This window comes from Cupressus sempervirens, chromosome 8, assembly GCF_028749045.1.
Source record: "Cupressus sempervirens isolate cs-2001-9-10 chromosome 8, ASM2874904v1, whole genome shotgun sequence".
In the NCBI taxonomy this organism is placed as follows: Eukaryota; Viridiplantae; Streptophyta; class Pinopsida; order Cupressales; family Cupressaceae; genus Cupressus; species Cupressus sempervirens.
In genome coordinates this window covers 252,521,611-252,665,789 of record NC_143125.1, presented here as the reverse complement: position 1 = coordinate 252,665,789, position 144,179 = coordinate 252,521,611, and the positions used below count along the sequence as shown (strand labels likewise).

The following is a 144,179-nucleotide window of genomic DNA, read 5'->3' as shown; positions in this document are numbered from 1 at the left end:
ATTTTCTTTGTGGGTGGGGTCTACCAAAATTTGGTGAACTAGATTATTGCCTCTTTATTGGAGATTTTGGTTTCCCTCACAAATTCTTCTTTCTGTTGCTGCAGGGTCTCCATTTTTTCTTCTGAATACTTAAGCTTTCCATGTTCAGGAACTTCATCAGCAAATAGATGATTATTTTCTATTTCTTTAATACTACTGATCAAGTTACCCAGGGGTTTTTTGTCCTGGGACCTCGACTCTTTTTTGATGATTTTTCCTCCCCATTTATTATTTGTGTGTTCTTGTCCTTTTTTGCTTTCTTTGATCTTTTCTTGAACTTTTTGCTACTAATAACTGTTCCTTGTCACCTTATGTAAGTCATATCTTAAATAGTTTTTTCTTTATCTCTATTGATTTCTTTGGGGTTTTGATCTTCACAAGTAGTCTGTATTTTTTGTAATTCAATGGTTTCTTTACTATTTTCTAATAGTGACAGTTTATCCTCTTTTTTGCTTTGAGATTCTTTCTTTTTAGCCTCTTATGTTAGCTCTACTACTTTCTTCTATACTTTCTTGGAGATAGGAGGTGGGCTACTTTTGATCTTTGTGGATGGACTTGATAGTGTTGTCTTATCTTTTCTAACTGCACCAATCTCCAATATTGGCTTTGCTTTCCTTGATGTACGTTGAAATGTCTTCAAGAGGCATTTCTCATATATGTGTTCCCTCTGATACTTTCTTTGGTTCCTTATGTTCATCATAGGGAAGGTATTATTAAGGTCTGCGGTTAATTGTAGATTTTTTTAAATGACTTTTCTCTCATTATTTAGTCTAATTATCTATGAGATTTTACCTTCACACCTATGGTAGTTTAAGTTGTAGATAGCTCTATTTTTTATTACTTTAATAGTTTTGAATTCCATATTATTTGCCTTACAATTGATCAAAAGTTTGATATTATTGAAATATTTAAAAGATGCATCCATTCCAATCAAATCACCAATTGAGAACCCTACTTTCCTAATAATTTCTACATGCATTAGTTTTGGTGGGAGGGATTGAAGGGAGATCCAAGTTGGAATCAAGAAGTTTAACATTTCTTCCTTACAATGCGGTATCCACTCAAAGCATTTTGCAACATATCCTTTAAAGAAATAATCAAAGGCAAAGCGGAAGTCCTTTTTGACATATTCATCATTGCAATGAATGTATACTAATCTATCAGAATGGTGGGAGATACTTACCTAGTTTTTTTAAAAAATCCTTTAGCCAATTGATGAGATTGAGAATTTTTGATTTTGGCCCATTCCAAAATGCAAATATACCAACATTTTGGCACTCCTGCCAGCAATCTTCGCTATCTAGATTACTAATAATAAGGAATTTTTCCTCAGATTTGATTGAATTGGGTCTAGGAGCCAAGAGAGGCTAAATATTCAGTTGAATGAGAGATTTAGAAACAAAGCTCCTGCGATGAGGGGGAATTTATGTATTAGGGGTGGCAAAGGGAGAATTGAGACTTGAGATCTTAGTATTCCAAGGGTGACTCTTATAAAGATTCAGGGGATCCGTGTACAAATCAAATTGAAAACCTATTTGTTGAGAGAACAAAGAGTTTTTATTTTGGTCTACATATTTAGTGAGATTAAAAAGTAGATTTTATTTTCAAGGCTTAAAGTAGAGCAAATGATAGGACGCAAATTATGCGAGCCCTAGGAGTTGAATAGTTTGGGAAATTCATAATTGAAAATTTGAGATTTTATCAAAGGTTTACTAATCTTATCCAGGGAAAAATGGAGCATAGAGATCTGATTCAAGTCCAAATTAGCTCTAGCACTAACATTCCCATCCGCTTTTGTCAAAGTCTGAAGCCCTATCTTCCCTACACATTTTTCTAGAATCTCTACTAAAGTGACCCTTGATTTTTTAAATTTGTTCACTGCACATCAGGTTGCTCCAAATCGTTTTGCTCATCTAGGGCCGAAAATGGGTTTGTTGTTTTTACAACATAATTAAACTTTGTCAGGAGATTGTTATTGAGGGCATGTGCACTAGTGCAGATTCTCCCCAACTTTTTCCTTTCCTTGCTAGGGTTTCAGAATGTCAACAATGGATGTGGCACCAACTAAGCATTAGGTTTTGAAATTGTTGACAAAAACCCTATCTTCTTAGCTTGCCAGCCTTGATCGCTTTGTCGTTTGTCTTTAATTGAATAGTTCACATTTTTTGCATTATCGACATCTGCTTTGATTGCCATTTCTTTTGTATTGAGTGGATTTAAATTAACTTGTTTTCAAAGTAAGAATAAAGGTTAGTAAACAATAGATTTATATTTTCTAGTTAACATAAATTATTTGAAAATTCTCACTGATTCAAAATGATAATATTAAATGATTATTTAAAATCTGATATTAGATCATTTATATATAGGTGATAAATTTAAAATCAAATTCATAATATGTGAAACATTAGACATCTTACCTATTTTTTGAAATGAAACTTTTGAGGATACAAATAAATATTTATTGTTATTCCAATAATTTTTTTAAAAAACTTATGAATTTTTTTTGTTGTTGAAATTAATAAACTTTATTATTTGTAATATATTTTCACAGAATGACTTATCTAATAAAAGCAATCATATGAGAAAACTATTTGATTGCTTATGTCTTTGAATTGTATATATTTTCTATTATGAATTAATAATTACACTTTGATATTTGTAAGTGAGATTTTTAATGTAAATATTACATATACTTACAAATAGAATTTGGGATATTCATTTATAAAATGTGTTTTTGATCATATTACCATTATGAAAATGTGCTTGCCTAACATTATAGAAAAGTGTAATGTTTTAATGTTTAAGGCAAACTTTAAAGCATTAACCTCTTTTGGCGAAATCAAGAAGCCCAAGTGAGAAGGTCTCTGAAAATATGAAATTTGACATATCGCAATGGTAAATACGCTCACCTCCCAAAAATGTAGAAAGGTAAGATGAGGGGTAAGTATTATTTTTCATCAATTTTGAGTAATATATTTGGGAAATGGTAAAATTACATTAATTTATTTGTTTTCCCAAAATATTTGAATTGCTCTTGGATTAAATTATCATTTGATAATGAATTGAAATTCAAATATTTTGAAAATATATACTTATAGTGAAATTTGAAATAATTATTCCTTTATCACTTTGATTCCAAAGAAATGTTTATTTTCTCTTCATGGAAAAATATTTCAAGAGATAATATATTGTTATATCCTTATATGATATTGTTATTAGGGAAATAATGTGGCTTTATATAATTTCCTTTAGTTACCTTTGAAGTGAATTTTATTTTATTAATAGGTTTTGAAAAAGTCTTTTATTTAAATATTTAAAAATATGATTTTAATAATCTATTTGAATGGAATATATATAGATGATGTGATTCAATCAACCTTTGGTGATCTTGATCATATTAATTCAGAGAGAGTAAACCACTTTGTGATAGATTCGCCAATGATATAAATTTGGAATACACATATTGCAAGATGTGCATAATATAGGTTTAATCAAAATATCAAACAAATACATTTGCATGAACAAAGTAAATTTGAGATTTTGCTGTGAGAGGTTAATGAAACATTAAAAAAATTATTTGAACCATTTATGAGTCTCTCCTTGATGAATGAAACTCGACATATGAGTTGTAAATTCATTCACGTGGCACAATTATATCCAATCAAGATATTGGCATATCATGGATGAGTTTAAGAAAATGGAATGACATGTTTTCTTGTACTATTAAGCTTAATGAATGTCTAGAGCTTTAATGGATGAAAAAAGCAAGTTGGAACTTAGAAAGAAATCATCAAATTTGTTGTGATGCAAAAGTGTTCAAAGATATAAGAGTGGGAATTTTATATTGTGGGGGGAATAATAACCAATGTTTCATTTTCACTTGAACCATCTTTAGTAAGGATATATTCCATGACCCTCATGGGAAGATAAGTACTCCTCCAAGGATATTCTTACAGGAAAAGATGGTTGGTACTTTACATATGTTACCAAAGATTGTGCAAACTAAATCTAATGATAGTAGCTCCAAAGACCCTGATGATCAAGATGGATAAAGTGGGGCTCTTGAAGCAAACATCCTTGACGATTAAGACTATGAGATTCTTCTACATTAAGAGGGAGTATGGCACTTCTTCAAAGGCAACACATAAGCTTAGAAGATTGATGCTCGGAAGGAGTCCAGAAATAAATGTGTGTGACTACATGATTGTGATGGGCCTAATCCTATGTATATCATGAGGAAGTGATAATTTATCACCCAAAAATTACACAATTGATTCAAAGTGAGTTCAACAAGCATCCTTGGGTGAAGAGGATTTATAAGGAAGTAACTAGAGGAGGTGACTACCCAAGATCGATGTTCATAGGGAGAAATTTTGAGATGCAATCCTTTGTGAATGATATCTTCTCTATGAGAGAGAGTTGAGGTGAAAGCCTTTGTACCACCCTCTGACTTGGTTCATGGTGGTTATTATTTCACATATGATATGTAATGAAAGGTGATGATCTTTCATTGACATATATAAATAGAAGGTAACAATTATAAGATGATGATCTTATAAATGGTAGACATGTTATCATGACAAACTTCATTAAACTGTTGTCCCAGAGTGCTAGAAGTCATGATAACAAATAAACAGAAGATAACCCTTGTAAGGTGGCAATCTTATAAATGGTAGATTTGTTATCATGGTTCTTTGGGCTGGATTTTTCCAAACATTATGATAAGCAACTCATCATGGTTCTTTAGGCCAAATTTTCTTGGACACCATGATAACCAACTTGTTATGGTTCTTTAGGCCGAAATTTGTCGAACACTATAACATAGTTTCTATTATAGACCACACTTAAGGTGGTGTTTAAGCTTATATTAAAGTTATGGAAATTGATTAAATTGTGTGTTATGAAAGGTGAGAAATTTAGCCTCATAGTGAATTGAATATCATACTAAGATGATATCTCTTCATATTCCTGAGAGCGTGATATGTTCTATAAATCCTCCCTAGCAAAGAGGGAGTGTTAAGGTTGTAGCTTTTGTTGGATTGATTTTATGATGAGATACCTTGTTGATGGTAAATCATCTTTAAGATATATATATATATATATATATATATATAACGTATTATTATATAATAATATATTACATATGGTTATTTATATTACTATTAAATATGTTAACTAGTGATGATTAATCATAGAGACACGTCCCTTCATCAAACATGTCTCCTCTCGTATTTATATGAGATCCAAATCTACATTTGGAAATCACCAATAACATTGGCAATGTTAGTACATTTGCAAAAAATGATTCATGTTACTTAGCATTCCTTTATGTAATGAGTTATTTTCATGTGATGAATCTATTTATATTCTCATTGCAAAGAGCTATATATTTGCATATGATAAGTCTTCTTATATTCTCACTAGCAAAAGGGTCATTCGCATTTTGATAAAGTTGTGGTGCCTAGTAACACTATAACAAAAACACATATCCTTGGTACTATATTCTAGAGTAATTAGATATTTTCTAATTAACTCTAGTATACTTAAGCTAAACTTTAGGCATATAATAATAAATTATTTTATTAATTATTATTATGCAACCCAGGTTAGACATTTTTAAGGTTTCAATCTCCTTTATAAGGACGATCCCTCTTTGTAATTGAGATTCATTCATTGTTGATATTATCAATTTATTTTTTGCTCATCAAGAATGTCTTGTCTATGGATCTAGCTATTCCTGCCTCCATAGCTTCTTGCTTCTCTCTTCAGTGATAGGTGTTTGCATGCAAGTGATTCTTTGGAGCTGTGGGGTTAATCTTTCATCAACTTCAACATGGTATCAAAGCTCCAGATCTCCATGCCCCTGTTCAATTCGTGAGATATTTAGCATCGATTTTCAGATCTGTGGCTTTCAAAGTTTTTTTTTTAATTGGATCTAGGGAGTTACTATTTTTCAAGCACTTTGAGAAAAAATGGACATCTCTATTGAGCTTAGAGTGCTCCAAAACCCCCATTTCCATATAAAACACATGCACTTTGGACGTTGTTGAAATCTGAGGTAATTTTTCTTTGCACCTAGGCTCTATTGACCTAGGCACGTAAATCAAAGCACTGATTTTTTGTTTTATCAAAAAATATATTAAAAAAAATAAGAATTTATTAAAGGATTGCTTCATTTTAAAGGGCATTGGCTTTTTTAATTAAAATAAAATCACATGAAGTGGAGCGCATATGGGAGGAAGGGCTTTTTGTTTTCTAAAAAAAATGATTTTTTTATGGGTTCACACCCCTATGAACCCTCTGTCTGATCAGAACTTGCATATTGTAGGTGCATTTTTTGGCTTCATGTTGCCCATGCCACATTAGCCCAATCCTGTCCTATACCTCGTTGCCGAGAATGAAGTTGAGCTCGTAGTTGGCTTATGATGGACGATTTTTGCAATGATTGGTGGCATTGATTCCTTTGCAACCTATGAATTTTTTTATTTTATTTTTTAAAAAAGAGGGGTTAAACGCTTTGACTTGGAGCTATGAACCAGTGAGGCCACAAACGGGGGACCTCATCCCCATGAGATTTGAACCTTGATGGCAAGGATAACAACACAACAAATTAACCATCACAACATGCCAATATTGGCCTTTGCGACCTACGAATTAGAATTCTTGCAAAAAGTTTTTTTTTTTTTGCATGAGTGTTGAACGACTTTCTCTTGTATTGGCTATTTTTATTGCTTGGTCCCAGCTATTTTCTTGATGGTATTACCCAGCAATCCTTGGTTTCTTTGTTTATTTTCTGAGTCACAAGAATATGGAGATGGTAATGCTTGCGATTAGGGATGCAATAATAAGATTTTGTGGGTGTTTTCTATATCATGTTTTGGGGTAGGGACTTTTGTGATAGCCTCATATTTGGATGTGGATGGAGCATGGAAGTTGGTTATAACCATTATGTTATTGGTTTTTTGGTGGCCATGTGAGGCGAAGTCTATCTAGCAGAATATTTGCACCAAATATGACATTTTCTTTGATTTATTAATTAATTTAAAAGTCAAAGAACCATGGTTCTGTCACTTTTAAATTAAAGAAAACAGTCACATTCGGTGCATTTCTTCAACTATTTAGCCATGAGCGCCATGCAATTGTTATAAAGGATTGCTGCACCATTTTTGGGGGACTCCACTCTTAGCCTTAATTCCTAGTTCCACCTACCCCATGCATCATGCATAGTCAATGGATGCTCCTTGGGCTACACCTCCATGTCAATGCACCACCAGTTTCACTAGGTCTTCTCTAAGTCCCATACTTGGTTTCTTGGTGCCTCAATGGCTTTGATTGGAAACTTGACATTTATTAATAGTACCAGCTTATCCCAACCCATGCTCTTTGTGCTCACATGTCATATCACTCATTTTGGAAGTGATATTTATTTTGACTTTAGTCAACAATCTATCCATCATGCCTTGTTTGGCATGATTATAGGCAATTTGAATTGATTGGAGTTGAGTTTTATTAGCTATGTCCCCTCTTTCATGCATTGGATCCCATGCAGACTAAGTAACCCTTGATTTTGGTGCATGCTTTAAGACATTTTCTCGAACGCTACCAAAATTTTTATGGCATTATTGAAGTTTGCACCTTGTTTTTTGAGACACACCATTCAACGCTTTGTTCCTACCTGAAATTTCTCAACCTTCATGCAAGCCTTGTTTCTCGCAATCATGCATAATGTTTGATGGAGTGCATTTTTTGGTGGTTTGGTGATTTGACTTTTGGAGCAAATATTTTTGCCCAGCAGTTTTTTTCTTCTAGCACTAGCTCTTTTACAGGCAATACATTTTTCATTTCTATCTTGTTTCCAGTGATCGGTATTTTTGTTTTTTAATAGGGGTCATTTTTCTAGATTTTTTTTGCCTCGACGATCATTTTCCTATTAAATTTGGGCTCATCACTTGCTGACATCAATGCCACATCAACATTGCATCAACATTTATGTCACCTCTTCCGGCTCTATTTGGACCTACCTTCATTTTTTTGTTCATATCTTGGTCATACAGACTCAATTTTCTGCAAACAAGATATCCCCAAAAAGTTGGTTCCAAGCCCATTACAGTCGTACAATTGATTTTCAATTTTGATGGCTTTTTATATTGTCAAAATTAGGGGTACAATTTTGCAATCTGGGGGACATAGCTTAAGCATTTGATCTTTGATTTGGGAATTCCTTTTATCATTGGAAAGGTCTTTTCGAGCTCTTTCAACTAATGCTAGTTATTTTTCTAAATTATGCACCAAGCACATCCCGTTCACTCTTTTTCATTTTTGCATTTTGGTGGATATTCTAGTTGTTTCAAGTATGAGGATCAATTTCATTGCTTTGGATGATTCATCTTGACTTGTACTATCTATTGTATTAGTCTTATGTCTCTTCTTGTCTATTTAGACATTATTTGTATGAATGATTGCAAACGAACTAAGATAAATTGCCATACTACATCTCTATTTTTGTTTTAGTTGTTTTACCTTGTTTCTCCTTCTGATTCAAGTAGTGTCATCTAAGGACACTCATACAAATTAGTGTATTCTTGGGATTCACCATATCTTGTGTCTTATTGTACATGCACTACTCATGATTAAAGTGCCATGCGGGTTGATGTTTTGCCTTTGTTTGCCATCTTCCTTTGTCTAGTGAGTGTCCCTTCTGTGACATTAGCCTCATGTCATGTCTGAGATTGATCACCTTAGTACACACATATGTACTCTTTTGTGCATCTTGATTGTGGTTCATTGACATGTAGCTCTTTTGGCCCACTTTTCTAGTTGTTTGTCACCTCACCGTTGTTTGTATTAGAGGGGTTCTTCTATTGTTTCTCATGCTTCCATGGTTCGATTGATAAGCTCTTTATACTTTTGTGTTTCATGTCATCTGTATCTTTGAGTTTAGTTGTTTGCCTTTGTGTGCCTCCTGATTTGATATAGATTAAAATCTTTTCTACCTGATCAAGTTTTATTTTAGTGGATTTTCTTCATATTAGTAGTTACTTTTGATAGAGATTTGTAGCTTCTACATGATGTGGTGGTGTTCTTCATGATCATCTTTTGTTCCTATCTTCTAGGACATTCCCTAGTTTGGAGACATCTTTAGTCCTTCACTGGTTTCTTTCAAGATGTTTTTCCATCTCTTTTTGGAGTAGGGTTTTTCCCATGTGGTTTTCTCTATTTCTCCTCTTTTCAGAGATTTGGTTGTGCTTGGGTACCTCATCAAGCCTTGTTTGTCAGGACCCAAATCTACTTTTTGTAGTAGTTTCTAGGTTTTTAGCTACTCCTTAAATTTATCTTGGGTTGTGGGGGGGGGGGGGGGGGGGGTGTTAGAGTAATTAGATATTTTGTAATTAAGTAATTAGATATTTTCTAATTAACTCTAGTCTACTTAAGCTAAATTTAGGCATATAATAATTAATTTTTTTATTAATTATTACTATGCAACCTAGGTTAGACCTTTTTAGGGTTTCAATCTCCTTTGTAAGGACAATCTCTCTTTTTAATTAAGATTTATTCATTGTTAATAATATCAATTTATCTTTTTGCTCATCAAGAATGTCTCATCTATGGATCTGGCAATTCCTGACTCCGTAGCTTTTTGCTTCTCTTTTCTCTGACAAGTGTTTCCATGCAGGTGATTCTTGGGAGCTGTGGGGTTGATCTTTAATAAACTTCAACACTATACTATCAATTGTTATTTTTGACTCATAGAATATTGGTTAGGAATGAGCAGTCATGGTGGGCCCCCACAACATAGATGCAAAACCCAAGGTGATACCAAGCTCACCTTCAAATCTATATTGTGCAAAATATAATCCAACATGTTTCCCTTTGTGATTCACATAATAATCAACATTTGGATCCATATTGTTCAAAATACCACTTTGGTGAGAACCAAAAACCTCCCCACGTTAAACTGGAAGTTGTTCAAGTAAATTGTTACCATAAATACATTGACAATATGAAGATAATAAATAGAGAACACAAGTTCAACATCTTTACTTTTATGTGGTGTAGAGAAATACCATTCTTGTAAGAATCAACTTCCTCCTCACACTGAATTGCTTAGTAATTTGTTTTGACAGATATTTTGACAATATGAGGAGAATATATTGAACATGTTTGTTGGTTGTGGTGTGCCCTGAAATGTCTTGAAATTTTTTGATTAGCTAAAGTGAGAAAGGGTCCAAAATAAAAAAATAAAAAATAACACCAATTCCAATGGACAAAAAGTAAGGGTTCAAATAAAGTGAAACAATATAGAAACAAGCACCAAAACTAGAAGAAAAAAATGAAATTACCTCTAACACCAAATAGTACCAAAAAAAAAAAAAACTAAATTTCTAAGCCAGTAGAGACAAATTGGAACCTAACATGAACCAAAAAACCCGTAGACACACACCAACACCAACCTCTAACACCATAACCACACCCCAACATAGGACAACTACTTTCTCATCTCCTTGAACTTCTTTGAGAAGAAAGGCTTCTTAGAAGGACAAGAGGAAGTTTCATTCCCTAAGCCATCCACCTCCTTATTACAATATGAAGACTCTCCTTTTTACCATGGGTTTCCTCCCTTCTTTTTCTTTTTTGTTTCCTTTCCTTTAGCTTGCCTTGAATCATACCAATGGACTTTAACAATCTGTCCTATGTAACTCTTTGTTGTGTAACCAAATCCTTGATTTGATCCCCTAGCTGAACCTAAGACTCCTTCATAGATCCTAGGGAAATGAGAATCTCATGATACATTCCATATCAAAACAGATTTTGCTATTTCTTTTCATAACTTAAAATAGTTGTACAAAGTTGGGATGCTTGACTAGTCTAATTGCAATTGTGCAATGTTGGGATGCTTGGCCAGTCTAATCTTAATGTATAACTTTTCATGATTGCTAGCATAACCACCTTTAGTGTAGTGGTTGCATTTCTTCTTTAGTCCATCAGATGGAGCACTAAGTTTAAATGACTGCATAAAGTTGTTCACTTTTGGGAAGTTGGGGCCAATGGTAACAATCTCATGGATAAGATCTTACCCGTTCACAAGAAACAAGGTAGAAATAATAAGCACTGGGAAATCATACTGACTAACACAAAAAAGGCATCATGAACACAAGTACATTTTCAATGATAGAGTTGTCAGTCAAAGGAATCCATTGCTTATCAACCTTTTCATAACCTCTCTTGTAAATTAGCTCTCTTTTTTAATTTGGGTATCTAGAAAGAATTAAGCAAGAGAATTAAATAACAATAGACACAAGAATCTATGAAATAAGAAAAAAAATGATCCACATAATGCTCATAACTGACCAAAAATATACCCAAAGGTCACATATGGCTCAACCCGATGCAACATGTTCATGGTCACTTTGTTCACTTTTAAAATCATGCCATTGAAGATCTGAAATGAAGTGCCATAGCAAGTCAATATCTCTAGAATATTTTATGTACATCCAAAAGTGATCACTAACCACTATTTTAGAAATAAAAAGTGCAAAAGAGATAGGTCAAGTTGAAAAAGGACCAACTTGACTCAAATGCAAAAGTCACAAAATTGTTCTTGTCTTTGGATGCATATCATTGATACTAAATAAGAAAAATAAGAAACTCAACAAATGCAAAAAAAAAAAAAAAAAAAAAAAAAAAAAAACTACTTAAAAAATTATATTAGAATTTAGGGAAGACTAATAAATTTGTGTTCCTCTTTATTTAAAATAGAAGAGATGTAAATATATTATAATAAAATCTGGAAAAAAAAAACATTTTCTCTTTTTTATGAAAAATTGACTAAAGAGCTAATAGTCTACCAAATCTATCATTTTATAAAGACCAAGAAAGTATAAGGTATATAAATATTATAAACTGGCTACTTACCCATAGATACGAATAATGACCAATAGCTTAGCTTCTGGCTCAACATAAAAGCCTCCTTTCATTTTTACCTCTCTCTTCAATATGATAACCTCTCGTTCCTGATTTTTGTCATAAAGTACACAAGAAACTTACTAAGGTACATTCCTCAACCCTAGATGGCATGATGACACATCATTGAAAACCTTAACAATTTATTCAAGAATCCACATACTCCTTGGTGACTCATAAATTGATATAAAACTTGCGAAAAAGAAACTAAGGTACACACTTAACACTAGATGAAATGGTGATACATGATGACTCACAAATCAAGCAATTTATTACTTGCTTGTGTACTCCTTTGAATATCCCTCAAGCTTCTTAAACATGAATTTGCAGTTTGTAGCATTGTTTACTTTTGCAACTTCTAACTGTCGCTTACGGTCGTTCTCTCATTCTTCATTTATTTTCCTCTTCTTAAGAACTGACTCAAGCACAAGATTTGCCTCCAAACTCATATTTGAAATGACAAAAAAATTTGAATTATTTGGTAAAATTAAACATTAATCAAGAAAATGAAAAATTAGGCATTACAAGCAACATTTTTTAAAAATAATTTGGCTAGCAGTCACAATTGCGACAACACATTCCGACGGCTAGTCGTCATTTGCACAACATAGTTGTGCAAAACCATCACAATCACAATTATGACAGCTAGTTTTGAGGATCAATGTCACTTCCACAACATAGTTGTTGCATGGACATCGCAATTACTACAGAGGACTGGAAGCTTAAGACGTCATAGTTACAACGGCCTACCATCATAATGGAAATGACATCAACATGAACTCTTGCCCCTTCCTTCTTCCAAGTTATGACAATTTTATCCATCGCAATTGTGATAGATGCTCTTGCCGTTGCAATTTGTGACACAAAAGTCAGATGCCCATTCGATAGGAGCCAATTCATGGTTTTGTAGCTTGGGCAACGGGTGGCCATCGCAATTATAATGGCCTGCCATCACAATTTGGGCCCAAATGTAGTAACGAAACCATGATTTTCTTCTTCTTTTTCTTGTAATCAAGATCAATGGATTAATTGTCTATGGTAGTGATAGGATAGAACAATAAGGATGGAGTGTGTTATGGAGGTTATGAGAGAATGACTTAGAATAAGAAAGATCGTGATAGGGTAGTTGATGGATTAGATAATCAATGCTCATGAATATCTCAATATTGTCAAGATCAAATGTGAAAGAGGGAATAGTTAGATGATAGAGTATTATGCATGATGCCTATTTGCCAGGTTTTCATCATGGTACTTTCCCAAGATGTCACAAGAGATGGTTTTCATAATAGGATGGATTTATTTCTCTTTCCTTTTTCTACTAAAGTGTCTTTTTACCAGGTTTTCACCAAGGCACCTTTTCTCTTTTTTTCTTTTTTTTGTTAATTAATTTTTCTATTTAGACTTTTGGAAAAAGTCTAACCCTTTCTTTTTTTTTTGAATTTTTAGAAAGTAATTCAAGTCTTTTTCTCTTTAGATAATTCTCCTCTTGAAGGATATGTCATGATAGGCCATGGTCACTTGAAGGTATGCTGAAAGATGCTAATAGGGTGATGGAAGAGAGTGATAGAGAAAATAAACGTATATGGAGGATACGGTTTTATGCTTTGAATGAGATAAATGGGATGGAAGGATAGAAGGTAGAAAGATAATATGTGTGAGGATAGCATTTAGAGGGACAGTGGATAGGGTGTTGAAAGGATTGTGCAAGGGTATATGGAAAAGTGAGCAAGATCGACATAGACACACACCTTGAAGGGTGGTGGAATTATTGAGGAAATATGGATGGAATAGCTTGAGGTTGTGATATATGATATGGTAGGAGACTGTTGGAAGAAGGTGGAGTGACACCCTTCGGAATATTTTGAGCAGGATGTTTGTGAGAAGATGGAGTGGAAGCCTTTGGAAGCTTGAATGTCAGATTTGATTTATTTTCAAGTTTCATGTTTTTAAAAAGGGACTTGGGGGTCCATATAGCTTTTGATTCTTCTTTTCCTTTGGAAGCTTTAAGACACATTTCTTCAATAATGGATTTAGGAACCCATATTTTCTTTGATTTTTCTCTTTAGTTAGTGAACCTCTATGATCTCTTGAAGGTGTCATCTTTATTTGTATTCACATGTTGATTAGATATGGCATAGTGATCTTTATTTATAAATGGATTCTTGTGTTTATTCTTATGTTCTACATCCAAATTGATTCCAAAAGACTTGGTATTTGTGAATGAATAAGGCTGATATGGTGGGTTTAGATGGATGGTTGGATGGAAATTTGTCAAGGATGAATGCCTTCGTTGATCTTGAGGTATGATGAGAAAATTGGATGATAAGATATGAGTGAAAGATATAGGATATGGATGAACGTAAGGTCCAAATATAGATGGAACGTTGGAAGGTATTAGCTTTGATGGGTAAGGCCAAGGATAGATTTAGAGATACAAATGGATAATGGATAGAGATATCAACATTTTTAGAGTGAGTAACATGGCCAAGACAACCAATAAGTTGATTAATATCTTTAATATTAATATCTTGGATGGGAGCACTCTAATCTTGAGGATATTTATTCTTATGCAAAGACTTAGGAAGAATGAGGGATTTATGGAGTGGATTCAAAGAAGTGCTATAAAGAAATGAGGGGATATTTTGATCTTGACAATGATATTTAAATAGCATAGGAAGAGGACTTTTCTCTTTATTTTCAATAGTCTTAGTAGAAGTGGTGGAAGTGGTATATTGATCTTTATTGGGAGATGGAAAAGACATAGGACATGGAGGGATATGTTGTTCTTGAGATGGAGGGATGACATCTTGAAAGGTTATGGATGGATCCTAGTCTTGATCTTTTTTATATTTATTTCTTCATATTTTTGGTAGTCCTTTTGACATGGAGCCACTTCTAAGGACCCAGGAGAATGTTGGATTTTCATGATGGATTTTTGAAGAGGTAATGGACAATTTCTTAGAGTAGGTCTGATAGGAGTGGTAGAGCGTGAAGTTTTAGGATCTTTAGTCTTAGTAGCATTGAAAAGGTTTGCAACCAAATACAAATTAGCTTGAGTTTCTTTTAGACGTAGCCCTTGAGGGTACACATAGTCAATATGAAAAGAATTAGGTTCTTTGTTTGATAGAGTCATGTTGGAAAGATTTGATGATTTAAAAGATGCATGAGTATTAGAGGAACTAGAGGCCAAAAGGGGCCCATTACTAGACATTGGTTCATCGATTTGATCTTGCTCAAGAGTAGTATCCTCATCACATTAGTCTTTAGGGGCTCCAACATTAACAATCCCATAATCAATAAGATCTTGGATTTTATGTTGTAATGCCATGTAATTTGAAGTTCTATGCTCATTATGTCAATGATAAGCATAATAGATTTCCAAGAATGGCTTTCCATGTGAGTTTTATTTAGGCAATGTGATGAGCTTATTATCAAGAAGTGTTGGCAAAATGACATCATAAGAATCCACCAAAGGATTGAAAGTTATCTTAAGGGTATTCCTAGTATCTTTTTTTTGTTTTGTTTATCAAGTGAATATGATGTATCTGTTTCTTTAGCATTAGGTTCATTATAAAATTGTGGGATAGGATCTTGATCAAAGGTTGGACCACTTTTCTCTCTACAAAGGTATTTGGATATAGTGGAAGAAGATGAATGATGTATTGGAGAGAGAAAGTGTGCAGACCTAGAAGAAGAAGATGAATAATTCTTTGGTGAGAGAAAGTTTGTGGACCTAGAAGGAGAAAATAAATGTGACATTGAAGAAGATGAATCATGTGCATGTAGAGGACTTGAGGAATTTTTTTTTGATGATGTCATTCTTTCCTCTATCAATTTTTCAAATTTAGAGTGTGCTTTTATTATTCCCTTAGTTAGACAAAGGTAAGTGGGATCATCTATCTCTTCTAACTTTTTGTATCGAGTGTATAGGCTCTGTAATTCCCTAGCGAGATCAATAAACTCAAGATCATCTAGACTTGGTTGAGTTTTGGAAGAAAAAGACTCAAAATCCCATAGTTCTAGATGAAAAGTCAAGTTTGAAGGAGACTAGAAGAAGTCGATAGGAAAGATAGAGTATCCTTGATTTACAAACAAGATAAGTGTTGGTGTAAATAAGTATTTACTATTTATACGTACTTAATTTTACTTAGGTTAATGCATTATTTTATTATTTATTTAGGTGAGACACTTAGGAGTTTGTGTACTCTCATAGAAGTACACAACTCTAATTATGCACATGGTGTCTACAACACTGGAGTTTGCATCATTTACTGACTCGTCATGTTGACAACATAGTTATTCGCACTCTTAAATTAAATTTGAATAACAATTATAAAGTGTTCCTTATATTTGATCAATCTATAGTTCCTTTGGATTTGTCTATGAAACTATGAACTCCAATACAATGTATTTTTTTCAAAGATTGGCGATGGATGCCTTCATATCCTTTCCTGGTTAAAATTGTCAGCTCAAATTTAGAAGTGAAAAATGAATGTATAACCTTCATTGTTTGCTGGAAGACTTTATTGTAGATAGGCTAAAATATCTGATGGTCTAGTTGAATAATTATCCGCTTTTTTATAAGCCAGGAAGCATCAGGCATATTCTTTGGGGATGTCAGTTTGTGAAAAAATAGTGCAATTCTATTTTCAATGATTCACTTGTTATTTTTATCACAAATTAAGTTGAAAAGAAGCTCTTCTCGAGGTTGGTTTACATACAAATATTATTGTTGATGGTTTAAGACATATTATAGTGTTGCATATATGGAGGACAAGATACACGACTATCTTTGGTAATCACAACAATCATCATCAAGAATCTGTATTCTAAGGCTTTACTCTAACATTTTATATTGTCTTACATCACTTTTCTCTCAACTACAGGTTGTTGTTGGAAAAGACTTGAGGTTAGACTTCCATATTTAATGAGTTAAAGCTCAAATTACATAATTGCTTGGTAAAAAGAAGGTCAGCATGCAACATAACTTAGGAGAGCTTCTACATGTTACTGATCTTGCTCTTGTGTTGTTATTGTGTCATACCATTGTTGTTGTACTACTTTTGTTATCGTTCATTTCTCGTACTTGCTTCCTACATCAACTCTTTTGTAATATGCGTTGTTGTCGTTTAATGTCTATTATTTTTCTATTATTGTTACATGTCATATTGTTCATTTTGTGTTTGCAGTTGCTTCTTTTTGTAGTCTTTCACCATTATTCTTTTGTAATATGCATTTATTCAATAAAAAACATAGCTTCATATCACCATCATAAACAACAAGTGCACATTACAAGTAGTAATTATCCCATATGTAATGTAATAATAATTAGTAAATTATCCAAGATCAATAATCTAGAAAAACTCATGTTTCACTAATATTAACTTCTTAATCTATTAATTTGTATAATAATCCCACAATCAAAGTCAATAATTTTTCTCCCAAATATCATGAAAATAAATGAAAGTGTAAAATTAAATTGTACTCCAATTATCTTTAACAAAATAATATCTCCTTATCCTTAATTCTAAACCTAAAGATGTAAATCAATGATATGAACATTAAAAAATTAATTACCCAAAAAAGAAATGTTACTATGTTCTGAACCATCAATCTATACAACTTTTACGCTTAAAAATTGAAGCATCAATCTATTGTTCTTTCTATTCATTCCCTTCGTAATAGAATCCAATTCCTTGTTATGACTCCCCGTAAACTATAGGTATTTCAAAATTTTCCAAGAATATGATTCCAAGACAAATTGTGAAAGACCATCTACTTGAATTTTGTCGCAGTATTTGCAACAAATTTGATGGATTCTTTAGAAACCATTAGCCTTCGTTCTTTTTAAGATACTCCCATGCGTGACGTCCTAAAGCAAATTCTCCTCCTTTCTATTTGGCGCGCTCACCATTCTCCCTAGGCTCAAAGTCAAAACTAGTATTCCCCCTTTTCATGAAGAACAACATAAAAGAAGGATAAATATTTAAACGTGGAGAATAATTAAATATTAGCTTTTCGTTAAAAAAACGTTGAATCTTACAAGTTGATTAAAGGTAATTAATTTGACTAAAACTAAATATATGTTAAATTTGAAATATATGGAGATTAACATAATTGTGTATTTTAAACTGAATTTTATTTGATAATATGCAATAAAACGATTGATAATAGAGATCCAAGACTCGATGGTTGATTAGAGGTTTGGAATAATTGAAAATGAGAATTTAAATATTTAGAATAAAATTAAAATGTAATATTTTCTTTAATTATAATTGATTTGAACATTTCTTATCGTATTTAAGATTATATATATATATATATATATATACTTGTTCTAATATTACTAAATTAATGATAATGAGAGTGGTGCTAATTAACAAGAAAGATACTATTATTTAAGGATCAAAGAATTAGATTTTATTATGCTTTAGTCAAGTTCTATAATTGAGTTAACAACAATGGTAAAAGTAGCAAGGAGGGTGGAAATTAATTTTTGATGTGTAAACCATACTAAATGTCACTAAGAGGAATAGTTGATTGTTGATTTCATTTATAAATATTGGTGTGCAATGATGTCAAAAATTGTGCTCTAACAATGTGCTTTTCAAAATGAATATCATTTGATATAGAGATAATTATTTTTCTAATGAACAATAGTGGATGATTGATGCGTATATTTACTTTGAAAAGAGAAGAGAACCTTAGATACTTTTATTTCAAGAAATGTTTTTTCTTTTCATTCTCTCGCATTTTTTCATATTATGCAATGCCTTTAGAATGTTGCCTTGAAATATAGAGAAACTATTATGACATAGCTAGGGACAAGATACTGTAAGATTGGGAAATTAATATTAGAGAAACATTAAATCACAAGCCCACAATGAAAATCCATATTCATGCAAATAATCCTAAATTAACAAAATAGAGATATCAAAGTGAAATGCAAAACAAGATAAAAGTGCATTCCAACAAAAAGTACTCCTTGGATATGGCTCCATTGCTTCTTTATTCCTCCTATGATGCTTATCTTCAAAAACTAGTACATAAACACAATTGAAAGCATTTGAAGGTGATATGATAGTGATAACATTACGAAGAATTTTGAAGATTCGTGCTTGAACGAAGTAAAGACAAATGATCACAATTTATAAATCTAATTCAAGTTGCTTTGATAGATAAGATCCATGTAGGACTTGAGATAATTGACAACTACAATCACACGAGTCGATGAGTTAAGTGAGGACAAATGAGAAAAGTTAGTGGGGGAGGAAATAGAAGTTCGGGAGTTAGAAGTGGAGAGATTTAAAAAATATAATACTTTAATTTCTCCACGTATCAATAATTAGACATATAAATAAAATTAATTTATTTTATTGTAATAGAACGTTGAAAAATAATTAAGAAACAATCGATTTCTATTTATCTGAGAAGAAATATTGGGATAAGGGGCCAAAATAGTTAAATAGTTATTTGATCCTAGGAACAAATTATGACAAATTCATGTAATGGGGGAGAATAATTAAATAATTGACAAAATTATTAAATCAAAGAGATGAGAAGAGAGACTTAAGACAAAGAAATGTTAGTAAAAAGCATACCTACATGCATTCACAATTTCTAGTGTCTACAAACATTAGAGGAATGTAGTATTGATTCACAAATAATACAAACATTAAAGAAAATAAATGTTATCATTATAGAAGAAGTATCACTAACATGAGTTGGCTAAAAAATATGATCAACATGAGAAAATAGCAACATCATTAGAACGTGGAATAAAGAAGACATATAATAAAAGCAAAATCATCTCTGTGTACCTTTTTATCAAGTAAATCATGACAAGAAAGAAAGGTACTTAAGGTGAAATTACTATAAGTGATTATAGAAGGACTAAAATTAAAATATTACTCATGAATAAGTGAAATAAAATTTTCTAGCATAGAGATACATATGTTTGAAAGGTCTATGATAGATAAAAAGATAGATACATTATACAAAAACATACTAGTGAAACTCAAAGTATTGTCCATATGATAAATGGAGATGATGTCCTTAAGGATCAACATGCAAGATGCAACATGAATTGTTTAATTGCAATCTTTAAGTGAGTATTTTTAACAATGATACATGTAAACAATAATCTAAAATATGATAATTTTCTAGTACTAAACCTTAGGTGAAGCGTTAAGGGAACAATAACTAATAAAATATGTAAAATAATTTGAATGTTATAGCACATAGTTTAAAACTTGAAAAACTAAAAATATAACCCAAAACACTAGGCATTTCTTTTATATGTTAACAAACTCTTTTTCGTTGGCTCTGGGTTCCACCCTAGGATTCTTGTATCATCTATCAATTCATTCTTTCTTTTTAAAGAGATGTGTGTATAACTATGTATCATTTTCATCTTCCTAATGCTAGATCATACATTTTCATCTAAATCACCAATTCATAAAAGCTATACATATATTTTTTTGTAAAAAAAATGTGATGGATGGTCTACATTGTTTTCATCGAGTATTAGATTACACTTAGTTTTCATTTATATGGGTTGCGTTATCGTTTCAATTGTACCCCACTAGGTAGCAAAACAAAAAATAGGAAAATAAAGTTTAACTATCCAATTTGAGGTTTGATAATTAGAAGAAAAACATGATATATTCGATTTGAAAATAAAATTCTAATGTGATGGACAAGGATGGGTGGAAAACACATTTCAATAAAGAAACCTTATTAAAAATGATAGATAAACCAAGCATAGCAATTGAAAGAAAGGGATGGTCTATAGATGATGCACACACGAAAATACTAATATAAAATCTTAGAAAGAAGGTTGGGATGTGGAGGGGTTGATGAGTTCTTCAAATTGGAAATAAATTTTTTAAAGATTCTTTCTCATGAATCTATGCTAAAATTTGATAAGATATTAAAAATGAATACACATAAGCAACAATCAACATACAAATTAATTGAAGGCTAGATAAAGAAATTAAATGCAATGAAGGTTTTACATCACTTGGCTCAAAAAATTATGATACAAACATATTAAATTATGGATTTTACAATTTGTTGAAAACCTTTAGAATGATGCTTCTTTTTTAGGGCAATTATTTGGAATTTTGTTTTGGATATTTGATGGGTCAGGGGACATTTTAATATTTCCAACACAAATTTAGGACTACAAGTTTGTCCTTATAAGACACTTAAGATTCATCCTAGTGGTTGAAAACTTTAGATTTGCACCTATGTATAATTTTCTACTCTATAAATATTTTGAAATTAAGAGATTAATGGTGTTGAGAAATGTTTTGCTAAGTTGTTATATGACCAAGTTACGAGGGGAGCATGCATTGATCCATTATTTTAATGGACCAATAATTAAAAACAATCATCAAACATCTCAAACACAATTTATTTTTATTTTTCCTTTTTATTGTTCCAACTCATAATATGTTGTTGTTGACTACCCTCTAGAATAATTGAACTCTAGATTATAATTGATGATGGTAGATAATTGGAATGGAGACCTTTAATATCTTTAAATACAAGCACACCTTAAATATATTTAAATACAAGTACATACATCAACTTGTACCAAAAGGATATTTAATCAGTTCGAAAAACAAAAAGGAACCTAGTCAACCAAATGCCAAATTTGAATTTTTAATAGATAAATTTACAACCACGACTTATCACCCTATATCAACAAACTTGTCTTAAAATAAAACAATAATCAAATTTAGATGATAAAAATACATACATAAATTGTATAATAAGTAACCAATTGAAACAAATGTATAAATATAAAAGATTGAACTAAACTATAAAAATGTCTTCATGTATAATAAAAAAAAAAAATCAAAGAAAGCACATCTAAATTTATAAAATATCATATTATTTGCCATTATATAATATGTTAAAACATCATCTCAAAATAAACAATTAGTTAGACAATTAGTTTTTTGTGTTAATTGAAATAGTATATAATTTTTTAAAATTTAAAGTAAATCATTTTTAAAATTTATTTAATATATTTTAATAATTAATTGTAAAATTTAATTAAGATAAGATTATATGTAAATTAGACTTATGTTTAAGCTTAGTGTTAGGTTAGAATAGGTGGGATATATAGTTTACAATTATATTAAAGTTCAAATCATAGCTCTACTCTACAAATATCGTGAACTTTTCAAAAAAAATTGAAAAAGGTAGGTTTTACGATTAATCAAAGAAGCAGACCTCTCGCGAAAGATTTTAGACCCCAGCCACAGAAGGATTAAAACCCTAAGGAAGAATAGGATTATCTGGATTTAGCACAACATTCTCCTCACCAAAATGTTCATGTTGGCCTTAATTATGCTATCAATACCTCGAATATGTTCTCCATTTTAGAAGGGATAAAAGATCTAGAACCCCAATGTCAGCAATCTCACTACCTTTGATCCAATGCTTTGCGGCAGGAGAAAAGAGAGGATAAGGCAAGAGGACGGTTACAATCTTCATCAAAGCATATAATCAGTAATCGAATTAGATAGGAGCCTAAGAATTTCTTGAGGTCTCCGCTCCAAACCAAAATAAAGATCAGTCAAGGATATCCCCACAAGGATGAAAAAGGTTTGATTTAGAATAAATAATCCAAGTTTGATTACTCCCTTTGTTCTTTAGTGCCGGCAGGGCTACTTAGATCTCACCCCACTATTTTTTCTATGAAAAACCTAGATAACCAGATTAGGGTTTTCAACCTCACTAAATATGCCCAAATTAATAAGAATGAGTTGTTCTATAAGCATAAAGGGTTTTTATCAGATGTATCTCTTAATACACCCCTTCATTTTCAGATCCATCATAGTAGGTTAGAGATTCCTAACACCCTGTCTCTAAGGCATCCCACATAGGTCTTATGTTCCCCCTCATCGGAGGGTCTTAGATGTCAATTCTCTCAGTGCGTTTCAGCCCTCCAGATCTTCCCCAATCTCAACTCCTTTCTCTGCGGATAATACCATCATCATAAGTAATCAGGAAAGTGAAGCCAGATGGTTAGATTGCCAAAAGGTTGGCATATTCACTTTTTGGAATGGTCCCAAGTGTGAGTTGCTTAACCTTACCAACTGGTTACAGGAATTTTATGAGGATCAAGTAAGTATTTCTCACTACTCAGATAGATTAGTTTATTTGCACTACAATGATGAATATGTTAAAAAAGACTTTCTCTTTGTCTTTGACTATTTTTTCAAAGGATATGTTGTTAAATTTCTAGAATGGTCTCTAGATTGTAAGGAAGGGTTGCTAGATTTTATGATTCCATCATGGTTTATCATACAATCCCTCCCTCCTGAACTTTTGCAAATAAATATTATTAAGAAATTAGGCTCATCTATGGGTGAGTTGATAGGTATGGATTCTTCCTTTCATCTATGTAATAATGTAAAACTACTTATCAAAAGAAAGATTAACAATTCAAATTCTATGCAAAAGAAAGTGATTACTAATAGAGCCATCTATAGTCTAGACTTTCATAGTTATGAAGGCAAAATTTCATAAATAATAAGATTAGATAATAATAGGAAAACCTTATTCAAAACTTTCCAACTTACTACGGACCTCAATGGTACATTTCCTATGATGAAACTTAGGAATCTTAAGGAACTTCAAATGATCTCTTCCAAAACGTCTCCCATACACTCTCATGAGGACCCTTTGACTCAACTAGAACTAATCCAAGTAGAGGGGGCAACTAGAAAAGATAAGATCAGAAAGGCATATCTATCATCAGGGGCTAGATATACTCCCATTTCAGATACAAAGATGGCTCAAAGGAAAGCTTTAGAAACCAATCAAGTAGATAAATCAATAGATAATCAGAGGAAGGCAGAGGAGAAATACATAGCACCAGATAGCAACAAAGGAAATACTAAGATATCAGATATAGGAGTTGGCAAAAATATCACGTGGATCCAAACTTGCGGCTCTCAGGTGGAAAGAAAAATTCCAAAGATGTGGAAATGGATTTAAAACTAACAATATTCATGAAAAAATCAATACACAGTTACAAGATATAATACCTAGTAACAGTGAAAACATTGAGTCCAAAAAATCAAGTATCCTAATTGCAGAAGTAAAGTCATCAGATAACACAAGAAAGTAGCATACCAAGAAGCCATTAGGAAGTGGGGATATCAACATAGAAGAACTAGAAAACTCCCTTTTATTCGAAAAGGAGATGGCAGGAAAAGAGGAGGACAATATTATAGAAGAGGATTTCAGATCACCACAACATCAGTCAAAAGATAATGGGGAAACAATTGGCACTCCCAACAAAGAGGCAGTCATCGGGTTATCTAAATTTTGGCAGACAACAGCATCAAAAACTGGCCCTCCTTCTCCACTAGTCAACAATCAAAAGGATAAGAGTAGTGAACTAAATAGAGTAGATAGACAGTTGACATAAGAGTTCCATGAATTTTTACATAGGGATTTGATTTGGGATGAAGAACTAGAGAGTAGGAGTCTTACCAAGTATGAAGAAGACAATCTAGATTCTTTAACCGAGGAATTAATACAAGTTTTTAGTTTTGAAAATATAGACAGGAGTATTGTTGTTCAGAAATAGAACCTAATTTAGAGGGTCCTAAAATTAGGAGGAGACAATTACACATGTGAAGATTTAAAAAGAGATTTGATAAATATAGAAAGTGATGATAAAGATAGGAAAGTTACACAGATAATGAAAAATACACTATGCACAGAGCAAAGTGAGGTTTCTGAGGGGAATGATAACATGAAATTACCATGCTCAGAGGATAACATTTCAAATAATAAGTTAGATATCATGAAGAAAATTGTACAAGAATTGTAAAGTGAAGACATTGAAGGGAAAGTTGAATTAAAATCGGATGTTGCCCTAAATGCGCAAAAAAACATTGATCAGCTAGGTATCCAGATGAATCGAGAAGGATTAAACTCCCCTAAGTGTGGAAAAGAAAAAACTAAAAGAGGAAGAAAATTGCTCAAAGAACTTAGAGAAGCGGATGGTTAGGACAAAGAACAACAAAAGATTGATCAACTATTTGACAATGGGAAGGGGAAGTGCCTTCCTAAGGAAACATGACGATCACTATGTGGAATGCTAGGGGTTTAAATGCCCCTAGCAGAAAAAGATTATTAAAACAAAACCTAAAATTATTTGAATATGAAATTATTTTATTACAGGAAACAAAACTAAATAAGATACAAGGAATTAAATTAGGTAAGAAGTTAGGTAACTGGAGTATCATTCTACAAGAATCTTTAGGTGCATTCGGGGGTTTAGGCTTCATATGGAACCCTAGGAAAGTAAGCTTAGACATCCTAAATGTAAACAACAATTGGATCAGTGGCATAGTCAAAAGCCTAAAATCCAATCTCAAGTTTATTTTAGTGAACATTTACGGTCCAACAAATAATCTAGATAAAAAATAAATTTGGGAAGAAATTAGCATATTTGTGAATGATCATAAGAATAGTCTGATCTTATTAGGTGGAGACCTCAATACTATTCTAAACTTAAATGAAAAAGCAAGGGGAGCTCAACAGATCACTCAAGCTTCTAAAGTATTTTAAAAATGGTGCAATTTTGATAACCTAATTGATATCTTGCTTAATAATGGGAATTTCACATGGAACAACAAAAGGAAGGACTTTGCTTATATAGCTAAAAAATTAGATAGGTTTTTCATTAAAGGAAATCTGGATGTAAATAACTTGAATATCCAATCATCTATTTTGTTGATTGCTGGTTCTGATCACTTCGCAGTCAAAATTGAATTTTCTAAGCCATATAAACATGTAAGGAACCCATTTAAATGTGAAAATATGTGGTTTTTAGATATAAGCTTTCTAGAAAATATTGAAGAATGGTGGTCTCGAGGTAATTTTGAAGGTTTTAGGATTTTTATCTTTGTTTCAAAAATGACAATGCTTAAGGAAAATATTCTCAGATAGAACAAGGAACACTTCAATAACATTTTCAAAGAAAAATTGGATATTGAAGAAAGATTAAAGGAATTAAAATTCTAGAAGTAATTAAGAAAGGTATGAATAATGATAGCCATCTTTTAGAAAAAAGAATTACTCGCTAAACAAGAGGATATATTATACAAAGAAGAAATTTTTTGGAGGCAAAAATCAAGAGAGAGATGGTTAGACGAAGGAGATTGGAACACAAAATTCTTCCACAACTCTACCCTCCACAATAGAGCAAAAAGTAAAATATCTAGAATTAAAAACCATCTAGGTATTCCAATAGAAAAATTGAAAGAAATTTCAAAGACTTTTGTGGATCATTTCTATAAAATATTAAATAATTATGAGGGGTCAAACAGAGTAGCTCAAACCAATATGCTTGAAGTGATCCCCAAAATAGTCTCAGCTAAAGATAATAAAGCTCTAAATAAACCTATTACTTTGGAAGAAGTCAGATTGGTGGTATTTAATATGAACCTTGATAAATCACCAGGTCCAGATGGATTTCAGGCCTTTTTTTACTAGAAATGTTGGGACATCATAGGCCCAGACCTGTGGAAAGCAATCAAAGCATCTAGAAATGGTGGATCATTGTTATCCAAAATCAATTATTCCTTTCTCACTCTAATCCCAAAAAAGGTGGATCCTGAGAGTCCAGGAGATTTTAGACCCATTGCATTGTGTAATACTTTTTATAAAATCTTATCCAAGATTTTAGCAAATAGATTGAGACTTATCCTTCCCAAAATTATATCTGAAGAACAAATAGGTTTCATACCTGGTAGATCTATTCTTGATGGCATCCTAATTATCCAAGAAACTATTCACTCAACCTATAAGAACAAAGAGGCAAGCATGTTTATGAAGCTAGACATCCAAAAAGCCTATGACATGGTTGATTGGTGGTTCCTTTGCAAAACTCTAGAGCATTTGGTTTTTCTCACCAATGGATCAACCTTGTTTTTAATTGCATCTCCTCAACAAAAATTTCAATTCTAATTAATGGGACCTCGAGGGCTTTTTTGAAACCTCTAGAGGCATTAGACAAGGAGATCCCTTATCCCCATCTCTTTATATCATTATGGCTGAAGCTTTTGGGAGATCTCTCGCTAAGGCTTACAACAACAAGGATATTAAAGGTATTACTGTCACAAGGAATATTCCTAACATTACTCACCAACAATATGCAGATGACACTATTATGTCGAGAAAAAGTACAGTTAAAGAGGTGCTAAATTTAAAGACCATCATAAAGCAATATATGAATGCATCGAGTCAGAAAGTGAATCATTTGAAATCTGAGATTTATTTTATTAATATAGAACCAAAGTTGGAAAAATAGATCTTCCATATTATGGGATATAAAAAAGGTTTATTTCCATGCAAGTACCTTGGCATCGAGCTAGAGAAAGGTATGAAGTCCAGTAAGGTATGTCATAGTATTCTAGAGAGATTGGAGGCTAGGATTGGTAGTTGGAAAGATAAATGGCTCTCAAAAGCTGGTAAGATCATCAAGATAAGTTCAGTTTAATTGGCTATCTTGACTTATCCGCTATCTTGTCTTCCATTACATAAGCATCTCCATCAAAAGTTTGAGGCAAAACTCAAAAATTTCCTTTGGAATGATTGCGAGGAATCCAAAAAATTGGCTCTCATAAAATGGGAGAATATATGCAAACCTAAGGATTTTGGAGGATTAGGAATTAAGAATTTATATTGGCAAAATGAAGCATTAGGGGCCAAATTAATATGGCGCCTTTTCGTGGAAAGAGAGCATAACTAGACCAAGATTATGTATAGTAAGTACCTTAATGCAGAAGACCCTTTATTGATTTTCAAAATGAAGACCCTACCTAGAGGGTCAAAGAGTTGGAACTTTATGGTTAAGTGTCACCAGCTCATCAACAAATATCTAACTTGGGATGTTGGCAAGGGTGATGAAGCCCTATTTTGGGAAGATTCATGGGATGGGCACCCCCCGATAGATAGCAATAAAATTTCGGGGGACCTCAAAGAGAAATTAGTCAATCTATGGGGTAGTAAGGTTAGTAACTATAAAACAAAGATCTCTACGGAAGGAAACACTAGATGGATATGGAAGCCTCTGAAGGACATAGAAATGGAACCAGTTGCAATAAAGGCATATGAAATGATCATACAAGACAAGAAAGTTAAGCAGCTCGAGAGGAATGACAAGCTCATTTGGGCGACATCGAATGATGGCAAGTATAGTCTGAGAAATGGATATAAAGCTCTTATTCATTCACAAAGATGGGATGAAGTGAAAATTTCACTTAAACTATGCTGGGATCCCTCTTGTTTGCCAAAGGCAGGATTTTTCTTATGGCTGGCATTTCAAAATAGGATTTTGACGGCAGATAGATTCTGTAAATTAGGTTTTGAAGGTTCCTCAAGATGTGTGCTATGCAAACAAAAGAACAGGGATACTGATGACATCTTATACAGATCTTCCTACTCTCAAGTTTGTTGGGATTGGCTCAGACATATGTCAAGTTGGTCTTCCTCATTGCCTGAATCATTAACTGATCTTCTTAAAGGCTGGCCCACCAATCTATGTAAAGGCATCTACAACAAATTGTGGAACATTTGCCCATCCATCCTTGTGTGGGAAGCTTGGAAAGAAAGGAATAGAAGAATTTTTTGCAATAAAGAGATGCAGTCATAAGAGATAGTTAAAAAAATAGAAGCTAGCATAGTCGAAACAGTAAATTCCCATCTTAGGAATTCCAAGAAAGAAGAAGGATCATTTTCTAACTGGGATGGACATATTAAAAAGAAATGGCCAAACTTGATTAATCCTCCACTTATCTATTTCAAGAGGAGCAATGAGGCAAGGGAAAGTTGTAAATGGACTCCTCCTCCGAAGGGTGGGGCAAAGCTTAACTTCAATGGAGAGGCTAGAGGCAACCCAGGGACAACAGGTATTGGCTACATTATTAATGATGATACAAGTAAGTGGATTGCTAAAAAAGCAAAGTCTATAAATCCTACTTCCAATAATTTGGCAGAGCTTGAAGCACTAGAAGAAGGTCTTCATCCTTGTCAAAATTTAGGATTATCGAATATCATCATTGAAGGTGACTCTCAAATTGTTTTAAACGCTATTAGGAAAAGAGCCACACCCAATTGGGTCCTTAATTCTAAGCTAGAAGAAGTCCTTAGGTTACTGAATTGGTTTGCAAAAATTCAAATTTGTCACATCTTTCGAGAAGGTAATCGGAAGGCAAATCATTTGAAAAATAAGGGAGTTGATGGTGAAAACTCCTTGGTATACAAAGATGTGTTAGAATATTCCTAGTCTTAGTTTTTATTTAATTTTAAGCTTTTAGTATCCACTCTATAAGGTGTGGTTTCTTTTAAGTATGTTGTAGTTATAATACAGGATAGTGAGATTGTGTAGTTCAGGCTATCTAAGGTATGTTGTAATAAGGGGGAATGAGTAGCTTATAATATATCTTTTATTATAAGCTCTCGTTGGTTGTATAGCAGTTAGACCAGCAGGTAGATTTATAGGTCACGATTCTTCCATGATACATCTTCATTTAACATAAATTTTTAAAACCCTTTAATTCAATGCTAGTATCGAAAGTACAAGATATAATGGTAATATTTTTAGATAAGTCCATCCCATCACCCGAAGTGTAGTTAGTGTTTTTTCATCATTCCTTTTAGTAGGATGTAAGCTTGTTCCTAGTCTGGGGTTTGTCCGCATCATGATAGCTTCAAGGTGACATCAAGTTCCAGATGTAAGATAATGTAGGTAGAGTCTAGGTGTTTCTAGAGCCTTTGTAGAGTATATTTTTACCTATTTGTTCGTGCCTTGACCCGTCTTTGTCATTATGCACATAATTTTCTAGCTATGGACACGTTCATTTGTGTTTTTCATACCTCGAAGGTTTGCACAATGGCCTTTCGTGGCAACATAAAGCCAAAAAGGTGGAATCAAGTGCTTAAGCCAGTCGATGGGATGACTCAAATCACAGTTAGCAGGGCTATAGGCAAGGGCTTCTTCAAATATGATTTCACTTGGAGGATGAACAACGACATCATAGGTACCTTTATTGGGTGCATGGCTAGAGCTAGGATAAACAAATGGGACATGGTGAGACTCTGTTTGAACATTTTTTATCCCATTTGGTGTCAAGGTCTGGTAGAAGCTATCATGAGCTTGGATGAGAAGTTTAGAGTCCCCCTACCTGAAATGTACATGGATCATCCACTGGGGAGCTTCGACTTGGCAATTGTACCTAGGTGGCCTACATTGGTAATAAGGGATTTGGTAGCCTTCAATCAAGTATGGCAAAAAATGGAATCAAGTATTCAATTCTTCCTTAGGTGGAGAGGGATTATGATGGATAATGGAAAGGAATGGCTCAGAACCTACCTTGGCTTGTTCAATGCTTACATCCATCCAGGGGTAGGATTTGGTAATTTGGATGTTCTGGACTTTTGCACACCCAATATCAAGAAGTCCAGTAGGGAAAAGTTCTCCTTTGAATTCCCTCCCCATTTTTAGATGGAGAACCCTAATGATATTGCAGAAGTCATTATGGTTTTTTGGAAGAAGTAGGGTGTGCTAGGTTTAATGTTTGACATCATTGGTTTTTGGTTGGTATCCATGTCTGCCCAATCCCAATATGTTGGCTGGGTATGTGTTTGTACTGTCTTGGCCAGGAGTTTTGGCTAGTTTAAGTCATGTTCATAAGTACCAATAGTTTTAGTTAGCTATCGTACTAGCCCTTAATAGGGATTTTGTATTAGATGTAAATGTTATGTATCCCTTATATGGTAATGTATCTAGAGGTTGGTTAGATTAGTTATTTTCTGCTCTAAAGTTTCCTTTGCATATATGTAATCAATTGCTCTCAATGTATATAAAGTCAATATTAATAAAAAGTTTGTTATGCTTTTAGCTTGTCTGCTATGACCTATGGTTTTGTCAAATCTTTTAAGAAATGTTTTTTATGGTCATCGAAAGGATTCTATTTCTTTATGAGCACAATATTGAAGGATACTTACCTTTTGATTGATTGGAGTTGCAATGATAAATGGAGTAGCATTCAAATTCTTAGATGAGCAGATTTAAACAATCACTATTAATTACAACAAGGTTAAGTTTATGGACTTAGAAGAGTATTCTGACTTTAAAGATCCTTAACCTGATTGTTTGTTATGATGTATTCCTTCATCATTTCAATTCACCTGCATGCTGACTTTCCACCTCAAGCTTAGAGTAATTAAGTCTATAAACTTTCATGAGAAAGTAGTCTGGGTAATTAATTTAAGGAATCTGACGAGTAAGTATACAACTTATGTTTTCTCATTCGGATTAGTACTTATCACAACATGCTCTGTCAATTAATGTTATTAGACTTTAGTTTGAGGCTTAATTTGTGTTTGTCTGGTAGCTTTGTAGGTAGAGATTAGTATATTGTGCTCATCATAGTAAAGTTGGAATTTCTCTTTCTTCTTTGGACAAGAGTGGATTCTAAGTGGGTTAGTAGGATAATTTAGGAACATCTCAAAGAACTATGAAAAGATTATTTAAGTAAGAATTGAATTCAATGAAAGTTTTAAAAGTGTAGGATTAGTCAAACAAGAGTAATAATTTATCTATATTGGAAGGCATTACCTACTAATAATTTGATGAAGATCTCTACTGACTCGTTAAATGGAGAATGGTAAGTTATTTAATACTTAATGAGGAGTATGGCTTTGATTGAAATAAGGCAGGATGAAGTAATTAATAAGCCTAAGTAGAATAGGTACAATATTCTTAGGTCCTTCCCAGGTTATCTTATTTTTTTAATATCCGATCAGGAAATTAATTTATATGCTATTACTAACTATTCTGATTGTCAAGTTAGTAAGGCATGTGTGATTCTAGCTTTTAGCAATGGATAGGCGCATACTAAAAATCCAAAGTATTGGCTAGTATGTTCCTTCCGGCAACAGGATTTTGTTTGGTATAAGAGTACACGCGCATCCGTTGGACTCCAGTCCACTACATTGTAACAATAACAAATTTGTAGTAATTCAACTGGGGTATGCCCCTTTTATGATGTAATAATAAAGGACCATGGTCTCGGACAAGACTGGAGGTTTTCTTCTCCGTTCTTTCCTACCAATGCTCGTTTGAATAGAGGTACTCTGTTGTATTTAATTTATTATTAATCAATATAAACAAGGCTTCGACTATTTACCGATAAAAAAGAAGAAGAAAAAGTTCAAATAGAAATATAATTTCTAATTTTAATTTATATGTAAAGTTACTTGTCCATCTTTTTTACTTTAATTATATAGATTTGACATAATTTCATATATTATATATTAAAATATAAAAATTAAAAACCAATTATGTAAAGTTTGACATTAACAATTATTTATAATAATAATAATTAAGATAAGAAAATTAATATAATTATAATATAAATGTTATAATTAGTTTTTTTTAAAAATACAATAGAATATGACATGTCTTTTCTTCTTTTGTTTCATTACTATAATCAATTTTTGAAAATAATAATTACCTTTTGCAATTCCTTAAAAATAGAGAAATATTTTTTAAAATTTAAAAACTTAAATAACTTGTATGTAAAATTTAGAATAATAAAAGAAATTTGAAAAATGAAAAATAACTTACTCTTAATTGACTAAAATATTTATTTTTAATCACTAATAATTTGCTATTAGAATCCAATTAACATAATCAGATTTCCACAATCCATTAGTAGAATCCAAACTTTGTCACATAAAAAAAATCTAATGACACTTGACAAAGCCTAATTTTAATCAATATTTTTCGAATTATTATTATTATTATTTTATTTCATTCTAAATTAAATTCTTATTTGTTCATCCTTGGGCGTCAGTATGTCAACGTCTATACAGCCACGAAAATGCACTTCCATACGAAGGAGAGGACTTAGTCAATTTTTTAAAAAGTTAGAAAAAACAATGTAAATGAAGTGCATTTTCGTGGCTGTATAGCCACGGGCAGTATGTGAAACGAGGTAACGTGACCCTTCAAAATCCTCTCGACTGACGGTAAAACATATTAAAATTCAATAAATAAACTATAACATGGCCGTTTGCATGGAAAGGTGTCAGTAGGAGAAGCTGCATCCTCCACCTGTCCACGCTCTTCCTTGACGCGAGGTAAACCGTGAATTGACATTATAAACTGTTCTACTCTACTTTCTTTGAAGAGATGCCCTGTTTACCTTGAATCAAATCTAACTTGTCGAGGGCACCAACAATATGTCCTCAGCATATGTTGAAATCTATGCCCTGCGCTTCATTCAAAGTAGAATATCATTCAGCTGCTCCACCATACAGCCTTAGTGGATATGGGATCCTCAAAGGCCTTGCCGAAGACTGCTTTTCTCCGGTATTTTCTTATTTTTTGACTCTAATTTTTTTCTCAAAACGTTGTTTTTTGGGCTGATTGTATCAAGCGGCAGTAGCATAGGCAAGGTTAATAGTTATAGCTGCCCGTTGCTTATTGGCAGCTGCAATGGCTTTCTGTGTTACAGCTTGTATGCCATAACTACACAAATTAGCTTTACATTTCATCCACTCTCTTGTGATTACAAGTTTGAGTTTCGGCTTGTTTAGGTGGTTTATTTGAAATCATAATAATAAAATATGAGCCTTAGCGGTCCGGATGGCTTAAACATCACACACTAAGCTAGCAGTCTTTTTAAGGACGATTCCTCTGAAATTATAATGCATTATAATGGAATAAAATTTGAGCTTTCAACTTCAAGTTTTGGCTTCTTCGAGTAGCTTATCTAGAACCATAATTATAATATGTGGGTAGGAGTGAAGTTCAAACTTTGGGCTTGGTTTGTTTAGGTAGTTCATTTGAAATCATAATAATATGTGGGTCATACTGGAACCAAAACTTTGAGCTTAGACTTGTTTAGGTGGGCTTAGACTTGTTTAGGTGGTTCATTTGGAATAATAATGATATGTAGGTCATAGTGAAATCAAAATTTTGAGCTTGACTTGTTTAGGTATTTCATTTGAAATTATAATAATACTTGGATTGTAGTGAAACCAAAATTTTGAGGTTGGCTTGTTGATGTGGCTCATTTGAAATCGGAATAATAAAGGTGGGTCATAGTGAAACCAAAACTTTGAGCTTTGACTTGTGCCTCATTTGAACTTGTATTATATGTAGATTGTAGTATTAAAACCCAAAACTTTAAAGTTTGTTATATAAGCTTTCCCTTTATATATACCACCTTAACTCTTAAATCTACTTGTTTACTAATTTTTTCTTTGTAAATTACTTTTGAACATTTTTAATGCATTTAGTATCACTTAGTTAATTGAATATTGTACTAATGCTCTTCCCATAACTTTTTCTTAATTATGCCTTATAATAATATGTTTTATTGAGTACTATAACATGGGACTTACAGTGTACAATTTATATGATTTGGTTTGATTTCATATTAGTATCAACAATGTAACAAAGTAACTTAGAACCCACTACATATTCATATTCTAGCTACTTACAAGTTCTTGTATGCTACCAAGCAAGGAAACATAGTAATTGCTTGTTCAATGGGTCAAATTTTATAAGAATTAATAAACATTTAGCTATGCTAATATGCATGGTATGATACTAGCAATATATATTGGAGTTATCTAATGAGAAATAAACTAGCTACTTTTAAGAAACACTTGTATCTTACACAATGAGGAAACAAAGTAATTGCTGGTCTAATGGATCAATAAGAATTAAAATTGATTACTAAAAATATTTATGAATGTATTTAATTATTGTAATTTCTCATGTTGAATGCTTACTAGCAATATATGTGGATTCGTCTAATGAGAAATAAAGACTATAAGTGACCAAACAAGAGTTGAACTTGGTAAAGTTGTGACACCTCGACTTCTAAACTTAGGATCATTTAACTATCTATTTGCAAACTTTACATTTTATATGAACAGGATAGATAAAATCATTTCATGTCCATATTGCATCTATTGAATATTTAAGACATAGTCTTAACCTAGATAAATTGATAGAAGTCATCAATTATAAATCATTTTCTCTTTGTAGCTATTGGTTCAAAGGTAAGACCTTAGGTAGTCTTCCAACACCCTATTTATGCTTTCAGTATGGTTGTTTGTTTGTGGATGACAACTAGTTGACATCAACAACTCATTGCTTACTACTTTGAACAAATAGATCAAATTATGGGTCATAATTTGATACAATGCTCAATAGATGGTAACTAGTCAAAATCAACAACTTAGTACCAACTAATTGAATATTTCAAATGAAAAATTTGATGTGAATCATGGATCATGATCTAATACAACATGTACAATAAGAATCCTTAGTACTTAACATGTTCAAAGAAATATTTTGCAACCAACTTTTTGGGACAAATTTGTTTGTAGGGTACAAAGAGTGCATTCTTATAAAACCTATCCACAACAATACCATTGTACCATCTACTTGGGGTAGTTGAGTAATAAAATTCATACTTAAATAGGCCCACAAATGAACTAGAACAAGAAGGGTTGCAAGATCGACCAAGCAACCATGTTACTAACTTGTCTTGTTGAAAAATAAGGTTACACAAATAACTCAACATCCTAGTACATATTGGGCCAGTAAAAACCACTCTCTAGAAGTGCAAGTGTTCTCTTCTACCCAAGCCAAGGTGAGTTATATCATTGTGTGATGATCTCCTCTCAAAAGTCTTATCAAGGTGTAGACAAATTTGATCTCAATATAGAACATCTAGGCTCAACCAAATTTGACTTGTAGAACAATTTCATGTGTTTATGGGTTGTACTCAAAACCTTCTTTGATCTTTCCTAGTTCACATGTTCTACTGTGATCGAACTTGCTCCTAAGTCATTTTGTTCTTATAATGTAGTGATTTGGCTCTTCCTACTCAATGTGTCAACTACAACATTATTTCACTCGATGAGATCAAAATCAAACTTTGCCAAGTATTCCTACCACCTTGATTGCTAAGCTGTGAGATTTTATCGAATCTTGAAAGAAGTGGACCTCATGTTATCTATCTTGAAAATGAAAGGGACCCCAGCCAACTAGTGCCTTTGTAATGTCCCCTTTTAGGGTGATTCATGACTGGCACTTCTTTAACAAATTGTGATGTTCATAATAGTCATTTTAGTTACCAAATGATATTCTTATCTAGATTTATGACTAGAGGATACAGATTTTATCCAAGTTTCCTAGATCCAAACTATGGACTCTCTCAAAGTTTACAAGTTCAAGTCCATTTCACAATGATTTATGGTACATTGACCCCTACCCTTTATTTGGATACGATCTATTAAATTGGATTTATACAAGCTCCTCTCTAGTAACATTTTAGTGGGATTGAAATGTAGATATACATTTTTTTTTTTTTTTTCTATTAGAGTTGGTATTACAATCTCATTATCGTAAATGATATTAATATACAATAGGTATCGATATATGATCAATATATATGTGTGTGTGTACACACACACATATAATTTGATGTAATATATCTTAGAATTAAATATAAAATTATTTATTTCCTTCTCCTCCTTTTGAAAAAATCTCACTATATTTATATTCACCTTTATAATTACAATCCACATGAAAAGTCGCAACCATTTATACTTACAATCCTTTCAAATTCATAATCACAGTCCTTTAAAAAAATCACAATTTTTTTATAATTACAACATTTTAAAAAGTCATAACCATTCGTAATTATGACCCTTTCAAATAGCCACATCCTTTCAATATCATTGCCACCTTTTGAGAAAGTCACTTGATTATTTCTTCACATTACTCTCCTCTTCCATTATTCCTATTTTAATATTCTCATATTTTCTTCATCTTCTTTCCTTCCCTTTTGAAATGAAATCTCCTCTCTTTTATGTATAATAAATGGAAGGAGTTGCATCTCTTTATTGCATATCTTTTGACTTGTCATTAGATTTAGTTAATTTATATTATTTACTTTTTTATTTACTTTCTACAATATTATCTCTTGTAGTTATTTTTATTTATTTATTCATCCATTGTAATTTTGTAATTTTATTTGTTTTTAGATGTTATTTTGTTGATAATAGAATATATGTTTTATTTATTGTTATAATATTTTATTACTATTTTTAAATATATAGTAACAATAATTATAATATGTGATTATATTATCATTATATATTTAATAATATTATCTTATTTAATTATCATTAAAATCCTATTTTGAAATGGGGACGTCGTGCCTTAAGGTAGTGAACTATTGTCATCAACTAATTTTCACGTGCCAAGTAGTTATGATCCTATTCATCAAACTTTTGGTACTCAAGGCAACATGGTGACCTCCTTGCATTAGAAATCCCCCAATGGAAAAATTTAATGCATTAGTCTAAACTTTGAATGGCTCTTTATAATTGGGTAACAAACACTAGCTTTCTATTGATCTTTTTCTTCAGTGACTCAAATGCTTACCCTAGCCCATAGAATTTTTGGGGCATTGACCCCTACCATTTCTATAGGAAGTTCCTTCTTTCACATGTTTTGTCACTTAATGTCATTTTCTTAGGCGGCTAAGCAGGAAGGGATGTCAGGACCTTGTAGAAATCGCCGCTTATCTAAGGCTTTCCTTCATTGCGAAGATATCAAAGGGACCTATGTAATGCCTCGTCAAGGGATCCAAAGAATTTACCTAGTAATTCACTAAGTTTGGTAGCATTTTTTATTTTTTAAAAGTAACTACCACATACAACTTATGCATAATAACGGAAGCAATAGCAATGTCCATCTAAAGAGTAAACATAACATATACAACAGATTACATTCTTTAAGATCCCCTTAACGTGAATTACTTACATGAATCCATCTAGTACAACATCCACATGAAATAATATGATAAGTCCAATGTTCAATTATTACATATCCAACTGCTCATTCATCCACTGTACATGTCACAGGGTATGAAGGCTTAAAAGAATATACATATGTAGAATAAGGTACATCATCCTATTCTAATCCATGATACATCAAAGTAAAGATAATAACATGATACTCATGATACATCATCATAAAAGCCATTTACATCTATCAGAAAGATCAAATAAATAAACTAAGTGCACGGTTCCTCCCAACCGTTAATAGCATCATTAGACCATCGTGGATCCTAGCCATCCCTCTGTGCGTAACATTCCAAGCACCGAAGAGATCATCGGTATTATCATAGTAGGAATGTCACTCCTAAACATCCTACTAACATAAAAAGTAAAGCATAAGATATCATCATCTAACATATGCTAATCAACAATGAAAGGATACATATCCACCATCACGAAGGACGCATTAACCACAAAGTCTCAATGAATCTCAAATGATAAGAGTGGAAAATACACTACCACCTGACCGCGTGGTACCTAAGTGGTCCACTCCCACCGTGCTGAGGAGATAATCTCAAGTCCCAAAACAGGTTATCAAAACCACATAGCACACGACTCTAAAGTCCAGGAAACCTAAAAGTATACTAACTCAAAGGTTCCAATCACAAAACAGACATCTACTTCCCAGAGGTACACAATGACATGTAGGAACCTACTATGCAAGCGGGAAAGTGTCATCGCATTTATCTCGTACAAGTTACCCTAGCAGTTAGCTAAACTCCACGGGTCCATACAGATCTCATGCGGCCACTAGTATCCTTTCATACTGACAAGGCATACTATGGAATGCAAGGTCGCAACCATGCGTTCTCTCTACTCCCATCCTAGCCTATACAAGCACTCAAGGCATGGGCGAGAACCAAAACTCTTATCTTTTTAGGTTCATTCAGTTAGTATTAAGTGTGTGAATGTTATCACTTATTAACCAACTTACAATGAGTTACCCTGGCAGCCTCTTAGGGCCCCGACCCCCATTGCAAGCCACTTTCCGACACTACATGCAGATATCCTACCCTAATGCTCATGGTATCATAAACATAAAGAAAGTCCACAAAATCACCATAGTAAGGATCAACAAATATCCATGATTAAAAATCATTAAATATGCATAAAAGCATCAAATCACCATGAGCAACATCCATAGAAAATCATGAACACAACAGCTCTCTATTGGCAACTGAAGTATCACTGATAATCAAAATATCCATTGGTTCTCAATAACCAAAATATATCTCAAAATCATACTGATCGAAGACTCCAAAATGGTTGAGTCAAAACATGTCACATCATGACATCATCAATAATAAATCCACACATTAGTCCCATCATGGCAACTAGAATACATCCAAGGATAACTGATCGATGACCAAAATAATGGTTAAGTCAAGGGTTCCCGACATAAGAAGCTTAACTATAACAATCAGTATTCACAACCAATTCATGGAGCATTCCATCACATAATCATGGTTGGGTTTATAAAGATCGAGATTAAAATATCATCGAGACATCACATTCACATAACCCCCAAGCCTTTGGTAGACGTCCTATACCGGTCAACACTAGTCAACCCAAAACCCAAAACATTAGCATAATGAATACACAAAGTAAACACATGTTTCGGTTTTGCTAAGTTTTCAAATTTGAATTCATATGCAAAATCTCAGTTTTTGTATCCCAAGTTTAGAGAAAGAACATTTTCCTACGTTTTTCCATGTATAATTTTTTTTTTTTGGATGGATTAAAAATTCCCTCTAAACTTCAGTTTCCAATTATCATATTTAAAAGACGTTTCCACTAACTTAATTTTCATATGCTTCATATATCTTATAATCTTAAACTATTAATTCATAATAGTTAAAACTATAAAATTACAAAACTATTCATCATTAAAAAGAGATGAATTTATAAATCTTTTATTAACAACTTTAAAATCTTTATATATATATATATATATATATATATTTAAACATATACATATGTACATATATAATATAATATTTATTATTTCTTTTGCATTTTATAAAAAATGGAACCGAATTTTATTAATTTCGATTCATAAAGGAAATCGATTATCAAAGTTTCCATAGAACAAAGCCGAATCGATTATGCTGTCGGCTGTCACTGTGGTGACCATTGCCGCGGGTACCCTGCGACCACTTCAGTCGCGGGTACACTGCACAGCAGGTACTGCGCGCTCCTTTAAAGCACGGGTACGGGGTGCGATTCCGCCCCCACCCAAGCATGCATTAATATATTTATTTTAACATAAAATCGCAACGCGATTTCATAAGTTGCGAAATTCGTTTATTAAAACATTTCTGCCGCAGTAAGGTTGTGAATATATATAAATATATATTATATATATACATATGTATGTGTGTATATATATATATATATATATATATATAATTAAGGGTTATGTATATATATATATATATATATAAAATGTACAGAATCACAGTATGTTTATAAAAATACAAGCTTTCATTTTCAGAACCTCTCTATGAAACTTGTTCTTTTAAAAATTCTCTGATGACTAATTCTAATGGGTTTGTCCATGAAATTGCAACCCTAATTCGTATTATTTCAGATCTAAACATATAGAATCCTTAAGTAAAACTTAATTGCCCAAATTGAAAATACACAATGAAGACATATGGAAAATACGAAGAAGACAGGGGAAAGCAAGATGCATAAGTATCATAATGAAATCACAAGAATCTACCCGGATTCTGATGCTAAACTCGCTTATCCTCAGACAACCCGCAGTGCAAGCTCCCCTTCTTCAGAATTTTCCCGAATCCTCCAATGCCTCAACTATTCTCCACGCTAACCATACTATCCACGCTATGTCCTCGCTATCTCCAAGCTATTAAGGAATGCCCGAATATAAAGAGCTTTTGGATAACCCTAGAATGCTTCTAGAATCAGCTGGAAGATATCGTCAACTAAGCATGGACCTATTTCCAGCCTTTTAGATAAGCCCTAGGGTTGTAGACACCATGTGCTTAATTGATGCACTAACCCCCGTGTTGTTGACACATGAAAAATAGGGAACTGCATTACTTCCCATGCAAACTTATAACTCCAATAACTTTTAAATTAATTTCCATTTAAATATTCATAACTCCCACTTTAATCTTCATAACTTTTATTTTAATTTTTATAACTTTTATTATTAATATTTGTTTATTAATTAATTAATATTTTATAATTAATATTTATTTTAATTTCTAATTTTCTTTTAATTTAATTCTTTTCTCTCAATTAATTCTCCTTTAATTAATAATCAAAATATCAAAATCATGATATTTAATCTCTCAAATAATTAATTTGTTAATTAAATCTATTTATTAAAACTTAGTTAATAGAAAATTCACCATGGACCTTCATGATAAAATATGAAAACCCATCATAGAACAATTCATACCAAATCAGTCTAAAAGATTAAAAATTACAAAATATGTCATCCGACACATTCAGTGGGTACTCAACTCAGATACTTGTCCTAACTCACTAGGACAAATGGTTTTAGGGTTTGGGATTTGGACTCGAGAATTTATCTCCCCTCTCTTATCATTGAGATAGTATAATAGGGTACACTCATCCTGGCAATTCAGGGAAGTCGATACCCGGTACCTGCAACCTGCAGAAAAGCCATGCATGTACATACAAAATATATAGTGCTAAGCTAAACAAGCAATGGCAGGAAGTGGTGCATCGTGTAGATCCCGACTAAGCAGGTGACTACGACTCCCTTCCTTAACCACATCATAAATGCCATACAATAAGAAAACACGCACACCATACACATGCAAGTATGGGGTAAGTATCCATAATAAAGCACATAAGATAATCAACCATCTAACTAATCATTAGCAGTAACTGAAAACAATATAGTGATCATCATACATACATGAAATGTGAAGTCTAAATGATCTTATCACATGATAACTGAATCCCTAATATAATGTCTGATAGTGTCAAAACAATACCACTAATCCATCTGCATAAACTAGTCCATCAAAGTCTGATAACAATAGCAATAATATGTCCAGAGAAGATGTGAACGAGGGTAGGCTCTACAACCTACCTTCCAAGTTTTTCTTTCCAGGAACTTAGCACTTCACTTTTGAGCACAATCTTCTTTAGAAGATTGATTAGAAGGGGTTCTATCTCAGATTAACCTTGCATGAACAATTTATAGTAATTGGCAAACCAAGAAACTATCTCACCTCATGATATTGCAAAGTGAATCCTACTCTTGGATGGTACAAAGCTTCTTAGAGTTTGATTTGAGGAATCTATGGCCAATTATATGACCTAAGAATTTATTTTCTTGTTGTGCAAATAAAATTTCTCCTTTATGTAGAGTTGATTATTTAGTGATAACTTTAACACCCCAATAAGAAGATCATGGTGCTTCTTAAGGATCTTTCTATAGATTAGTATATCATCTATATATAATACTACCTAGTGGTGCAACATATTGTAAAATATATTGCTCATCATGGTGCTAAATGTTGCATGTACATTTGGTGATATTAAATAGCATAACTCAAAACTTGGAAGCTCTATAACAAGTTGTAATGACGGTTTCCACTTTTGTTAGTTCTAGCAATTGTTTCTTCATTAGTTCTAGCAATTGCTTCTTCAACTCTATCATATTTAGACCAGAGAGGCAATAAGGAGCTCAAGTTAGTGCATGCACACTAGGATGTAAATCTATCCCATGGTCCATGTATCTTCTCAGAGAAATTCTTTTGGTAGATGCTCAAACATCACATCACTGTCTACTTCTATCTTCGTGGTATACTCTAAGGTATATTGACTTTGGTTCTATCTCTTCATTCAAACCACTAAGAAGAGTTGCTAAGATCATATCATTAGAATCCTTCTTTGCATCACATTTAGAATTTAGAGCAATGTTCACTCTTTTAGAGCTTTTAGCTATCTGGTTAGTTTGGTGGTAACCATTGACAAATTATTCCCAACCCTTTTCTTTAGAAGATTTACATCATGCTTTGCTAATGAAAATGCCTTTGTCAACGGTCAGGAAAAATTCTTGCTTCCATAATCCTATGCACTAGGAGGCTTGTTTCTTTCATTCACATAACCTAGTTAGGATTGAGTGGAAAGTGATCACCATGACATGTTAATAAAAATGGTGAATTCTATGAGGTACTAAGAGGTATGCTTTGTTGTTGTATGCTCTTTCTCTATTGCTTATTTTTGTTCCCTTTTGGGTGCCCTTACTATTCCTTAACTTCCATTATACTTTGAATTTGTGCTATGGATCAATTTCTGCATTTTGTGGAAAGTGATATCAAAACTATTGTATTGCTTCCTATATATGTTTCAAATGTAGTAACCCTTACATCTTCAATATTTTTTGAAGTGCCTGTTAAAATTTTTTACATGACTAATGACATTAACATGATATGCTCTTCAACTCCAAATGAAACAGTTTGACTCAGAGCTATTAACTAGTGAGGCCAAAAGTGGAGGATCTCATCCCCTTATTACATATTTGAGGCCCAAACTTGTGAGCACATTAGATCAATAAATACACATGAAGCCTGTGATCATAATGACCCAACAAAGCTTTGAACCTGGGTGGGGACAACACCACCTTCATTTAACCAACACACCAAGTAGTGAACTCTAACCCTTACATCTTTGACTGAATAATGACATGTGAATGATTTAATTTTAAGGTTCAAAAACATGTGAAAATAACCTTTCAAAGGTTTGAATTTGGGTGGGGACAACACCACCATTGTTTAACCAACACACCAAGTAGTGAACTCTAACCCTTACATCTTGGACTGAATAATGACATGTGAATGATTTAATTTTAAGGTTGAAAACCATGTGAATATAACCTTTTTTTTAAAGAGACATACTATTTTGCAAATTTTGATGTGCTAAAAAATATTCTATTAAAAAATATACTATTTTGTAATAGAAATAAAATCATGTTGGAACTTACTCTTTAGGCAAGTCCTTGGGGGATTTTATCAAATGACTTTAAAACCATGGTTGAAGATGACAATAATATATGTAATATGCCCAGGATGATGTTGCATGCTAATGATTAAAATTTCCATGTTCTATGATGCTCTGCATGTATGTTCCCATGAAATTCTAGATAATATAAAATAGAGAAATAGTCCTTCAATATACGACCGAAGCATGCAATTTGAAATAAGACGCTTCTCAGCTCATAATGGATAAAAATGGGAGGAGACACAAGATTAGTGCACATAACTCAAAATTTAACTTCTTTGTTGTTTACATTTGTAGGTTTACGTGATTTGGTCAACAACACACCCACAAATTTAAACTAAGGTGATGAATGGTGAAGATGTAGATTTAGATCTAGTCTTAGGGATGAGTCACGATGGGAACATGCTAGGATATAATTATTTTTTGTTTCCATGCAAAACATCTTGTATGCTAGTCAATGCATAAGGATAACCCAGTGTTTAAAATGTAAGGGAAAGAAAGGGGCACACGTGTGAAATTCTCACCATTCAAAATGAGTCTACTAGGGAACAAGTCTTGTTGAGTGCAAGACATACAATGTAAGGGATGTGGTCGAGATTGTGCCTAAGGTGAATTTGGTGAAATGGATACTCTTCAATCCTTTTTGAGTCTACTAGGGAACAAGTCTTGTTGAGTGCAAGGCATACATCGTAAGGGATGGGGTTGAGATTGTGCCTAAGGTGAATTTAGTGAAATGGATACTCTTCAATCCTTTTTGAGTCTACTAGGGAACAAGTCTTGTTGAGTGCAAAGCATACATTGTAAGGGATGGGGTCGAGATTGTGCCTAAGGTGAATTTAGTGAATGGATACTCTTCAATCCTTGGTTCATAGTTGAAGATGTTTTAACCTATAGGCTTGTGCTCCAATATGAAGTAGTAAAGATTTTTTATGATGGCCCTTGCTAGGTTGGTTAGTTTGTACGTTTCATGCTTCTTAGGATGCCTTTGCTCGCCTTCTAAAAAAGAACATTCATTTGAAAACTGACAATTGTTACCCTCTATGAGTCAATGTCAAAAATACTTGTAATTTATAATGAAATATAATTATTATAACCATTAGATAAGTAGGCACAACGAACTCCGTCGAAGAAAGAAAAACAAAATGAAAACGATTTGATTCGTGTTATTTAACATGTTTCGTCACAATAAAAGACCTGTCGCTTTTGAGGAGGTATTTGACCTCAAATTAATCCTTTACATTAAAGTCTTGTAAAGTTCCAAAAAATAGAAGCAGGCCTATTTCTCCTATTAGGGTGGACTTTTTCAAATGGGAGAAAAGCACCTTCGATTTTATTTGTTTGTGCGTATGATTTTCACCAAATATTTTTAAATTTTATGTTGATTAAGACAAACTAACGTGCGGCGGTGGTGTTTATTGCCCGGTCAATACGCTCAAAATGGAACGTCCCGTCCTTAATTAGGTGATATGCGTAACTCCGAAGGCAAAATATTGATTAACAAAATTATGTGCGACATTGAACTAAAAAAGTATGTTTTCACATTGAATTATAAATTCTGTTCGACGCTCGTTTGAACTGTCTGACGATCCAGTGTACGTTATGATCTGAAACCATTTTTGGCGTTCAAAATCCGTCAAATATGACATCGATGAGCGCGTCGCCGAATCGGCACTGACAACGCGTCATGAAAATGAAGATATAACTTTGGGATGCGTGGGAGAGCTGTAAAATTTTGGAAGAAATGAAATGATACAAAGAGATTCCCGTCTAGATTTGCTCGCCAATGGCCGCCCTTGAAACGCACATCAAATCAAACAAAGTTTCTGTCAATCAGGTTTTTGTCATTCAACCTGATTTCTGTCAGCGGCAATGTCGATTTTTTTTTCTTCATATTTTTAAATTATTTTTTTTGCGCCCATTGCGAAGTTAAAGGATATAGTCTATGCTATTTTGCCGCTAAAGCAACCCGTTAACCAGGGTTAAGACAAGTCTTACTTAATTCAGTTAATGGAGTTGAAGAGGAGGCGCCACGAAGGCCGTGCGGGGTGTTGTACTGTAGAGCAAAGGAAATGAGGGACGAGTTGAGCTCGTAGGCTTAAATATGAAAGGCATTTATGCTGGTTGATTGTATTTTAAGAAAAATCACTTTAAAACGATACAAATTTGAGCTGACATGACCTCGGATCGTATGCGGATGAAGTTTGGGCGCCATTTTTAGCTGTTTTGCGGTTTTCCTGAGCAAGATTAGAGGCAAGTTAGTTTTTATGATTTGCAGTAGTTTTATATTCAGAAAATCTTGAATTCACGTTTTGCACTGCTTTTTAAATCGTTTTTTTCCTTGAGATTTTGTGTACGAATTTCACCTCAAGATTTGTAGAAACATAGGAAGTTGGAAAGGACGGAAAATATTTTCATTTCATTTTACTCGTAGATTGTTGTATTTTTAGTTTGTACTGATCACTGTCTTTTCTTTTAAGTATTTCTCTTAATTAATTTCTTCTTGCCTTGTATACATTAAGATTTTTGCTTTCTGCAACATTTTTTGCCCAGACCTGTATAAATGTGCTATATTTGTAGTTTCCATGCCTGTTTCAGGTCATATGTTTAGTTCAGCCTATGTTTTGTAATTGAGTAATAATTTATTATATTTACTATCAAATGCGATGCAATGCTTTTTAATTCAATTAATAGTTTTCTTAGAATGCTTTCCGGCGAGTGTTTTATCGGACCTAAATCGTAGGTTTTCAAGGTGTATTTTAATCTATTTTATTAATAGCTTGGACTATCTTGTGCTGATAGGGGCTTATGGCCGTATGATTGTGTGCTGACAAAGGCAGTTATATATATTCTGCACACTTTCACATTGGAAGCTAGTTTTAAGATATATTTTAAGTGGATTCTGCTTGAAAAATATTAAATTTAATTTTGAAAACTTAGTTTTAAGATATATTTAAAGCATTTGCTGTGATTACTCAGAGGATTTTTCTAGTCTTGCTATCTTTACCCTCCATTTTGCTCGAAAGTTGGGTTTTCCTCTCTTATTTCCATTTCAACTACTACCTCGAATAATTTGTTTGATTAGTTGTAGGTTATCGTGCACTGTGAATCAATAGGGAACACACTATTGGTTTGTATGCGGTTTCTTTGAGATCTTGATTGTCAGTGTTTCATTGAAGCATTCTACACAATGGTTGCTATTGAGTAGCTGCAGTTCCTTTCACGTCTGTGTAATTGTTTTTTAATACTTAACTTGCTGGCAAGTCTTTGCTAGATTTTATGTATTCACTGTTCTTAGTTTATTCCGTGTCTTCAATTGCATGGGGTTTTTAATATCCCTGTTTGACTGTTGATGGTTTTGGATATATTTTATCGAGTTTATGTTAATAATTGTCTGGCATTTGACATTTTGAATTATTTGATAAGAAGCTCGTGTTTGTTTGTTTGATCAATAACAAGTTTGCTTGTCTTGCAATGTTGGAACAGGTTTATAAGCTGACCAAAAACTTTGCTTATCTGGATACTGAAAACTGTAAGTATAGGAATGTGAAAAGATTTTTGGATATTAATAATGATAGAAGGAAGATACTCTTGTTTGCCAGACTCCTGTTTTTCTTGATGCAAGATAATCCAATATCAACAACCTTTCTTTCCTTTCGGGTAGCTGCAAACTTGTTGTGATCAATAAAAAGTTTGCCTGTCTTCCAAATGAAATGATAGTTTATAAGCTGGCCAAAATCATATCATTTTGATTGGTTCTCTTTTCATTTTAGATTCTAGACATGGTTCTCAAAGCATTTATATTCTAGGCATTTGATCTGATCCAGAAACTTGGTTTCTTCTCTCAAAGTTGCTTTTCATTTTTCAGCTTGTAGAAGGTTCCCAAGTTATAAGGACACAATGGCAGAGACACATAAACTTTTCTACATCATTGTAGTTGATGATTATTCACCAGACAGAGAGGAAGGAGAAAAATCACATTATTTGAGTCTCCAAAGGGAAAATCGATCTTTTCGCTATACACGCTCAGTTTTGCAAAGCACATTACAGTTGATGGGTTGTAAACAACGACATGCATTCAAGGTACTTTTTTAATCCTTGATTGCTAGTGTTAAATGTCATCAAACATTGAATAAATATATATGCACATACTTTTTTCTGAGTTTTCAGGGACTAGAAAGGAACTTATTAATTATTTACATTACATGCTTGACTTGAAAACTGAAAAAATATATTGGAGTAAGGAGAGTGAAATGAAGAGGCTTTCAAGTGTTTTTATCTTAATTGAAGCTTTATAGAGTCCCCTTTTCTCTATGTGGACTGCAGACCTATATATTGGAGATAAAACCAATAAGTATTTAAATAAGTTAAAAGTAATGAAAAATATATTAAAATGTAAAGATCTAAACTTGAAAAGGATTAGATTGCTACTGGAGAGAAGGAGAAAGCATTTGTCTTTGGAAGCCTTTTCCCTCATTTTTCACTACTATTTAACAATAACTTGTGCTGGGGAAGGATGCAGCTTAAAATGGTTGCTACATTGCTATTTGTTGAACTGTCCCACACTATCCCCATGGATAAGCTTTAAGATCAGGATTTTTTTGTTCTATATCACTGAAAGAATTGACATTAGGGAAGGTACTACTTATTCAAGTTGGATAATCACATCATCTGGAAATTACCACGTAACTTTATATGAATTATAAAAGCAATTTTGTTTGAAATAATGGACATATGGTAAGTAACACTATGTACAGACACTAAATGAACATTCAAACATTTTAATGATAATACCTGCATTATTCTCATATTCCAAACAGTTAAACGTATTAAACATCAGTGTATCTTAATTTAAGTGCAAAATGTTTATCTTTCTCTAGTTATGCTGCTTTTGGAGGTTGAAGGGTGCCTCCATGATCTCTGTTAGGTTAACCTGTGACAGCAATACTGCCAAAATTGCAAAAGGGATATAAAATTTGACCCGTATGATACTATTTAATTAAATAAACAATAATAAATGCCCCATAATTCTATATTGCATGGTAATGCAATTCAACATGAATCAACATCAGTGATCTAAAATAAGCCCTCATTTTATTACAGATGATAGATCATAAGATGAAACAAAAGGTACAACTTTGGAGGTCATGAGTATGACAATATTTGTGAAAGCATAAAAAAATCTCTCCATCATTAATCTTTGCTAATGTTTATTATATGTCAATTCTTTTACTGATAGACTGTGGTTTTGTGTCAATCTAAATAATAACCAACTTAAAGATGACTGCACATTATTCATTACTGTAACCATGCATTGATAATTTCTTTTTCGCTAGAACCAATTCAGGAAAATAGTAAGTTACTTGCAAAAGTTAAGACTTCAATTTTGGTCAGGAGCTGTATCTTTGGTGAAGAATAATGTGTTTGACATGTACATTGTCAAATAGTAAAATCAAAGAAGGGATTTGTAATGTCCCCATTTTAGCAGTTGACCAAGTGTGTGTGCGTTAGCCTTGTTCTACATGGTCTCGAGGGCTAACGAAGGGTTTAATGGGATCTTGGAGTGTTTTGGCCTAGTCATTTCCAGTTTGGGCCAAAACGAAGTTGATTTACTCAGTTTCAGGCATACTTACTATTTTTAGTAAGTCGGCAGGACACAGTGCAGGTCAATTTTGGTGATTGGATTCGATACTCCTCGGTGAGAGCTTTCCGATGAGCTATCACTCGCATTATTCGGAGTCCGATTGTTAATACATTTTAATGCCTGAAGTTTTATTAAAGTAACGTCTAATTTAATTGTAAAATATTAAAGTGTTACTTTAATATTTATTTTATGGTGATGTGTACCCAAGGGAGACATAAGGGGTATTTTAATATATGTTTTATATTACACATCTTTTATCCCACATTGCCCATATGAGTTGAGCGGACCCGTGGGAATAGAATAAAATGAAGCATCTATGGCTTCATTAGACAGGTTGAATATGAGAAGAAATTGGTGTGTGAGTTGCAGCTTTGTTCTTGGCATTTGAGGACGTCTATCCTCTCTTGTAACATTCTAGACGTCATTCCCTTGGGGTTTGGCCTTTGGAATTCTTTCTTATTGGCTTCATTATCAGGCAGTTTAGTTGCATTTCCGGCTACAGGCAGATTTGATATTTTGCTCATATCTTCTTCACTACTTGTCTGACGCTTATGCCGCTTGGAGGGAATGGTATTATAAAGGTAGTGGACTGATTGGAGGACAAAGTATTGTAGCAGCAAGTTCGTAAGCATGGGCTGGAGTATTATGACAATATTGCTGAAGTAATTAGTGAGTTGATAAATCTGCCATGTATTTGGTTTTATGAATTCTGAAAATAACATTTTATTAGCAGCAGTTCATTTCCACTTTGCATAGTATTGTAGTTTCTTTCTTGTTTATGTTGTATGATACCATTTCCATGCATGAAACACAACAAACAAATAAACGTTTGATTTCCGGAGTTATAAGGGGTTTTAAGAAGTTGAATGCAAACTGTTTGACATAATTCCTTTCAGCAATTTGGTTTAGTTTTTTGGGACATCCAGGGGTGCCCATTACAGGATTTCTTAAGATCTTGCTTGATATATATTTTTCAGAGTCAACAATAAAGAAGAACATAAATTCTACAAAGTATATGTTAGGAGCTGTTAGCAAGTTCAGAAGGGCTGTAATCTAGCGGTAAGATAAAGTGGTCGTCCCAATGATGACTCGGGTTTAGGCCCTGTTGATATGTTACCTTTGCCAAAGCAACCATAATAATGCATGCACACCTGGGTAAGGCTACGTGTACATGTAAGTGGAATTGTAACAGATTAATTTTGCTTGATGTGGCTTATCAAGTTCCACAATTCTAGTTATGACATTTCATTCCTTGCCGTGCTTTATTAAAATATGGTTAGTATTCCTGTTTAACAATATACTGGACAAAATAATACAGTTACAGAGCTTGTTTGATGCTGGTGAATATAAACCATTTTGAAAACAAAAAATAACTAAAAATTCGATAGGGAAAGTTGTGTTTCTCTCAAGTTAATGCTGCAAAATGTTAAAAATTTAAGGCGAAAAGAGCAACGATAGACAGAAGCTTTACAGCTGATTGAATTTGCAATTATAGTTGAGGATCTCACATGAACTGTCACTAGATGGGAGCATCTGTTACTCCAATTACTACGAGGAGAAGCAAAAAAGTAGTGAGTTAATGTGGGGCACAAAATTCGTGTGAGAAGATCTAGAGCAGGAGTTATGAGGGTATTAAAATCATTTAGTTGGTCTTAGAATAAAGAAAACTAATGTTACTAGGGTAAAAGTTTGGTAGATAAAAGTTACCTTGTAAAGTTCAATAATTTCACTTGCAATTAGAAATAACTATCAAGGGTGAGAAAGAATGAAGAACAGAGGGTGAGAAAGAATGAAGAACAGAAATAGCTCTTTCAACGTTAGAGTAGAACATATTTATGAAGTAATTTTGGCAGATTTTTGAATGTGTACTTGCAAAATGAATACTTGTCCATATGTAAACAGTAAAACAACATTTGGTGCAAAGATAATCTTGCATTAGAAACTTTCAAGGTGTCTTAGGCTTGAATTTTCTAAGATGGAAAGAGGACAATGTCCTTTTCTAACATGTCAGACAGGAATTGGGAAAAGTTTAAGCACACATGTGAGTGAATCAACAAGGACAGGAAAAGAAAAAATCTTAAGGTGTGAAATCAGAGAACATGCTTATATGGACAACACAAGGTCCCAAGAATTTGAAGAGCAAACCTTCAGTGGAAAGGCTTTATCCAAGATAAGTAGAATAAATGCTAGAGAAGTGGTAAAAGCTATAGAACAATCTATGTTCTTTTTGCATTTGTATTTGTTGGAGTTGAGGAAAGCCAACTCCGAAGACGCCAAGATCACCTGCATGCGAAACCTGTCAAAGAGAAGCCATAGAAGGGGAGGAGCATGGAGCACGGGCAAAACCCTAAACGGACATGAGAGACACCATGAATGCAAACACAAGAAGAAATGTATTTACAATAATAAATGATGTTGTTGTTCAATGATACAATGAGAGAGAGCCCAAATATAAAGAGCTCATGGAAGCTTGTAGAACAAGCTGGAAGGAGGTAGAAGATAAGGATGACAACAAGAAGGGAACAAACTCCCGTGTTGTCAACAACTAACCACTACATGCATTAAATATAAAATATTAAATAAATGCATGACCTAAGTAAGCTTAAGTAATAGAATAAATAATTAAATATTAATTATTTACTCTAACACCCCCCCTTAAGTGCAACTTAGGGAAATGCCTTAAGCTCACAAAACAAAGATGAAATGCATAATGGGTCCCGGCAACGAGGCCATTTTAGGTACCCAAGTACAATGCAAGAAGATGAAACCTCTGTAAACGGGGAAAGAGAGAAAATCACGTGGGAAAAACCCTCCCCCAAAAAGAGGTAAGAACCTAGTGAAGAGCTGAAGAAGTCTCCAACTAGGGAAATTGTCCCCTAAAACAGGAACAAAGAGAGATCATGAAGAAGCAGCATCACTGAAGCATGAAGAAGCTGCAAATCTGCCAAACTGCTGATCTGAAGAAACCTCCATGGAAGAAGAAGGCACGAACTGAGCATGTCTATATGGTAGATGATCCATCTCACCGAAATGCATAGGTAGCCAGCCACTGCAATCGCCTTGTATATAGGGTCAACCACTAAATACATAGTTCACACTATCGAACCATTGAACCATGGATGCATTAGAACACAGCATAACCCCCCCTTAATGCAGACGGGGTGTGATGACAAGCAACTGAGAAGGTGAGCCAAAATCTCCTGCAAACGAACCAAGAACGAGGAGAGAGGGAAAGAGGTACAGACACCGATAAAGACACGGTCGAATTGACTCTGCATGGGGCTAATGTCGTGGAAGGGACACTCACTTGACAAAGGGAGAATGCCTAAAATAGCAAACAAATAATCCCCCCCATGGTGCTTTATAAAATAGTGCATGCACAACTGACTCAAAACAACGTTCATGACTCCCGAAATACAAAAGTGACAATTTATCTCAGTGCGAGAATAAAAAGTGCTTCAAAAAGATAGCTACAATGATCAAAAATGAAAAAGAGCTGAACCAAAAGAAAGTACAGCCGAAAAGAAAGCAAACCATGCCAGGAAAACGATCCTCGGGCCTAAAATACTCAAAATATCCACCATAGAGCAAAAATGCCAAAACTATGATAGAAAGAGCAGAGGCCAAAAACAAAGAAAAAGGACTACATTTCTGAAGAGTACACAGAACCAGCTTTCCAGAAATATAAAGTTTTCAAAAAACTGACATGAGACGCAAAAGATATGCATGCCGGAGTCAAAAATAGGACTTCGGACTTCAACAGAAAAAACGAGCAATAAAAAAGCATCAAAACCAAAAAATACCTGCACCAAAATCTCCGTCTCGGAACCAGCTTTCCGGCGCTTCTTTTGGATCGGAAAAATACCTCCGTATGCAAAAGTTATGGCCAAAAAACCACATGTAGGTCCAAAAGCAATCGGGAGAGGTGCATGCAAGGGCTGATGTAGCGCTGACGTCAGCAAGTCATGCGATTAAATTTGACGGCTTGGAGGCCGTCGCCGCAAAAAAATGCCATGTGGCATCACCACGTGGCAGGTACGGATGATGATGTGGCAGGGGCCACGTGGCAATGTGCCACGTAGCACGCCTGCCACGTGTCACGCGCGGATTGGATAACCTTCTGCTGACTGTGTAGTAGTGCCAACTGTCGGGCAGGCTGAGCTGTCGGGCTCTGATTGGATGAATACAGTCCACGTGTCGGACAGTGGGCAGAGCGGAGTGGGCGGCGAGGATCGGGAGGCGGTGGCCGCAGGGCGGCGAAGACGGAGGAGCCGCCGGCGAAGGGCGGAGGACGGGCGGCGGCCGGGAGGAGGCCGGGCCGTGGCGGAGCGCGGGCGGTGCTGCCTGCTGCGGCCACTGCGGGCTGCGCGCAGGTGGCGCGGTGGTGGCCCGGCGGCGGCGCTGCCGAAAACATATATATTTTTAAAAAAAATCCGTCGCTGCGTCCGTACGACCGTACGACAGACTCTTGGAGGCCTCAAAAAATCGCCAAAATTGCCCTGTCTCCAAAAACGACAAGTTTTATATGAATCCTGACTGCAAACGGCCTTCCGGATCCAATGGTAATGTCCGTTCGGTCCCAAAGTGCTCCGTAAAATTGCTGATCCCCTGATTTGAAGAAAAATTGCACAAACAAACTAGGGTTTGTGACTCCAAATCACGGCTTCAAAATTTCTTCAACGAAGCAGCAGCAGGAAGGCTCTGATACCATGTTGGAGTTGAGGAAAGCCAACTCCGAAGACGCCAAGATCACCTGCATGCGAAACCTGTCAAAGAGAAGCCATAGAAGGGGAGGAGCATGGAGCACGGGCAAAACCCTAAACGGACATGAGAGACACCATGAATGCAAACACAAGAAGAAATGTATTTACAATAAGAAATGATGTTGTTGTTCAATGATACAATGAGAGAGAGCCCGAATATAAAGAGCTCATGGAAGCTTGTAGAACAAGCTGGAAGGAGGTAGAAGATAAGGATGACAACAAGAAGGGAACAAACTCCCGTGTTGTCAACAACTAACCACTACATGCATTAAATATAAAATATTAAATAAATGCATGATCTAAGTAAGCTTAAGTAATAGAATAAATAATTAAATATTAATTATTTACTCTAACAGTATTTATGTAGTACCTTGATTAATAATTACTTATGCTTGGTGCAGGGAAAGGCTTTATCCAAGAGACATAGAACAAATGCTAGAGAAGTGGCTAAAACTATAGAAAAATCTAGGTTCTCTTTGTTTTAGTGTTTCTGTGGTACTTTGATTAATGATTACTTATGCTATTTCAAGCAATTTCTTCGTTGAAGATCGAGGATTCATGCATTCAAGCTATTGAAGGAGTTTATGCAAGATCTATCATTCCAACATTCAAGATCAACTCAAGCATTCAAGTGTTCAAACATTTTTTAAGCATTCGAGGCATTCAAGCTATTTCTCCGTTGAAGATCAGGGATTCATGCATTCAAGCTATTGAAGGAGTTTATGAAAGAGCGATCATTCCAACATTCAGGATCTCCCTTTATACATTTAAAATCCTTTGTTGCATCTTCTACATTCATCCTCTCAAGATCTACATTCATCTACATGCATTCCTGAGGCAGATTTCAAGCACATTTATTCATGAAGGTTTTGATGTCACTTTGATTTCCTTTCTAGAGTTTTGAAGTTGAGTCAAGGATATTACATCTACATGATTACATTCTAAGTTCAAGAGCACATTCATAGATTTACATTGCTTTATGTTAGATCTATCACTTCTAGCTAGCATTCTATCTTTATTTCAATTCAAGGTAAATTCCTAAATTAGGATTTGACTGGGCCAAACCCCCCAACAACAAACAAACAAATCCTTTATTTTGCAGGTTTCAGATCTCAGATCAACTAACAGGTTGCAGATTTGGATACCCTTTTTGGTTTTCTTTAGAACTGTTAAGTCAGAATCAGCATTGCACACATTTCATCAGGGCCAGAGTTCACCCCTAATGCTCCATTTCTCCCCTAATTTCCTAGGTCACACGTGACAAATTGCTGAACAATTTTTGGGTTTTGTTTGTAGCGTAGTTTTTAGTCCTATGAGGGGAAATCAACCCGTTCAGAGGTCGTTTCGTAGCCCATTTTTCATGTTTGTCTTCTACAAGGTATATTGTCTTCCTCTCTTTCATTTCTATATACTTTATCATTTTGTCATATCTTTGTATCTCAGATTTATATTGCATATCTTCTTGCTTAAACCCTCCTAAGGTGGAGGTGAGAGGGAAATAAATCTGAGTTATTCATTCCTTTTGCATTACGGGTTGCATTGATACTTCCTTCTGTATTAATCAAACCTAATCCAATTTATATTGTATATCTTCTTGCTTGAACCCTCTTAAGGTGGATGTGAGAGGGAAATAAATCTGAGTGATTCATCCCTTTTGCATTAGGGTTTGCATTGATACTTCCATTTGTATCAATCAAACCTAATCCAAGGGGTGGATCTGGGTCTTCCCCCTTCATTAATGTGGGGTGGATTGATTCCATTTTCCTACCGTACAATTACTTATGCTTGGTCAAAAATGCACACCATAAGTCCTAATGGGTAAATAACATATGTCAACATACTTGCATAAACATGCTATCATAATTTCTTGGTTTTCTGAAAACGTCCAGTCAGTTGCTTCCCTTTTAGACACCCAAAGAAAAAAGATCCAAATTAGAACTCTCAGGGAAAAGGGAATATTTGTTGGCTATATTGAAACATCTAAAGCCTATAGGATTTACATCCCTGGATGAAAATTAAATGAACTAAGCAAATTTGTAACCTTTGAAGAAAATGGTGCATTCAAAAGATCCAAAGACTGAGATAATTTAAATATTGAAAACTTTAATGTATATTGAAAACTGAGGAGGGATTTGCTTTTTGTGAGTTTGTTAGCATCTTCCTTTACTGTGTTGGCTGTGGCTCGGAAGAAGTTATTGAGCTGAGAATTTGTGGTGAATTTAATTACTACCAAAGAGGTTTGAATTCTGCACATAGATATTTACATTCAGCGTTTGGTGCCAAGGACATTGCTTTGCAGCTTGGGAATTGAAACTACTGCTGAAAGGTGCCATTAGCATCTGCAAAAATATTCAGGTGCGTAAGTCTGCAATTTGGGTTGCTTCTGCTGCTGCTGTGAGGGTTTTAGGAGTACCAGGGCATGAAGATGCTGTACAATTTATTAACATTGTTAGGAAACCACATGTTCTTTCCGTTCATTGTAAATTCTAATCTATTTGGTGATCTATTAAATGCAGCGATCTTGAGCTTGGGTATTGACATCGTAATTGATTGTAAAAAATTCATAAAGCGAACATTGCATGCCAAATGTTTGTCAAAATGCCCCTGGCTGTAGCTGGTCATTTGTTTTTCCTAGAATGCACGGGAAGTGTTTGACAATATGTCTACTCAATGTAAAAACTCATTTCAATCACTCATGTGCATGAGAAAGTTGAAAACTTGATAGCATATGATCTCTGTTACATTGCCAATCATTTTTGCATCATTAGAAGTATTCAAAACACCATTTGTAGCATACAAATTCAAAACAATACAAAGTGAAACAAATAACAACAGGTAAAGACATTGCAGGACAAGTGTTTGACAAAATGTCAAACGACTAATTATAAAGAAATTTGATGCTTGTCAAAGATATAACCAGCTGGGGTTATTGCAAAACTTAGATGTTCGTAAGTCCAGTGCTTCAAAATTTTAGGAGACATGGTAAACGCTATTGTAACTTTTTTATTCAGCATGGTAGCATTGTTGTACAACCCTTTTGCTTTGTCAAGTTCTTTGGCCATTTGTTCCCACAAGTCGGATGCTTCAAGGTTCCTGAATTAGCATACTAAACATTTACAGATGTATATTGACAGGAACAAATATAAGAGCTTCCTCATTACCTCCTTCCTCAATAATACATCCACCATTGAATTATGTTTTCTGTCATTGATGCTTTCCCTCAATGCAATTTCACTTGAGATGTCTTTTTTGATCAAATTAAAACCACTTAATTAAGTAGAAAATGGGTGACCATAAAATTAATTTAAGATTGAGAGTGGTACAGTTTTTTTAATCTGAATGCAATCACATTTTCTGCAAGAGAACAGATATTGTATTACTTTTTGAGGATGTGTTGATTTTTAGCTTTTACAAGAGATGCTGTTGTCAGACTTGGTGAATGGGGAGTGTAAAGGACCAAGTTGTGAAAAGTATAAGGCCCTACCTGCAGGATTTAAACTTCATTTCAATTTAGTTGCATAGAAGCTTGGTTGGAAATTGGAATGATGATCTATAATATTATTTGTTGTAAAAGGGCCTCTATTAGGGAAACATCTTACATAGGATTGTTAACATGATTAAATGAATTTAAAATTGAACTTAAGAAGTGTGCATTTGGTCTCTTGTTTACAAATGTTCTCTCTCAAATTTTAAAATCATTTATCATTAGCATTACCTTTAAATATATTAGATTAAGATGGGCTACAATCCAACTCTGGCTTTTTGATATATTAGATTAAGGAATAGATATTGTGATATGATTAGAAATGAAATTCTTGAAGCTATGCAAGGGGTCTTGTAGTTATCGTAAGGGCAGTATAAAGAATCAAGCTGTGGAAATGTAAAATATATTAGCACCAAACTGGAGGTACTTGAATCCCATATTGATTTGTTTGCATAGAAGCTAGCCATGAGTAATGACTTTTTTTTTGTGATTATATGGCCTTGATAGGAGAGAAATCTTTTGTAGAATAGGTAATAAATTTTGAATTGAATTAGAGAAATGTGTGGTCTCTTGTTTATGTAAGTATTTGGTCTCATAATTTTGGACATATGTATATATCATAGCCTTAACATTTCTCATTGTAATTTATAGAAAAAATTGTATGGGTCAGACAAAACATGTTAACGAAACAAGTTTACAAGAATGCTTGTCTCAGTGACATTATTATTATTATTTTGGTCTCTCATCTTTCAAATTTGTACCATAGCGCAGGGTGGCATGATTTTTAAATTTAAATTTCGTTTTGGAAAATAATGGAAATTCATGTTTATCTTGCTTTGTAAACTCTTATTGTTTCAGTGATGTTGAGTGGCTATGTTCTAACTATTACTTTTTTGATGTGTTAGATTAGTAAAAAGGTCTTTGATATCATGAGAAATGAAATTCCTGTCAAGACTAGAGAGATCGATGAGAATGGAAGCTCATTAATAATTTCTCACCAGCATTTATTTGAGGTTGGAGGAGGCATATTAATAGGTGGCTCCATGGAACATGGAAACCAGAAGAAAAAAGAGGCTTCTGGGAATGATGCTTTGAATGATAATGATAAGAAACCAACCTTATGCAAGAAGCGAATTTCAGTTGTAGCAACAAGGGAAAAATTCTTGGATGTTGTTTGTGATTCTCTTGCTGAATATCGTTACATGGGTCCAAATCAAAGAGCTGATTTGGTTATAGCATGCAGGTACTATCAGAACTATCTTTTTGAATGTTTTTAATTTCTCACGATGCCCAAATGCTTTTATTTTAGTCATGTACGAATCTTTCAGAAGCACTAGCTCAATGAAAGATGCATCCTGAAACACTCACTTCTTTAGCTGCATTACTCACACCAGCTCTTAAAATAAGAAAGATCTAATTTCAATTGACTCATTTTAGATGTTTTCTCTGAGAAGACATGGAAATGGCTATATTCCTTTGATTTGAAAACATGAATTGAGAAATGCAAGGAACATCAGAATGAAGATATGTAGAATTGAAGATGTTTGAAAACTATCTGGGATATGTCAATCTCTAGTTCAGGTGTAGGTGAATTAGCAAGCTTCGGATGACTCCAAAATACTCTCACGAGTATGAAAGTCAGAGGTACAAAATTGGAAGTATCTGAAATTGGTCTCTGACTTGACTGTGACCTAAGTAACAAGCTTTACCTTTACTTCTCATAGTCCTGTCATCGCTTTTTTGATCAAATATCGCATGAAATTTTCTCCAATATAATTTTCCTTGCACAAAATGCCAGATGGTTTTATCTTCTTAAATTTATTGAAAAATTTGGAAGACATTATACTGATGTGAATGAGCTTTTCTGAACCAACCATCTCAGTAAACAACAAAATTGTGAGCAGTTCTATCTGTCACAGCTCTTAGTACTGAACATGATGCATTAGCTGTACCTCAAGGACAGGTCGACAACGTCTAAGAAAAAACAAAGAGACTCAAACAAATTAATTCTAGTTTAATGCCATTTTAGAGATGTTAAAAGTAACTCAGTTGTATGCATAATACAACTTTGCGTTGAAATTTGGGGCAATCATTGGTTGAAGTATCCCATGTGTTTATGATTGCTGTTCACAATGTGCATCCTTCAACACAATTCTTTATTTTAGATAAGGCCTCTTACTAACCTCCATTGGATCCCTGGGCATATGAGGGATCTGATGGTAAATTGAAATATTTCAATCAGTGGTTTGGCCTTGGGGAGTCATAGCTGCCTGCTCGAGAAAACTGCCACTTATGAGGCATATTTTGGTTTGCTTGTTCCTGTTGAGTTGAAAACATTGGTTGGGTCATACATAGACTGCTTCCAAGATTTTGAAGACAGAGCAGCTGAAACTAATTGTTTCACATCAGTTGTTGAATGCGATCCTCTTGTTTGATATAGGACTTCAACTGCACAATGCATTCTCTTAGCAAAGGGATTTGGTTTTCACGATTTCTTATTTTCCTGGACAACTTCTATTTTCTTCTTGGGCTTCTAAACTAAGCATATAGGAGGTAGGAGAAGGTTCTATGAACAGCTAAGAACTGTGATATTGCTATCAGGATTATGAAGGTAGGAGAAGGTTCTATGAATGGCTAAGAACTGGTTTTTGCCTATGCACTTTCTTTGAACTGATACTGGTAATTGCAACTTCTCTAATTAGGGAATGTGGTTTATTTCTGGCAATGTGTGGAGGGCTAAACGAGGTCATGTAGCCATATTGTTAGCACTTAAAAAGTATGACATTGGTAGCATGTAAATGTATGAAATTGGTTGAAACTGTATCTTGGAGATGGAATCTATCCCAAGACTTCAATGAGTAGTTCTGAACTTTGAATCATAGGTTGTCATTTTGAACTCTCCTTTCTGTGTCTCATATACTTATGATGGCTTGATGTCCTCAAATGAGCACTTACATTTGCAGTATACTTTGCTATTGTTGACACAAAAGTTTGTACCCTTGCTCGAGGTATGACCCTCAAGTGACCTTGCGTAACATGGAAACGACCTCCAAGTGTGGGGCTTGCGCTCTAAAGTTGAATCTCTGGAGAAGGCCGACTTCCTCACCATCAGGGTGCACCTAAACTATTGCTCGAGAGGAAAAGGGAGAGAGAAACAAAAAGTAAAATGCTTAAAGGGAAAGGGGGTGATGCACCGGGATAGAACATGGTTACAATCTCTGCCCATGACTGCACAACACATGAATGAAATACCCAAAAACACAAATTTGGACTCTATTCTACCCTCTCAGAACTCACATGCAAGTTTGGAGTTAATCAAACGTTGAAAGGAAAGACACCTTTACAGTGCAGTAATCATCAACAACAAATTAAACACAACATGCAAACCTTAGAAAGTAGAAAAGAAACACTCACTACAAGGCAATAAACATGCACAAGTAAATGAATGGCAAGATAGGCAAGAAACAAAGATTTTATTAATGGAAGGCAAAAATTGCAGAGCATAATGCTGCTGCAAAATACAAATAGAGAAGAACCTTGAAAACATATTTACAATTGCCTTTTAAAGAGTTCAGGCATAACTCTGATTTAACTATGGAGCTCAAACCCAACCAGGTGGAGTTGAGGTGCAGAGGAGAGTAATAACTAAGAATCAGAAAGAAATCTGATCTTGAAGTGCAATCTGCTCACGAAGTGACAGGGAGAATCCAAATCAATGCACCTAGCTGTAAGAGAGATCCTATCCAAAAGATTTGATCATTACATGCATTAAAGAGGCATGGAGGGCATATGTGTCGTGGAAACAAGGTCCAAGAAGTCGCTGGGCATTGAAGAACTAGCCTTGATGGCGTGCCATGGGCAAAGAAATCTGCGGGGCAGGATAATAGGACATGTTATCCGCTTGCAACATGCAGGGTTAACCGCAGGGGGAATTTGATTTTCCCAAAATTGAATGCTGACCGTCGATATCGATCCTCCATTGAAATGAACAGCCCAGATCCTATATATATGACTTAAAATGCTAATTATGAAATGATACTTCAATATAACATACCAAATATAGTTGAGTATAGAAAATTGAAATGTGATTCATGAACCATAAGTTCGAACTTGAAACATGGAACTTCATAACCATTACAAATGACCATTGAACTTAGTAAAGTGCTAAAACTTTTAAACATAATGATAATAATGATAATGAAAAATGAAAAATATAAACCACACATAGTACCATGTAAGTCAACCATTGACTATCAATTTAATATTATTAATTGATAAAGATGAAAGATTCAAAATTTATTGTTCAAATATGAATATAAAAAATGAAAGAGAACTCATGGGATATACACCAAATTAGGGTTCCCTTGCTAAAAGAAACAATAAAAAACAATTGCAAAAAATGTTTTTTTTGTTGTTGTTGACTCTTAGCCAACATATCGACCGCATTCTGCGTGCACCTTTGCACCCCTGCACCTCAGACTCACTCGTGTCCCCGCGTCCCATCCAGGTGCTTTGACAGGTGCGACCGGGGTGTGGCCGTGTTTTTTGTGTGGTGGGGGTACTCGGGTGCATGACGTATCCGCATCAGAGATGTGGGTTTTTGACCCGGGTGCGCGCACTCGGGAAACACTAGATTTAATTCCTATCTCTGATAAAAGTTTGTGGTAATACAATTTTTAACTAGCTTGGGTTTGTACTCTACATCAATGCTCAATTTATAGATATCTTGGGTGGGTTAGCCTAAGAAGCCTCTAGTTCGATCAGAAATCCTATTCCTATGTTATTAATAATTATTGACTTCTTCTTTTCTACGAATTAAAAAATTCATTGCTTTTTAAAAATTCGGGATAAAGCATTATATTTGAGTTGTTTTTATTTGTTTCTTTTTAAAATTTGGGATAAGAGCATTATATCTGAATTGAGCAATAAACTTTCTCAGAATCTAATTTGTACAAAATTTTATTAAAGATTTGGTTGTTTAGTTCGTTCCATGTATATGAAAATGAAGCCAAGGACCATGTGATGCTTTTTTTAGAAGATATGCATTTTCTATCAGCAATTAAGAGAAAAAATCATCTGATTTAACTCCTATCTCTGATTAAAAAATTGCTGGAATACAGTTTTTAACTAGCTTGGGTTTGTACTCTACATCAATTCTCAATTTATACCTATCCTGGGTCAGCTGCTGTCCAATTATGTGCCCATCTTTACAGTTAGCCTAGGAAGCCTGAAGTTCAATAGAAAATCCCATTCCCGTGTCATATTTGACTCCATTTCTACCAGTTAAAAAAATTCATTGCTTTTTAAAATTTGGCTAAGAGCATTAAATTTGAGTTGTTTGTATTTGTTTCTTTTTAAAATCTGGGATAAAAGCATTATATCTGAATTGAGCAATCATCTTTCTTAGAATCTATTTTGTACAAAATGTTATTAAAGATTTGGTTGTTTAGTTCATTCCTTGTATTCCATACGATGAATGAGGCCAAGAACCACGTGATGCATTTTTTTAAGATTTGCATATTCCATCAGCAATTAAGAGACAAAAACATCTGATTTAACTCCTATCTCTGATTAAAAAATTGCTGGAATGCAAATTTTAACTAGCTTGGGTCTTTACGACATCAATGCTCGATTTATAGCTATCTTGGGTCGGGTGTTGTCTGTAGATATGAGTTTTGTTCCACTACAACATGCAGAATCAAATACTTAATGTTTCAAAGAGAAACACCAAACACTCAATCCTCTCTTGATATAAAGCCATTATACATGCTAAGCTTGCAAAGTAAGATCATGAAATGACTTCAAGATTCCTTCGTAATTGTGGACTTCACTTAGTTTTATGATGTGATGATAGGCTGGTTCATTCAATGGAAATCAACCCCTTTTTCTTATAAATTTGACTTTACAACACACAATGAAAGTATAGTTTTGATCTTCAAACCTTTCCACACCAACCCAAACTTAAATTGGCCAACTTCTACTCCTACCTGCAAATGCAAGGAATCATGGATGACTTAGATTCTACTAGATGTAATCTAGTGGCTCCACCAACCTAGTGCAAGCTTCTAAGGAACACTTAGATTGTTTTCAATCAATATCTCCTCTCCAATCCCATCAAATGGATGCAAGCTAAAGATTCAACATCAACAGAAGTTAAGTGCATCCAACCATCGATTTACCACACAAGGTACTCCTACCATCAGCAAGAGGCTGGTGGCCTTGATTTGTCTGAGTCAAGCAAATAAACATCCACAACTTCCATTCAACTAAACTACTTCAACATGAAAAGGAATCTACTCCAATTGAAAGATTGGAATAACCATGCAACACTACAAAGAAATATTAAATAATCCACATGAACCAATAATGAATTATCAATTATTTTGACAAGCATTATAACAACACCTTCATCAAGTCTCTCCCTTTGGTAGCCCACTCTAATCTCCTAGCTCTCTACTACCTCCAATCTCTAAGCCAATGAATTACAAATGAGAAGTACTTGGTGTTTTATAGTAGTTCCATTACAACAAAGGGCCAAGATTGATTCAAGATCAAGGGCTGAGATTTCTTCCCACAAACCCTAATTAGGGTTGCCAAATTTACAACTAATTACATGAAGGCACCAACTTACGGGCCAATAAGAAAATTACAATGTTTTTTTCCAAACAATGAGAATTTAGGACACTTAGCATGTTGTGATTGACTGTTCTTGAAAATGAAAATTTCTAATTGGAGTAGAAAAACAATTGCCACATCATCATCCCTATCTTGTGCTTGGAGTCTTGGCTTGTAGGTGTTTGTTAAAATTGCAAATATTTCTTGCTTGATTGTTAGAAAGTATATCTCAGTGTTTGAGATTTTTCATGGAATTGACTTGAAACACTTGCATCTTCATGAACCCATGATCTTGATCTTTCCTGATTCTTCTTGAATATGTCAACATGTAGTTGGACCTTTAGTGCTTTCATGAATTCCTCTTGTTTTCAATCTGAATCTGAGGGTTGATAGCTTGAACACAAATCTTTCCTTCTCACTTAAGTTGTCGAGTTTGAGCCATCTTCTTGTAGCATCTATGTGGTTCACCTCTTGAAGTCTCAAGCTTAGCCTTGACATCATGTCCATCTTTCGCCTTGTAAAATAAAAAAGAAAGCTTCATTAAGTTCGTGAAAGAAATCTGAAAATAAAATAATATCAATAATGAACAAAATATATTTCTCTTATTCAAGATTAAGGCTTTCTATCTTCTTGCAATGATCAATGTCTTGGGTATTTCTAGAGGCTTGGAAGAAGAAGTTCATGAGTGGAAATCCTCTGGTCAGATGATTTCCCCCAAGCACGATAAAAAAGTCATCCCAATTGTAGTCACCTAGCTTTAAAATTCATCTTCACAACTCTCCAATTTGCCCATTTGTTTTGTCTTTCATTTTACATGAGGAAAATAAGGCCAAAGGAAAAGGGGGAAATTCCAAGTCGGGAGGATTATTGTGGTGGGAATCCTCTGATCGGAGGATTTTCACCAAATATGCTTTTGCCTTTTTACACAATTATTTAAATATTTTCTCTCGTTATCATTGAATCTTTTCTTAAGTGGCATCTCTTATCTTCAACTTTTGTTTCGAATTTATAAAATGGAGTGGTGAAATTCTTGATGTTGGAAGATTCCATTGGTGGAAATCCTGAGCTCAGAGGATTTCCACGGTGGGAATCCTCTGGTTAGAGGATTTCTACCAAATTTACTTAGTGTTTCATTTCCTTTCATCCTTCCAAAACTTTATTGTTTCTCATCAAGTTCGCTTCAACTTGCCTTCATTTAGCTCTAACACTCTTGGAGTCAATTTTGGCAAAAAGTAAAATATGGGGAAAATTTTGGTTTGAGAGGATTAAGGCAGCGTGAATCCTTTGTTTAGAGAATTTCCACCAAACATGATTTAACCCTTCTTTGCCTTAAAACTTCCCAAACCTTCATTGTTGTCAATTAATTTCATCTCAACTCAACATCGTTTGCCTGTAACACTTACTTAAGTTCATTTTGGTGCAAAGTGAAAGGGGGGAAATCTTGGTTTGAAAAGATTAATGTGGTAGGAATCCTTTGGAGAGAGGATTTCCACCAAACATGATTTTGCACTTCTTTGCCTCTTCGACCTTCCTTGATAATTTCTTGCTCTGTTTTTACTTATGATGTTGAGTTTATGCCTTAGACCGAATTTTGAATGCCTTAGAGGGAAGTGGAATTTTGGGCTTGGGAGGATTAATGTGGTGGTTATCCTCTGGAGAGAGGATTACCGCAGTTGGGATCCTTTAGTCAAAGGATTTCCATTAAATATGATTTTGCAACTTAGACTTCCAAAAGTTGCCATTTCGCAACCTTATGCTAATTCTTCACTTATTTTCAAATTGCGATGTCTTAGCATGATTTTGCGTCCATTTTGATTTGATGAGAGAATGGTGGAAATCATGAGGAGAGAGGATTTCCACTACATGTGATTGCAACAACTATTCTTTGGAAAATTACCATTTTTTTTCTTCTCTTCATCATTGCATCAATCAATTTCCTTCCTTAGAAAGGATCCCTTACAACCAAATTTGCATCATACCCCTTTGTCATAAAGTAAAATCTTGAGGGTTTTGGGGAGAGATAATGGTGGAAGTTCTTTAGTTAGAGGATTTCTACGGGAGAAATCCTCTGATTAGAGGATTTCCACCACTTTCCAAATTTGCTCACAATCCTTCCCTTATCTCCAAGCATGTCAACCTTTATTACTTAGGCTAGAACTCTACCCTTCCACTAAGACTTGGGCTATGAAAATACCTCAAAAGGATTGAAAATAAAACTTGTGCAAAACCAAAAACATTTAACTGAATTCACTTCGACCTACCAAACAACTAGGAAATGTACTCAGAATGGAAGAGACTACAAATTCGGCTAAGGGTCTTCATCCTCAATTACACACGTGTGTGCAAGTGTATTCATTCCCCGCTCGGGAAGAATCTAGAAAGCCTCTCAAATCCATTGGACTTGGGTATTTTGATATCCTTACTCCAATAGTATCCTCGATAGAGCCTCACTGCCAATCAGGTGTCCATTGCCTTGATGAGGTTATTGTTGTGGTCAACAATGGACATTGCTCTACCTTTAGTGACTTTATTTGGTAGCACTGGTATAGATATTCCACACCTATAGCCAAACCGTTCCATTTTTCATTTTTACATTTTTCTCTCTCTTTGCTTTCTTTTCTTTCTTTTGACATTGCTTTTTTCTCTCTCTTTTCAATCTTTTGTTTGGCTTATGAGCAATGAATCTAATGGAGGGTTTGGAAAACCATAGTGGTGCTGGAGCTAGCGTATGATTTTTACTAGTCCCAATTTCACCTTGAGAACTCTTGAAGTACTTAGAGCAATTAAGGGTGAGTAAAATGTAGTAACTGAAAGACTTGGATGCCTCAGACCTAACGAGTGAGTTCATTCCAAATTTAGTACAAATCCTTTTTGAAAGATAAGCCCATTAGGAATCTCGAATGAACCATTGCACCAAAACCCCGAGGTGCTAGTGAAGGCAGCCCGCCAGGATCATAACATCTCACCACGCTCTGCAGTCTAGACTCTGGGCTGGATGTGCACCCATACAGTGGGCCCTCCCTTGGCCGTATGAGCCCCGAACGAACACTAAAATGCCGACGTTGCCACTCGCTCTGAGACTCAAACTTGGGTGGAGGCTTTGATACCACATGGAACGAACCATTGCACCAAAACCCTGAGGTGCTAGTGAAGGCCGCTCACCAGGATCATAATAGAATCCAAATTCTAATTCAAGGAAGCTGAGAAAGAGATATCCAGGAATAATACCAAATAAATCCACTGGGAGAACAACCACAATGTGTTGTCGAACACCCCACTTTCTCACAAATCTGGTGCCCTCTAGCTAAACTAACCAAGTAGACAACTTAACTAAAGGAGGCTAGACAACTAAAGGAAACAACTACTAAACTACTGAGGTCAAATTACTCAAGGCAAACCTACAAATTGACTGTCTAAAGCAAACTTAGCCAAACAACTAACTGAGCCACTCAAAGAAATCTCAAGTCAAATGACTCGGGGCAAATTAACTTCCCAACTTGACAAGGAAACAACTATTTTAGTTGATGGAAAGGAAACCTACCCTAATCCTCTTGAACTAGGTGGTTCAAGACAAACCTACTCTAACTATGTACAAGAATCTTGAAGGGATGACAAAGACTGAACTAATATATACACTTGATCTGACATGGTTTCTCAAGATGTTCAAGAGTAGCAAGGCTTGGGTAAAGGTTCCCAGTTTGACTGAAAAAATATTTACTACCCTATTTTCAAACAGGAAAATTATCATGCAAGACCAATAGTTGATGCAATTCATTTGGTCCATGGTCAATCCAAATGCAAGTTTCCTTTCCTAAACCTCCATAATCAAAATAAGAACTTTCAAAATTTTCAACATTAGAGTCAAGGAAAAAAACAACCTGGTATGTCTTCAATGATAATTTTGTTGGTAGAGTTGGCAGAGGTAAGTGCATGGATGTTGTTATTAATGGAAACACTATGCATGGTTAGGACTGCTTTTTTTGAAGATATATTTTTGGTATGTTAGAGTGAAGGAATTGCCTAAGTGTAACAGGATAAAACAGGGTACAACTAGATTGTTTTTGTCAAGGAGCAAAGTTATACTAGAAGCACGTATAGGGCTATAATTTTAGGATATGGTAGAATGAGGAGTCTAATTGATATATCTATATTTGCTTAAGTTAGTATAACAGTTGGCACGTGTTTTGGATGAATAATCACCTACAGGGCTATAATTTTGGGATATGGTAGAATGAGGAGTCTAATTGATACATCTATATTTGCTCAAGTTAGTATAACAGTTGGCACATGTTTTGGATGAATAATTAGTTAACAGTTTGTCATTGCAGAAGCAGAGTACAAGAGACAACTTTGATATTCTGGTTGAGGCATTGAATTGACTTGTCAATTCAAGGACTTAGGAATAAAGGGATGACATCCTAGATGTTAACCCTTATTTAGCAAATAATAATAATAAATTTTGGAATGTGTAAGTCAGCTATTCAGGCCGACTGGACAGTGAATTAAAGAAAAGGGTATAAAGGCAAAGTATTTTGATAAGCGAATTTGCCAATGCTTGTGCTATTTTATGTGGATGATGTGCGAGTTTTGTTTATGCTAGAAAGCTTATGTTTTGATGATCATAGGAGAGCAGATTTTGTATATGGGCATGAGCAGATGCAAGGAACTACAAAGGACTAATTAGATATTTGAGATATCAACATAGTTAAGCTTTTTGTATTTTCTCTATACTACTTGTAAAGATGTATATTGCTTAAGAGCAGTGAGCTCACCATTTTGTAATACAATTCCTAACAGGGTTGAGACCTCTAACAAGGTCAAGTCCTGTAGCAAGGACATTTACACTATATGTATGTAATAAACTCTTAACAGAGTTAAACCTTTATATTAGTGGATCATTTTGATTAGTGGATCATTTTCTGGATATCATCCCCATCGGGAGTTTTCCCTTGGCCAAGGTTTCCCCAATTAACAAAATAGGGTGTTATGAGTTTCTTTGAGGCATGCTTGTTATTGCTATTCAGTTTGATTGTTTATACATCTTTATGGTTTTATTTTGATACCCATAATTGGGTATGGTTTATTTTTGACCCATAATTGGGTAAAGTGTTGGAATACTGATTCACCTCCCCCCCTCTCAGTATTCCCTATTTGTAACGATTGGTATCAGAGCTCAATTACTTAGAAGAATTCTAACAGCTTGAGGAGATCTCTATGGATTCAAAAGATTTGAATTGGATCAGGCTAATGATGAAAGGGATAGATTAAAGATCAAGCTTAGAGATGCACAAGATTTCATTAAGAAGTTGAAGATCATAACAAAAATTCAAGATCCAAGAAGAAAAAACTAATTGATTATATCAAGGAATCAAATTTAGTTGAAGCTAAAGAAAGAGAATGAAATATTGAAGCATCACTTAAGATGAGTATGATGTCAGATTAGAGAAAAGTAAAGGCAGATCTAAAGATTGAGGTCACAATCTGAACTCACAGCTTACCAAGGTAACATTTGAACTTGAAGATACAAAGTTGTTGTTCATTGAAGTTGAGAAATATAATAGCATTGTGAAAGGGGAACCTGTTCAAACCAAGAAAAACCTTGAGAAGTTATATTCAAGCACAGATACATTTCATGAGCAGTTAATGGCACAAAAACCTAAAGGTGATATGAGAGGGATTGGCTATGTAGAAGGAGAATCATCTAATGGATCAGAGATTGCAGTGGAACATGAACTTGAACATGAACCAAATCAATCATCAGATCAGATCAATCAAGCCAAAGATCAAATTGAACAACCTAGAGATTAGAGGAAACCATTCAAAGGTAGATGTTATACATGCAAAAAGCATGGAGACATGAAAGATTGCATAGGTAACTTGGATACTAAACTGTTTACTGGATATTGTTTCAATCACTTTCTTTATGGACACAAATCACATGAATGCAAGAGGCCTAATCAGAGATCAAATATGAGAAAAAATGAAAGGATTAACATAACAGCTAGCAAACCTTTGGGAATGAACAATAATGGAGTTATGTACGACACATGCAACAAGTTTGGACACATTGCTAGAGATTGTAGATTAACCAGTTTGGACCATGAAGTTATTGCATGTCATATCTGCAATAACTTTGGATGTACAACTAGATTCTATAGATTTGACCAAGGTATTCTAATGAAGTTATTGCATGCCATATTTGCAATAACTTTGGATGTACAATCAGATTCTGTAGACTTAATGGATTCATGAACACTATGAGGACACCCAATGTGAGAAGGAACAATAATATTGGAAGAAGAAATGATAATGCAAACAGAACACAATACGATAGTATTGATGAGGCATTTGTGAGAGAAGGAAGTGTGGTGAACACAAAAGTGTGAAGGAAAAGGCACAGAGAACAAGGTAAGTACAGTGCACAACACTGAACCCTCTACTTCACCCTAAATTATCGATTTATAGCATAAAAGGGGAGAACCTTACTAGTAAATTGTTAGACCCCTGTATGGAGGAATTAAAATATGTGAAGTTGGTTTTAGGTATGTCAGGCATTCTAGATCCCAAATCTCAGTTTGCAGATGCTAGTTCAAATGAAAGCAACCTCCACATGGATACAACCTCTTGTTCAAATGAAACCAAATGGGAAGAACATCCACTCGCCTGTCCATTCAGGAAACTTTTCTTCTTTTTAAGCTTTCTGATTTTTGATTATTTTTATCAATTTTTTTTTTTTTGGATTTTTTCTTTTAAAGAGATATCCTACCTTTAATGTACTTTAAAGCTCACTTCTGTTGATAATTCCATGAAAGGACTTTGTTCATGCTCTCTATCAAGCGCTAATTTTTGTTGATGTGCCTTTGTTCCACTACAACATGCAACATCAAAACTTTTCAAGGAGAAACACCAAACACTCAATCCTCTCTTGATATAAGGTCATCTCACATGCTAAGCTTGCAAAGTAAGATCATGAAATGACTTTTAGGATCCTCCTTAATCCTGAAATTCACTTAGTTTTATGATGTGATATGCTGGTTATCACAAGGGGACTTACGCTATTCATTCAATGGATATGAACTCTTTCTCTTAATATATTTGGTTTTACAACATGTAATGAAAATGTAGTTTTGATCTTCAAACCTTTCCACTTCAACCCAAACTTAAATTGGCTAACTTCTACTCGTACTTGCGAATGCAAGGAATCATGGATGACTTGGACTCTACTAGATCTAATCTCACTAGCCGCTCAACTCACTTAGTGCAAGCTTCTAAGTACTTGGACTCACTCAGTTTTATGATGTGATATGCTGGTTATCACAAGGGGACTTATGCTATTCATTCAATGGATATCATTTCTTTCCCTTATAGATTTGGCTTTACAACATGCAATGAAAATATTTTTGTGATCTTCAAACCTTTCTTCAGCCTAAACTTAAATTGGCTAACTTCTACTCCTACTTGTAAATGCAAGGGATCATGGATGACTTGGACTTTACTAGATGTAATCTCACTAGGGGCTCCACCCACTATTGCAAGCTTCTAAGGAATACTCAAATGGTTTTCAAATTAATATCTTCTCTCCAATCCTATCAAATGCATGCAAACTAAAGATTCAACATCATTTGAAAGTTAAGTGCATTGAAGCATCGATGTACCACATAAGACACTCTTAACATCAACAAGAGGCTAGTGGCCCGGATTTGTTTGAGTCAAGCAAATAAACATCCACAACAACTTCCATCAACTTAACTACTTCAACATGAAAAGGAATCTACTCCAAGTGAAAGATTGAGGAAACCATGTAATACTACAAAGCAATATTAAGTAATCTACCATGAAGAACCAACAATGAATAATCAATTACTTTGACAAGCATTATAGCAACCACTTCATCAAGTCTCTCCCTTAGCTCGCCTACTCTAATCTCCTAGCTCTCTACCACTCCCAAACTCTAAGCTAATGAATTACACATGAGGAGGCCAGTTCCATTACAACAAAGGGCCAAGATTGGTTGAAGATCAAGGGTAGAGATTTCTTCCACAAACCATAATTGAGGTTGCCAAATTAACAACCAAATACATGAAAGCACCAACTCCCTAGTGGGCCAATAAGAAAATTGCAAGGATTTTTCCTATCAATGAGAAAATAGGACACTTGGCACGTCATGATTGTTTGTTCTATTTAATTGGAAGTGACAAACAATTACCACATCATCATCTATATCTTATGCTTGGAATTTTGGTTTGTAGGTGTTTGCTAAAATTGCAAATATTTCTTGCTTGATTGTTAGAAAGTATATTTCAATGTTTGAGATTTTCTTCATCCTTTGAAATTTCCTCATGAAATTGACTTGAATCACTTGCATCTACATGAATATGTGAACTTGATCTTTCTTGATTTTTCTTGAATATGTCCTCATGTAGTTGGATCTTTAGTGCTTTCATGAATTTTCTCTTGATTTCAATTTGAATTTGCGGGTGGATAGCTTGAACACAAATCTTTCCTTCTCACTTGAGTCCTCGGGCTTGAGCCATCTTCTTGTACCATCTACTTGGTTTTCCTCTTGATGTTTGAAGCTCAACCTTGACATCATGTCCATCTTTCGCCTTTTAAAATAATAAAGAAAGCTTCATTAAGTTCGCAAAAGAATTCTGAAAATAAAATCATATCAATAATGAACAAAATATATTTCTCTTATTCAAGATTAAGGCTTTCTATCTTCTTGCAATGATCAATGTCTCCGGTATTTCTAGAGACTTTGAAGAAAAAGTTCATAAGAGGAATGGTGTGAATCCTTTGCTTTAGAGGATTTCCCCCAAGCACAATAAAGAAATCAGCAATTTTAGTCACCTGGCATTAAAATTCATTTATCTCACACCTTCCCAATCTACCCATTTGATATGTCTTTCATTTTACATGAGGTAATAAGGCTAAAGGGAAAGGGGGAAATTCCAAGTGAGGAGGATTATTGTGGTAGGAATCCTTTGGAGAGAGGATATCCACGGCGGGAATCCTCTGGTTAGAGGATTTCCCCCAAGCACGAGCATTAAAATTCATTTCTCTCAGAGCTCTCCAATCTGCTCATTTGATTTGTCTTTCATTTTACATGAGGAAAATAGGGCTAAAGGGAAAGGGGTAAATTCCATGTCAAGAGGATTATTGTGGTGGGAATCCTTTGATCAGAGGATTCCCACCAAATATGATTTGGTCTTTTTTCACAATTATTTCAAACTTTTCTTGCTTTATCATTAAATCTCTTCCAAAATGGCATCCCTTATCTTCAACTCTTGTTTAGAATTATAAAATAGATTGGTGGAATTCTTGATGTTGGAGGATTCCATTGGTGGAAATCTTGAGCTCAAAGGATTTCCATGGTGGGAATCATTTGGTTAGAGGATTTTTAACAAATTTACTTAGCGCTTCATTTCCTTCCATCCTTCCAAAACTTATTTGTTTCTCATCAATTCCACTTCAACTCACCTTCCTTTACCTCTAACACGTGGAGTCAATTTTGTCGTGAAGTAAAAAATGGGGAATTAAGGCAGTGGGAATCCTTTGGAGAGGGGTTTTCCATCAAACATGCTTTAGCCCTTCGCTGCCTTAAAACTTTCCAATCCTTCATCTTTGTCAATCAATTTCATCTCAACTCAACATCCTTTACAACACTTACATGAAATTCATTTTGGTGCAAAGTGAAAAGGGGGAAGTTTTGGTTTGAGAGGATTTTCATTGTATGAATCCTCTAGTTAGAGGATTTCCACCAAACATGATTTTGCACCTTTCTGTCTTAAAACTCATCCCATTTCCTTGATAATTTCTTGCTCTATTTTTACTCATTATGTTGAGTTTCATGCCTTTGACCAGATTTTGAAGGTCGTAGAGGGTGGTGGAATTTTGGGCTTGGGTGGATTAATGTGGTGGAATCCTCTGGACTCTAGTTAGAGAATTTCCACCAAATGTGATTTTGCCACTCAGACTCCCAAAACTTGCCATTTCACACCCTTATGCTAATTCTTCACTCATTTTCAAGTTGCTATGCCTTAGCATGTTTTTGCATTCATTTTTGAGTTGATAAGGAGAAGGGTGGAAATTCCGAGGAGAGAGGATTCCCATAGTGGGAATCCTCTAGTTAGAGGATTTCCACTACATATGACTGTGACAACTATCCGTAGGAAAATTACCATTTTTCCTTCTCTTCATCATTGCATCAATCAATTTCCTTCCTTAGAAAGGATCCCCCACAGTGAAGTTTGCATCACATTCCTTTGTCTTAAAGTGAATTGTTAGAGGGTTTTTTTGGAGAGATGGTAGTTGGTGGAATTCCTAGGATTTCCATGGGGAAAATCCTTTGATCAGAGGATTTTCACTACTTTCTATATTCACTCACAATTACTTAAACTCTACCCTTCCAATGGAACTTAGGCTATGAAAATACCTCAAAAGGAGCAAAACCCTCGCACAAACCCCAGATAAATATTACTTCCCAGCAAGCAAAAATTGCTCAAACTCACCCTTAGACTAGGAGACTTGGAAATTGTTGCCAACTAGAACCACCTAAGACAAATGCTCCTACTTCCTAAAGCAAAAAGAGGGGGTCCCCATTTGCAATGGGACGATGGTGTGAAAACCACACAATACTGTACAAAACTTTCTCAAAGATTTGGTTGTTCAGTTCTTGCCATGTATTCCATAGGATGAAGCCAAGGACCATGTGATGCATTTTTTTAAAAAAGATTTGCATTTTCCATCAATGTTCAATTTATACCTAGCCCTGTCAGCTGCTGTTCACTAATGTGCCCAGATGCACTGTTAGCCTATGTAGCCTGTAGACCAAAACCCATCCTTGAGTCATTTTTGAGGTCTCCATATGAGTAATAGAAAACCCCCCTTTTTTTATTAATTCTAGTTAAGAGTATTATAATTGAATTGAGCTATAGTCTTTCTTAGAATCTATTTTTCACAAACATTTTTATATTATTTTTTGGCTGTTTAGTTCATTCTATATATTGCTTAGGATGAAACCACGGGCTGTGTCATGCAATTTTTGACTATCTGCTTTTTTATCTGTATTCCAGGGCTTGGGATTTTTGTGCAGGAGATATTTTATGCACTTGAGAGAGTTTATGTAGTTAATGTTATTTGAGCAAACATAGCAGCAGCAATCTTTTTACAAATGATTTGAGTTAATTGACAGTGAAAAAGAGATGATATATTCTCTTCCCATCTTTGGTACAATTGCTGTAAGCATTGGGCCCAGCTAAGCTTTTTAGGTTTGTCAACTGTCAAAATATAAACATTGGAAAAGAGCCACAAAAGGGTTCTGAGTTTTTCCTATACTTGTATTGGCCATGCTTTCATCCAATCTTTTACAGAACACTCCTCATTAGTATCAGGCCATACCAATTTATTCTTCCGAGCACTGATAATTACGGCTCTTGTACACAACTTGTTGATCAGATTTTCTGTTTGTGCTGGATTACTGACCATTATTTCCTATAGATCTTGTCAATAGAGCCTTTAGCTGTGCCATGCTGTATTGGTGTCTTTTAATATGATCTGATTTATTTCATATCCTTGATGTTGTTGAGCTTGTGTTGAGTATTACAGATTGAGATGAGACACTGGTTTATCTATTCCAACTATCCCTCCCAAAAATTATGAATGTTTTCCATTCCCCACTTTTCAAGAGAGTTAAAAGTAATCATTTCCACTCTTGTCCTATTTCTCGAGCTGTACTTGAGAGGGGATAATGTCATTTTATTCTTAAAGGCTATTCCATGGGCTGGGGAAATATTTTTCCTAGAGGATCATTCTCCATTGGGGTGGAAAATATTGCATTCTCTATGCTGCTCTTGTTGCCAAATCCTATCTGCTTAAGAAAGACCTCAAACATTGACTTCTCCTCCACTTCTATTGTAAAATTTTGTGGATTTTGTGGCTTATGATGCAAGAGGATGTTTACAATTTTCAGTTCTTTCCACAACAAGTTGCTCTAGATTATCTCCACCTGTCCTTAAGCTTGTTTGAAAAGAGGGATGAGAGTGAGGATGTATATGGGGACAAACTTTGAAACAGCTTGTAGTGATTGAATTCTCTTGGAAAACTCGTAACACTTCACCACTTCATTCTTTCAATTTGGTTTTGGATGGAAACATTATATGTTTCTTAAGTAACTCGCCTTTTTGAAATTCCATAATGTTAACCATCTCCCTTTTGCACCGGGGAGGAATGACTACTGAAGATGATGTTGGATTTTCTTTTGTTGATTTACTTTTCCATAGCTGCTTGGTAAATTTCAAGTAAATATAGCAATCTTCTGTTTACCCTTAGGATAAGAGTTGAAAAATGAAGCATTTTAACAGCAAAATGGAAATCTGAATATCTTTGGGCCATTTCAATGATAAAGAGTGATCAATTGTCTTTCAACCAACAACTTAACCAAGCCGACCCCAATAGCATAATGACTCCTAGTAATCTTGTGTCTTTTCTCTGGGGTTAAAGATGTATCCTCTGCTTTCTTCGTACCCATCTTCATACCCATATTAATGGCTTGGACTCGTACAGCTGAATCAATCTGATGGATCAAAAGAGGTCACCCATGATTCTGTTTGATATTGCTTTATCTACCATTCTGCATGCAGTCTCACTCATGATCAGAAAAAGCTGTTGGCTTAATGGATCTTCCCTTTATGATCCTCGTGAAGGGGCAAATGTGAAACGTAAACTTCCATTTACAGAACTTAAGATGGTAAGAGTTGTTATAGAGCTGTTTATCACTTTATAATTATGACCTGTTCCGTGGAGCCAAATGCATTGGGAAAATGTTTCATTAATTCCCAATACCTTTAGATCCATCCAAGTTTATCATAATCACATGTTGATTCAAACTTGAATCAAGCATACGATTTCTTGAAGCTCTATGATATAATATGTAAACAATTTGTTAATGTTTTTGCCCAGAATTTAGATAAACAACAACAAAGAAGAGTAAAACCCTTCCACTTGAAGGGAAAAACCCAGCGACACCAGCAAAATATTTCTTTTATTGATAATAAAAGTGTTTACAAGGCTTACACTTTCTTAATTTACAATATACCAAGCAATCACATAAATAGATTGCATAAGACTCTTCATTTTTCACATAAACGTCTCTTTGAGTCCCAAAAAATGACCCTTCAAATTTTCACTTATTCAACAGTTCATATTTCCATACACATCTTTTTACATAATATTAACTTAAATATAATCACAAATATCTCTTTCAGCTGAAGATGATCATAGCGGTAATAACAAACATAAATCAATCTCATAAAATCAGAGATAAAGATCTCTATCATAGCTACAAACTTCAACACTCCCTTTAGCAAGAGAGAGATCTTTAGTCAGGCACACACACATAGCTGCAACCAAAGATGATAAATTCACATAACATATGTTATCTCAGCATACCATAGTCCACCATAGTTACCTCATAAGCACATAGAATGGAGTCACATGCATGACTTTCACCATGCTTGCTCGTATAGGGTAGAACAAAGACTTTTATCTCAAAACTTCTACCAGAAAAGGATATATTTCCACCATGCCTATTCACAGAGGCTGGTCCACTGCATCTACTCGTAGAGGGTGGATTCACCTCAGACTTTTCCTAGAGAAGAATACATCTCCACCATACCTACTTGTAGGGGGTGGTCCACTGTACCTACTCGCAGAGGGTGGAATGAGGGCTTTCACCTCAGACTTCTCGTAGAGAAGAATGCATTAATAAGACTCCCTCTCAGCAAGGACAACTTTAATAACTAAGAATTTCTCTTAATAGAAACTCCCTCATAGCAGGGACAATTTTAATAACTGAGATTTTCTCTTAACAGAAACCCCCTCTCAACAGGGACAACTTTAATCACCACAACAAGATGGCTGACTATTGTATAAACTTGCAAAGGATTGGACATCTCCCTCTGTCATGTAATCTCCCTCTAAAGCTGAATAGTCTTTGACACTAAATATGGTCTTCCCCTTTTAATAAAGTGCCACCAGTTTAGTATCAAGAGTGCAAACAATGTTGCATAATCTATCACTATCCAATTGCTCCTTTTCTTACATTAGTTCAATTTTGAAGACGCACCCCTCTAGTGAGCGACATAGGAGTTACGGAATAGCCCAAATTTAGATGAGTCGGACCCGACAAGAGGCCATCCCAAAGGAGATCCTTTACAAGTTGTGCTCATGCCCTTTCAGATTTCGAAGTCATCAACTTCTTGCTATCTCCTTCTCCGTCACAACTCATATTCGCTTGGCTCATATGATGTGAAAGGGCTATGCACCTGCTGCTATGTCCTGGCTCCTTTAGGAAAGACACATACAGCCTCTCTTGACTGAGATGCAGAGTAGATGAAATTGAGAATCAGAGCACATCTGAATAGCTTCTGCAGGAAACATCACAGGCCTCCAATGTTGTGGTAAATCTAAAAAAATATAAAAAGAATCCGTGCACCAACACAATTTACCATCCAAACACAATGGTGATCCATTTTCACAAACACAACAATGATAACACCAAGGAGACTGGTTGCATTTCATGCAGAACTGAAGTCTTGAATTTGAAGAAGCATTTATGCCTGATATTTGTTGAAAGCTTTGACCAGACATCAATGAAACTGTCTCTCCACTTTCTTCGTTGGATACTGGCTTCCAACTTGAGTGCACACTCCCAGGATTGTAAAAACCACCACAAAGTAACTTCACAATAACATCCCGAACAATAAATGGCAGAGAACTAACACCATAAAAGATTATACTGCTATAACCCCTTTCAGCAGATCGGGTTCACAGTTCGCTATCACAACTGCATGATATGTTGATCCAACGATCACGAGAATCATGATAGAGCCAAATTCTCTGGCAGAACCGAAGACTTCAATTTTTAAATTGATATATAACCTTCAAATGCAGAGTTCCTGTTCAAAGCAAGTCCAGTCTGCCTTCATGTCTTCAAAGATCCATTTGAAATAATTTTGAGCTCTTGAAATATTTTAGCTTGCTTGAGCTCCACGAAAGGAAAAACTTTAATAACACCTGAATGGAATTGTCGTCTAAGAAAAATTGCATACAAATTATGCTCCAAAACCTATATCCTGATGATAATAATTGTATCACCAGAAGAGTTGAATTATAACATGACACTGTTTACCAAAAATTACACCTCGTTGTGCAAAAGCATTGAATCTCAAAACTTATCAAATGCCTAATAAACGAGGCAACCACCTGCCAAAAAGAAAAAGAAACGATGAAGGAAAAGAAATGCGCAAAGCTTGGATTGAAATGAAGAAGCTGGAAGAATTACGATGCCAGCAAGATTTAAGATGGCGTTACCAAAAAAGTATGATTTACCAAACATTGCAAATTTTTGAATCATTACCGTAAAGAATATTCTCATTGGGATGACTAGAACCGGATCACCATCTTGATGCAGGGACTCAATTCTATGAGATCTTCTTTGGTTTCATAAAGGTACATCTCTATTTATCGAGATAACAATCACTGTTAAACTTAGAAGAGGTGCTCCTTGTGCTCGGGCAAGAATGAAGAGGACAGATACCAGGATGAGAAGACGACATTCGCAGGAGATCTGAATAATCGAAAGCAAATAATTATGTAGGTTCTGCTTCATAAGCATGTTGATATGTTGGCTACTGCACTTCAGAAGAGACGTTCGATGCCAGAAAATATAGTAAAAGGAATTCCTTCAGAATTAAAAATATCTGATAATGAGAAAGTTGTTGGAGAATGAAAGCTTCATAGAAATATAAGATACAAGCATATCTGTATATTGACTGATCGAACACCTTCCAAAAAGCTCCGGCAATTTCACCAGAGAATATGAACTTATTGCCTAGAATCAATAACTTCCGAAAACAATATCAACTGCCAGGACGGAAGGATTAAAAATGGTTGTATTTCTGACTTTCGAACATGGAGGAAAATAACGTTGCTCGAACACGTGAGTCTTTGACACGAGAGAGAAAATAATGTTTCTAATGCATGAGAAGTAAATAATAAATGAAGCCTGATTTTTTTTTTAAAACTCTGCCCATTTTGACTACCACCAATCATTCTTCCCTCTAGCTTGAAAGTGCCTTGTGTCATTATATGCAGAAAAATTACCGATCAAATCTTATGAGTTTTCCATCTCAAATGAGCTTGCAAATATCAATATGCTTGCAGTGAGAACAGTAACGATTTCCAGCAAGTTGGACAGAGTTTCAATCCTTAGCAGACATACATGTGTTGTGACTCCAATGACACCACCATTATTTCAATTCTCCTCTTGCTTGATGATGATAGTTGCTGACACAGATAAATCAAAGAGCGATTTAAGTTTAACACTGGGTTGATGACAATCCGCTAAGAGTCTAGATGCTTTGAAAACCAGCTCACACTGCAGGAGACCTGGCTTTGGGTAGCAGACAAAACCCTGAGGGGAGCTGACCTTAAATATAGCTGAATATATTGTAAGACCCTGCAAATAAAGGTTATTTGATCCTACTGGCAATAAATAATGCACATGAATGGTGAACCCATGAGCTTGATTCAAGTTTTCAACAAATGTCTCAATAGGGGAGTGGTCAGACATGAAGGAGGGGTAAACTGATAAAAGAGCTCCATCGTGATTGGCAGTGAAGGAGACATATTCCTTGTTGCCATGGAACCTGTTTAGTTTAATAAATCCTTTTTGTCAGGGACTGATTATTGCATGGAGTAAAACATATGGAGTTGTAGAATGCCTTTTACTCTCAAGGGCATCCACCAAATTCAAGGTCCACTTTAGTCTTGCCCAAAAGAATTGTTCATCTCCTTTCCAAATTGAGTCTTTACCTCCCTTTTCTCATGTTTATTTTCTACCATGTTAATGTCTCCCGCACACAACCATGGTATTGTAGGAAGATTATCTGACATTAGTTCTACAATTTTGCTCTTCCTCTGTAGTCATTTGAATTATATACAAAACAACCTTTAAGGTCTTAGAACCAAGACTCAAGATATCCAGACCAGCTTATTACAGGAAGAAGAGCTTTAGCGTAATATTTTTGCTTTGTTTAGGGAGAATTTTGATGGCTGTCCCACCTATCCCCTTCTCATCATTTGATATAAACATCTTAGCATTGTTATAGACAAATTTGAGGGCATGTTCTGCTCGGAAACCATCTACTATTCTCTCCTTGAGAACCAATTACGTTAACCTCTTCTAGGCACAGAAGATCCAGGCATGGTCTTTCTCTGCAGTAAGGTCTCACCACATACTTCCTATCTATAGACTCCAGACCCCTCACATTTAACTACAAATTGTCACATTCATTAAGCATTGAGGGGAGGAAGAATCTTCTGATTCTTGTAGAGCTTGGTATTTTGTTTTCCTTGCCCTTATTAGTTACTTTTTTGTCAGAGGTAAGAGACAGAGGTCAGAGACCTATCACATTCAATTTCCTCTTTTTTGAATCCTCTTTCATAGAAAATTTCTTCAAAGGAATGGAAGCATCATTATCTGACACTAAGTATAAAGGATTAAAACATAATATCACCAGTTCCTCCAAAGGCTTCATCCCCCACTTCGAGATCAGCGCCATTGACTGGTGCTTCATCTACCTCTCCTTGAATGGGGGGGGGTCTTAACGTTTGTCTAATATTATCTCCTCTTTCTTGGAAGGTTCCAAGGCTAATTGATGAGCTGTTTTTGGGCCCAGTCTTTTTTCCTACTTGGGGTACCTACGAGTTAGGCTTGGTAATAAATGAGTCAAGGGCTCTGATTATCTCAATCTCCCCATAAAATGAGGGGTCTTCCAAGATGACTTTATTGCTCCATCACATTATGTGTAATATAAACTGTCAGGGGTTAAATTTTCACCCTCATTAGTGCCTTGGTTTGGCCAAAACTACCCCACATGCCTAGGGGATTGTTATTTAGTGGGATTTCACTTGAGGGTTGAAAAACCCTGCAGGTCTGGTTCTAGCCTCCAGGCAGTCTTTTCTAGGATGCCCATTTCTTTTGTCCACAAAATCAGTGAGCCAAGTAGTTCCACCTCACAGTTAACAACTTTGTTTTAAAACTGGACAGTTATTATGTCAGGAAACAACAGTAAATTTAAAAAAAAACTAAGAGCATTAGTGCCACCTAATTCCTTTCTGAAGAATAGGTGTCAACTTGTTCCTTGGGTCAATTTTCTGCTTTTGAAAAATGAGTCTCATCCTCATCTCCCCATATTTTATATAAATATAACTTCATTTCACTTACAGTTTACACTGCATGAATGGAATAGTCAAGTTCTGTTTGTTGCACACCAAGTCTATGTTAGTTCCTTGAGCAAAAAGGTTATACTTGTGAGCACCTTCAAGTCATTTGCTTCTGGGTACAGATTCCATGCAAATTGTCTTAATGATTTTTAAATATACAAATATTCAAAATGGGCAGGGATTAAGCTGTTAGCATCGATCTATATATAGATTGAAATTGACAGATACCTACATGTTTGAGGGCCCTTGGATGAATATTGAATTTGAAGCTGCTATAAGTATATGTTCTCCAATAGAACTTTTCTGATGTTCTTCAGGGCACTTTCTTTGTGTTCATTTAGAAGTAGATTGAACCAGTGATTGACATATCATCTTTTGGATTGAAAAGCACATGCTAAATACATGAATAGACACATTTTTTAATGAACAATGGCCCACTTTGAAAAGGTTGATTATTCTCTTGCTTTTTTCAAAAGACTGCGATGTGTATTCTTTTCACACCATTTAAATTTGCACTGGTATTGATGATTTCCAGTTCTCTTGGAATCAAATCTTTAAATTTTTCTGTTTGTGGAGGGTTTCTGTGTGTTGCATACAAGGGTTGGTTCTTTGAGCATCAAGATTTTTCTGCTGTGTTTTTTTGATTGAGAATGTTATCTTTGTCAAAGAGTAATTCTCTTTGCATATCTGAGGATTCTCTTTGGGGAAAACATATCTGAAGTTCTAATCTGCGCTACTGTGAGGAGTTCCCTGCGAGAAGGCCATGGTTTCTTGGAGAAACCATGGAGTCAGATTAATCATCCCTTGGTTTTTTGGCGTGACTGAGTTCTACTTCTAGCAGGGAAAAACTCTTTGTTTGCAAGCAGATGGTTGATGGAAAGGAGCTAGGTTCTTGAATTTTCTTCTTTTTCAATGGAAAGAAGCACTCATAGGGGCCTTAGAAAAGTAACATAAGTTGACCCAATGAGATACTTGAACACATACACAATAATATCTCTCTGGTCTGATGGAACACGGATCTGTCTCATTGGTAAAGTTACTTAGGAATTTGTAGAATTACATTTTATTGTGGTCAGGGTCATAATTCATATAATTGTCAAGCCCCAAATAAATCTTATCATGTAACTTGATTGAGGGTGTTCTATTGGTGTCATAAGGCTCCATGCAATCTGTCAATTTATCAGACTCTGGCAATCAATCCCTGGCCCTCTCCAATTCATTTTAATGCTCTTGGTCTCTCTAAAGTTTTCCTATCAAATTATGCTTTGTTAAAGTTGGTTTTTATGTAGTTTGTGTTGCCATCTTAAAGTTTTGTATAGATTTGGTTATTGTCTTGAGCCCTTTTGTATCCAATTCATCCAATGATATTTTTAGAATTTGCAGATTCCATTGGTTCATTGACAGTTGTTGTTTTCCTCATTATAAACAATGGACATCAATGTGTTGTTAGCAAGTAGGGTGTCTAATACTATTCTGGGAAGTTCAGAGTATTAATCAATGATTTTGGGTAGCTTCTTAACCTTTCTTTTGTTGGAAGCATTTTCTTCTCCATTAGAGCTTCTCAAATGGAGTAGCATTCTCTCCATTTGTCCTTCATTAAGGTTGATTGGTGCTTGGCTATATCATTGGGAATGGGCAATGTGCACTCAATGGAAATCAAATCTCATTTTATTATATTTCACAGTTTGTAAGGAGGAAGTTGAATACTAGAAGTTTTGCTGCTGCAAATAACTCTTTGTTTTTGTGCCAATCTCTTGACCTAACATTTACTAGATTGTCATGAGCTGATATTGAAGCTAACTTTGATGTATATGATTGCTGAGTATTCATAGATTGTTCATTATGCAGTGGCAAACTTGGAGGTCTGTGTGTGTATGATATCCATGGTGTATTTAATATGGCTGCCTTCTTAAGCATTTTGTCTCCTCTGTGCTTGAACTTGTGATGGCAGTAATTGTATGTCTACTTGAATCTTGAGTCAGTTGTTTAAATCGATAGTGGCAGGGTCCAGGTCTGAGTGGATGGCATATACTAGCTGTGGGTATTTCAAACATAACTAATTGCAATAAATATTCAGATGGATTCTCTACATGGTGAAAAATGGTATCATAGAGACCCATTACATGGATTCCAATCTTCATAAACGCATGTCAGGCTGATTCTTAAAATTGTCCAGCATGCTCAACATAACATTAGGTGGGACATTGACTTTTCATATTTGTTGTACATAAGGCTTTGTTGTATGTTATATATAGCCCTATAGGGAAGAACCCTGTCTCCAATTCGTTATGTAGCATGTCGTCTCAAGTTTCAAAATCTTCCTTTATGCTGCTAGGCGCATGAAGTTCATTGTCTTTGAAGCCAGATTGAGCTTTGACATAGGTTTTTATAATATTGAATCTTTGTTTGCAATGGCGGTGGTTACAACATCAGCTTATATTCTTTCTTTACATTTTAATCACCATTTCCTTGAGGTCCCAATTTAAGTATTTTTTTTAAAGCTGGTCTGTTAGTTTATCAATAAGAGCTTTTACTTGCCCTTGGTTTTCTGATTTGAATCTGTTGTAAGGTTTCGATTTCCCTTTTCTGGCTTTGGTAATGTAAATTTGCATTTTTATTCACTATAAACTCATTATCTTTGAATTTCATTCATTAATAGGGGCATACACCTTTTTATAATTGCTTTTGGTCTTTTATTTTATTGTTGTTTATCTTCTGAGGGGTTCACAAAGAGAGTTCCTTTTACAGCCCCCATGAGTCTTTCACAATCAGAAAATATATTTATGAAATTAGTGGATGCAATTGCATGTGGTCACATTACAATGACGTTGATGTCAGTATTTTTGGCTATGTGATGCCATTTGGCTGCACAAGCCGACACAAAAAGAAGGATATTGCAAGGATAACTTGCTGGTAATCAATACTTTTAAACATAAACTAAGATTAATGATTTGTGAATACCTACATACTGTAAGTCCTCAGTGTCTTTTCTTCCAATTGAAGAATTAACTGGCTATAGAAAATATAAATGATCCTCAGTATTCAACGGATTCAAGCCTAAACATGACTGTTGGGGAAAAACAATATAGATTAATGCCTTATCCCTTTTCTATTTAATCTTGATTGTTAAAAGAAAACCTTGAATATAAAATAAAAAGAGAATAAGCAAATAAACAAGAGTGACCTTTCTGAAAAATTAATAGTAGTATTCAATAGTTATCTCCTGAACAAGACTATCTCCTGAACAAGACTATTAAAATCTTGATTGTGCCTATACCTTATCGATTGTGTTTTGATATGCATTTTTTAGGACCTCATTAAGGAAAAATTACAAAGAATGAAAGTATGCTTTATATTTTATTGTTATAGCCTGCCATATGTTCTATATTTTATCATTACAGCCTGCCAAATTTCCTGACCTGTTGATACTAGTCATCTACAAAGGTATGCTGTCAGATAGCAAAGCAACTGAAACATATAAATGCAAGTCTCTGAAATTCATCCCATGCAATGCATTTGAAAGCAGGAAGAATCAAACTAGAGGAATATTGTAACTGCCTCTTGAACTGTGCCTAACTTCAGCGAGCTAGTTAAACCTAATCCTTTTCTATTACACCTCTCTGGGGATCATTAAATGTGCTCCTGTCTTTTTTTTTAAAATAGAAGCTATATTATGTAAATTAGCTTTTACCTTCTCGAGAGTTAATACTTATTACCGATAGTGTTTGCTGAATGTGACTTTGTATTGATTTATGCTTGTATAGTGGCTTAGTATGGTTTAAATAGTATAACTCACTGTCAGACTTTAATGGTTACAATGGTTCCTGCAGAGTACGAGAGCGAAAGGAATCAATGACTATTTTGCTTTGTGGTACAAGTGGATGTGGAAAGTCAACTTTATCTTCTTTATTGGTATCTTCAAAATTCTTTTGGTAGAAGATCTATTTACTAGTTTTATTATGAACCCAAAAGATAAAGCTTGATGATTGCAAAGGATTCAATCATATAAAGATGTTTATAGTTTTGTCCAAAGTTGGAAAATTCATTTTAAGGCTTCAAAATGCAATTGTTTCACAGAGAAAATCATAAAGTGAGATTTATGTCGTGACTTAAATTTTGGGAGACTTCATTATTTGAGCAGAAATTCTTAGCCCAGATAAATGCCTATGATCTTTTGGTGGGTCTATTTCCACAATGAGAAACACAATTTGGAGCATAGACATGGGATTGATTAATAGCAATAAAAAACTAAACATTTTTCAGTACACTCATATTCTCAAGTGTGTATGGTAAACTGGATATTGTGTACATGTCTGGATGCATGTGTCTGCTCATGTATCTGTGTACACATGGAGAAACACAAGTGTGTTTGGGTGTGCGTCTGGTTAAATGTCTTGTCCTTCATAGTGTAGCTATTTTAATGGAATTACAGGAAGTGGAACGTATAGAATAAATATATTCAATAAAATTGAGTGGGTGGCATTTCTTCTGTGAATTTTCCTTTCTGATCAACTTACATCATGATGCAAAATAAAAAATTCATACACAAACACACACACACACACAAACACACACATATTACAAATTTATATTTCAACTAAAGCTCCATAAATGCATTATCTTCAACCTAGTTTGTCAAGATTTCTCCTCCAGAGTATCATCATCATAATCTCAAAGCATGAGAAATTGCCATATTTTAACTTAACTATCTTAAGCATGCACTTAGGACTTGATCTTCACTCTAATTGAAAGCTGTTGCTTATGACTTTGAACTCTAGTTTTGTTTTATGCAGCTGCTGAAGAAGACTGACTGCTAAACTCTAATAAATTTGACTGATGTTGAAGAATACTAACTACTATGCTTTAAGAAGGATGGCTGAAGTATACTACATATTCCAGAAATTTTGATAATAGGTCATTGTACGTATGAGTTGGAATTGCTTATTCCATCTCCAATCAATTTTGTGCCCACTGTATTTGTATTTATTTCTTTCATATAGTAATGATGGATTGATTCCTTGGCCATCCCTATGGTTTCATATAGACAACCTATTGAGATTTTCTCTTATCCACTAAATGTAGAACCCTAATTAAAGGTTCTGTTAAACAATATTGTACGAATCTTTAAAACAAAAATTTGAACAACAAATGGAAAGGATTGAAGATAGAAAATACCCACAATCCATGAATTGTTCAGTTGTTTTTATGGGCTGAGATTGTGTGCAAAATTTTTAATCGTCAACGTTTCGGATCATACTCCCATCATCCATTATCAGGATGAGAGTGTAAGAATCCTGATGATGGATCATGGAGTATGATCCGAAAGTAAACTAAAATCCGAAAATTTTGAAAAATGACAAGTAATGAAGATGATACTTTGTAATCTCCCAAACATTAAATTTAAACTACTCTAGAGGATGTCATCCATGTCATCCATGTTCTTGGCAACATATCATTAAATATGGTCTGCATGACCGTTTCTGCTTTGCTCTTTTTTTGTGCACAGAGACTCTACTCACTTTGTGTGCATATATATGAGCCAATGAGCATGATCCTTTTCGCTTTGTCTTTTTTTGGGTATTGAAACTCCACCTACTATTGAAAAGCTTTACAATGTGACGAAGTTCTAATTGCACGAGCTTCTTTTCCTTAACATGTTCTTTCATTGAGGGTGGTTGTAGATATATTAAATGATGTTTCTTGTCTAATTGACTCGAGTGTTCACTCACTTAAGTTTGCTTAGATTCTCAAGTAGAAAGTCAGCACAATAGGTTATTTGAGGCCCAAAAAGTATTAGGATGCCTCTCCTCAATGAATCTTGTTGTTGCATTGTTGGTCACAATTTGAATGATAATCTCCACACCCACTTCCATAACCATCTTGTGGAACATGGTGAATGACACTTTCTACTTCTTTGGGAGGCATTTATTGACTTCAAGAGCACCAATTGTTTGGTTGAAGTCACTAGGAAGTTAATTAGTGTGCAGTTCTTCCATCTGTTGACCCATTGAAGAAAAATGTGCAGACCTTTTTGTACCAAATTCTCTTTTCATCTTCTACTATTTGTTTTCTACAACCACCAAGTCCCAGTCAAATCATACAGTCTAGGTGCTTGAACCCTTTTCTAGCAAGTCACTGCATCAACCAACAGATCTCAATATTGCCTTCTTGTATATGGAATGATATGTTGTTATAAAACATGCAGTTGTCACCTCATGAGGCTTCTGGTTCGATATAATATTTTGAGCGAAGGTTGCACACTAGGAGTATGACAAGGATCAAACTATATCCTTGGATGTCCTTGGGCCAAGCCAAAAACCCATCAAATTACTCTCTAAATCAAGAGGATAATTCATCGCAGCTGTAATTTCCTGAGTTATCCTATTCCTTTCTAATTTCTTCTCCTTGCACAAAGCAAGGACTACCTCCATCTTTTGTATATTCTTTGGTATCACATAGTAAATAATTGCTCATCTTCGTTAGGGTTTTGTGCAAGGTGATATTTGAGGGGATTGATGCCTTTCATCCTCAACCTGCACTAATTACACACCAGCATTCCTATCTCAATAATTGATGTGCAATGCTCTAAGTTGTTGTCTTGGTCTTACCATCACTATAGTTACTTGTTGATATCATTTCTCTTGCCAAAGTTGGGAAAAGAAATCAGAAATTACCCTTTGCTACCCTAGAAGAATTACAAGAAACATGGAATACCTATGCTTGACTTGATATGCATCATGTTTACTCTATTGCAAGGGGTGCTTGAATTTTAGGAGCTCTGGTAACTTATGATTATGACACGTGTGGACAAGTGGTGGCAGTCCTAGATGAAAAGGGTGAAGGAGGTTGTGTTCACTGTTGTTTTGTTGGTTCAGATGTGAGATATATCACATCCTTTATATCTCTAGTTTTTGGTAATTAGAACTGAGTATTCTTTCAGTCAAAGTATTGGGTAGATTTATAAGTTTATTGTTAGCATGCCCGGTCAGCTGAAGGCCGCCATCCATGAGAGAGAACTCAGGAGTTTGAGCATGAGCATGTTTAGCTCATTATTCAATAAAGATGGGGGAAGTAGAACACCCCTTTACATATGATCATATCAGTGTATCCATATTGTATGGTAAAAGGTCAGATACGGTTGTGCCCAGTCCCACCAATGATGCTGAAGTGGAGGAGGGCCTCAAGAGTGCTTTTCATGAAAATGTAGAGCCTGAATGAAAGATAGAAGATTAGAATGTATCATCTGATTTATTGAGTTCAACAGTCATAAGAGTTGAACATAGAGAGAGAATGAAGCAAATAAAATTTTGTAGTGCCCAAATTTATATCTATTTCTGTATGTTAACATATTTTTTGGTGTACTCGATGTAGGTTTCAAATTTCAAAATCTCTGGATAATTGATTTTCCCCTTTGTTCTTATTTTTGATATATATCTATTGATTGTGTGATGTAGCAACTACTAAAGTTACTGAATGTGTTCTCTCTGCAACAGGCTAGCAGACTTGGCATCACAACTGTTGTTTCAACGGACTCCATACGCCATATGATGAGAAGCTTTGTGGATGAAAAAGAAAATCCTTTATTGTGGGCCTCAACATATCATGCTGGTGAGTATTTGGATCCAGTTGCTGTAGCAGAGGCAAAAGCAAAAAAGAAAGAGAAAAATATGGTGGGACAACCTGCAAATGGCCAGTCCACTAGAAGAGAGTCAAAAGTTGATTGTTATCTTGATGATGAGACACCGAGTGAGACAAAAAAATTATCTGATAATTCTGCACATGGAGAAAGATTTGAGGATAATATTAATGTGGAAGTTATTGGATCCAAAGCTATGGCAATTGAAGGATACAAGGCACAGAGTGAAATGGTGATTGATAGTCTTGACAGGTTAATTACTGCCTGGGAAGAAAGAAAGCAGTCTGTTGTGGTAGAGGGAGTGCATTTAAGCTTGAATTTTGTGGTGAGTCTTTTTGCATGTAGAATGTTCTTGCTACATATGGTGCAGGCAACCTTTTATATTCTAGTAGGTAATGTAGAACTAGTTAATGAAGCTTACAATGTAGACATTGGCTTCAAAGGTTGAGATTAAATATTGATTCAATTTTTAACAGATGGGACTCATGAGAAAACATCCATCAATCATACCATTTATGATCTACATTGCGAATGAAGATAAACATTTGGAGCGTTTTGCTGTTCGAGCAAAGTATATGACCTTGGATCCTTCAAAGAACAAGTATGTTAAGTACATTCGTAACATCCGTGCGATTCAAGATTACCTGTGCAAAAGAGCTGACAAACATCTTGTTCCAAAGGTCAATAATACTAATGTGGACAGAAGTGTGGATTCTATACATGCTACAATATTCAGTTGTTTACGCAGGTGGGCAGGAGGTGAGCACCTCTATGATCAAGCAACAAATACAGTGAAAGTTATAGATGAAGAATATCGTAATCGGTGCACTGCAAATTCTCTTAGCTCAAAGGGTATGTTTAAGCTTATTCAGAGACAGGGATCCTTCCGGCGCCTGATGGCACTTGTAAATATGGATGGATCTGTGGCTAAAGCCTGGCCAGTTGATACAGTAGATAGTAGTGGTAAGCCTGTTTCAATCCATGGAAGTGATAGTTGCCTTGGAAGTCCTGTGTATGGACCTTTGGAAATTGAAAAAGAAGAACCTGTCAACCTTCAGTTTGGTAATTTTGGTATTAGTTCCTGGTCTAATGACACTGGTGGAACAAGCTATGCCAGCAGCATTGATGGTAATGAAGTAACCAGCCATTATTCTTCATATTCAAACTCACCCAGGCATTCTGATGGACCTGCAAAAGAGGTAACATGCTTACCTATCTGTGATCCTATTTGACTATTTTTAGTTTAAAAGAAGATTGATCTAAATGATACTCGAATTCTGTAAAGGTCTACTTTTATTCAAACAGTGTTGTCCTGTAAGCTGTTTCTTTAATCTGTTTCCCTGCTTTTTAAAGTTAGCACACATCAAGAAGTATTTGGCCAAGGTGCTGTTGTATAGGTTGATTATGCATAGATTTGAAAGGAACTTGGAAGATTTTTTCTATACTACGTGAGCTTAAGAAGATTGTTTCTACACTACCTGAGCTGTAGCATTGTTCATGTTTAGGATGTTTCTCTATCTGTCATGATCATTGCTATGGAACTAATATATACACAAACAGCATATAGATTTTGGATTAGAGGCTTCAAAAATTAGATCTCTATTCTGATCTGCATTACAATATCTACACTTGAGGATTGTATATATCTTTTTCCCTTATGGTTGGTTTTCAAATTGTTACACTCATTTGTAGCATGAAACCTCATTCTATAAATCATTTCTTTCCCTTATGGTTGGTTTTTAAATTGTTACATTCATTTATGGCATGAAAGCTGTGTAAAGTATTCTTTGCATCCATGGATGATGTTTTTTCATCTACAGTTTTGAAGTTGGGAGTTAAATTTTTCAAGTGGTCAAGCTTTCTTGTATGTCAATTTTCACTTTTGGAAGTACCTATTTTTGTTCGTAATGCCATTATAACTTATCTTAGTATAACATGTATCATCCATGCTAGAAACACTTACAAATTGGAATACAATGACCATCTGCTCTTTTTCCGGCTATGTAGAACATTTGGGAAAAAAACTTAAAAATGTTCTTATCATTTACATTTATCTTTCTACTAATATGTTTACAATGCTACCATCTTAGCTTTTTGGGTAGGCAATGATAAATCATAAATATGAATATTATGTATCCTCTGGGTATTTTACTTATGATTTTACTCCAGTTTGATTTTTACTGTACTTGCAGCTTACTGAAGAACTGCCCGTACCAGGCAGTGATGAAGAAGTAGACGAAGCACCACCCGTTGACACTGAGGACGACCTAAGTGACTCAGGAATTCAGCAGGAGGACGAGGTAAATACTTAAGTCATGTTGCTTGTCATCCAAATCTGAGCATTGATCTGTACAGTTTAAACCCCTATAAAGCCCTAACCTTTCTGAAATGAAATGAAATGACAGTGATACAGAAAAGCACAAGACTAAAAAGCCGTCTTTGCATAACTAGTAGATTGCTGAGTCTTAATAACTTAATAGAAATTTGAACTGCCATAATATTCTCAACACCTTTTAGTAAAGGTCAGTAAGATTCTAAATTTGAACTGCCATAATATTCTCAATACCTTTTTTAGTAAGGAGATCAGTAAGATTCTTTTAGTTATATTAGGTGATTTTATGAGTTATAAGGTGACGTACAGCTTGAGTTGCCTAGCAGTGGAGAACTTGTATCCTTGAAAGAGAGGCTATAAGTTCAAGTTCAAATCCCACAAGAGAGTAGGGTATGTATGCCTTGTATGTAGCACAGTAGGTGTCTCCCATGAGGAGTACTAGTAGTCCTATATTTAATTCATTATTTTTCACGATCCATCAATTGAGGACCTCAAGCTTCTGGATGCGATTGTGTTTTTCTTTTGCATCAATGTTTTGTATCATACTCTGTAGTCCTATATCACTGTCACAATAGGTAGACCCAAAAATAAATATGCTGGTATTGTAGACTATAAATGGACCTTACCTTTTCTTTTACACGTATCTGATTTTCTTATATCCGTATAGGTACTCAATTCTATGCTACTTTTGTTGTTTCAGTTACAAGGCTCTGTTGATGAGGAATCTGCAAGGTCAGATGAAGGATATGAAGATCTAGTCACTTATGATGAGCAAGATGGTGGCTATTGGTCAGACGATCCAGCAGAGGAACAAGCTAAAGAAAAATTAGAGAAATATGGGGTTGAAGAAAAAAGCTCAAAAGTTGTGCCACTTCCGGCATGTAAGATGCAAAATTCTGGCCATCATGTCCAATCTTTTGATACAAATTGCAAATCATTAACGTCGGAGACAGATACTTTTCATAAGAATATTTTGAATGATTCTTCATTACCATTTGAATGCTTTTCAAGTTGTGCATCTATTAAACCTTGCAGAACAACATCTCTTTCTTCACAGCACTGCACAGTCCCTAGTCAATTTCAAAGCCTATCCTCCTTTGGAAGTAAACTGAATAATCAAACGGAATGATGATTTGAGGTTGCAGGTGGTCCATGCTGACCATCAAAGTAAATGATGTCTCTAGGAATACTTGTTGCAAATGAATCATGGTTGGCGTCATTCTTAAATAGCTAAAAGTTGAAGGGATGAGCTTGACATTTTACATCTGGGTTCTTATGAGTTTGTGTTCTTTAATACGCATTCAATCTTGGTGTTTTTTCTTGATGTAAGCGAGTTGTTCATGCAAAAATAAAAATCGCTCAGTTTCTTGGTACTGTTATATGATTTAGAAATGAAGCGATCGAGATTAGTTTATGAGTGGGGAAATTATAGACACTGAGATTAGAAAAAATATGAAACAAACATGTCTACGCCAAACAGATCAAATCCCCTGCAATGGATGGAGTTAAAAATAACAGAAATGAAAGTCAACATCAATCGTCAATTTTAGTTGGAAACTTAACAATTTTAGTTGGAAATTTAGATTCACTTGGAAGGTGTTTTTCACCAGCATCATGATGCCTACAACTGTCTATTTTAGTTTGAAACTTGGATCTACTTGGAAGCTTTTTTTTCTCAGATGCTTGCAATAGGACTTTTTCCGTTGAAATTTTTTCAGATTTAGTGTTTACATGTTCAAGGCTTCTTAACAGAATGTAAGTCTAATGTTTGGGATATTTCACGTTTTAAAATGCTGGCTTTTAGTTTGTCTCGAATGCTTTTTGTTATTATCAAACATTTAAAGATATCTCCCAATCAACAAACTTCCACGCAAGCATGAGGGGAATAATTGCCTCCATTCTGTAAATGAATTGAACGAGGAGTAATTTTAAAGGACAATTTTAAAAGGTACAAATGAGTTATGCACTTGAATAACTGCACTACTTTTTGTAAGGATTGCTCATAGTGTGTAACAGATTAAGGGGTCTAGTTACCAATCCCTGTACATCTAAATGTTTAAGTGATAATTTAAAAAAATTCGAAGAGTATTGTTTCATGCTTTGGTTTAGTAACACACATTAAAAGGTCGAGTTACTACCATATGCCACGTATAATTAGCCCCTGGTTCATCTAAATTTATAAGTATTAATTTTAACAAATAAAAAGTGGAAAACTATTGTTTCATCCCAAGTGTAGGAATGTGCTGGTTATCCTCCAGATAGAATGCACCACTTGTAAATTTTTTCCTCAAATCTGCCAAAGTAAACAATTTTTTATTGCAGTTTTCAGTCTCTGCCTTATAGCAGGAGACTATAGTTTTTGCCCTGTTTATACTATCATTACTTTTTTGTTTTGAAAAATCTGAAAACATTATCAAATGTTAAAATGTTTCTTAATATTATTATTAAAATACATAATTTTCACACTTAAATGCTATTTTTTTATTGGTTATTACTATTTTTAGTAGTGGGTTAAACATTTTAAAAATTTCATTGAAATTCTTTTATTCCTATGTGAAAGGAAAGTGGCTTAAATAAAGGACCGACATTTAATTTGGCCTTAGTGGTTGCATTATATTCATTAAACTTTCAACATATATGCATTTTAGTGAGCAACCATATATGCATTTTATTGTGCATGCCCAACAAATGATTAAAACTTATTGTTTTTATGAGTTTTAATTTAGTATTTTCAATTTATGATGCAAGTTTTTTAACCACATAATTTTTTAAAAATATTTTTTGATGATTTGATTGGGTGAATCATTGACTCTTATATGCGTAGGATTGAAGTTAAATATTTTTATTTGTAAGTTAGTTTAATGTTTATACTTTCAATATTCTATTTTTAAGAATTAATTTTTTCGTTCTACTAAAATATTTAAATAGTTTAATGTTTATACTTTCAATATTCTATTTTTAAGAATTAATTTTTTCCATTCAACTAAAATATTTAAAAAAATATTATTTACACTTATAGTATATAATATTTTAAGAAACACTATTATATATTATTATTAAAATATTTTTTATTTTTATATTATAATTTATTTATAATAGTATATATGATATATGAATAGAATTTAACTATTTAAGATTTGCGTTGATTAAAATATTTTATATACTATGATAAATTTATTATTTTAGCATTAGATTTATACTAAAAACTATTAAAATTGAGGCAAGTACTAAGCCATTATATTGCACTTGTTTTATATTTCATACTTGATACTTGCTTTTGGAATACTCACAAAGCTTTAGTGTTTTTTTGGGTTGGGTTGAAATAAGTAAAACGAGTGTAGTTGTCTCTCTCCATTTTCTCCATTATATTCTATGGCTCATTCTGCCTTATGACTTTCTTGTCTTTTATATAATTTGGGCTTTTTTGTTCATATCACATCAATATTGGATTTGTATTGTATTGCAATAGCCTTATATATTTTTATAAGAGGTTTGTATTTATTGCAGGGATTTCATTCTCAATAACGCATCAAAATAGAGTTATACAGAGTTCATATTCTTCAACTAATGAAAACCCCAAGTCAGAGTGGTGTGTTATGTACTCCTTGGATAAAGATGGTGTTCAACATTATATTTTAGGAGAGGATTGTCTACTCTTATTATGAAATTAATAGTACATAGTTTTTGTCATTGTATGGAAGACTCCAAACATCTTCATTCTTCTTCTTTTCGTAATTTTCTATGTTTTGGGCTTTTTTATATTTGTAGTTACTAACTTTCAGTTTGTGCTACCATTCAATGTGAAGCTCCTCTTTGGTCACATATCTATTCTCCTCCTTAGCCAGGTACATATTCTTTGACATCTCTTTTTAAAGGAAATAGTTTTTAAAGATAGGGCTTTGTTTTCATGGTGAATATTCTAGTGTTTGGCCCATCTTGTAGTAAATTTCATAATTTCTTTTTGCTATTTGATTAATTTGTTTTTGCCTTCAAATTTTTAGACTAATTGTTACATGTGATATTTTGAGTGACAAATTGGTGTATTCAAATATCTTTTCTCTAAAACATCAACTATGAATATATATTGAAATAAGTATATACAATTATTTTATTATTGTCTATCTTAAAATAAATTTATTTACAATAACTAATATTAATTTTGTTGCCATAAAATTGTTTGCAAGAAATGCATTGGATCTTATCTATACTATATATTTGTACATTATATTCTAATTACATACTTATGGATTAATATTTTAATATATATATATATGATTAATACAAAATTTGACAAATCAATCACTAAAACAATCATCAATTTTTTCACCAAAAGGTAGGGACTCTAGCTCTTGCAGAGCCCTTGTTTTTTATTGTTTTGTACTATAAACCATTCAAACCATGAAGAATTCTATGTTTAAGTATTAATTTAGAAAAAATGGAAGGCTATCATTTCATGTTTAAGTATTTTTTTTTTCAAAATTGACTATTGTTTCATGCCAAGTTTATTAAGGCGGGGCACTACAAAGCCAAAATAGTGAATTTTTTTCCTCAAATTTGTAAAACGACTACTTTTTTCAATAGATTTTTTTGTTATTTTCTACCATTAACCATAGATCATGAAGAATTCATCGTGTAATTCATGTTTCAACCAATTCTTGTAATGTATGTAGTGGTAATTTGGTTGGATTGTTAGTGTTACAACCAAGGTTCAAATCTCCTCTTGATTCATACAAATGTTGATGTTTGATTGCTAAAGGTGTAATTTTCAATGTGTTATTTCTAAATTTATAGTCCATTCTTTGTTTACCTAAGTTTATTAATATATTTTTATATTTATTGATAATTAAAGTTGCTATAGTTTTGAATGTTTTTCTTTCTAGTGAGCTCAATAGGTGAGCGTGTAGGGCCAGAGGTCAAGCTGATTTTTAGGCTAATTACTAGACCATGGACCATATTTTGTTGTTGCGGGCCATCATCGAGGAGGCTCGCCATCGCTCTAAGAAAGTCTACTGTTGCTTCCTAGACTTTTGTAAAGCCTTTGATATTGTTCCCTGGGTTGCCCTTTTCTAAAGATTGAGAGACATCAACATTTCAGAGAGTTTGTTGACTACCATTATGAGATGATATGAGTGTTACTGGTAGATTCAGATGCCTGAGGGTTTCTCAACTCCTATTCAGAGCACTATTGGGGTGAAATAGGGTTGTCCTCTTTCCTCTACCTTGGTTGGTATATATATCTATGAGTTGGAGATTTTCCTCAGAGATTCCTCACTCCATATGGACGATTGCTACCTGCATTATGTCTTGATCTCCATTCTCTTGTTTGCTGATGACATGATCCTTTTAGCCTCCTCTCCAGAGAGTCTTTAGAGACTTCTTGATGGCTTGGCCTCCTTTTGTGACCTTCGTAAGCTCTCAATGAACTTGAACAAGACTAGGGTTATGATCTTCAACTGCATGAAGACCTCTATCCTGCACTTCTGCTCACTAGTAAATTTGGACCTATTTTTCGATGTACGAATGTCAAAATTGCACTCGCAAATGTCAAAAACGACCGTCGCTAGCATTGCGTCACAATTTTGACGCACACCACAACCATTGATTTATTGACGTTAATCTCCATAAGAAATTATTGCCATCTATGTCACATGATGGCGTCAGGCAAGTAGTTTGGAACATCGAAATATTGACGACAACCAAAGATGATTCGACAGGTTTATCATACTATCGACGACATGATGTGTAGAAATATGGATGACTGCTAGAGGTGATTCGGCAGGTCTGTCATACCCTTGATGACAAGATGTGTCTAAATATCGACGATTGTTAGAGATGATTCGGCGGGTTAGTCATAGTGTCGACAGAAGGATGCGTCAAAATATCGATGCCAATTAGAGTAAAAAAAAGTCTCCGTGTATATCATGAGACTAATAACAGTCATATGAAGTCAATAATATATCAGAGTAAGACTCCATGTCTAACTGTATATCAGACTTGAGATAAAGATCATTATTATAGATTAAAATTTTTATGGTTCCACAAGCATGAGGAAGAAATTTTGAAGCGAATTCTTGGAGAGAATTCGTGGCTTGTTTCAGTCTTCGTATATATTTTCTTCTTCATAGCTAGATGTAAATTGTCTTGATGAAAATTAGTCATTGGAGAGATAATAATACAAACATGGTGCCCTCCAAAATGTATAAAATGTAATGTGAGTTTAAAGGACTATTTCAGGACCAACCATTTAAGCAACACCTTAATTGGATTGAACTCCTTATTAGCTAGCGAAGTTGTGATTTCTACACCTGCAATTTGAGTTGATATTCTCAGGTTACCTAGATAAGGTGCCGATAGTATATGGATGCTATCCACTTCTAGATTAAAAACTTTAAATTCCTCTAAAGATATTCATTATGGTTGTTTAGAAAACAGTTAAGATGCCAATGATATGGTGTTGAAAGTGAAACCCTAGCTCAGCATCAAACAATTTCATTACAAAAAAAAATCAAATCATTAGCTTGTCTCTGTACTCTAAAAAGCTATGTGCCAAATATTTGCAACAAACTTACACCACAAATCTGAACAAGGCCAAAGCTCGCCAGCAATATCAATTCATCTCCATAACAACAATATCATACCATGATAACACACAAGCCTCAGATAAAATACTGCAAAAAATAGGATAAAATAGAATGTGGTTTGCTTCTCATCATGTATAGTCCAAACTCCCATATATAACTTCAACATATGATTGCATAACTCTTGCTATACGCAACCAAAAAGTAATAATGTCAATCAAAACAATTTTACAATTTCAAAAAGATAATGCAAAGAAAAGTCTGAATATGCTTGATTATAGCCACCTCTTCCCAAGCCTTTTAAATTGTAAACCCATGATATAATAGACTCATTCTCAAATGACACAAAGAAGACAACTGCTCTTGATATATGTATATTGATAATCAAATACTTTCTCCTCCTTGGTGGACAAGTGTGATACACAATCTCTTGCAAGAGTAGCTCCATGTCTGCATACAACTTATAGAGAAAGCAACATGTCCATTTCTACCAGAGAAGTAATGGTAATCAGTACTAAATCATAATCTACATACAACTTATAGAGAAAGTAGCAAGTTGTAATTCATAGTACTTATGTTAAGGCCATTTTAAGGTGTTCACATGAAACCTGCTACGTTCACCCACTAAAAGTAAGTACCATGTTGGAGACTTCAAAGTTTGAGCATCCCCATCTACAATAATGACAATAATTTATGTGAGAGGCAATAATGACATGATACAAAAATAAGTTGTAACTAATATATTGTTAACAGGGAAATTAAAACCACCAATATTTTAACCAGATTATAAATTAATAAAAAGGATTGTTAATGCAGTAACAAACCTCAAGTATCATTGTCCAACTCAGGCACTCCAACTTAAGTTTTTCAGTTCTACTATTTGGTACCCTACAAACCAAATACAATGAAATCATGATCAATTAGCAATACATGACACATTTCAACAAAGGAAACAAAACATTTCTTTTAATAACATCAAAATGTAGAATGTAGAAATAGTAAAAAAAAGGAAGTCATCAATAGAATGTAAATAGTGAAGAATCATTGTCTGTAGCCAGTTAAGCATCCATATGTCTTTGGTTTCTCTCCCTCCCATCCAAAATAAGATTCAACAACCACACTGAATCAAGAATGTGCGTGCAACAACGTTCCATATGCATGGACAATAGGGGGGGCTAAAAAGATGCAACACATTTACATTTATGACTTGTATAAAAAATACAAACATGTTGCATTTTTCAGCCCAACCTATTGTCCTATGTATATCAATTAAGATCACATATTGAATTAGGGCCTTCTTCTGCACTACCTAAAACCAAGAAAAATGAAACAAATTAATCCAAAATACATATTTAATTCAAATCTTAGAAGAATACTTTCATTATTGTAAGTTGAAATATATGAATGGAACCATCCTTGGAAAAAACCTACACATAAAAAATGCCTCATGCAAGAGGACTCTCCATAAATCAAATATTTCATTCCTAAATTTTTGCATTTAAGTCAGTAAGGAATTCTAGTCTAGAGGAAATTACACTTATCATCAACATTTAAAGCATATTTATATGTTTTGATTGATATAACAATGCATTAAGGGGATCGTTGAGTAATAGAAAGAAGAAATGAGAGCAAGATGAGAAGAGGAAAAAAATTGTGAGGAAAGGAGGTGGAGCTATACTACCAAGAAAGAGATAGATAATGAGGCTTGATGCCATGGAGAGGAAGATGGGGTTGAAGCAGCAAAAGGACGAAAAATTAGAAAATGAGCTGGTTCAAGATAGGTATGGTTCAAGATCTGTATGGTTTAAGTGCATTGAGGTTATTTATTTGGTTTGAATTGTGCATTGGGAAGGTTTGGATCCTTTCATGTGTCACTGTTATGCCACAGTCACAACATGACATTCAAATCAGATTGTGATGGAAATGGCAAAGCTTCCATTGGGATTTTGTTCATAAAGCCTTTGAAATCAGCAAATGAGTTTGATCCATCTGACCCTATTTAGAAGGTGTTATGATGAGATTTAGTCAAGATATATTCGAGTGTCAAGTCGGTAAGGCATCTGGGAAGAATTGATGGGACCATATATTTTTGTTTAGTTTTGATAGGTTTAGTTTGAGCTTCACTTGGTTTTGAAAATCCTTTCATATTCTCTACTTAACAAGGCCAACCACATGAAGGTGGAAGCTCATTTGGCCTCTCCCCCACTATAGTCACTCTCAATTCCCCATTAACAACTAACTACATATTTCATTCATTCATTTTAGAAGTATATCATTGAATCATTATAATCACATAACATTCATTAACATGGCATACACTTAATTAATAAGTATAAACATTCATCAAAAATTTGTGGACACATCAATTTTATATTCACATAACATTCATTAACTCGACATATAATTCATTGATACCTATAAACATTCATCAATAATTTGTAAACACATCAATCATTATAATCACATAACAATATTCAATAACATGATATAAAATTCATTAATAAGCAACATTTATAAATATCCATCAACACATTCATCATCAAACAAGGTTTTTAACATTCATTTCTTCATTTCTTCTTTGTTTTTTTTGAAGATAAAGGCTAATAGGCACATTGTGACTATCTTTTGCATCTTGTGGCTCTTGTGGTTTTGATCTTACGACATGAGGTTTCCTCTTCTTTTGTTGAGGACAAGGTTGATGTGCCCCTGCAATAAGAAATAAATGAGTTTAATTCTAAACATTTTTTTTTAATGTTATAAGTATTTTATTAATCTAACTAACATAACAATGAATTTTCTTTACCTAATAGTGCCACATCATCTACTAACACATTTTGTTCAGCCTCAACTTCAACATGCTCAACACTAACATCATGCTTTGCATACTCAAAAATTATCACATGAAGGTTACACCAATTGCAATTTAGGATGTTAAATTTTATTAATAGTTACATGATTAATTTTCAAAAGAAACTGAATATGTACTTGTATCATTGTGATGCACATAGGGGTCTTCGTGATGTGTAGGATCTGTGCCTTCATCATCATGAGTAAGATCTGTGCCAGGAGTAGTGGGCTACAGTGAAATGTTATGTGCACATTGTTATCATTGTTTGAAACTACATCAAATAGATTATTTTAATGAAGTTGTCAATAATAATCATGAAGAAAATAATGTCCCTTCTGATGATTGAGAATTGAAATCACATACCTGTAGGACATACACTGGTACCCTCGTCAGGTGGAACAACTCAGTATGGTCTCAAAAAATCCTGTAACGAAACATACATATTGTGGTTCATGATCCATAAATTAGTATAAAACATAAAGCTTTATTGTACTATAGTCCTAGCAAAAGACTCATTGTTGCTTACTTCTAGACAATGTGCTCTACGATACAATTCATTTCTTATGGCCTGTTTCTCTTCAGTTGGATGTGGATATATCACAAGCCCAAGAATTTGTATATTGATGGTCTTGAGGGTCTTTTTACACAAGGTTACAGGGTCACTGTTATATGTGATGTCATCATCGCATAATACTGTGGCTGCCATATCAACAAGTAATTGCTCTTGTGCAATATGTTCTTTTCCCTTTCCCTATGAAATAAATTGTGACAAAAAATATCAATAAAATAATCAAAACAAGTCCAAAACCTTCACGAAAGTAACATAATAATATGACATTTTGTAAAATTACAATTGTATAATTTTTATACAGAAGGTTTACTTGTGCTGGAGAAAGGGTGGGAGTAGCATCCCTGCCTCTGTCATTCAATGGATTGGCCATGTCGCCCTATGACAAAGAATATATATAAAAACATCAACATAATGAAAGGAGTAGTACACTTAGCAAAAAAACTTATTATTAAAATGGTATATTGTATATTAGAGTTCTAATTGGAAGTAATTAGTTTAAATTTTACATATATATTACTTACAAGTCCCATGATAGTAAATTTCTTTGTATCTATGTGATTCAAATTGTAATCTATTAGCAACTCTTCCCCCGAACTTATTGATTTTATCGCACATACAAAAACATGATTTCCCTCACATGCCTCGAAAATGCAATTGGGTTGCTTATTAGTTGACCAAGGACACGTCCTACTTATAAAACCTGCAATGTTCCCATTGCTTTTGGCCTTCCATCAATGTACACAACAAGTCTTTTACTTTGATCATTATCTTTCCATCGTAGATAATTTTCTGATAGTGCATACGTACACATTATTTTTTTTAATATTGAATTATCCACATCCAGTTTGTGTAATTGTAACAGGGTCCTACATATTCCATCAATTCGACAACTTTGTTATAACTGACCTTTATGCCATCCATGGAAAATAGGCACATTCTTGTTAACACAAAAGTGTTAATTGGAGGTAATTCCTTGGGTACCCATTCTTTCTCAAGATGTGTGTACCTTAAGAGAACCTTGATGTCACCTGTTGTCTCATCATCATAAGAACATGACCCCCCTTGAGCAAGGAAAAAATTGCATGAGTTTATTGAATTTTCTTCTAATCTTTTTCCCTCTAGATTGTCTCTCTTTCGTAGACCTTCTACATGTCTCACTGTCCTCTTCTATTTCCACATTTCCCTCACTTGAGGAAGACAAATCCGACGGATACCTATTTGGTGGTACCTGGAGCCCATCAAATGAGAGATATAGTTAAAGGAGTGAAATATTTTTCTATAAAATGAGGCTGATATTGATGAAATTTGCCTAAAGTTAATGTTGACGGTAAAGAGAAAGCAAGCATATAATAAATTTATACCTCCCGATCCATGTCACTTTATACGATCCTCGTTAAAGGGGTATAGTTTCCTGCATATGTAAATCATTTGTCTTAGGTTAGCTACAAATTACATGATACTTATGCTACAAATTACATAGAACATAACATGAACTATATGCATACATCGCAAAAAATATAACATCGTATATTTTTTAATTGGTTACCTCGACAAAAAAACATATTATAAGTAATCAACACCTAATACATTTCCATTGATCATGTCATTGATCATCTTCTTCGTCCATCTCATCATCATGAACATCATCATTATCGCCATCATCATCCAAATTGTCAAAATGACCATCGTCAACATCATGACCATTACTATGGCCACCATCGTCATTGTCGTCATCACCATCACCATCACCATCACCATCACCACCACCATCATCTTCGTCACCTCTATCATCATCATCATCATCATCATCATCAATGCCATCACCATCATCATGAACATCTTTTCCATCATCATCATCATCATCTCCTTCATCTTCGCCATCATCAACATCATCATCTCCTCCTTCATCTTTGCCAGCATCATCATCTACTTCATTTTCCACTTCTTTGGTATCTTCTTCTTTAATCACATTATACTTTACTGGTCTTCCTCTTGGATTGTGTCTAACAACAAATGACCAACTCGGTTGATGTGGAATGCCAAAGTAAAATGCTTGCTCACATTGGCTTGGAAGAACATAGGGCTCATTTTCAACTGGCTCAAATGACCTTGTATTAATCATTGTAAATCCATTATCATATTTAATAACAATTCTATTAGGATCATTTTGATTTACTTGTAGCCTATACAATTTGACACCAAATAGAACTTGTTTGAAGGAATTAAAGTCAGACTCATTTATATCATCCAAAATGCCATAGTATCTATTTTTAGATTGTTGAGGATGCATGTCGTTTCTAGACAAAATATTGGTGACCTCAAACACTACAGTTATCCCAGAATCACAAGTTCTCTTAGTCTCATCCTCTAGTTTTATGCAAAATTTATGGCCACAGTACATACTCTGTGGTGCTTGACCTGTTTCTTTTCAAACTTGTCAAAATTATGCACCCATACTTGAGTTGATATTAAACAAATGGGTCACGATAGATTAACTTATACGTACCTTTCCACCTCTTAAACCATTTACTAGATTAATTACCATTGGCATAATATTGGGATCTCCATTACAATGAGTTTCTTTAACCAACGAAGCAACACCTTCCCATGTTAATGAGCGACCATTTTGTTGAGATCATTTAATCCATACCATCATCCAATCAAAATTATTTGCAATATACAAATGAAATGCATCCCACTTACGAGCAACTATATAAAATAAATAGACCAGTTAGAAACAACTTATATTGATGATGAATAAAAATTAATTAACTACAGTAACATCTTATAATTAGCTCTCATATTCCTCAATCTACCTTTCCCCATCAAGTACTCCCCTTCAAATTTGTTCATGGAATTGGGATCCCAAATGCGATCTACATGGATCTTTGATGCAAATTTGGGAAGATATTCACTAACGTGCACCATGGTCTGGTAGACCATATAGCCCTCGACCAGGAAACCCTCAAGACATGCTCTTTGTTGAACCAAATCCGTCAAAAATTTCAAGTGCCTCTCAACCATCCACATTGACCTAGTTGGTACAAGTCCACACAATTCGATCTCCTCAACTAGATGTATGAGGTATTGTTCTTGTGCATTGAAAAAAGTTGAAGGTAGATACTTTTGCATCTCACACAGAAGTTGAGAAATTTTTCTCTTCCATTGCTTTATGTCTTTTTTATCAATTTCTTTAGATGACAACCACCTAGAAGATATTCATCATGCAAAATATATTAATGAGACTAATAACACTTCTATACAACAAATCTAACAAATAACACTTCCAACCTCATGTATTTCCCAAGATCATATATAACATGTTTGACGCTCATGTTGTCCAACTTGTGTGGGAGAGAGGTAGAACATACTACAATAATAATAAAATGATCTTTTCAGTATATTATAAAATAAAAAAATTAAAAGTACATGAAATTTTGAAATTTTATTGTAAATAGAGAAGAACATGACTTACCTTGACGAAGGTATGTTAATCATGCATTTTCAACCCTGCCCCAAAATCACCTTTCTTTGATATGAGACTACCTATGTTTGCAACAAATCCTATGGGAAATTTAGTTTTTTTATGGCTTCATACATGACATCAATTTGTTGCTGTATCAATAACCAAGGAATGATGCTTGTATTAATTTGGTTTCCATTGCTATTTGATTCAATGAAAAAATTCAATGCACGATTGGATTCATCAATGTCATTGCAAATTTTGACCAAGTTTTCTTTGTCATGCCTTCCATCCATATTTTCCATAGTGCCTCTATTACATTCTTTCCAATATGTATAGCATCAAACAAATACATGATTGGGAGGTGCTCATAGTACAACAACCTACTAAATTGTCTAAGATAGCTTTTAAGTCCTTTTGAAAGTTTCTCATTGATGCCTTGACGACCTTCAAAAACATCAATTATATCATTAGTAAAAAAAGACATTATTTATATTTAAATTTCATATGAAAAACTGCATCAGAGAATGACATTACCTCGACGATTCATTCTATTGTATTCCAACTTCCACATGTGAGGTGTCATTCTTCGTGGCTTTGATGTTGTCTCTTCTTTCCCATTGAAAATATGTTTTTCGGCAATTTGATACTTATGATTTTTGTGGAGAAAGTTTCTATGCTCATCGAATACCTACTTTCCTAAACTTTTTGAATGGTGAGATTTCATCTTTGGACCACAAATCAGACATGCAAATTTTCCCTTTGTCTGAAGACCTACAAGATCATGTATAATTGGATGACATGTGTACTATAAAATTCATATTTATAATTATCACATGCAACTTAAACATACAATGAAAAATATCTGTTAACAATTTTACATACCACAAAGATGTGTTAGTCTAGGGGCATCATGTATTGTCCATACAAGCATTGCATGGAATTAAGATTGCCTTTCACCAATTAGTCTAGAGATGTTGTACATAGTGGCCCCATTCTATAACTCCAACAACTCATCAATAAAGGGCTCAATATATGCATTTATATCTTTCACTTGGTACTTACCTAGTTGAATGAACATAAACAAAAAAAATTATTGTGGCCATTTCAATACTATATTTATAAATTAATTTAGATGAATATTAAATGGAAAAATACCTGGTACAATCATTGTCAACATTATGTACTCCCTCTTTACAAAAGGAGGAATGTTATTGTTAATAACAAAAGAGGCCAGACCGAGTAAACAAATCTCATCTCTCCAAATGGATTGACACTGTTTGTTGTTAATGAAAGCTTCAAATTATGAGGTTCTTTTTTAAATACTAGCCACCTATCTTCTATGTCCTTAAATGCAGAACCATCTACAGGTATTCACATAATTGTTAGGCTTAAACCATAGACAAAAATAACAATTACATGCAAATATAAACAATATTAGAAAATAATAGATCACACAGAAGAGAGCATAGGACACCAAGATTTAACGTGGTTTATCCAAACCCTGGGCTATGTCCACCCAAAAATAAGTCCAATATTATTACATTCCAGTGATTACAACTTGATTAAAATCTGTAATCCCTTACAACTCAATACAACTGCAAGAAGCAATTTTTGCATCACACACTATGAAAACCCTTATTCCTAAGCTCCTTTTATACAAGAATTTGTACCCCTTTAGGGTTATAATTAATAATTGCATGTCGGCCCAAAATTCGGATAAAATAAGGCCCAAAAGAATTATGAAGTATGTACAATACTTCCCTAATTAGTCACCACAGACTAACAATCTCCCACTTGGGCACTGATCATACTCCACACTAGACAACAATCTCCCACTTGGAGATTGATCTTGTAGCAATATCACTACCACATAGGGCTCCTACTGGACCAAACCACCCCAGACTCTGCTATTCTTTTATTCCTACTCAGTCTAGAAAACCAACCAAAGCTGAAGAGGAATTCAAATTCTCTTTTGTCACTGCCTTTGTAAACATATCTGATGGATTATCATCTATATGTATCTTGTCCAGCTTTAACTATCCATCATCCAAAACTGACCGAATGAAATGGTACCACAACTAAATGTGTTTTTTCTATGAATGCAGAGCAAAGTTCTTTGCAAGATGAATGGCACTTTGACAATTTGTAAACAAATAATTATCCCTCTAAGGGTGTCCCAATTCTTCTAGGAAGAGCTAAAGCCATATCATCTCCTTGGCTACCTCTGTAAAAGCAACACACTTTGCCTTTGTAGTGGATAAAACATTAACCTTTTATAACCTAGAAACCTAGCTCATGGCTGCCCCACCAATAGTAAATACATAACTTGTAGTATTCTAGCTAGTATCAATATCCCTTGCCAAATATGAGTCAACATAGCCCTATAAATCAATAGTAGAGCCCCCAAAGTGTAAACACTTATTGGATGGTCCTCTCAAATATCTAAGAATCCATTTTTCTACATTCCAATGCTCAATTCCTGGATGACTCATATACCTACTAGCGACTCCAACTACATGTCTAATATCTAGCCAAGTACATACCATAACATACATCAAGGTTCCTATAGTTGAAGCATAAGGTACCTTGGACATCTTGTCCTCCTCTTCTTGTGTCTTTGGACACATCTCCTTAATCAACTTCAAATGACTAGGCAAAGGTCTGTTGATAACTTTAGCATTCTCCATAGAGAAACGTTGCAACACTTCATTATATAATCAATTTGAGATAATGTCAATTTTTTGTTCTTTCTATCTTTGCAAATCTTCTTACCAATGATTTGTTTTTTTGGCCCCAAATCCTTCATAGCAAATGCATATGCTAATTGGTGTTTCAACCCCTTAATGTGATCCATGTTAGACCCAACTACGAGCATATCATCAACATATAAACATAAAATAATGTAGTTTTCATCATCCAACTTTTTAAAATTAACACAATGATCTAAATGACACCTACTATATCCATGCTCATGCATAAAACTATCAAATTTCAGATACCATTATCGAGGTGCTTGCTTCAAGCTATATAAAATTTTCTTCAATCTGCAAACTAAGTTCTCCTTACCTTTGACCTCAAATCCCTATGGTTGAGCCATAGATATCTCTTCATCCAAATCACCATGAAGGAATACTATTTTAACATCAAGCTACTCCGAAAGCAAATCTTTAGTAGCCACAATACTTAAAACAGTGTGAATAGAAGTCATCTTAACAACAAGAGAGAATATCTCATCAAAATCAATGCCATTTTTTCATGCAAATCCTTTTAAAACTAACTTGACTTTAAATATTTTCTTACCTCCATCCTCTTCTTTCAACCTATAAACCCATTTATTTTGTAAAGCCCTTTTATTTGTAGGCAACTTGCATAAATCTCAAGTCTTATTTTTTTCAGCAAAGGGTCCATTTTGTCTTTCATTGTAGACTCCCATTGAATCTTAGTATCCACCTGCACAACTTCATCATAACATCCAGGTTCACCAACATCTGTTAGTAAAATAGAGTATAAAGAAGGAGAAAATCTTTCTAGAGGTCTACTTAGCCTTGTTGACCATCTAACATTCACTGGTGTGTGTGGTATTTGTTTGTTGTGATTGTTGCACATCATGAAGAATTGCTAGAACATCATCTTTTGGAGTATCATCCAACACTACATAGTCATCTTCTTTCTTCTCATGTTGTTGCAAAAAATCTTTGTACAACACTTTCTCATTGAAAATGACATCCCTACTTATTACAATTTTACAATTTTCAAAATCCCAAAGCTTATAACCAAATTCATCAATGTCATATCCAAAAAATACAAATTTCTTTGACTTAGCTTCTACCTTGGTTCTATTTGTAGAATCTATATGAGAAAATGCTTCACAATTGAAGGTTTTGAGAAAAGTATAGCTCACCTTCTTTCTAGTCCATGTTTCATCTGGAATACCATAGCACAAAGGAGTAGAGGCACCTCTATTAATCAAATATACAAAAATATTGATAGCCTCTACCCACATGTTTAAGGGCAACCTAACATGCAACCTCATACTCTTTGCATGCTCCATTATAGTCCTGTTCATACGTTCAACCACTCCATTTTCCTGTGAAGTCCTTGGAATAGTTTTCTCTCTATGAATACCATTAGTGGAGAAATGATCTTCAAATTCATGACTGCAATACTCACCACCATTATCAGATCTGGGACATTTTAATTTCTTTCCAGTCTCATTTTCAACCAAGCATTTCCATTTCTTAAAAGTTTGAAATACACCAAATTTTTGTCGAAGGAAATAAATCCATGCTTTTCTAGATACATCATCAATAAATGTAACATAATAATGAGAGCCACCAAGGGAAGATACCTAAGATGGTCTCTATAAATCTATATGCACAAGCTCTAATTTCTCACTTTTATTTTCCTTCCTAGTCTTGAAAAAACTCACTCTATTTTGTTTTCCATACACACAACTTTCACATAAATTTATATTAACACATTTCAAACCTTGTAAAACTTTCTTTGAATGAAGTACTTTTATACCTTCTTAGTCATGTACCCAACTTTGTTGTGCCACAACACTGTATCAGAATCTACAACAACAATTTGTTCTCCCTGCTCAACTGCAACAACTGTTCCTAAATATTCATTTTTTTTTTAAATAGTCAAAGTGTAAGGAATAATATGACTTGTACAAAGATATAAGGTGCCTACTTTCACACCTTTTTCTACTACAAGGGAACCTTTTGAAATCGTCCATTTTTTATCATTAAAAGTAACTACACAACCCTCATCACCAAGTTAATCAAATTCCTACTTAGCCTTGGAACATTTCTTACCTCATGTAGTAGCCAATGATTTCCATTCTACAAATGAATCTTAATTTTTCCCTTTCCAACAATCTGACAGGGTTCATTATCCCCCAAATAGAAAATCCAAAATTCCCTTGCACATAATCAATGAAATAATCTCTATGAGGTGTAGCATGAAACAAAGCACCATAATCTAAAACCCATAAGTCATTAATACTTTCTAAAGATGAAAACAAAACATCCTCTTTGGATTTGTTACTTACCACATTTTCCTCCTTGTTCCCTTTTGATTTATCCCCTTCATTGTTCTTTTGGGTCTTATGCCCTAGTTTCCTATAGTATCAATAATCTCTCAGTCCTCTGGATTGAGACCTCTTCCCCTTTGACTTTCCTCTTGATTTTCCATGATTTTTGAAATTATTTCCTCTCTCAGTTGTTATGCCTCTGCTTTGTGCATTCAAAGCACTTCTTGGTGTGGATCCACCTGAGGTTTTCCTATGACTTTCCTCACTCAAAATAACTCCAATGAAATCATCATATTTTAGGGTATTAGACATAGAAACATAATTACTCATAGCCATTACCAAGTCATTCCAACTTTCAGGCAAATAATACAAAATCAAGAGAGCCCTAATTTCTTCATCAAAATTAATACCCAGAGAAGATAACTAACTAGTAATAGTATTAAAATCATTTAAATGATCTACAACAGATCCACCTTCTACCATTTTCATATTAAATAAAAACTTTATGAGAAATACCTTATTTGATGCAGAGGGCTTTTCATACAATTTCGCTAGGGTTTCCATCAACTCTTTTGTAATATTTTCTTTTGTAATGTTAAATGTCACCGATGGTGCTAGGTATAATCTAATACTTCCAAATGCCTTCTTGTCTAAAATCTCTCAATCCTCATTTGTCATAGTTCCCTGGTTCTTAGTTTTTCCTTCTAATAGTTTCCATATATCCTTTTGATAAAGATAGTCCTCCATTTGTATCTTCCATAACTAAAAGTTCTACCCATTAAACTTGTCAACCCTCAACTTACACTCGTTTTCGATCACTCCCACTCAACCTTGAGACTTTCTTGTAGAGGATAACTGAAAAAGCAACCTCGCTCTGATACCACTTGTTAGGCTTAAACCATAGACATAAATAGAAATTACATGCAAATATAAACAATATCAAAAAATGATAGATCACACAGAAATGAACACAAGACACCAAGATTTAATGTGGTTCACCAAAATCCTGGGCTATGTCCACCAAACAAGTCCAATATTATTTTGATCTAGTGATTACAACCTGATTACAATCTGTAATCCCTTACAGCTCAATACTATCACAAGAAGAAATTTTTGCATCACACACTATGAAAATCCTTAACTCTAAGCTCCTTTCATACAAGAATTTTTACCGCTTTAAGGTTATAATTAATAATTACATGTTGGCCCCAAATCTTGATAAAATAGGGCCCAATTTTCTCCCAAAAATTATGAAGTATGTATAGTACTTCCCTATCATTTACCAAAAACTAACAATAATATCATATTGACTTCTATTGCATGCATGGTAATCCATAAATTGTGCCAAGCTAGTACACTTGAATAATCGTGCAGATGTGAAATAATGAGAATGCATCGAAGAACCTTATGAGACATCTTTTTCATTATTTGATATGATCGATATCTACTAATGTGACAATCACGACATTATATTTTAAATTTATTTTGTTTATGATATATAATATGATCATTGGGACATACATGTATTGTTTGATACTCCATTCCAATATCTTTCATAATGATCAATAATTATTGATAAGAGTGAGGTAGAATGTTTGATGGTGGTAACAAACACTCACCTATCAACTTATGGAAAAACATTGTTATTAATATAAAGAACATTAATGGTACACTAACATAGAAGATGACAAAAATGAAACTATACCTTAGCATACATGAGATTGCTACATTGGATATACCATTCATAACCTTGAAGTTTACCAGCAACAATACATCAGAGAGAAGTGTTTTTTAGGAGCCTTGGTACAAGGGCTCGTATGCCTTTTCAATTACATGCATATCAAGGCTCTCTTCATCATCATCATCATTAAATGCATGACTATCATCGTCTTCATCATCTTCATCAGTTACACGAGTAAAATCTTCTTCAATTCTATTCTCTAGCACATTATTAGCTGCACCAACACCAACATCTTCAATTGTGTTCTTTTCCTCAAGATCATCTTCTTCCATGGGAGTATTACCTTCTACTTTGATATTCACACCTCCATGTTCCACCAGTTCAAAATTTGCATTCACCAAAGGACGAAAATCCTTTCCCCCTTCAATGTGATCATGTTACCTACAATGTCTCTGAGCTATTGTGATTAGAATTCTTTGATTCTTTAAATCCTTGCATTTTTTGCAAGGACAATAACATTTTCCATCATTGTTTCTTTTGAATTGAGGCCACAATCTAGCAATTGTTGCCTTATTTTGTTTTGGGTTCACATAATTAGGTGTGGACTTTCTTCACAAGCAAATATTTGGGCTATAAAATTATATCAAATATAGGCATACAATCATTAGAAGTATCTTATATATAATCAATAATAATAAAATAATAAAATATTACTATCTCTTCAGTAAATATGACATCTAAACAAATCACAATTCATTAAATATTTATCTTCAAACGGAGAAGTAATGAAATAAAAAGAAGTTGAAGTTTGATCCTTAAGCAAAATATCATCATAAACTAGGCACATATTAGGAGAAGAGTTAAGATCAATCCCACTATTGTTACGATTCATCAGGGAGATGACAAGATGTTGCATGAGTTGTGGGATTGTTACAAAGAGAAAATTTCTTAGTTGATAAAGAATAATATAAGCGTGGAGGATGATCACGTGTCCATGCTTTATTGGAGAATTGTTCACGAAAGATTTCATAAGTTAAAAGATCTAAAAGAATGTAAAAACAATATACTACAATCTCAAAAATAATAAGAGGTTGATAATGAAGAATGCCTAGAAATATCACCTAATTATGTCTCTAGAAACTAATCAACAATTGATTGAAAAATAAGTCCAAAAAGTAATAGTCTAACCTCAAGAAAACCAAATATATTTGAAAAATAAATTATTAGGGAAATGCTAGATAGCTTGAGTGTTTGAAGGATGAAATGTCAATGAAACCCTTCTCTATTCCTGAGGTAAAAGTTTTAAACTTTGAAATCCTTGATGATCAATGCAACATTGAAGAACTCACAAATAGAGATAACATATCTTGCAAGAATATTTTTACTCACCTGATATAAAATTTTGAAATTTTAAAGAGATAAATCAATCATCTTCAAACGTAATAATCTCCAACTAGTCCATCGAAGAATATTGTTTTTTAATAATTAAAACTAATAGTGATGACAAAGTGAAGCTACAAATTGGTACAAATTATGCTCTTTCTGAAACTCCAATTAAAGAAATAAAATTGGAAGAAATATTGTACCAAGATGATCACATGAATAAAGTACCACATTTATATGAATCATCATCAATTTGGACAACGCTCTTCTCTGCCAAGAGAAAATTATACACTAGTTTTTGTCTTCTATCAAGCAAGAGAAACCCTCTATGTATAACCCAGGTACTAATTTAATCCAAGCTAAAACTGGGGTTCTAGTTGAAGATTCTCTATTTCAGTCCTTTGAATTTATTATTGCTGAAAATGAAGTTGAAAATTATGAAAATCTAAATAAAAAATTAAGTAGAATGCTTGGTGTAATTAATGATGCTAGTTTGAGTGATCATTTGAGTGTGAAGGCAGATATAATACCTTATTTTTTTGATGAGAATTATATTTATGTTACAAAAAAACAAGATATTTTTGTAAGAACTGATCCATTTCCAAATGAAGTGTCTTTATTTCAAGTTCAGTTTTATTTAGATTATTGAAAATTATTGGATGCAATTGTTAAGAGTTAAGAGTTCTAGTTCAAAGTAGAATTTTGGTTGTTCAATCTAGTATATCTCTTATAATTAGTTCAAATTGATTCTAGATGGTTCATTGGGTTCATAAATAATTTGTTACATTCATTCAGAGGCACCAGAATCAAACAATTTAGAGTTTAAAATAAGATTGTTAGTCCTAAGGTTCATGATCCAAGTCCATAAGTGCAGACTCAAGTTCACACTTCAAACTGAAAATATCTAACTCAAACCAATAGCTTGGGTTTAAAGGCACAATTTTGAACTAAAAGGTTCATGATCCAAGTTCAAAATTTGAAATGAAAATTCAAAGGTTCATTGTTCATATTCAAAATGATAGTTGTAAGTATGATCATGTCGGGTCAGTGGCTTACCACTTAGGTGAATATTTCTTTGTTGGAGAATGGATTAATGGAAAAAGACCTCTAAACCTTCAAATGGAGGAAATTCATGCGAGCTGTTTGAAAAGATGTAGATGCTATTAACATGCCAGATTGGTAGCTTAATGGTGATTTACATTGCTAACTAGATGCAGACAATCTATCTATAATTATTTGACAAATTGTCAGTAGATCATATCATAAAGAATTCAAGTTGCTATATGAGATCAATAAAAGTGAAATTCATCTCATCTCAAATCTTAGATTCAAAAATGATCCCAATACATTGAATCCAGTCATCATTCTTTGATTTTGTTATTATGGGAAAAATGCAAGAGTTGGTGATGTTAAAAAAAAGTCCTATCTTTTCTAATGTTGCTATAAAAAATGAAATGCCCACTCTAAAGAACTACATGGCTTTTTGTTTGAGTGTCAAAGGAAACTCTTCGTGTTGTAAAACTTATTGGATGCAAAAGGAAGGTCATTCTCATCAACTTCTATTCAAGTGACAAAGGATACACATCATTTTAAATGTAAAGAGAGACATCACATATGCTAGAAAAAATGTCAATTCACAAGAGTTGATAATGAAGCTCTAAATTTGAGAATTCAATTTCAAAAGGATATCAAATAATATCAATGAAGACATTATAGGTGTCATCTACATTGTGGCTGGAGTGATAAATAATCTTAGTGGATTCTTCACACAAGAGCTCGAGTCTCCAAGCTAGCCTAAGTTGAAAACTATATGTGTGAATATAAGGATGGGAGTTCCTCTTACCCTTACCAAGGATATAGATGGAATATTTTGGTCTATGTATTTTGGAAAGATGGAATACTGCATATCATAAATTGATCATGGATTTAAACCAATGAATAGAATGACACCCACATTTAGTGAAGAAGCATGAAGGTAGATCTCGAGCTTGAACTTGGTAGCACAGCTAACGTAGAATCCTCAATTCTGAATGAGATTGAAAAGATTCATATAAACATGCAAATAAAGAGAAGAGAGATCAATTATCAAAAGGTAATGGGAGACACCCTCCAACATTTTGACAAAATGACACTGACAAATAACTCATAATATAAAACACGTAGATACATGGTAAATGCTTGCCCAAATCTCAATATGGTTGGTCCGCCTCACAATAGTTGTGTGATAATCATACCCAAAGCCTTACTTAGGAATAGTTTATTCAATCTAAGGATTACTTCTCCCACCGTGAGGTGCATTTAATTTGTCAACCCAAGGACGTATACTTGAAATGGTTGGTATGGTATGCGAACTAGGTTCCTTAAGGAATCACTATGCTTATGTTGTAGGAAAGTAAAATGCAAAGAAAGAACCTATACTAGTGCTTCAAGAAAGAAACTTACAACTTCTACCTGAAATAATGGGAATGCTGGAAGTAAATCTACACTGCTCTAGTCTAATCCACCTCCTAAGTGGGCCCACTTGGTTTGCTTCTGCTAATCTACTAACACAGAGTGTAAAGAAAGAATTACTTCATTATATTCCAAAACTCCTTACATAAGAATAATACATAAAACTATAAAACAACTCACTACGAGAGTCAACAATATTTTTTCATAAAATTTTTCTCTAACAACAATAGTATCGATCCAATCCCTATAAATAGAGGATCGACACTTATTCTAAAATAGGAAAGAAAACAAACTGACTACAAATATGTCAGATAAGAAGAAGGAAATATAACAACTCGTAGCACAAGCAATAAAGTCTAGATAACCAATTCAACATAATAGTGAACACAGAGGGAATATAACAACACTTCATCCTTGTATTCTTGGAATAATAGCTCCTCCTTTGTAGCAGTTGTGTCTCTTGGTACCGTTATGATTCTTCCATTGTAGCTGGGCCTTAACACTCCTCCTTGAATGCTATAGACCATCCTCTAGCTTCTTCCTTAAAAAGATAGTTGCAATGCAGAAATATTTACAAAAATAAGCATAATCAAATTAAATCCAAATATTAGAACACACATTTTGATGGTTATATGAAATACTGCATTATATGTATAATATTGACAAAGTATGACATATCTATCTACCCATGGGTTAACGGTTCTATCTTGGATTTATCATAAGTTCAACTAAGCATAAGTTCACAAATGTCTTGGAAATATTAAAACAAAGTATTAAAATTAACATAAAATAGAGGCAATAATTAGCCTCATCATCTATCCCCTGGTAAGTTTAATGCTTGTCCTCAAGCATTGCATCTTCTAGCCATTGGTTGGAAATCTCCAACTTCAGTCCTCCCTCGCATGTTATTCTTGAAGGTGTAGTAGAACCCTTTTGTTCTTTCCCAAACTTCCCTTCTATGAATTTCAAACTCTTTTTCTTTTTGAAAACCATGGACCCTTTTCACATTTCACATTCTTTTCTATGAATTTTCGTCATGAACAATACGTCATGAGCAATAATAATGTGGTTTAAATGGGAATAAATCATAGATATGTGAGAATTGCCTCAAAATTTAATTTGGGTCACATATTAGTCTGACAATGAGGAATTATTCGAGAATAAGGGTACGACACTTGAGACTTGTATACTATGGCAACTAGATTTTAATCAAACAAAGGGAGAGTAAAGATTTGAGGATCTTTAATGAATAAATAGAAATGTCATTGGGAATTAGTAACCTTCCCTACCCCCTATGAAACATGGACAAGTGTCCTCACTTGTCATACTTGGCATGAGGTACAAAATTGGCATAATGTTGCAATAATATATTTAATGCAGTAATAGACATAACCAATGAAATCTATGTGCTAAAAATGGATAAAGTTTGAAAATATTATACCTACCAATTTGATTATCGGACATGGTAGTTAAAGGTGGCAAGAGTCAAAGGTCAGCAACAACAACATATGTCAGTGAACTTACCGCGTTATTGAGAGCATTGTGAAATGATGACATGGAAGATGGGCGGGTGGTAGAAAAAGAAATGAGATGAGTTGAAAAAGAAGAATTTAGAAAGTGAACGGAGAATTTGAACTTTATGTAGACATAATTTTTTTATTATGGGCATGCTTGAAGGAATTCTTATTGAAGAGCTGTAGGTAGAAGTTTGACACCTTCTACTAAAGGAAGTGTTACTTGTTGTGTATTTGAAATTGATTGTTGAAATTTATGTAAGAAGTATTCTTTTGTTTGGGGTTGTTTATACAACTTTAGTTGATGTCCATTAACTAATAACTTGAAGTGTACTGGATCAATTGTGGTTAGCTAGACATCTCCATTTTCAAATACATGGTGTATTTAATAGGGATCCATCCATTGTGTCTGCAACTTGCTTGGTATATCTGTAAATTTGGAATCATAAAGCAATGCCCAGTCACCAATTTGAAACTATGTACTCTTAATGTGGGAGTTCTGTCATTGTTTCCTTTGCTTATGTATGATTTTTGTGTGTTCCAGGGCAGACTTGCACATTTCATCCAAAGAATTAAGATGTCGTAAGCACTCTTTTTGTGCTATAGGAAGATCAATGTTTAACTCTAGTATTGTTCTTAAAGTTTTATGTTCAAACTCAATGGGTAGCATTCCATATAATAGTTCAAATGGTGTGAATCCTATTTTGGTCTTCCATGTTGTTCAGTATGCCCAAACAACTTCTAGTAGTTTTTTGCTCCAATCCCTACAGTGCAAATGAACTATTTTTGTCAAGATGAATTTTATCTCCCAATTTGTAACCTCTTCTTGTCCATTAGTTTGAGGGTGATAGGGACTTGATTTATGGTGTTTGATATTATATTCCTTCATGAGTTATGTGATTAGATTGGAAGCGAATTGAGCACCCTGGTCAGTTACAAGTTCTCTAGGTATGTCATATCAAGTAAAGATTTCTTCATATAGGAATTTGGCAACTTTATGGTCATGGGCATGCTTCATGGCTTTGACTTTGAGCCATTTTGTCAAGTAGTTACTACATACAATAATATATGATTTCCCATTGGATGGAGGATCTATTGGACAAATGAAGTCCATGCCCCACTTGTCAAATGGGGTTAACACCATTTGTGGATTGAGAGGAATTTCATCTATTTTTGTTGGTCAATCCATCCTTTGACATTTATCACACTTCCATGTATAATTGTTTGCATCTTTATGAAGTGTAGGCCAATAGTAACCAGTTGTTAAAATCTTCAATGTTGTTCTTTTTGTTGCAAAGTGCCCTCCACATGGTTCATTATGGCATGCATGTAGAATTTCATATGACTCATCTTCTCTTACACATCTCCTCATAACTTGATTAGGTCCAGTGTAAAATAGTATCTTATCAATCCAAGAGAAATGGAAGCTTTTCTCTACAAGAAACCTCTTATCCTTGTAAGAGAAATGTGTTGGCATTTTATTAGCTGCAATGTAGTTAGCTATGTCTACATACCATGAGGTTTTGATAATAATATGAAACAAATGCTTATTTGGAAATTTATCATCTATCAAAGTAGTATCATCTTCATCATGGTGAATTTTGGATGGATAATCAGCTACCACATTCACTTTCCCAGGTTTGTCAATGATTGTAATATCAAATTCCTACAAAAGAAGTAGTCATCTTGCTAATCTACTTGTAATGATAGATTTGTTCATGAGATACTTAATTGTTGCATGGTCAATATGAACACATATGGGATAACTAGTTATATAATGCCATAATTTGTTCAGAGCATAAACTATTGCTAATAGTTCTTTTTTGGTCATTGTATAGTTTAACTCCAGTCTATGAAGGTTCTTACTGATATAGTAGACTGCATTTTCAAGATGTTGAGATTTTTTTCCTAGGACTACACCTATGGCATAGTCAGAAGCATCTATATGTATTTGAAAGGGAAAACTCCAATCAGGACCCCTAAGTATTGGTGTAGTTGTCAACAGTGACTTGAGCTCCTTGAAGGAGTTATCAAATTCCTTTGTCCAGGAAAATTCAGCCTCTTTGGTAAGAAAAGTATAAAGAGGACTAGCTATCTAACTAAAATTCTTGATAAACCTCCTATAATAGCCAACATATCCTAGGAAAGATCTAACTTATTTTTTCTTTGTGGGAGTAGGGAGTGTGAGAATTACCTCTACTTTTGTAAGGTCTACCTAGATTCTAACTTTAGAGATAAAATGTCCCAAAACAATGCCTCCCTACATCATTAGAAAGCATTTCTCATTTTTGATAGATAGGTTCTGCTCTTCACATTAGATTAGTACTTTCTCCAAGTTCTTCAAAGCTTTCTCAAATGTGACACCAAATGTAGTGAAGTCATCCATATATATCTCCATGCAACCATGTGATATGTCATAAAAGATGCTAATTATAGCTCTTTGAAAAGTAGTAGGTGCATTGCATAAGCCAAATGGTAATACAAAATAGGCATAGGTACCCTAAGGACATGTAAATGTGATCTTCTCTTGATTTTCTTGAGCAATACTTATCTGATTGTATCCAATCTATCCATCTAGAAATGAGAAGTATTTCTTTCCAGCCAAAGTATCCAAAACCTGATCAATATAGGGTAAAGGAAAGTGATCCTTCTTTGTGGAATTATTTAATTCTCTATAGTCTACACATATCTGCCACTTTCCTCCTTTCTTGGGAACAATAACTAATTATGATACCCATTTTCTATCAGAGATTGGATAGATTAATCCAACATCCAACAACTTCTATAACTCAATTTTAACTATTTCACGCAATGTTAGATTTATTCTCCTCTGAGGCTGACGGAGTGGTAAGCTTTCATCATTGATGTATATCCTATGGGTGCAAAGTTTAGGGCTCAATCCTACCATATCCTTATAATCCCAAGAAAAGGCTTTTTCATGCCTATTGAGGAGCTTGGTTAACAATTCCAATTGTGATAGGGACAACTTGTTTTTTACATGGAGATTATGACTAGAAGAAAGTTCCACAGTAGTTGTTAATTCTACCATTGACAGTTCTGGTACTAGACTTGTAGCTACTTCACTTGGCAATAATTTGTCAATTATTTTAGGGCTTGTTGGGTAGACACAATCTTTATAGGTACATAGCTTTAAGACAAAACTTTTAGCAATATCTCTAGCCACTATACACTCATTGGTAAGAGTGCTATATACTGCATCATCTTCTTCCTACATTTTCAGATACAATTTCCCATGCAACATCATGAGCTGAGCTATGAAATTTAGTTCTTCATCTTCATCCCCTAAATCTAGCCAAATAGGTTCTTCCAAGTCTGGTTGGGGTTGGGTAGGTGGATATAGCTCTAGCTTCCTTATGGTTTGACCATTTGAAATTGTCATATTGCCTAATTTGCAACTAATTTTAGCATTGGTGGTGGCTAACTACGGTCTCCCTAATATGATAGGACAGCTAACAAGTTCTACTTTAGGTGATAAGATAAGAAAATCAGCAAGGTGTTCCCATGAATCTAAAGTCACTATCACATCTTCTATGAGACCATTTGGAGTGACAATTGAACTATCAGTGAATTGTAACACTATGGGAGTTGTTCTTAAGCCTTCCATACATAACCTATGCATTGTATCTTTGCTTATCACATTTATTGCTACTCTTAGATCAACTAAAGCATTTTCATAGCCTATCCATTTATGATCAGATTAACTACTGGACTAACAAGATCTGTATACTTTGGTATCACTACCTTTTGTAACATGATATCTGCTAATTGCCCGACAACATGAACTATTTTAGGATCTTTCTTCTTCTACCCTGGCTTCTTAAGGCATGCTTCCTTAATAGCTTTTCCATAAAGAGGGACATCCTTGATAGCTTGGAATAGAGGAATTTGGATGTGCATGTTTTTCAGCTACTCAACAATATCAAATGTCTTTTCTTCTTGTGATATAGATTTCTCTTTATTTAGCCTATGTGGAAAGGGAAGATTTACGATGGTATGATCAGTAGTCCTACTAGGTACATCAGTTGGTGGGTTGGTATTTGGCAATATAGCTTCTGGAAGGGGTGCTATAGGAGTGTTTGCAACTTCTGTGATAATAGGGTATTCTACTGTAGGAAAATTTGTACCTGATCTCAAATAGATATAAGATAACTCTAGTGAATATGTAGGGCACTACTGAGTATTAGTAGTGTACATTTGTTGTTGTTGTTTCTTTTTGTTCGGATTTGGCTGAGACTGAGCAGGCAATTGGGTAGGCTTAGGATTAGTATTATTTACTAGAGGAGGTTGGCATTATTGTAGGTTGTTGGACTGGAGGTGGTATTTGTGGATTACTAGGATTGTGGTTAGGCCATTGTGGAAGTCCCTTCCATTGGTTATTTTGCTGCCAATTTCCTTGTGGGGGTTGCCATTGATTCTGATGATTTTTCCATTGGTTATTTTGTTGGTGAGGCCACTAGTTGTTTTTCTAGTTAGGCCACTATTTTTTTTTTCTGGTTTGGCCAAGAAGGTTGGGAGTATTGAGAAGGATTATAATAGAATTGGTTTTGCCATTGATTATTGTAAAGATTTGAAAATTGTAGAGGATCTTGAGGCATACCTTGTCTTGAAGCCCATGGTCACTGCTTATCCAAAAAGAAAACTTTTTCATTGTCCCCATCTATCTTCATGTACTCAGTTGGCAAATGTTGATTCTCAAGATTGGCTACTAGCTTACATGCATAGTCTTGCTTCTCTATTTGTAGCAGTGAGGACAATACTTCGCCGATCATGATTTAAGTTTTGCATGCTTCTTCTTTGTAGTCATTGTGTCAAGATGTGTAGCGACATCATTTATGATGTCCTGCTTGAAATTTGAGAGTAGATTAGATATCTTGAGCTTTGAAATACCCTGATTGATCCCTTTAATGGTTGTGGACCGATATCCTCTGCCTTTCTTCACAGTTGACCTTGAATAGTTAAGATATATTTTCTTGAGGTCATCCCAATAAGATTGGTATATGTCACCACCAACCATGAGGTCTAATGCTTCCAGACAATTATCATTTACCCCTCTCAAGAAGACTAGTTTCTATGAATCCTCCACTAGTACATGTTGGAGGTTCTTTTGCATTCTGTACAAGAAACATGAAACACAGTCTTCCAATGTTTCGTCCTCCTTTTGTGATATTCTAAAAATGTCATCTCCACTTGGATCATTCCCCTTGTAGTAATCTTTGTATTTCTCTAGAAATAGAGTTTGCATTTCATCCTAGGTACTTGTTGCATTGGCTCCTAAGCCCATGAACCATTGTAAGGCTTATTCTTTCAATGTTGCTGGAAATAACTTGAGCTTATGGGCATTAGTGTTATAGTCAAAGCTATGACAAAGTATGTCAAACTCAAACAAGAAAGTATCAGGATCCTTAGTTACAAGGTCGTAAAACTTTGGAAGAATAGTTGTGAGTATATTTTTAAGATTAGCATTGGTTATTACGCTCAGGAGATTTTTAAGATTAGCATTGGTTATTAGGCTCAGGAGAGGAAATGGAAAAGTACGGTGTGCCATTATTGGCAAAATTGGATTATGGGGTTGTTGTTGAAAAGGAGCATTGGCTACGAGATTGTTAACAACAGGTGGATTTGGACCAAAACTATCAAGAAAGCTAGCCAAAATTTTAGCAAAAGGCTAAAGAACACTTGTGTCCAAAGTTCTACTCTAGAGGAGGATCCTGTAGGAAAATCAAGGCTTGCATCCTCAAAAGGCAAATCAACTTAAATTTCTTCATTCAAATTAACAAACTCTCATGGAAGAAATTTTCCATATTCATCTCATTGTCTTTCTCTTCAATGCATGCAATCAAATTCTTCACACTTATGAAGCAACTTTTAGGACTACAAATCTCTAAAAACTTAATTAATAAAAACTATGACCCAAAAAGATGTTCCTAGCTTGACATCATCCCTAGCAATGACATAAAAAATGGTCCACCTCACAATATGTATGTGATAATCATGCCCAAAGCCTTACTTAGGAATAGTTTATTCAATCTAAGGATTAATTCTTCCACCATGAGGTGTATTTAATTTGTCAACCCATTGACATATACTTGAAATGGTCAGCACAGTATGTGTACTGGGTTCCTTAAGGAGTCATTATGCTTATGTTGTAGGAAAGTAAAATGTGAAGAAAGAACCTATACTAGTGCTATAGGAAAGAAACTTACAACTTCTACTTGAAATAATGGGATTTCTGGAATTAAATCTACATTGCTCTAGTCTAATCCACTTCCTAGGTGGGCCCCCCTAGTTTGCTTTTGCTAATCTACTAACATAGAGTGTAAACCATGAACTACTTCATTATATTCCAAAACTCCTTACATAAGAACAATACATAAAATTGTAAAACAACTCACTATGAGAGTCAATAATGTTTTTTAATAAACTTTTTCTCTAACAACAAAACTATTAATCCACTCCTTATAAATAGAGGATCAACACTTATTCTAAAATAGGAAAGAAAAGAGACCGACTACAAATCTGCTAGATAAGAAGAAGGAAATATAATAGCTCGCAATACAAGCAATGGAGTCTGTAGAACCAATTAATAGTAAATGCAGAGGGAATATAAAAACACTTCATCCCTACATTCCTAGAATAATAGCTCCTTTTTAGTAGTTGTGTCTCCTGGTACCGTTATGGTTCTTACACCACAGCTTGGCCTTAATGCTTCTCCTTGAATGCTGTCGACCATCCTCCTGCTTCTTCCTTAACAAGTTAGTTGCAATGCAGAAATATTTATGCAAATAAGCATAATCAAATTAAATCCAAATATTAGAACACACATTCCAATGGTTATATGAAATACTACATTATATGTATAATATTGGCAAAGTATCACATATCTATCTACCCATGGGTTCATAGTTCTATCTTGGACTTATCATAAGTTCACAAATATCTTGGTAGTATTAAAATTAACATAAAATAGAGGCAATAATTAGCCTCATCAATAGCCATGATGGGATAATGTATTTTGTAAGGAAAACATAACTATAATAACACATTGAAAACTATAGAAGTTGAAGTAGAATTCCATGACATCTTCTCTGTCTCAAACAAAAAAATTAATATGATGGTCACACATTAAAGCATGAGTACACATCCCTGATTAAGAAGAATGCACAACACATTGGTCGGGGTGAGGTTTACATAAATTATCACAAAGTTTCTAGGGTCATGCAAAATTGGTGAATAGGAAGTGACACAGATATAATATCTTCCTCTGATAATATATAAACTTCAACAATGGCAAAAAGAACAATTTTGTTTAAACAATATGCAACTACTTGTCAATTCCAATCAAAACATCTCAAGACAATGAAATTTTGCTAGCAAAGTATCATATTATCTTAGGTTGTTCAAGAAACCCTTATCTTCAATAGCACTGTAAAACTCTTCCTAAAGCCTCCCTCCCACATGCTTGCACTTTGTCGCGTGAATAAATGAAGTTTCAATTCTTCTTCTTTGTTTATATCCCTGACAACATTGAAACTTGGACACTAAACTTAACTATCATCAAAATTTTGATGTTATCGAGATCATATTTTAAAAAAAAATGATCTTGCCAAGACAAATTGGCTTGCCATAACAAATTTAGGTCAAAAATGACCCCCAAATATAATAGTGACTTCCAGGGTCATGAGATTGAGATCACCATTTCATGCATATACCTTGGGATCAAGTTCTCTAGACCTCACTTTAGTTTGAGACCTACTAAGGGTTAGTAAGGGTATGGATTCCATTTCTATACTTGAGAGACAATGCTTCAGACATTACTTCTAGGATACTCCATCCATGTTGTCCCTCCTGGATACATTGGTCTGGCCGATGATTCTTTATGGCTTTATTGTTTGGGGGCCCTCTCTCCTTGATTCAAACTAGCATGTCCACACTCTTTATCTTTAGTGTATTATCAAATGTCATTAGTTCACCCTTCACAACATTATTCTGGTAGAGTTTGGGGCCCATCCCTTTAGGTTGGCTGCCATTTTCAACCTGATTTGGTTTCTTCATCATCTTTGTGATTTTGCTGACTTTTCTGGTGACCAATGTAAATGATTTTCACTTACTACTCCTCTATCTTTGTGGCAGATTTTGATCTGACCTCTTGGGCCTATTGCTAGTTTGCGCAGGCTTTGTCTTTTTTGGGTTCAATTGGGATTGATTTTGACCACCTCCCTTGATTCTAGTTCTCTCTCAATGCTCCTACACACCTCCTCCCCTTTTACTGAGAATCGAACCAACATGTTAGACTTGATATTTATAGACAATATCTCTCTATGACTTGTTGTAACCCGACTGGCGAGTTACGCTCAAAGATGGCCTATTATGCATAACACTTTCTGATTATTAGGGAAAGTATCATTGTGCCCCCTAGTTACTTATCTTGATGTGGGTGTCATGCCTTATGCAATATCTCTTTGGGATCCTTTAGGGTTAGATCCCACTGGTTTCAAGTTCAAAGTGATCACCACATGGGAAGAGAGGACCAGACCTATCACTTATGTACCTTGGGCATGATCGAGATTGAGATCCATTTCATCTTTCACTATCTAGCCTACTATGAGATTCATGGAAGATTCTATTTCTTATTTAGGGAGTGTAGCTCCCTCATAACCTTCTTTAGCTACATAGACCAAAGATGCCTCACACTATACCTCATAGAGACTATTTAGCTTTGTGATCACCTTACAACTTTTATTCCAAAAGAGAGTGACCTTGGTTCAACTCATCACCAATTTATTCTCTCCCTCGTCTCCTACACATGGGACAAAGCAACCTTCTAGTGCCACCATCACTAGTCACTCTAGATCTGTGAGGCCTCATAGTGGTTATACTCATCAACAACACCCTTCTAGCTCTTCTTGGTGGTGGTTTAGGGTTCCTACTCACCCTAGTCCATACCCTTTGTGCTTGGCTTCTTTATTTTGAGGAAGGACCTTTATTTCATGCCTCGTTCTTGTGTTCCTAGCTTCTTCTTGTGTCTCTTATTTTTCTTGTTTGCTTTCTTTTCTTGGCACCGTTTGGCACCCTATCTGCTAGTGGTCTTTTGTTTTTTGTTCAATTTTCAGTTCCCTAGACCTTTGTGGTCTCTTGTTGGACATTAATAAATTTATCTTATCTTATCTATAGGAATTGTGCAATATATATGTTATTAATAGTGCACAATTATGGTCACTTGTGCATAAGTATTTGTAAATAGTTTTTAGAAATACATATTGATTCACTTGTACATTTTTTTGAGGTGGTCATAGGTCATAGTCGTTGAGGTATCTTTAAGTAGGCATCAAATATTAACCTCTATTGTAGTTCATAGTCATTGATGCATCTTTAAATAGTCATCAAATATTACCTCTAATGACCACTTTGTGCATATAAAAATTCAATTACCCTTTTTAATTCTACACAAATTGAATTAACAAACTTAAGTTTTTAAGTTATATACCAAGATTTTTTTTAAGAGCTTAGGGTGTGGGAAGCAGGGATAACTTTAAGAAACAACCCCCCCCCCCCCCCCCAAAAAAAAAATCTAAAATGCTGGTGAATTCAACATTTTATGGGCAGGAAAATCTTCATGTTGAGGGTGATTTTTTGTTCTATGTAGGGAAATAAAAAATTATATGTTGAAATATTTTTCTTTCCCTAACATAAATCATTTTAAATGTGACAAATTAATTTTTTTTCTTGTTGACAGATAAATAAATGATGACTATTTTTTCTTGCTAAAAATTAGTTTGTAATGTCAGAGGTGAATTATTATTTTTTGTACGAAAATGAATAATAATGGTCTTGGCTAATCTTTAGTGGTAAACTGAAAAATTGTTTAATTTGAAAGTGAATTTGCCAAGTGTATTGGCTAGTGACCTTTAAGGCTTTATGGTTGCTAAGTGTACTAACTAGTGTACTATTTATTATTAATAACATCAATGTCACCATTACCAACTTGTCTACTGTCACTTTGGTATCATTAATACATTAGTTTTACTAACCATTTATTAATTAGAGATCAATGACAAAAGATGCATTTCGGGGCTAGTTACTTGAAAATACCTAGAGCCACATGAAATTCTCTAGAATGGAGACACATGACAAGTTTTGCACGGAAACCATTAAACTAGAATGTAGTGAACATCATATCAAGATTAAAATCACAAATGTGGTAATAACAATTACAATTATTACATTCCATTTACAACCATCTTGGTAGGTACTTTGACTGTCTAACAATAATGCAAGTACATTTCCCACACTTGAAATATATAGGAATATGAAAACAAAAGATATGAAAGATAGCAAACAATTTAATGCAATTTCTATTAAAGAGTCTCTTCAATTCCTCTTTCACTATTCTCAAATTCTCAATTCAATTTGCAGAGTGTCTTAGGTTTGTAATTGTCATGGATACACCAATTCTGTTGAAATGCACCACAATGGGTCTGCAAAAGCCCTTTTTGGGCATGATACCTGAGGATTTCCTAGTATGGTTTGTAAGGAATATTCCACATGTCCTTTTTTTGCCATGTTTTGTTCGTGGTCCTTGGCTATGAATTCTTAAGAAATGAGAAGAGGTATCATGTGTCCATAGATATTACTGCTTACTTCCTCACATCCCTTCTCAACCTTGAAGGCAATCAAGTAGACATTTTGATTCTTTTGTGTAACACTTTTATAAGATGACATCAAAATTCTTGTATTAGCTGAGTAGGTACTGGGGCTAGGCATTGGCATCCCTTTTGTAGATGTAGCAGACAAGTGTTGGGAGAAAAGTGGTGTCTTCCCAATTAGATCAATAACTTGGTTTACAAACTCAACTCATGGATTGGACATCCAAAATGAGCAGTTATCTTTCTAATAGAGAAGGTTCATTTAGATTGTCAACCCGAGGACATATACTTGAAACAATTATGCAAAGTATATGCACTATAAAAATCTCTAATTTATTTTATCGTTGCAAAATAAAAATGCTAGAAATAAATCTAAATATATAGTAATGGCTGCAGGAAACTACAAGAGAACAACACAGTAATGGCTGTAGGAACTGTATATTATCTAATCTATCTATATCTCTATGTATGTCTGCATCTATATCAAATGCTTGATTAAAATTTCAAATATATAATATTTGACTCTCTAACAACCATCTAACAACTATCTCATCATTCCTTTAAACAAGGAAGAGATTTATTACAAAACTAATGACTAAGTGTGTTGATTTTCTACTCCACATTTTTAGTAGTCCACTCAAACGTATGGTTATCCTTCATTATTATGAATCAGATAAAATTATTTTATGATGTTATTCTCCTCCTTTTTATCTTTCCAGATCATTTTGAAAATCTTAATTTAATTAAGAAATGTGGAAGTTATGGCCATTTTACTAAAAGTGGTTTTATGCTGCCTAAAAATGTGCCACTTTTTCCTCAGGAAAATTCTAATCCATGGTGCTCATTAATTGTTTTAAACCAACTCAAATGCTCAAAAGGGTTTGTGAATTTTTTTTTCAGCTTTCCAAATCCATAAGTCATTCTTAATTTCATTAATAATTGAGAGAGATATGCCTATTTTACTGAAACTGACTTTTGATATTTTCTTCATTTCCTACAATTGTTGATTATTAACAAGTGTCAACTTGCTTCTTCTTCTTTCCAACTACATGAATGACTCAAATATCTCACAAACATGTTAATCACCTCAAGATAATTATACTTTAATAATAACCACTAATCATACTAAATCATCACAGTTTAGCATTAACTAGCTACACATACAAATGCTAATCAATAAATCATGTATCATAGTTAATGCTTCATAAATCAAGTTTATGTATGGAAATGGCTTGGAAATATATTGCAATCAAGTTTATATATGAAATTTTATAAGCTCATCATTACCCCAGCTGAAATCTTTCTTGTTCTCAAGCAAGGGATAGACATTAGATAGTCATGAAAGCTATGATCATTCTATACTCTCTCTTTCCCCCCACTCTCTCTTATCTACATATTTTTCACCAAGAATATAGGAGGTTGCCTAAAAATATTCATGAAAGGTCATCCTCGAATTTTCTATGACAATAATGCAAGGCACACATATGTTCCCCCCAACTAAAAGGTTGTTTATCCTCAAATGATAATGTATGTATGAGGGTACAAGACAAATCACTTATGGAGCATATAATTAGAATAATGATAATTGAGAAAAAAAAATGCAATGTTTAGATAATTAATTACTAAAAATGATAAATATTATGAATAAATGGAAATCATAAAAATAGTACCATTTTTTGTTGTGAGAAGTTTCAAACTTTGCAAATAGTTGAAAGCATAGGTCCCTTGATTGTTGAAATTTAGGTCCCTCCAAAAGTATTGCATATTTAATATGAGTATGATCTTCATACTTTCTAAAACTTGTCTTTTGGATCACATAATAGTTGCTACAAGATTTTCTATTGAATCAAAGAGCAGTGGCTGCAGGATTGACTGTTACAACATGAAACTTATAGATAATACCAACTAGACACTATCATTGAATAAACATTCTTGACATCATGAAGACTCAACTACTCAATGGAACTTTTGGAAATATATGCAAAGACTCACTTCCAAAATTAGAAACTTGAATCACTCAAACCCTTGGAAATATGATTTGAAATATGATCAACCAGCCAGTTGTAAACTCCTCTAGAATAGCCATTAAAACAAGAACAACTTAGAAACAAACTAAACTAGATAACTACTAACTCTAAGACATAGTGTAAGAACACTTATTGAATTAAAAACCTACCCTAACCTACCCTAACCTACACTAACTAGATTACATCACCTACTCAAACAAAACCATTAACTGGTTCTTTGAAGTATCTTCCTTTTCTCAAAATTTTCCAATTCTTCACATGCTTATGATCAATGAGAAATAGTTGCAGCATCAATGGAAACTTCATAAGCAACAATACTTTTGGAAATACATCAAGAAACTCACATATAATTTCATGTTGACAATATATATTTCTATATTGAAGTGCATAAGTAAGTTGAAATGTTTCCCCTTTAGGTGTAGCTGCATATGTAGCTTCATCTTCAATTGTAATTTTTTCCTTTGCTGCAACCATAGCTTGTGATAACATATTTGCCTCCATATGAATGAGATGTCTAATATAACACCCTCATGAAAGAAAAAATTTTGAACTCTCCTTATTGGCCTTATGTAGATGAGTTTCTTCTTCATCCTCTTCTTGACTTTGAAAAACCAATTTGTATGGCTGGTTTGATAAAAGTATAGGAATTTCTGCACCCTCTTCATAAGGCTCGTAGTTTTCCTCTATAAAAGATGTTGGTTTCACATCTAATGTTAATTAAAACTCTTTCAAATCATCCCAAAACTAATCTTCTTCAATATCTTATTTACTTTTTAGCTTTAGAGGACTAATTTTTGCTTTATTACAACTCTCTTCTTGAAGTAGGAGTTCTGATTTGACATCACATTCATCTTGAGAAGCAACCTTGTGTATGGTGATTACATCATTTTTCAAAACAAGGTTGTCTTCATTTGTCTCTTCAAAAATTAGCATTTTGTCATCAATATGTGAACAAAACTCCTCTATGATTCTAGAGAACATGTCTTAATTGATTTCCAAACTTGCTAAAAATGATATTGGATCTTCATTCTTATCCTCCATGGATCTAAAATTCATATTGTGCTGCTGCAAACTTTTCTAATCCTATTGCTTTGAATTGAAACAAAAATTCTGGAAAAATGACATAGATTTGCTAAAAACTTAGAGACTCTTATAGCTTGACCTATCCTCGACAACAATGCCAAAAATGTTAGCTTCCCAATTAGATCAATAACTTGGTTTACAAACACAACTCATGGATTGGAAATCCAAAATGAGTAGTTATCTTTCTAATGGAGAAGGTTCATTTAAATATTCAACCCAAGGACATATACTTGGAACAAGTCTACAAGGCATATGCACTATAAAAATCTCTAAGTTATTCTATCATTGCAAAATAAAAATGCTAGAATAAATCTAAATACACATTAATGGCTGTAGGAACTGTATATTATCTAATCTATCTATATCTCTATATATGTCTGCATCTATATCAAATGCTTGATTACAATTTCAAATATATAATCTTTGAATCTCTAATAAACATCTAAGAAATTTCGCATCATTCCTTTAAACAAGGAAGAAATTTATTACAAAACTAATGACTAAGTGTGTTGATTTTCTGCTCCACATTTTTAGTAGTCCACTCAAACGTATGGTTATCCTTCATTATTATGAATTAGATAAATCCCTTTTAACATGTTATTTTTCTCCTTTTTATATTTCTAGATCATTTTTAAAATCTAAATTTCATTAAGAAATGTGGAAGCTATGGCCATTTTACTGAAACTGGTTTTATGCTGCCTGAAAACATGCCACTTTTTCCTCAGTCAACTTCTAATCCATGGTGCTCATTAACTGTTCTAAACCAACTCAAATACTCAAAAGGGTTTGTGCACTTTGTTTTCAGCTTTCCAAATCCATAATTCATTATTAATTTCATTAAGAATTGAGAGAGATCTTTCTATTTTACTGAAACTAACTTTTGACATTTTCTTCATTTCCTGCAATTGTTGATTATTGACAAGTGTCAACTTGCTTCTTCTTCTTCCCAGTTGCATGAACAACTCAAATATCTCACAAAAAACATATTAATCACCTCAAGATAATTATACTTTAATAATAACCACTAATCATAATAAATCATCATAGTTTTGCATTAACTAGCTATGCATACAAATGCTAATCAATAAATGATTTATCATAGTTAATGCTTCATAAATCAAGTTCATGTATGGAAATGGCTTGGAAATATATTGCAACCATGGGGTAAAGTGTTATAGTAGATCAATATAAATATGACATTTTATAGGCTCATCATAAGGCATGGGGAGAATTGTACAAACATCCCTTCTTACTCAACATGAATGAATGCCAATTGACTCACAGTCGGAAGTGGGCATGACTCGAGAGGGATTTTCTACGGAAGTAGTTATTGTTGGATGATGTCAGCAACATTGACTTCACACGGCTGCATGAGTTCAATGACATTATCATCTCCAAGGGATTCCTCATGGAGGGGCTTTAAGACCTTTCTAATTGAAGGCTTCAAGCCTTCATGCTACGCCCTGTTCCTTATTCCCTGATCCATATTTCCTATTTCCTTGACCCTTTCCCTTGGGCAAAATAATGTTTTTATGATATTTATTTTTTATAAAAATGATAAGTAGTTACTTTGAGTTGGGCCTTGCCCTTGAATGTAAATTATAAAATAGTAAAATTAGGTTTATTTAAACAACTATTTTGAATATCTATGTTATGAATATGTACATTGTACAATCTCAATTATAATCAATGAAAATAATAGTTTTTGGCTTCTCAATTCATTGTTCTTGTTAGTCTGTGACTCTGTTTATGGCTTCTTAGTGCACTGTTCAAATGTTAGTTTGCAACTTTGTTATAAATAATTAATTGTTACAAAGTTAGAACCAAAAAAAGGGTTTCAACAATCCCTTCATGGTTTCATATTTGATTCATGATTTATAGTAAAAAATTATTCAATTGAAAATCATCCAATGAAAATTTGTAATATGTATATGTATGGCCTGTAAATTTCAAAACCTATAAATTTTGATAATATAGGAGTGAAGGGGCCAAGACCATGCAAGTTATATAATAATATTTTGTAGTTAATAGTTATATTGTTTTAACTATTATTAATTTATTTTAAAATATTAAATAAATAAATGATTTGTTAAAGATAAACTTATGATACATGTAACATCATGAATCATGATTCATAATCATGCAATTTAAATTGTATAAATTATATTGAAATTTGATTTGAAAATAAAAAGATCAAATTATAACTTATATATAAATGTTCATATAAAGTATTGAATATCAATTTATTAATTTATTACTTCCTACTTTAAAATCTAAATTTATTTAAATATCACGACCATCATTATTTTTAATTTTTAATTTTTATCATATTTTTAATTAAGTTAAAATGCTACGATTATTAAATTAAGTTATCATTATCAAGAAATTATGGATCAATGAATGATTACAATTTACAATTCTACATTTTTGATAATTTTATGTTACAATAATTTTTCATGTTTAATTTTATTCTAATCCAAATCAGGGATTTTGGAAATTGTCAAGAAATTTAAATAATTTGTATGTTTTAACTAAATCATTTAGTTAAAATGCATGCAACTGCACTTTGTGGATTAAATTTTAATTTGCAACAATAAGATAAAATATAATTTTATATTTGTTATGCGAAAGGTTTAATGATGCAGGGGCATCTGAGGGTCAAGGTTGTTGACTCAAATGTGAGTTTTGGCTGAAATTTTATAGGCAGTTGCGTAAGGAGGAGTTATTTGGATTGCTGATGAGCTCTACTCGATAGGTGGTTGTCTCAACATTTTTTTGGGAGCTTGAAATATCATCTTGACCATCAAATTTGGTTTTTTCATGTTTTTTCCAAATTTTTTAGAAAGTTGTTTTTGTAATAAATCTAAAATCGTATTTTTGATTTCATTGATTAGTTGGCAATTCCTCTTGCCTTTGTCAAGGGTTTTTCTTGAGAAAAATCAGGATTTGTAGGATGGCTTTTGAAAATTACCAAAAATGGAAAAATCCATTTTTCTTGAAGATCTGCGAAATATGGCAATTTTCATAATTGTAATAAGTAGTTGTTTTCTTTCATTGTAGAGGTAGAGTAGAGTTGCAAAAGTATAATGAAGAATTATGACGTTATGAAACTTTTGTGTTGTGTCATTTTCTGATTTATTCTTTGAAGGGTTTGGGTTTCATCATTTAATGAATTGATCTAGACCCTCCAATGAACGATAGATCAATGACTACATCTCTATTTTGGACCTAATTTTAAAAGATCTAAGTTAAATTATATTTCTACCTAAAATTAGGACACGTGTCCCAAAATCACTCAAGAGAGAATGTAATAGTTGTAGTCTATGATTATTTCTTATAGTTATGTTTGACCATTGATTAAAAGAAAGATCAACAACTCGAGATGAATTTTAGATCAATTTGGAGAATGTTTTCTCATGTGCCTAGATTCATCTGGAATCATGACACGTGTTTGATCATTGTAATAGTCGATTAAGTGTCAGTTATTAAGTTTAGTCTTCTTTATTAGTTAATCTCGACCATTAAGTAAAATAAAGATTGAAAACCTAATATTATTTTTGAGTAAATTTTGGGGATGCTATCACTGTTGTCAAGAAACATCCATAATCATGACATGTGTCAAGGACATATGTCCATGACAAGTGTCACAATCTTGGATGACTCTTGACAACAATGATAACATTCCACAAATTGACCCAAAAATCATATCAGGTGGGGGCTATCAATTATTAAGTTCAATTTTTATTATTTAATTTATTTAAAATGTACAAATGTATTAAGTAATTAAATATTACTTTTAATTATTATAATTATGTACATTATTGATGGCATCAACTTACTTATAGATTGTACATAGTACAATACTTTAAACCATTAATTACTTATATTTTAACTTTTAACTATTAAAAATTTTCTTTTATGTTTTTAGACTATGAAGTTCATAGTTCTTGAGAGTCCAATATTGTAAGGTTTTCAAATTTCAACTTTTCAAAGACTGTGATTGAATTCCATTTTCTGTTTTGAAGACTGAAAGTCTGAAACTTGAGTATCACAAGATAGCACCAATTATTTGAGCATATGTTAACATTAGTATTATCGAATCTCAATTCTAGGTATTTAATTTTTGCAGTGCAATTGCAACAATAGAAATCTTCTATCTTAGGTTTACACTTTACAATTAGGTCTTGAAAAAGAATTAAGTGTAATAACCAATATCAGGCATGGGTAAAACAAAGTAAAAAAGCTCCAATGAGATTGTAATGTTTCAATCATTAAATTGTCACTGATGTCAAACTTGATATTTTCTGGTAAGACAACTGCTTAGATGATTTGAGTACTATCATATGTTTGATTAATGAAGAGGCTTTGATCAAATAAGATAACAAGAACACCTAGATGAAAGGTTGAGTTATGGTGTGTAAAGGAGTACAAAGATCAATTAAGACAATGATGAGATAGTGTATTGATTATCTAATTAAGGATGTAAATGATGGATACACTGATTAAGTTTAGAAGAACAAGTAAGAATAATTGAGTCTGCTAAGCTTGACTGAGTGGACAATAAGTGCCAAGCAAATTTAGTGCAAGCCTACCAGAAAATTAGTTGGAGTCAAGCAAAGTGAAGTTTTAGTATATGCCAAGTGAACTTAGTGTAAGCCAAGTAAAACTTAGTTGATGTCAAATACCAGTAAACTTTATTGTTTACTGAGTTATCTAGTAGATGACAAGTGGAAGAACAATATGGAAGCCAAGTAACAACATATTGATGTTGAGTGCTAGTATTCATGTTAAATCATAGATTTGACAAATCTGGGCCAATTATTTTGTTTTCTTGAATTGTGTGAAGTGTGTGGAAGATAACTATGATGAGCTGGTGGTATAGAATTCAAGGTAAACTATTTTGAGGAAAATTCAAAGAGGATTGAGGGAGAAGTTTCTAGAGGAACCAAATGGAAAAGTGGGTAGATTCATTGTATCTTACCTAATCCTACCTAACCTAAAAATGGATGATTGAGGTTGAATGACAAAATATCTTAAATCTCTATTTATAGAGAGAGCTAGTCAGAAGCAAAGGTTGTAATGTGCGAGAACCTAAGGAAGACAAGGAGTCTAGGGTATTTGCTTCATTCAATGGCCAAATAGAAGATACTACTATTGGAAAGAAAAGCAAGAAGGGTTAAGAGTATGAATGCTTGAAGGCTGAACAATCTATCAGAGCTAAAGTGTGTGAAATCCAAGTAGAATGGAGGACTGAAACAAAGATCTATAATTTGTAAGTGAGTTTTAATTTGTTATCAGATCAAGCCTTACTATTACTTTCTAATCATTGTATCAGTCTAGGGTAAATCCTTTGGATTAAAGTTGACCTAACAGTCACTTGTAAATCCTTAAACTAGATGACATTGCAAGTGAATGATCGAAAGTCCTCTAACAAGACTCACTCATAATAGGGTGATTGAAATCCTTTAACCAAGTCACATTTAACAATGTGTATTGTAACATTTAACAAGGTTGTCCTTTCATAGGACATCACTTTAGAAGAGTGAGAATTAGTAGCATGTTACTGGTGGTTTTTCCCAAATTAGGTTTCCATGTAAAATCCATGCGTCAAATGTGTTAATGAATCTGATATGTTTCATGTTTAAATTTTTGCAAAGATGTTTTGACCTAGGACAATAACCTACAAGTTAAATCATTATATGATCTAATGGATGCATGCATATTAAGTTTATATAGATATGGGTTCACTAAGTTATGAAAATTTTTATTTGTATATTTGGACCTTGGATAACTGATTCACCCCACTCTTAGTTATTCTAAAGAATTCCAACAATGGAAAGGTGACATCTTGAAGGAGATGAAAGGGTACTTGATCTTGATCTTTATTTATAGCTTTATATTTTTGAGAGTCCTCTTGACATGAAACCACTTCTAAGGACAAAGGAGAATGTGAGGTTTGCATGGTAGGATCTTGAAGAGATGGTGAAGGATTAATTAAAGGGGGAATAATAGGCATAACATAGTGTTAGAATGTTTAGAATAACTGAGAGAGCTGGTGGTGAATCAGTTACTCAAGGTCCATAAATACCAATTGAACAATACAATATTTAAACATTATTTGTTCTACTTATCTTGTTGTAACTTGGTCTCTACTATAAAACTTAGTAACAAAGTTAACTAGTAGTTCACTATCCTAAGATAATAGTCTTTGTTGATTGTAAACATGTAAATGTAAAACACCATTGTAAGAATTTGGTATAGCTCTGATACCATGTAAGAATTTGGTATACCTCTGATGCCATGTAAGAATTTTCCTAAGACAAGAATGAAATGCTAAGATCTAGAAGCTTAAGAGATAGCACAAGAGAGAGAGAGAGACAAGATATGATCAAATGAGAATGGACTAATTAGATAATTGGATGAATACATTATAGAAGTGCCTTGTATATAAAGACAACTGATATGACTAGAAGTCAACAAAGAGATAAGCACAACAACTAAATACATGTCCACCAAGAGTGGATTATCCTCCATTGTGCATGAATGTACGTACAACAATGAGAGGATAAGAATGCAAAGGTGTATCTTGTAAAGAGATGTAGTAGACAACATGTGCTCAACTAGAGTACAAACTACTATGTTGTCAATGCTATCTTGAAAGCCCAGATATTCGTTAGACTCTTTCATCCTCATACAACTAGGAGCACAAAATAAGCGTAAGTGTGAGAGCTTGGCCCCCCTCTAGTGCTTTTTTCAAGCCCCTCATGTCCTTTTTGGACCCTCAAGCACCTTTTTAGGCCCAAAACACCTTTTTAGGCCCTTCTAGTGCCTTTTTCAGGGTCGAAGCATCCTTTTTGGACCCCTCTAGTGCCTTTTTAGGCCTAAAGAATCTTTTCAGGCCCCTCTAGCACCTTTTTCAAGGCCCAAGCAGTCCTTTTTGGACTCCTCCAGTGCCTTTTTAGGCCCCTCTAGCACCTTTTTCAAGGCCTATGCATCCTTTCTGGAACTCCCCCAAAGCGCCCTTTTAGGCCCCTCTAGTGCCTTTTTCTAGGCCCACGCGTCTTTTTTGGACCCCTCCAGTGCCTTTTTAGCACCTTTTAGGTTGCTCAAATGCCTTTTTCAAGGCCCAATCTTCCTTTTTAGACCCCTTTAGTGCTTTTTAGGCCTAAAATTCCTTTCTAGGCCCCTCTAGCACCTTTTTCAAGGCCCACGCATCCTTTTTGGACCCCTCTAGTGCCTTGTTAGGCCCAAAATGCCTTTTTTGGCCCCTCAAATGACTTTTTCCAGCCCACACACCTTTTTATAGACCCTGTTTCACCATTTTTTTAAGATCCCCAATATCTTTTAGGCCCCCAACACACCTTTCTCAAGTTAAAGTGTCTTTTCAAGGCCCTGTCTCACCTACTTGAGACCAAAGTGTCCTCTTTTGGGCTCCAAACGCCTTTTCATAAGCCTTGAGAATGTTTGTCTTGTCACACACCTAGTAAAAAGTCCCCACATTGGCTTTATTCTTGTCCATAATGGTTCTTAACATGCACATGGGCATTCTCGACTACCAGTCATGGATATCCTCACTCTACAGATTGTATTGTTCCTACTTTTACAAGAGAAACTGTTCCCACATTTATCACAAAAAGAAAAAAACATTCAAATATTTACCCAGACATCCCAAAAACATTTAAATATTTGACAAAACCACAAAACATCCAGATATATTTTGAAAATACCAAAAATACACATGACAATGCATTACAATCAACAATCAGTTGTCCCTTTGATTTTGACAACAACGAGCACAAACTTTTTTTCCTCCTATGACGGCAATGAAAAAATTACATTCTAACAATGTCTAGCGGATCATTTATTCTGGCCTCCCGGTGGAGGTAGCACAACAAGGTGTTCAACATTTAGCCACCTTAATTTTTGTTGACGCATAAATTGCACCCACTGCTAAATTTTCATTGACACGTGCCACACTCTCTTATTTGCCTAATACGACAGTTGCTCCCTTCAAGAACTAAACAAACTTGATACAATTTTGCACAACTGAAAGCACACTTGGTCTGCAAATAATGATTTCATATGCTATCATGTGCTTTTCATGCCTCGATGATGTACTTGACTAAAGGTACCAGGATAAAGTCATGATCTTTTATTGGTTGTTCACTATTTTATTTCAATGTTCCTGTGGTTTTGCACATTATTAGTGTCCACTTATAAGTGCCTCCTCTCGTATGGAACACTATGTGTACCTCGACCAATTTTGTACGATATCTTAGGTGAGATCTTTTAACTGACACATGACTATTTGTGTGCCTATTTTTATTATTCTATGGCTATAGCTTCTGGTTCTTAAAGGTTGTCATGTTTTCTTGTAAATTATTCATCTTTGCTAGTACTTCTTGGTGTGACATTGTATTCATATGACTATAGCTGAGCGAGTGGTGATTGTACTTCATCACTTTTATTTTATTACATGCTCCATGATGACAATTAGTTTGCATCTCTTTAAAAATAATAATTGACAATTAGTTACCTTCATTTAGTTTGCATATTAATCTTGGGTTCCTTTGCACACAAATAGTTGGCACATAAATTAGGATACAATTTGCAAATGTTAGTTCACAACTTCACAACTGGTTATCAAAAAGTGGACAACAACATCAACACCAATATCATGACGAGCTTCTCGCACTCGACTATCATGTACTTCATCCCTTCACAATATTCACACTAGCATCACACTTCATGCATTCACCTTCTCATTCCACTCATTGCATTATATGGTTTTCAAATCTCAAACAACTCTAGTCAATATCAAATTGCACCACATCATATGCTGCCTTGCGTGGCTTTTGCATCTCAAACAATCTCATTTCACCACATTTCATCTCCTTTGATTCACTGCATCATCTTTTCCCATCCTCCATCTCCTTTCATTTTCACATTCTATCTTCCCACATTTCATTTCATGTCCTCTTACCAAATCACATTTTCATTACATCATCGGTAACATACCATCCATTCTCACTCATGATCCATCTACATATACACATCTGCATCCATTGCTACCATAATCATCACATCAAACCATTATATGCATATATGAGTCCATGATATCTCAAGTGCACAAGTCCAAACAACAAAAAGTGCATATATCTCATATATCAAAGAGATTGAATCATCAACATCAGAAGGTCTCAACACAAAAGAGTCCTCATCATAAATGACATACATAATATGCCAATAAAATGAAGCTCCATAAATCAACCCTATGTCACACCACCTACATCATCTATTTGTGTATGATACGAAGATCCCTTGTCACTAGGGGCACTCACCTCATCTTGAACAATCAAACACTGCACAATGACATCAATTTTTCATCACAAGTGATCATCCTACATCTATCAAATCTCAATATCTAGCTATTCAGCTAATGGTTCTATCTTGAGCTAGTTATTTGTCCTACTCTATATCCTGAGATGAACATGTTAGTTTTCCCTACTCTGTATCCGGAGGGGGAACTTTTTATGTGTATCAACATTACTTGATTGATTCTACCCATCACTTTGTGACTCGACCTTCCCTACCAACAGTTCTCATCAACATTTTCAGAAATAAAATTAGAACGTCCCTATTTCGCACATACATTTTTTCCAATTTCATTTTTGAGGGGGTAGTATACCCATATCAAACCAGTTTATCTAAGCTGGGGCATGAAAAAAATTTGAAACATCAAAAATGTCCTACCCTAGCCAAATTTTTTCAAACAATCAAGACTACCAAAACCAAGATATCCAAACAAAAATTTTGCAACACCAAATCAACATCACAATCAAACATCAAGTCAGTGACCCATATCAAATCGGGGCATCCAAATCCAGGCATCAAAATTTTTTGAAACATCAAAAATGTCCTACCCCAGCCAAAAAATTTCAAATAATCAAGCCTACCAAAACCAGGGTATCCAAATAAAATTTTTGCAAACACCAAATCAACATAACAATCAAACATCAAGTCAACGACAATCAAATCATCAAATCGTCAACAATCAGACATCAACGAACAGACATCCAATCATCATAATTTGACCTAAAATTAGAAAATCAAGATAGTCTTTGAACTAATATGCTTCACAAATTAGCTCAAAGAGGGGCATTTTTAGATACCCAAAAATTGGCAAAGACCTAAATCACGCAGTTTTGATCAATCAGTGCAAATTAAAGAGAAAATCAGAAGAGACAACAAACTTTCGAATCAAAAGATTACATTAGGTCATTAATCATCTATCAAATTAATAAGACCTAAATCAACTTCAAAAGAGGAGAAAAACAATTCAAAATCGTAAAATGAAATTCAAAAAAAGGAGAGGGAAAAGACAAACTTTTGAGAATAAATGAAACTTTTATTAAATCAATAAATCCATTTATTGTCACAAAATTAAAATCTTCCTTTATATAAAGAATTAAAAGAAATTCAAATTTAGCTATAAATCATGACTTTTTGGGCTCCTCCTTTTGTCTCTCATGAGACATTTTTGTTGAAAATAGAAGTCATATTTAGCCACAAATCATGACTTTTTGGGCTCCTCCTTTTGTCTCTCATGAGACATTTTTGTTGAAAATAAAAGTCATATTTAGCCATAAATCATGACTTTTGAGCTCCTCCTTTTGTCTCTCATGAGACATTTTTATTAAAAATAAAAGTCATATTTAGTCACAAATCATGACTTTTGGGCTCCTTCTCTTATCTCTCATGAGACATTTTTTTTGAAAATAAAAGTCATATACTTTATTGAAAATAAAAGTCATATTTAGCCACAAATCATGACTTTTGGGATCCTTCTCCTATCTCTCATGAGATATTTTTGTTGAAATAAAGCTTTATTTAGGCACAAATCATGGCTTTTGAGATCCTTCTCTTGTTTGTCATGAGACATTCTCGTTGACATGAAAATCACATGGAGCCTCTAATCAAGACTTTTGAGCTCCTTTTCTTGTCTCTCATAAGACAATTTCAATTTCACTTCTACCCACCAAGTGAAAAGGTAAAACCCAAATTCTTACCCCAACCCTTTCTAAAATCCTATAAATAGAAGGAGAATTCAAGAGCAAAAGGACCCAAGTCTTAGGTATTTGCACTATAGGCACATTTTTATTCATCATTTAGCATTCTTATTGTAGCATTTTAGCATTATTTTGTGTTATTTAGCATCATTTATCACTTGTTAGTTCATTGCATGTTCATTTTAATAGCATATAATCTGCATTTCAATCATAGATCTTGCATGTATCCATCATAGATCTATATTTTAAGCATTCTCCCATTCTAGAACTATCACTAAGATGCTGGTCTGAGAGTTATTTTAGCAGTTGTAGTTTGGGAAACATGAGATGCTCGTAGAGATTACATTCTAATGATGATATCTTGAGGTTTTTTTAGTTCGTCATCAGTCCATTTGCATTCTACACTAAGGTTTCATGAATACGCATATACACCATGTACAAATTGGTGCCCACTGTGGGGCTCGACTAGAACCTCTCTATTTTCAAGCTTTTCAATCTAATCTTTCATTTCTAGTATAGATCTGTGTTTCTTGCTATTTTCTTGTGCAGATCTGATCAAATACAAGCTCTTTAGCATTCGGGAGGCCTCATACCAGCAAGAAATGCATTCTAGAATCTTCCCCAAGCAAACAAGGATTGCAGAATGCGACAAGAAAGAAGACCCTCATAAATGCACCTAGCCTTTGCTAGCTTTGAATCAGGTAGGTGGACCTCAGCTCTCATCGATGAAAAGTGTGGCATTTCTAGGTTTTTAAACATAGCTTAATAAGAACATTCAATCTCACTGATCTGATAAAGAAATAGGCCTATGCTCTCAACTCCTTCGAGTTGATCAGAATGCCCGACCTTCTGTAAAGATCAGTCACAATTGAATAAGGAAAGAACCTCTAAATAGGAGCCCCTTTATTTTCAATAGTATAAGGGCTGGTAATTAATCCTTTGTATCTGTCATGTTTGGGGAACCAAAATAATAGGGATATGCTCTCACTCTTCTTGAGTGATCAGATTCCCAAACCTGTTTGTGTCTTCCATTTCTTTCTTTTCACTAGGTAGGATTA

At 34.1% G+C, this 144,179-nt stretch overlaps 1 protein-coding gene across 4 annotated transcripts; it reads left to right on the top strand.

Annotated features, from left to right (window-relative positions):
- Positions 1-33,239: 33,239 nt before the first annotated feature.
- Positions 33,240-94,127, top strand: LOC149542430 (P-loop NTPase domain-containing protein LPA1 homolog 2-like). Of its 4 annotated transcripts, XM_089797370.1 has the most exons (10): positions 45,404-45,823; positions 45,967-46,239; positions 47,473-47,518; positions 47,855-48,069; positions 58,783-59,120; positions 86,611-86,692; positions 90,274-90,741; positions 90,893-91,615; positions 92,609-92,716; positions 93,449-94,127. In XM_089797370.1, exons 4-10 carry the CDS (start codon positions 47,887-47,889, stop codon positions 93,875-93,877), a joined length of 2,331 nt encoding a protein of 776 aa, XP_089653496.1. In that variant the 5' UTR covers positions 45,404-45,823; positions 45,967-46,239; positions 47,473-47,518; positions 47,855-47,886; the 3' UTR covers positions 93,878-94,127. The 4 variants fall into 4 exon arrangements, 3 of the variants coding, with proteins under 3 accessions (XP_089653494.1, XP_089653496.1, XP_089653495.1); XR_016355465.1 differs by lacking the exons at positions 45,404-45,823; positions 45,967-46,239 and adding an exon at positions 33,240-33,421 and having other exon boundaries at positions 92,586-92,716; XM_089797368.1 differs by lacking the exons at positions 45,404-45,823; positions 45,967-46,239 and adding an exon at positions 33,240-33,421.
- Positions 94,128-144,179: the final 50,052 nt, after the last annotated feature.

Bases quoted from the DNA above. Each gene is read 5' to 3' on its own strand.
- LOC149542430 (XM_089797368.1), top strand. From the start codon at position 33,305: ATGTTGAAATCTATGCCCTGCGCTTCATTCAAAGTAGAATATCATTCA. The intron at 59,121-86,610 runs GTACTATCAGAA...TGGTTCCTGCAG, and splicing joins GATTTGGTTATAGCATGCAG to AGTACGAGAGCGAAAGGAAT. The intron at 86,693-90,273 runs GTATCTTCAAAA...TCTCTGCAACAG, and splicing joins CAACTTTATCTTCTTTATTG to GCTAGCAGACTTGGCATCAC.